The sequence below is a fragment of the Budorcas taxicolor genome, chromosome 9, assembly GCF_023091745.1.
Source record: "Budorcas taxicolor isolate Tak-1 chromosome 9, Takin1.1, whole genome shotgun sequence".
NCBI lineage: Eukaryota > Metazoa > Chordata > Mammalia > Artiodactyla > Bovidae > Budorcas > Budorcas taxicolor.
Window position 1 is genome coordinate 19,821,796 of NC_068918.1, and position 144,179 is coordinate 19,965,974.

At 39.1% G+C, this 144,179-nt stretch overlaps 1 protein-coding gene across 1 annotated transcript; it reads right to left on the minus strand.

Moving 5' to 3' along the window:
* Positions 1-4,235: 4,235 nt before the first annotated feature.
* Positions 4,236-88,443, minus strand: CLVS2 (clavesin 2). Its single transcript, XM_052645967.1, has 6 exons — positions 88,055-88,443; positions 71,099-71,273; positions 24,976-25,086; positions 17,752-17,972; positions 10,499-10,623; positions 4,236-4,334 (listed from the first exon to the last, which is right to left on the minus strand). Exons 1-5 carry the CDS (start codon positions 88,441-88,443, stop codon positions 10,536-10,538), a joined length of 984 nt encoding a protein of 327 aa, XP_052501927.1. The 3' UTR covers positions 4,236-4,334; positions 10,499-10,535.
* Between the last annotated feature and the right edge of the window lie 55,736 nt (positions 88,444-144,179).

Genomic DNA, 144,179 nt, shown 5'->3' on the forward strand with positions numbered 1-144,179 from the left:
ACAAAACTGAGGAGGAGCCGGCACCACTGGATGATCCTGAAAGGCAGGTTGCAAGATGCATTTTCTGTGAGCATGGGCAACCCCGGCAACCACTGCCAGTGCTGAAAAGAAAAGAAGAAACTGAAGAATCCTGATCGCCATCCCCAGATAGCATGGATATAGAAAGATTATATTGTATTTTTCCATGAAGAGTAAGGGACCAGATTAACAAGAGGATATATAATGAGATCTAGCTCATGTTTTTGGTACAAGTATTGTCCTATTTCACAGCTGAGGAAACAAGAGTGCCAGAAAGTGTTAGTTGCTCAGTCGTGTCTGATTCTTTGTGATCCCATAGGCTGTAGCCTGCCAGGCTCCTTTGTCCATGGAATTCTCTAGGCAAGAATACTGGAGTGGGTATTTCCTTCTCCAGGGGATCTTCCCGACTCAGAGATCAAACCCGTCTCCCACACCTCGGCATATTCTTTACCATCTGAGCCTCCAGGGAAGCTCAGAGTGCCAGAGAGGACACAACTTAAACTAGTAAGTCTCCATTGTACTCACACTACTAACTGACAGTATATAATTTTGCTTATCTGCTTTTTGTATGTCTTCTCCCCTAGAATGAGACTTTCAGAAGGACACAGGCTTGGTTTTGTTTACTTCTATACCTCTGGAGCCTAGGACAGTACCTGGGACAGAATAAGTGCTCAATAAATGTTTGTTAACGTTAAAAATGAAATGAACTGAAATCATTATCCAGTCCATTCCACTGCTTCAGGGGAGGACTTTATAACTAACACTGGCTTGGAGATACTCTGTCATTCCAGAAGTCACTAAGTTCTTTCTAGTGACTTGTTGTTTATAACAGTCTCATAAAGTGTATTTGATTGAGTCAACAATAAATTCAAAATAACATTACAATATGCCCAGACGTTTAAAGTCTTTTTAAAAATATTTTATACTTTCAAATACTAACACCAGCTTCATGTCTCCATGTTTAATGACAAATGTATTATTCATAGCTATTTGATATGATGTGTCTTCTAAATTTACAGAAATTTAGTTTATGATGAAAAGATTTAAAGGGCTACACACATTCACATTTCAGAATCTGAAATTTCATTTAGCAACATTTTATTTAACAGAAGTCCATTTGTCCTCAGAAATCAACAAAGGCATGAAATAATCTAGACATTAAATGAAATAATCTAGACATTAAATGAAACATTGATACTATGGGCTTAAGAATATAATAAAAAGTGACCTACTTTGTATAATTTCTACGTGCATTAAACAGTGAATGTAACTAATACATTTATCAAAGAACATATTGTTAGGATTAAATCATAAAAATAATTCATGAAAAAAATAAAATTGAGTAGAAAACAACACAACCTATAGTATCTTTCATATTCTATATGTACTGAGCTTGAACTCTTTATCTCTGAAGTGGTACTAAACACATTCTTGAAGACTGACAAAATAGAGGCCACACAGGCAAACGGCTTCCACTGTACCGACTGTCAAGGATATAAACACAAGAAAATCCTGCCTCGTTTTTGAGCAGGAGCCATTCAGTCTCTTCTCCGTAGAAGATTTTCCAAACTATCCATTAACCCTGAATGCCATATTTTTAAGTAATTGACAAGAAACATGATCAACACTGAGTATCAGTGCACACAAGATCCACCAAAAAGTCACTAAAGACTGGTTGTCTTCTGAAAACACTGTCAAATATCTTTATTTTTCAACTTTTAGTTCCTTCTTCAAGACCACTTACCAACCTTTTATTTTCAGTGTCTTCTTAACAGAAGTCCTGGGAGAAAATTATAAACCTGTTGGATTGAACTACTGTAATGTAGGAAAAGGTGTAGTGGAAGAAAAGGAATAGAAACAGTTTAGTAAGAATAAAATAAACTGCAAAGGATAAAAATTAAAACTTGTCATACCAAGAACCAATATATAAGATATATGTTTACTAAAACTATGAGGAAATCTGTCAAAATAGTAAAAAAAAAAAAAAAAAAAAGTTGGAGGGATTGTTAAGGACCAAAAATGTGATTGTAAAATTCAGAAAACAGTATCTGCAAGTGAAATACAGAGGTGAAGGGAGAAAGCTGGAAATGCAGTTAGAATATATAAGCTTGATCAGTTCTTGCCATGTGGTGTCAGGATAGTAAAAAATATGGAAAGATATCAAATATAAAACCCAGTTGCGATAAGACTTCTGTTAAGAGGGTTCATAGATTAAGTGGTTGCAATATATAGATTTCTAGATAAGAAGATTTAGAAACATAAAAGAGCTTCCTCATTTATCTTATTTATTGTTTCAGAGGAAGGATGATCATAATCTATTTCCTTCCTTCTCTTTTCCTTTCCAGTAAAAGTAAGTATATATGCATATTCTCTTAATCTTTCTTTCATATTGAACATTCTTCAGTTTTTAAAGATTGGAATTAACTACAATAATCAACTAAGAACAATCTGCTACTGTTTTGAGTTCAAAATGACTTTTCATCTGAGGTATCTTGTAGTCTCTCCAGGTATAAATATAAGCCATGATTATTTAGACACAACGTTTAATGATCTTAGATAAAGCTTCCAATGATGAAGCTCATAAACTGATATAAAACTTAGGCCCTGGGGTGGAAACCAGATTTGGGAGAAAAGGGAATGTAATTCTTGGTTCATGATTCCACCATCATCAGAGAGATGAAATTCTCACTTTGATGATGAATTAAAAAAAAAAAAATTCTTAAAAAAAAAAGATCCCTTCTCAAATGTATACTACCAGCTAATATATAATGAGCTGAAACAACAAAGTAAGATATTCATGCAATCTTCTTGGATTTGCTACTAAATTCCAGGCACTATTCAAGGTACTGGTAATGCAATGGTAAAGAAGACAGACAAAAATCCCTGCCTGTGTGGAGTTCATAGGCTATTAGAGGAAAATGTAAAGTGACCAAAATAAATAAGCTTTATGGCGTATTAGGAGGTGATAAAAGCCATGGAGAAGAAATAGAGCAGAAAAAAAAAATGTGAAGAATCAAAGGGCCATGTAGTTTTAAACAGGGAAATCCAGAGAGTTCTAAGAAGGTGATATTTGAGCAAAGATCTTAAGGAGATGAGGGGAAAAGTTACAGGGGTATCTGGTGGAAAGAGGCAAGAGCAACAGAGAGTGAAAGTTTTGAAGTGGAGGAATGCTTGACAAGTTCCTAGAATTGCAAGGATGACAGGGAGATAATAAAGAGTAGATGAAAGCTTAAGAGATGACCTAAGAAAAATCAAGGTCGGAGTGAAAGAGTACAGTGTCTAGAGCTTCAGAAGCAAAAAATTACTTAACAATTATGTTGGCGTTGTGCAGGTAATGATGCCGGCCCAATCAGAAAATATGTTCTTCTGCTATTCTGGTGCTTACAAACTTTCTATCAATCCTCAAACATCAATGTTAGGACCCTGGTTTTTACTCTTACAGAGGGTTTTTAGAAGATTGAAATCACCTGAGCTCATCCTTGCTAATGTGTTAGAAATTGACTCTAGGGGGCAAGAGCAGAAGCAAGGAGACGCGTTTTCAGATTATTATTCCAGGTGGGAAGTGAGGGCTTGGAGCAAGGTACTGATGATACAGTTTAGAGAAGTAGACAGAGTATGGAAACTATGAGCTACCAGATTGGATGTGGTTCTGAGATTTTTAAAAAAAGAGAGAGGAAGGATGACTATAAAAATTTAAGCCCTAGAAACTGGAAGGTGAGGATTGACTTAGTGAGATGGGAAGGTTATAAAGAGGAAGCAGGTTCAGGATAAAGAAATTAAGTTTCGTCAGTGTTAAATGCAGTATTCCATTAAATATCCAAATGAAAGGTTTAGATATATGGATTTAACAGAAAGGATATTACCAGTCTTCTCCATGAATCCCAGATACAAAGAACATTTAATAATTTTCTAGCAATAAAGTCTTCTTATACGTATTTTAAAAATTTTAGGACTTCTAAATCAGCATGCAAATATTTCAGTCCTACGCAACTGAGTGAATTGTGTTTTTGTGTGTATAATGCAGCACTTTTTTTCCTGAAAAGATTACAAAGCATATACAGTTTCCAGTGGATACTTTTATGTTTCCAGTTAGAAAAATGGGAATAAGAGCATCTGTGTGTGCTAAGTCGACTGAGTCGTGTCCTGTGGACTATAGCCCACCTGGCTCCTCTGTCCATGGAATCCTCCTGGCAAGAATACTGAAGTGGGTTGCCATTTCTGCCTCCAGGGGGTCTTTCTTACCCAGGGATTGAACCCATGTCTTCTGCAGCTCCTGCATTGCAGGTGGATTCTTTAAGGCTGAGCCCCTGGGGAAGCTAAAGGGGAATAAGAGTATATTTTATCTTCAGAGAAAAGTGATTACTCAGAGATAAGGGTTTTGGTGCTGCTACACTTCACCGCCCTGCCCATCATGTCCCCATGCCCTCTTTTCCTGATATTTAACTCTTGATATCAGAAACTCTTGACATTTTGAAATCATCTTCTGTATTTAGAATGAATGCTACAGTTAATGCACTTTTAGGCGACAAGAAGTGCAGGCTGCATCTCTGGCTTTTTTGGTGTTCTCTGGTTGCCTGTGTTTATTCCCATCAGAATGCTCCAGTAGCTGCTAGAAAACTTGGGCTTCTCCTGACGGAGCTGGGGGAGGAGGCAACTCTAAGAGACAGGATAACCTCCAAAGCTGGGCACAGGGAAATCATCCGCATCTGAGCTAAAGTCATACGTCAGTTATAAAGGGTTCCGGATGTCTCTTCCCCTCGTTAGATGATTTTTCATCCACAGATAGGATAAACGAGGAAACTCACAGAAGATACAACTGTGTATTTATTGAGTAGGCATTTCTTTCAAGTTAAACTGAAAATTTTATTCTACTTAATATTTTGAACCAGAATTATTTTTATAGGATTTATTGAAATTAATGCTTTTATAATTAGTTTCTCGTTTAATCCAATAACTTTGCATGAAAATGCTATTTTACTGATTGATCATTCCCACTGCTCCATGAGACTTAGAAGTTAACTTTCTTCTTTCAAGCTCTCCTTTGAAGACTTATCTAGAAGTTACAACATACTGAAAATGTAATTTTGATGAAACTGTGTTTTTCCCTTTAACCCCAAACATACAAGTATCAGAAAATTTCAGGTGTTCTAACCAAAACGGCTAGCTACAATTTCTCTCAAAATGAAATTACTGTTGTCCGTTTTTAGATGACATTTTAGAAATCTCCATTTCACAGATGCGACAAACCCACAGTACAAAATTCAACATTTACCATATGCAAAATAAAGGCTTTTTTAAAAGCAGAAATGTGTATTTATTCAAAATTATATCATTTATAATATTGTATTATAACAAACAACTCCTTCAAAAGGTCAAAGGTAGTTGGGCCAGATAGTAAAGAGTATGCTTAGTAGTGTTCTTATTTAATCTGGACAGTTTTGAACACAAAAACTACTTAGGTTGGAAAGTTTCATTTATCTTTTGCAAAAATATGAAAACTGAAAGACTGAGTGAGAAACAAGACAAAGCTTTGAACCTCTGTTATATGTAAACCAATTATAATTCATTGCAATTTTTTAATATGGTTTAGGATTTGTTTACTCTTAATTGTTCTGTTAAAGTTTATTTTGATTCTCATCTAGGTCCCTCTCATTCACCACAAAAACTAATTTTGACAGAAAAAATGCATCAGTATCATTAAGGACAAAAATATATGCATGAAACTTGAAACTTAGTCAAATACTGACCAAACACCGTCTAAACGTAACAATATCCACTATTTATTATAAAAGTGCATTTATTGTATTTAATACCTATACTTATTTGGTTTCTAAATATATCTTTTTATTTCAACAGTACCATTTGCACTCCTTTAAAAAAATAGTACAACTTGGGTGTTTCAGTCCAGTGAATTACTATTTTATATTTTTTTCCTGTGGTACAGGGGAATAAATTTCTACACAGCACAGAATAGATTCCACAGTATTATGTCCATGTGTGGGGCTAACCTATAGATATTTATAAAATAAAAACTTCAATTCATGAAAAAAATTATATTCTTTAAGTTGAGATATAATAATGTTTCAAAGCCAAGCCTTCTTTTATATTGATTATTTTCTCCCTTTCACTATTTATTAATAGTGCTGGATATGTGTGTGTGTGCTGGGTCATGTCTGACTCTTTGCGACCTCATGGACTATACCCCACCAGGCTCTTCTGTCTGTGGAATTTTCCAGGCAAGAATACTGGTAACACTGCTAACTAGTTCTAATAACATATCAGAAAGTAGTTTTCTCAACTAAAGCAAAAATTTAAAAAAAAAATCCTTTTCATTGCTAAAGATAATTACACATGCTACCCACCTAGCCAATCCTCTATGTTTGTTCTAATATATTTTAGATAATCTGCTGATTCTTACATGATCTAATAGCCTCATAATTTTAAAATGTATCACTGTTTCTTAGACCATATATCTATAATATCTAAATAGCACATATAAAATGGAACATTTGCCTATTAGCTGACTGATGCAAAAAATATAAATACCAAATCTGAACGTTCACACATTGTACCAGAGCTCTGCTCCATTTATTTTGTGTGTTGAAAATCATTCTGAAAAAGCCTCATAACTGAAAGCAGTGTTTCAAGTAATCATCTATAAATACATGACAAATAAGAAGCCAAAGAGATATTATTAACCAGCCAAACCAGCTAGACACTTAAAACAACAGAGGACCGTACAACTTTTCAGCAGGTTTTCTTGATAGAACTTCTGTAAAGGTATGTCCATATGCTTTGGGGTTATTTGTAGAAGAAAAGGAAGTCTGTTCCTAAAGACACACTGCCATGGCCCCAAGTTTCTTTATGTGACAAGTCGTAAACATATTTCTCGATATCTAAAACAACTCTGCATTTTCTGGATGCCTTAGAGGGCCTCTGTTTCCTCAGGAATATTACAGAAACTTCAAATGTTTAATTTAACAATGTGACCTAGTTAATATTAAAGAGAAACCAGCTGCTTGGCTTTCTTGCTTATGACTGTGTGAATTTCCAGTATTGTAAAGAAAACAGGGATTTTACATGGACTTAAGGAATGTCCCTGCTCACACCTACGTAAACCATTATTGAAATAAAAGTAATCATGAATGCTCATTTCAAAAAGTTGCTTGCAAAACTCAATTTAATACTGTATTTTTCTTTGTCAATAATGTTTTCAAGTTACTATATTGAACTTACACAATAAAGACTTAATACTATACAAGAAAGCTCAAAGCAAGACCTCAAATAGACCTCAAATATCCTTCTTCAAATGATATCTGTATTTCACCCTTATAATAGAGATGCATGTATTTACTTTTTGGAAGAGAGAACAAATAGAATCCATATTCTAGTATCACTGCTTTATTCCATTTTAAAAGAGGCACTTCATATTTCTTAGAGGATATTTTTATGATAATCTCTTCCTTTAAAAATATCAGTCAAAAATGTGTGCAAATACCACTGAAAACATAAGGAAGCTACTTATTTTTAACCAGCTTTGGAAGCAGCTGCCCCTGAAAAATTGGAGACAAGAAATATTACCAGATGTAGAAGGTAAGGAAGGCTGAGTGAAGGGAGTAAATGAATTACTGGCCTATTCCAAATCAAATGTGATGATTCTTTGACATCTACAAAGTTTAAGTAACGAGATAACTGAAAAGGAAAAGCACAGCTGTCAAAATAGAGAGGCAAATCATTAGGGCAAACAGCGTAGTGTTTGTGTCTGTGTATGAGTGGGGATGTACTATCTCAAGCAAATCGAAAGAATATAAGGGTGCTTATTTATTAAGTACTAGAGTGGGTTGCCGTTTCCTTCTCCAGGGGGTCTTCCCAGCCCAGGAATTGAACCAAGGTCTCCCACACTGTAGGCAGATGCTTTACCCGCTGAGCCACCAGGGAAGCCCCATTTATTAAGTTATGTAACATTAAACATAACCACATACCACAGAAAACCATGAGGAAAAAGAAAACTCCTAAATGGTGTCAGTTAGCTGGTGCTGAGGGGAAAATTCATAAAGTTGATCAAATGTTCTATAAGCAGCTTTAAAAGATTACTGAATGTTTTTTTTTTCAGGCTGCAGATATCATAGGCAGACTGAACTAGATACAGCAATTTCAAATACAAGATTGTTGTCGTTTGTTCAGGCATTTAAAAATATTTTACACAACCCAGACAACTCTCAATTGCTCATTTGAAGGAGAGCAGTCGAGAGCAGGTTCCAAATGTCGGGTAGTGAGAGAGTGTGAATGACACTTCTACGTGGGTAGGTATACATATAAAATATGCCTTCCGAGATATCTTTATATATGACAGGGTAAAAAAGCCGGCTATGCTGGTTGACATCCGAAGCTGGTAGAATTCTGAATTTGGCAATAAATGGTGCATATCAAAGAAACTCATGAAAATGAAAAGTTGACTGGCCTTCTGAACTTAGTTGTTTCATTTTATTCCAACGCATCATATTGTCTAACACTTGCTTGTACAGTATATAGAGCCCAGGGCTAAAAAATGTACGACGCCAAGTAGGAAAAAACATAAGAACACCTTTGGTCAGGGTTCTTAGAAAGATTAGAGTTACTGTGGCTTTTTCTTCCAGTGCATTCTGATCTCTACAACATTTATGGGTAGAGCAGAGGACCTGACTCATTATTCTTCTGCACTTGATTGGAGGTTGGCATTTTAAAGGTATCTTTCATTCATAATATCTATGTGTACTTATGTATTTTTACAAACACTAGACAGTTCATTGGTGACACAGCAGAATCATGTGTTGATATTAATTTTAAGATTCTGGGCTACAGAATTATAACCGGACTTTTTAAAGCTTTTGGCTAAAAAGTATATAAAGGCTGCTACATGCCTTTATTTCTGTTGCTTTCCATAAGTTCCTTGAGATATTTTTCTTTCAAGACAATATCTTAATGGTTAAGCCTCAGTCTCAAAAATTACCACTCTGAAAGGGTGGTAAGAATCTTGCTTTTTCACACTAGAATTTGAAATTTAAAGTTAAATTTTTTAAATGTGCTATCCTTGCAAAATTTTTGTGAAAAGAAAACTTTAACATAAGGATTCCAAATCTAGATTTAAACTATAACATAGACTCTCAGATGCCCTCAGAAGCTCTCATTATGTCTCCTAGATGCAATATGTTCTTAAAATCTTTTCTGAGAAGAAAATGTGTACTTCCAGGATCATTAGGATAATTAACCTGAATTTGAGAAAAACAGTATTATTCTCTGTCACCTGATACTGCCTATGCTATGTTGAGACCTGTTGTGTTTTTTTTGAAGAAAAAATATATTTCACTGACATGGCACAGATACAAGATTGCATTACAAATTAAATTGAATTCCCTTAAATAAATTCACAGGAAGTCTGTTTCACAATACCTCATTTTCATTAACTTTAGTGGAAGTGGTTTTCCAGAGTTAACATCTCAGACAATAATCTATAACATCTCTAAGACCATTGAATATGCATGATTTATTTTATAAGCCTGTCACATCACAGATTTACCAAAGCTCAGTAAAAATATATATGTGTGTGTGTGTGAATATATATATTTTCTCAACCAGTCACAAGAATTAGAAATTAGCCCCTTATCAGTACTTGGCAACTTTTCTGTTCAAAATTAGCTGTCAAACACTACTCAAGTATTGGTTCTCTTTCTCTTGGTCAAAGAGTTTTTCAGGATAAAGTTCTTAAATTACACCAGACAGGCATATAATGGGATCTTGAGTCAAGGACACAGTGTGAAGATAGCAGTTTATAAAGAATCCACTCTCTTTCAGAATTCCACGTCTTACTTTGGGGAACATATATTTTCACAAGACTCCAGGAACTAAACAACATAGAAGAGTTCAAGTGTTGAGTTTACCAGGTTATTTGCCATTTCTTGCCTCTCAAATTCAAGGCCAGTGATAGTCACTAGGGTACATTTTCTGTGAACTGAAAATCCCTAGACAGGAAATACATTTATCATAATAATTTCCTAGACTCATTTAGCTCCCTGTGCCCATTAAACGTACATTTGAGTATGACAGAGAGTTTCAGAGGAAAACAATGAAACAATCACTATGATAGCTGAAATATGGCTCCATAGGAAACAGGGCTACATTTAATTAGCTTAGATTGTTTATGTATCTTTTCTGGTCTTGTTACAGTTCATATCACTGGCATGGACTCAAAAGCCAATCTTCCAATTTAAGTTACTACTAAAATTTACAAACTTGACGTGAAGATTACATTGTATTTACAAAGAACTTGGCACTTACAGAATAAATTATTGACTTTTCTTTAAATCTATACCAGGGCACCCATGGTTCAGGCAAATGGGAAAGCCTGATGCCTTATTATATATTATGCTACATTAACATGAATAAATACGTTTCCAGCTGGTAATTCATCCACAGCGCTGGCCCTGGTGCTGAAAACATGTACCTTCCGTTTCTAATCCATGGAGAGGGTAGAGAAGCTATCAGTCCAGAGAGAGCAAAGGTTGCATGTTTTCTTCCTCATTTTTATCCATGCGTTTTAGCACTGTAGGATCCACAACTGATTGCGATCTGGAAATGATAAAGCCAATGTCAGCGCGTTACTGCCAAACATTCACATTCTCTTCTCTGTCTTTTCTCCTTTATTACTTCTCTCTTTGATGTGGATTAACTTCTACATCAAGGGATTTATGAACAGAGAATGCCACACATTGAGAGAGATCATTTCAGAGGAAGCAACCCCCTCTGGCCTCTAAATACAATAGTGCACAACAGAGGATTCTAAATACACAATAACAGGCTTAAGTCTCATCTTTACAATCAAGAAGAGCCTTTTCTTTGAGACTGAGAACTTCTAGTACAGGACTGACATATTCCAAGAGGACATCACTAAAAGGGGAAATGATTATGGTGAATTTACCATTATAAGAAATGAAGTAGAAATAATAGGAGCCTTGATTTCTGGCTTAAAGGGCTTACGAAACAACTTCAACGGGAATGTGCATTTTTAACCATCTTTTCTTTTCATACATAATGAGCACATTAGGAGAAAATCAATATTTCAATATGAGTTTTGTTAAATTTTCCACTAGAACATCTGAATAAAATCAATCTTATTCTTGAAAATCTATGAAACGCTTTAAAACTTTAAAAAAGTTTAAAACTTTAAAAACCTCTCTTATTTAGGCAGCAGTACTTTACTATTAGAGAAACAAATAATGTGAAAACCCTTACATATGCTTTTGATAGCAGGTGGGAATTACATCTCAATTCATCACCAGGAAACAACACTGAGAAGGAGGAAAGTCAATGAAACGTGCTACTGTGGTGGCAGGAAGCTGCCATCTTAATGGCTACGGCATTAAAGAAGCAGCCGTCCTTTTAAATTCCTCCTCCGTAATGAATTTTTCCCCTGCTGCTGCATTCCAGCCATTTGGCTATTGCTGGGACAATATGAGTCTTAGTAGACCTCATTAACTTTCAAAAAGAAAGACTATAAGTGAAAATACAACCACACAGGCTAATGAAAATGAACAGCAATGGAAGGAATTATCAAAGCAAAAATAATTACAAGATTAACTGATAAATCGACTTTCATTTAAGTAAACTTAAATTCATTTCTAAAGAGAGAATAAAGAGGAAGGTGAGAACACTTATATCAGGAGGTTTATTTTCTAAGTCATTTTCACTGTTTTATCTCAGTAATAGGTATTAGATGCATAAATCAGAATGGAGAATAACCACAGTTGAATATGGTGTGTGTTTGTGTGTGTGTGTGCGCACGTGTGTCTGTGCGCACGTGTGTCTGTGCAGGAGAGAAAGAAAGAGGGAAAGGAGCAATGATAATTTATCTTAGAACACAGTACATGAATAAAATACACTTCAACACAGTTGACAGTTGCACAAAACACTTAGCAATTAGACCTGTAACATTATTCTTCTTAGACTCAACTAAAATAATTGGTTCCCCAAGATGAATCCATGCTAAAATATGCAGAGGTTCATTTAATGTCCTGCACTAAGTTAACCACTATTGCCCACTGGACTAGAAGTTTCATAAGCAGGGACTTTGTCAGTGTCTCTCCTACAACAGACACAATGTGCATCACAGAGTCTGTTACACAGCAGGGTTTCAATGTCTTAATTCTTATCCAATAAATACTTTCCAAACTGAAAGAAGCTGGATGTCAAGCATTCAAACTGGAGAGTGATGAAGATAAAGCAATTTATCCTGTGAAGAAAAAAATTCTTTACAGAAAAGTTATTTTAAAATCTCATGAAGTATACAAATGTTGAGGTACATCCTAATAATATTAAGTACACGCTAAAGCTCTTCAGACAGCATAGAGTCTACACATTTAGCATTTGCTATAATGTTCTATTAAAACATACATTGTACACACACACACACACACACATACACACGTCTTATATATTGTTACTTTCCTTAACTACTTTGGTGGTTCAGGTGGTAAAGCGTCTGCCTGCAGTGCAGGAGACCTGGGTTCAATTCCTGGGTCAGGAGGATCCCCTGGAGAAGGCAATGGCAACCCACTCCAGTACTCTTGTCTGGAAAATCCCATGGATGGAGGAGCCTGATAGGCTACAGTCCATGAGGTCGCAAAGAGTCAGACACGACTGAGCAACTTCACTTTCTTTCTTTTTTTCTTTCTTTCATGGCAATTTTAATAAAATATTTTAAATTGTAGTGCACTATTCAAGCTGGGATTAACTTTCTAGTTTGTTTTTATCATGCACTACAGATGTTAGACTTGTCCGATTATGAACGCTGCTGGCTCCATATGCAGAGAAATTCCTCAATAAAGTAAGACAGAAAGAAACAATTTCTGATTAAGACTTTTTTGGTATTTAATTGTCCCAAGTGTCCTGTTGTTTTGTTTTAGTCTAAACTTTCTTTTTGCCCTCTTGTACAAAACAACAGGGTTATTTGCGCATGATTGGTTATTGAATTGGTCTTTTTCAACTACAACAGAGGACGCTATCTGTCATTAACTCATGGTACGTCTTAGTCTCCAGGCTCTGCTGTCTTTCAATGAATAACTTTTTCCCATGAAAACCTGTAGTTTGACTTTAATTATCCAGGTATCATTTATTCATTTATTATGCATTTACAATATTGTGCTATACCTTAGTGCTTGAAAGACTCGATTTTGGACAGAAATGGATTCCAATTCCACTTCCTGTGATTAACTAGTTCCGTGACCAACTGGAGGCTATTTGAATGTCCTAAGATTTTGTTCCCTTACTTGTGAAATGGGGAAAATAATATCTACATCATACAAATGTACTAAGGATCAAGTGCAATCAATAATGCATGCATAATCCCCAGCATTAATTCTGGCAAATAGCATATGGTAGCAGTTAAAGAAATGACTTACAGAATACTGCTGCCTGTGTTCCAATATTAGCACTGTGGCTTTGTAGCTATGGAGCATGTAGAAGTTACTTACCTTCTCTGTATCTGGGTTTCCTCATCAATAAGATGGATACAGTATCACCTTACTAGTTGTTTAGAAAAGCAAAGGAGTTGATATATACAAAACATTAGATAGAATTTGACAGGTAGTAACAATAGATGCTGAATATTATCTAATAAAGTGGAAGCACGTATTACCCATGATCTAATGAGCTTTGTATTCTTTCACTTGATTATGCTATCTTTCCACAAATTAACACAAAACATAATCTTCCTATCACACTCAGTCACACAGTCATGTCCAACTTTTTGAGACCCCATGGACTGTAGCCCACCAGGCTGCTCTGTCCATGGGATTCTACAGGTGAGAATACTTCAGTGGGTTGCTATTTCTTCTTCCTATACAAGAAGCTGAATTCACCCAAAGGAACAGTTATCTACAACTCATTTGTGAAGGAATGATTTTTCCCCCTCTCAATCTAAAAATGATATAAAACTGGAAAAGAAAAGGAAGGAAAGGTGGGATCCAGAAACAATTTTATCCCATCCTTGATGGGGAACTGCTATTCCCTGCCAAAGAGAAGATAAAAATCATGTGAAACAACTCTCTTGATTTCATTCTTCAGGAGTTTTCAAATAGAACCATATAAGCTTCACAGGATGCAAAACCTATACCAAACAAAGGGTCTGAAATTCCAATTGGCCCAAGTTAGAAGCAAGAAACTCGGGGTTGGGGACGTCATCATGCTATGAGCCAAGTCTGCAGGGGACAAAATGGCCTGATTAATTGGAAAGAGAAGCAGGATCCAAAAAGACCTCAAAAGGTGGATCGCCGGAACCAAACCTGACAAGATGATGTCAATCAATTAAAATAATGTGCTTAGAAGAAAGAGCTAAATATAGAAATAGAGAGTTATGAGGATAAAGGTGTAGAAGTAAGGAGACTAGTTTTAAGGAGCTCCACGTGAGTCAGCAATGTACCCTGGCAGCCTGAAAGACAGCAGTGAGAACAACAGAAACACAGGAAGCCAGGGAGGTCTACGCTGCAGAGCCAGGATTCTGGAATCTCAATGGAAGCGGTGATAGCATCAACTGTCACCCCTACCTTTCTAAACACTGCACTTAAAACGGGCCACTGACAGACAGAAGAGAACTCCTTCATTTGACTGGTACTTCGTGAGCATGCTAAGAAAACAGGATAGACAAAGCCACTGAAGTCTCCCTGAAGCTTACATGGCAGGATGAAAGAGATAAACAATTAAATCAAATCAATCATTTCACAGGCTAATAATGAGCTATAAAGAAAATAAAGGAGACGACTGATTGGAAGTGGCTAGAAGGCAGAGTAGAGCTTATTAAGACCTGGTGCCTAACCAAAAGACCTTCTGGAGGAGGTGACCTTTGATTGGGGCCAGCCATTGAAAAATAGAGGAAAAGGACATTCCAACCAGAGGCTGAAGGAGAATAAAGAAAACTGCTGTGTGTGAAAGGTGGAGAGAAAAGGGAGATAAACTTGGAGGAAAGAGGTAGGCAGAGTCAGATTACGTAGCATATTGTAAGTCACAATATGAAATTGATTGTATGCCTTGTATAATTACCAGTCATTAAAAATTCAAAGCAGAGAAGTGAAACAACCTGATTTACACTTTAAAAACATCATTTTGATTGACACATGGATAATAAATGGAGAAGGATAAGGGTAGAGGCAAAGACAGCAGGTAAGAAATTTTGGAGGAAGTGCAGGTGATGAGGATACAGCTAAGACTGCAGAGGATATGGAGAGAAGTATGCTCAGAGGAAGGGACCGCGCTAGTTAACAAGTCACAGAAGGAGGGGCTGAAGGAAATAAGCATCACTGGCTGGCAAGCGAAAAAACTGAGGACACCTATGAGAGCTGTCTCTGAATCCTCCGATAGCTCAGTTCTAGAGTGAGGGTGTTCTGTGTCACGCTGACACAGAAGAGGAGAAGAGAGTTATATTCACAACGTGAAAGACTCCATACCTCATAGACTGGAATCCTATTCCTTCACATATAGACTATGTGACTTTGGGGATACAAATATCTATTTAATAGGGTTGCTATGAAACTTAAATGAATTTTACCCCAAAAAAAGTACCTGGTAAGGGCTTAACTCAGGGCTTCCCTGGTGGCTCAGCTGGTAAAGAATCCGCCTGCAATGCAGGAGACCCTGGTTCAACTTTTGGGCCGGGAAGTTCCCCTGGAGAAGGGACAGGCTACCCACTCCAGTATTCTTGGGCTTCCCTGGTGGCTCAGATGGTAAAGAATCCACCTGCAATGCAGGAGACCTGGGTTTGATCCCTGGATTGGGAACATTCTCCTGGAGGATGGCATGACAACCTACTCCCGTGTTCTTGCCTGGAGAATTCCCATGGACAGAGGAGCCTGGAGGGCTACAGTCCATGGGGTCGCAAAGAGTCGGACATGACTGAGCAATTAAGCACAGTACACAAGGGCCTAACTCGCAAGAAGTTGGTAATAAGTGATAGATTGTAATAATTATCATTATTAGGATTTTTATTTTTATCAGAAGGAACCTATTCTTAGGCAATGGCTTTTAACCATTTTTGTCTTAGAAAACTTTGAGAATGTGATGAAATATGCCTTCTCTCCAGAAAAAAAATGCACTATAAACACAAACACACACGTATATGTGTGTGTATATGTTAGCACTCAGTTGTGTCTGGCTATTTGTGACCCCATGGACTGTAGCCCACCAGGCTCCTCTGTCCGTGGAATTCTCCAGGCAAGAATACTGGAGTGGGTAGCCATTCCCTTCTCCAGGTGTCCTTCACTATAGACAGAAACTCTACCCTCTTAGCCACCAGGGAAATATATACACCCATATATATACACCCACACATATACACACACAGTTTTGAACACAACTTTTAGCACTTAACAGACTCCTTTGAGAGCCCATCAGTGAACCCTTTTAGCAGAGCATAAAACTCAAATTAGGAAGACTCGTTTCAAAGGGAAATGAGTTGAGAATCCCAAACTTCATTTAAACATAATCTTGTCGATTAATGGAAAAATTAAAGCTGGAGATGTCACTGACCTTCCCATTTTGTCCAAGTTGTAGAGCAATCTGGGAGAGGAAGGCATCTCACACACACACACACACACACACACACACACACACACACACACACCACACACTAGCATCAGCAACAGCAACAAATCTAAGAGGTCAGTCTAAAATAACAGGGTTGTCACTGCATGAGTCAGTGGTAACTGAAAGACCACAAGACTGTCATCAGAGAAGGATGTAAGACAGTGTTGGGGATGACATGTAAGATGCTCTTGGGTCCTCCCTGAACTAGGTGAAGAAAAATTGTAGGAGCTGTGGTTCCTAAGTTTCCAGGACGGGAAATCAACCAAGAAATAATATTTGTTGCCATTATCCAAATGAAGGCTGGGCTGGTACAGCCTGGGGTGGCATGAGAATTAGAAGTCTTCTGGTTTGCTACAGAATGCGAACACAGAGTCAGTTCTGCATTTGCATGTGTCTAGCAACTCCCCTGCCCTCAATCACCAGTAGGCTATGGCAAGACATATGTTTTATACACACTGAATCCAAAACATTTAGGAAAGCTTCTATTACAGAGCATGTGTTGAAATAAATACACATTGATTGAGAGAAAACAGGCCTGATAATACCATAAGAGTCCAGAAAATGAGATATTCTCAAGAATGAATTCTGTAAAGATTAAAGCCCTGGGAAACAGAAGGTTTTGCCCTGGGAATGGCTAGATAGAAACGTTTAAAGAGAAACCCGGCACAGATACTGAAAAAGGAACAGAAGCTTTGAGTGATAATGTTTGAAGTGTGTGTGTATGCGTGTGCTTGCTATGAATCCCTTTCTTCAAACGAAATCTTACACAGAAGTCCAAAAAATTGTTCAGACCATCTCACTGCAGTGGAGAGGGGCAGTGTCCCCACGCCACCCCACTTGCCCTGAGGCACTCAACAAGAACCTTAAGGTACAGTTTGAAAAGCCACTGGATTGGGTGACTTCTAAGGGGCCAGCTAGACTCTCTGTGAATCTGGAGCAGAACTCTGGGTGGAGGTTACCTTGAATGACTTTATCTTTGACTCAAAACTCCTAGACATCCAAACACAGGAGCATGAAAAGCTTTAAAGTCCCACCAAGTATCTACTTTAGAACAATATAAAATCTGGAGTTGCATCAAGCGTCCCCGCCCTGGCCCAGCCCACTTCCCAGGTACCCCCTGCTCACCTCTTCATGGACTTGGGGGACAGCTCTTTCTCTACCTCCTTGACAGGCATGCTGTAGGAGTCCACATTGTATTCGCTGTCATCATCGTACTCGTGGTCCAGCAGTGTTCTTGCCCAGGTTCCCATGTCATAAGGGGGCAGCATTCCTCCAAACTCAGAGGGCAGAATCTCAGGATGAATTAGTTGGTGTAGACTGTTCAGGTTGTTACCATGCAAAAATATCTACAAACACAAGAAGAGGGTGGGAAAAACCCGTAGAGGAGAATGAATGCCGTGTGGACGCCAGGGATTGGGGTAGGGTAGGAGGAGGGATTGAGAAAGAGCCAGAACAAGAGTTTTCCATGTCTGTTAACATATTTAAGCCTCTCTTCTACTCTGTGAAACAGGCAGGCTGGTGTCATAATCTTAATATTTCATATAAAAATCCTGAGGCTCAGGGACTTTAAGTAGCTTCTAGAAGGTCAGATCGTTTTTAAAGAACTGGAACTGAACATTTAGTTTCCTGCTTCATAGCTGGGAACAAGAGTAGAATCGAATGTGCCTACTTCGATCGGCACATTATCCTGGTGTTAGTTGTGCAGAGCTGAGGATGTGCATAATGAACGCTATTAAAACAGACTTTTCTCATGAGGGCCTCATCAACTGCTGAGCCCATTCAAGTTACTGAACCCCAAAGCTGTCACCAGTATGGCTTTCTCATTATCATCAATACAAATAAGAATACTATAACCACTAAATTACTGCTTTATAATGCCAAGTATGTGATGCAAATAAAAGTAGATTAGCATCATCACAATGAAAGGGTGACTGAAGAGTCACATCCCAAAGGAGTTATGTCCTGTAATGTTGCCAGCATCTTCTCTCCTTCAGATTTCCATGCTTATCATTCAAATCGTAAATGGAATGAGTTGAAACTGTAAAGCTGTGTGTATATGTTAATCATTGTTATTACCGCCTACACAGAGCTTTTTGTTAAATTGGAGGATCACTTATGCTACGTAGTCAAGATTTGTTTCTCCCTAAACAGCTACCTCTTTTCTCTTCTTTTATATTAATCTCAGAACTGAAGGTCAGTCTTCTCTAATAAAGTACTACTGTCATCTTATATAGATTTATACATTTATTTAAAGATTATAGCTTATAAGTGGCTTAGAAATAATTTCATATTTTAGGTTCAAGATGAAAGAGCTAAGACATTCATCTTGCTTTCCATACTTTTAGAATCCACTTAAATACATATTTTGGAAAACAAAGAAAGACTGTGTGTGCTGTGCTTAGTGGCTCAGTCGTGTCCAGCTCTGCGACCGCATGGACTGTGGCCCGCCAGGCGCCTCTGTCCATGGAGACTCTCCAGGCAAGAATACCGGAGTGGGTTGCCCTGCCCTCCTCCAGGGGATCTTCCCAACCCAGGGATTGAACCGAGGTCTCCCTCACTGCAGGCGGATTCTTTACCATCTGAGCCACCAGGGAAGCCCAAAGCAAGCCAAAGAAAGACTAGTCCATGTCAAATAAAATGAGAAGAATGGGAGTCACCAATCAACAAGTAATACTAATAAATTATGGAAGAATGTAAAAGCACGTGAGAGCAGGTACTGGCCAAAATGACCACAGCAAGAGGCTGGTGGAATACATAATACTGCCGAGGCAGAAGATACTTTCTGACCCAAGGTAAATCAGGTTATTTGCAAATTCTCCACCTTCCCACTCCTATTTACAGAGCACAACAGCCTAGGAAACATACACACCCCTATAATTTTCCTGGGAAGATGAAATTCTAGTGCCTGAAATCCCTGCTTTACTAGGTATACAACCTTTCTTTCATCAGACGTATTGCTTCACATCAGGAACCTTCTCTTCCAAGTCATGCAAGAGTTATGGTGATAAATCCATAGAAAAGTAAATGTAATTCACACTACTTCTTCTCTTTTTGCCAACACTCTGTTACCTCCTCCCTCAACATCACTCTCAGCTCTGGCCTTGTTTCCTCTTTCCCAGAAAAAAAACAGGGTGGCCAGATGAGATCCACCCACTAGCATCTGCGCCCACACGCTCTGCCTTTGCTCCCAGCTCAGTGGAAGAATACACTCTACAAAGGCCAACCCCTCCACCCGTGCCCTAGAATTCATCCTCTCTTCCCCTCAGCTATATTTCCCCAGCAATTCTCTCTTGTCTCTCTCATATCATCAGATTTCCACTTTGCTCTGTATGTTTTCCATCAAAGAACACACATAACAACTCTACTCTTGCCTACCCCCCATACAGATGCATTAAACCTATCTTGACCCTACTTCTATTTCCAGTTATTATCCTATTCACTCCTTCCTCTCACTGGAAAACGCAACAAAGGAATTATCTATATTCATTGCCCAAGTACATTTGTCCCATTTTTCTTGAATCCAATCCAAATAGGTTTGCCTCCCACCACTACACGGAAATAGCTCTTGTCAAGATCCTTCTCACTGCTAAATTCAGTGTCCAATAATTCTCTATCCTTATTTTTCTCAAACTCTCAGCAGCACTGGGTAGAGTAGATAATTCTCCTCAATGAAAACACTTTCTCCCAGGATCTCTTGGTTTCCTACTATCTGACAGATGCCATCTTCAGTCCCTTTTGCTGGTTGTTCCGCTTCTGCAATATCTTAACATCAGAGAGTTTCAGGCTTCAGTTCTTGGATTTATTACCTTCTCTAACTGCACTCAGGTAATTTGGAAATCAACCCCAAATATTCATTGGAAGGACTGATGCTGAACCTGAAGCTCCAATACTTTGGCCACCTGATTCAAAGAGCCAACTCATTGGAAAAGACCCTGATGCTGGGAAAGATTGAGGGCAGGAGGAGAAGGGAGTGACAGAGGATGGCATGTTTGGATGGCATCACCAACTCAATGGACATCAGTTTGAGCAAACTCTGGGAAACTGAAGGACAGGGAAGGCTCATGCGCTGCCGTTCATAGGGGTGCAAAGAGTCGGACACGACTTAGTGACTGAACAAACACAAGGTTTAAATATCATCCATACACTGAAAATGTGTATCCTGAATCCAAACCTCTCTTTTGAACTCCATATTACTATTTTTATTCTCTGTGTCACACCTCCACTTAAATGATCAATGGGCACCTCAAACACGTTGTATCCAAAACGGAACTTATAACTTTCTCCCCTAAATCAGATTCTCCCTATTTTCAAGGTCAGCTAATGGGACAAATGTGCTTCTAGTTACTCAGGCCAAAACCTCTGACTCATCTTTTACTTCTCTCATAATCTAAGTTGTCAGTAAATTCTTTTGGTACTACCTCCAAAATCTACCCTGCATTCAAACATGTGAACAACTCCACTGCTACAAGCCTCACTCAGCTCCTATCATCCTTTCCACTGTGTTACTGACGAGCCTCCTAACTGCTCTCCCCACTTCCACCCTTGCCACCGGGACTCTACTCGCAACACAGCAGCCAAAGGACTGTGTCAAAACTTGAATCAGTCAGATCATATCAGTCTGCTCACAACCCCCCACTGGCTTCTCCCTTCCCCTTGCTCCAGTCCTTTAAGGTCCTCTATGAACGCCTTCAGTGAACACATCTCCTGCGACTCATCTGCTGGAGCATCCACACACACACTTGTCTCATCGTTTATTGAAGTTTTACTACATTCTCCCTTTTACATATTTTTCTTCCTCCATTTCACTCAAGAAGTCTGGTCCTTAGGGGCTCTTTTCCCTCAGATTGCATTACAATTATACTTAGGCTGAATTCTTTAATTAAAAATTTAAAAAAAAGTTTTTTTCCTAAACTGTGCCATTAAAGAGATTATGGTAGGAGACCAAAATTATAGGAAGAGGGGGGTAAAATATTTTTAAGAATTAGCAAGAGAAAGTCCATGATACTGAGGAAGAAGTAGAAAGCTTGTGACAACTAGTAGGAAAATCAGTTCCTGTCAGCTCTTGGGGTGTGACAGGATCACATCTATGAACCAGCTAAAAAGTTCACTGGGATAGTGGATTGAAACTTAGTCATTGGACTCTAACATCAATAAAGATGCTTGGGTCCAAAAAGAGACCTTAATTCAAGGAACTAATACTCGCTTGAACAGTGAAGATGTCAAAAGTGGTCATGATGGATTGTAAGTTAGGCTATACATGAAATATTCCAGACACTGGTGAAATTTTGAGAAGGGATCTCTGTAACACTTAAGGTTGACATTCCCATCAGCCCAACATGTTGGAAACTCAAAGTCTGCTTTAATTTAAGAAAATGAAGAACTAAATGTCCATTTGTGAAAGATGATTCACAACTTTTCTTTAGGTTTTCTTTTACCAACTTTTCAGAACATAAATTTATAGCATTTGCATTATAAGGTACTTGAGTAATACTGTAATGCTGAATCACTTGGGATTCCAGGAAGGAAATATAACAATAGCATTGTATTGTGCATTGATTATATAAGCAGAAACTAAGGGTGTTTTAATTTATAATTATTTTCTCATACAAAAATTCCCAAATCGTGTAGTTTTAATTAAAATGGTTAAATTCAAATACCTCCCTTCCATCTAGAATAGTGCCAGCACTGTCTTCTTTTAGGCATTGTCAAAATCATCAAATTCCACCAAATAACTCCCAAACTTAGAGCTTTCCTCATTTTATAGATTTGACACTCTTCAGTCTTTTCAACAGAGCAGAATCATGTCAAAATCATGTCACAACAAGTCACCCCTGAACTCAGTCTTTCAAATGCTACTCATTTCACTCTGACGGAAAGCCCAGATCTGATGGCAGTGTGCAAGGCCCTCCAAGAGCTGGCGCACCACGTTCCCACCCATCCAACGCACTACTATCCTCTCCAATAGCTCACTTGGCTCCAACTTTTCTGATCTCCCTGCGTGTGTGCCAACTCACTTCAGTCGTGTCCAACTGTTTGGACTCTATGGACTGTAGCACACCAGGGTCCTCTGTCCATGGGATTCTCCAGGCAAGAATACTGGAGGGGGCTGCCATGCCCTCCTTCAGGGGATCTTCCTGACCCAGGGATTGAACTTGTGTCTCTTATGTCTCCTGCGTTGGTAGGTGGGTTCTTTACCACTAGTGCCACCTGGGGAAGGCCTTCTTGCTATTTGTCAAATATTCCAGGCTTGTTTCTACTCAAGAACCACTGCCTTTGCTATTCCCTGCACCTGGAACAGTCTTCCCAGGAAATCTGTATTTTTAGTTCTGCTATTTCCTAGCTGAGATTTAGAGCAAATGGTTTCACCTTCCATGCCTCATTTTCCCATCTATAAAAGGAGAAAAATAATAATGCTTACCCTAAAGACTTGTTGGAAGGACTAAATGAGTTAACATATCGAAAGTACTTAGAACAGGACATGGTATAGAGTGAAAGCTACATTCGCGCTCACAGGTATAATTTGTACTAAAAACCCCAGCAGGTACTTTGGATCACCTGATCATCCCTTCACAAAAGATTGTTTGAAAATGTTATTTCTGAGGCATGACATCCATTGTTTTGAACTATAAATTGCAAATTAACTTGATTTACAAATATTCATTGGAAGGACTGATGTCGAACCTGAAACTCCAATACTCTGGCTACCTGATACAAAGAGCTGATTCATTGGAAAAGACTCTTTTGCTGGCAAAGATTGAGAGCAGGAGGAGAAGGGGGCAACAGAAGATGAGATAGTTGGATGGCGTCATTGACTCAATGGACATGAGTTTGAGCGAACTCCAGGAGATACTGAAGGACAGGGAATCCTGGCATGCTGCAATCCATGGGGTTGCAAAGAGTCAGATGTGACCTAGCAACTGAACAACAACAAATTAACTTGAATCTTGGTGACAGACATAATTCCTAATATAAACTACCATTGTCTGCAGAATTCTTCCTCCTAAATTACTAAAACATGTTCAACAAATTCATAAGCAGAAAACTCTCTGTTCACAAATGTTTGAAACCAACACACACCTAAAAATGACTTCACTTTCACACTTACAGGAAGGCTTTTATGTCACTAAAATACCTGAAGTGCCTTCTCATTCACTGAGAAACATAGAAAATTATCTTCTGTATGGATTTAGAAGTAACTATATTTTACTGTGGAACTAATCATTTGAAAATTGGTCACAGCACAGTGGTAAAAATATCTCTAAATGCGAAGCTATTTGGATTCAAATGTTAACTCTACAACTTTACAGCTGTGTAAATGAGTAAGCAAGTTATTTACCCATCCTAAAACTTACTTTCCGCAGCTTTAAATAGAAAATGATGCTACTAATCATACTTTTCAGAGATGTTTGCAAGATAAGATGAAATAATGTATATTAAATGCACTTTAAAATCATTATAATGATTAATGTGTTTGGTATTATAGTATGGGGGCTTCCCAGCTGGCATACTGGTGAAGAACCCACCTGCCAATGTAGGAGACACAAGAGATGCAGGTTCCATCCCTGGGTCAGGGAGATCCCCTGGAGGAGGAAATGGAAACCTGCTTCGTATTCTTGTCCAGAAAAATTCCATGGACAGAGGAGCCAGGTGGGCTGCAGTCCATGGAGTCATAAAGAGTTGGCCACGGCTGAGGGACTGAGCACATGCACTATGTTAAATGAGTTACATAAATTTTTGTATTCTCAGAAAAATGATTATTTTGGAGCATACTTTGAATATCGTAGTTGTTGGATAAAACTGAATCTTGGAATTCAAGTAACCTGTAATTTAAAGAAACATTAAAATTTCTACACATGAACATTCTGTCTGTAATGTATGATTGCTCATGACAATCACTACAGAATTATATTAAATATTACAAAATTCACCATATATAATGCAATACATATTGTGAAATTACTAACACCCATTTATCAACATATAAAAAACTTCTGTCTAAATGTTACTTGAAATTAAGTATACCAATAACAATACAGTAACATGGCATAATTTTTTTTTTTACTTTTAAACTGAGGCTTTAATATATGATGAATGTGCTAAAATGTTCTCCCCATTTGTGGAAAAGGAAGAGAGTTAGTTTTCAAATATTTCTTTTACAGATACACTGTTCAGAATTAGTCACAAGGTTTTAAATTTCATAAACTATCTTTTATGTTAAATAGCTACATTCAGTATAGAAGCACACTTTTGCTGTAGCAAACGTTATACACACAGTGTGCATGATAACTTATTGAATGAGGAGGGAAAGGAAACAAACAAACAAACAAAAACAAAGAAGCAAACAAATACCCTTTTCCGAGTCTTCTCCTTCAGGAAAGGCCGGATCACGGTGTACAGGGCATGGATGTACCATGGTTGGTTAACAAAATGAATTCCTCCAAATCGTGCTGGGAAACTATCCTAGAGTAACACGGAGGGGGAAAATATCAAAACACACTTTAAAACATTGAGAAGGTTAAGGGAAGGCGTTATGGTGAACAAATTTGTTATTTCACACACTTAAATGAGATCATCTGTATAGCAAAGGAGAAAAAGAAAAAAGAGCCTTACTGCAATTAACACTGTAAATTTCATATGGAAACTGAAGGAGTATGTAATAAACCACATCTTTCTCAAGAACCGGTTGTTGATAGGGATTTCAGTGTTTTTAAGAGTGCCACATTTCAAGCCTTCAAATTCCTGATAGTCATTATAAACCAAGAAATATAAATAAAAGACCTGAAAAATTCGTTGCACAATGACTCTATGTTGGATATATGTATATTAAATTATGTTTAAATTAAACTGTTTGATTAACTTTCAATGTAGACATCTATAATGTAAAGACTGTCACATATCAGACTCATTTTATTCTCTTTATTATCAACTTTACTATGAACACTCTCCTTATTCCAGGTACCAAAAAAAGGAAATGTGCTTAAGCAAAATAAAAACCTGGAAGTGTAGTGAAAGAAAATTTGCACACCCATTTTGTCAGGGTAAATGAAACTCACATGCTCTGTTCTCATCCCACAGGAGGAAACTGGGGCTATCACAAAGCCAGCTTCTCTTCCAGTAAGAACTCTCCTGTGCGAGATTTGCATTTGAAGTGATGCAGAGGTGTTTTCTTCCCATCTGTGACTAACCAAGTGCATCTCAAGTCCACCCCCAAATCTGAATAGAATCCTTAAATCAAACAGATTTACAACATTTGACAGTCCTCAGATTCTGCATAAATGCACCTGATGGTTCAAAATTCCATGCTGAGCTGACGACAAAAGTCTCCTTTTAAAAATCCATCCACTAGACGTCTCTCTTGAGTGGCATCATAATAATTAACATATTTCTGGGTACTACATAGAGCATAAATAGGAACAAAGGAAAAGAAACTGAAATAATTGTAAATCTATTTTCTTAATTTAAATTTTCTCTTGAATAAGATTCAAAAGACTTGAAAACTCTATTTTGTTTTTAGGAAACACATGAGCATTAAGGGCTTGGTTGGCTCAGACAGTAAAGAAGTAGCCTGCAAGCAGGAGACTTGGGTTTGATCCCCTGGTGGGAAAGATCCCCTGGAGAAGGGAATGGCTAGTGACTCCAGTATTCTTGCCTGGAGAATTCCAAGGACAGAAGATCCTAGCAGGCTATAGTCCATGGGGTTGCAAAGAGTCAGAAATGACTGAACGACTAACGCTTTCATTTTATGAGCATTAGACATTAATTAGTGATTTTGTACAGTGGCTTTTGAGTCAACAAACATTTTGGCAAAGAAATTTCTGTCTCTGAGAATAATACACTATGAAAACACCACAGTACTTCTAATAATAAATTGGTAAAATGTGTCCTGTTGTATGTCAGTGTCTTACTTCTTTTATAAATTTGTGGTTTTCATTCATCAAAAGATCAAATGAATCAGGTAGAAAAGAAGACATCAGTTCAGTTCAGTTCAGTCGCTCAGTAGTGTCCAACTCTTTTCGACCCCATGAACCGCAGCACGCCAGGCCTCCCTGTCCATCACCAACTCCCAAAGTTCATTCAGACGCACGTCCATCGAGTCCGTGATGCCATCCAGCCATCTCATCCTCTGTCATCCCCTTCTCCTCCTGCCCCCAATCCCTCCCAGCATCAGAGTCTTTTCCAATGAGTCAACTCTTCTCATGAGGTGGCCAAAGTATTGGAGTTTCAGCTTTAGCATCAGTCCTTCCAAAGAAATCCCAGGGCTGATGTCCTTCAGAATGGACTGGTTGGATCTCCTTGCAGTCCAAAGGACTCGCAAGAGTCTTCTCCAACACCACAATTCAAAAGCATCAATTCTTCAGCACTCAGCCTTCTTCACAGTCCAACTCTCACATCCATACATGACCACAGGAAAAACCATAGCCTTGACTAGACGGACCTTAGTCGGCAAAGTAATGTCTCTGCTTTTGAATATGCTATCTAGGTTGGTCATAACTTTTCTTCCAAGGAGTAAGCGTGTTTTAATTTCATGGCTGCAGTCACCATCTGCAGTGATTTTGGAACCCCAAAAAGTTAAGTCTGACACTATTTTCATTGTTTCCCCATCTATTCCCATGAAGTGATGGGACTGGATGCCATGATCTTCGTTTTCTGAATGTTGAGCTTTAAGCCAACTTTTTCACTCTCCACTTCCACTTTCATCAAGCTTTTTAGTTCCTCTTCACTTTCTGCCATAAGGGTGGTGTCATCTGCATATCTGAGGTGATTGATATTTCTCCCGGCAATCTTGATTCCAGCTTGTGTTTCTTCCAGTCCAGCGTTTCTCATGATGTACTCTAAATATAAGTTAAATAAGCAGGGTGACTATATACAGCCTTGACGTACTCCTTTTTCATTCCAATCCCAAAGAAAGGCAATGCCAAAGAATGTTCAAACTACCGCACAATTGCATTCATCTCACATGCTAGTAAAGTAATGCTCAAAATTCTCCAAGGCAGGCTTCAGCAATACATGAACTGTGAACTTCCTGATGTTCAAGCTGGTTTTAGAAAAGGCAGAGGAACCAGAGATCAAATTGCCAACATGGAAAAAGCAAGAGAGTTCCAGAAAAAAGAAGACATAGTTGTTTTTAAATCATGATATTTTTATACATAAAAAGAAGATAAATAAAGTATACACAGCAAAAAGAATACTAAAATGTGCCCTCCATTCAGCTTAAGAAATAGAATATGCTGGTAACCTTGAAGCCCACTGTATTTTCATATTCTTTCACTTACCCACATTTTAAAATTTCATATTTTATTTCAAATATAAGCATTTCTTTTGCTTATATTTTATATTATAAATATTATGACTATATATCATGTTTATTATTTTATATTTTGCATATTTTTTTTAATATTTTATTATTTTGCTATGTGTGTTAGTTGCTCAGTCATGTCTGAATCTTTCAGAGACCATGAATTGTAGCTCACCAAGCTTCTCTCTCAGGCAAGAATACTACATATACAAATATACCAGGCTTCCCTGGGTGGCTCAGCAGTAAAAACCTGCCTGCAATGCAGGAGCTGCAGGAGATGCGAGTTAGAGCCCTGGGTTGGGAAGATTCCCTGGAAGAGGGCATGGTAACCCACTCTAGTATTCTTACTTAGAGAATCCCATGGACAGAGGAGCCTGATGGGCTACTGTCCATTGGGTCGCAAGGAGTCAGATTCAATTGAAGTGACTTAGCAGGCACCACGTAAACTTTACAAACGTCATAGTGAATGTCATCACATAATGGTGTTATTGAGGTTTGTTGGTCTGAAATACAAATACTTTGTGTGTAGCTACAGTTCGCTGTCACTATTGTATAGCACACCATTGCATGGCTGCTGTCCAGTCGTAAAGTCATGTCCAACTCTCTGTGACCCCGTGGACTGCAGCACTCCAGGCTTTCCTGGCCTTCTCCATCTCCCAGAATTTGATCAAACTCATGTCCATTAAGTTATGATACTATATAACCATCTCATTCTCTGCAGCCTCCTTCTAGTCTTGACCTCAGTCTTTCTGAGCATCAAGGTCTCTTCCAATGAGTTGGCTCTTCGCACTAGGTGGCCAAAGTATTGGAGCTTCAGCTTCAACATCAGCATCAGTCCTTCCAGTGAGTATTCAAGGTTGATTTCCTTTAAGAGTGACTGGTTTGCTCTCCTTGCTGTCCAAGTGACTCTCAGGAGTCTTCTCCAGCACCAGGGTTTGAAAGCATCAATTCCTCGGCACTCAGCCTTCCTTATGGGCCAACTCTCACATCCATACATGACTACTGGAAAAACCATAGCTTTGACTAGATGGACCTTTGTTGGTAAAGTGATGTCTTTGCTTTTTATTGTGCTGTCTAGGTTGTTCATCAGAGAAGGCAATGGCAACCCACTCCAGTACTCTTGCCTGGAAAATCCCATGGATGGAGGAGTCTGGTATGCTGCGGTGCATGGGGTCACTAAGAGTCAGACATGACTGAGCGACTTCACTTTCACTTTTCACTTTCATGCATTGGAGAAGGACATGGCAACCCACTCCAGTGTTCTTGCCTGGAGAATCCCAGGGATGGGGGAGCCTGGTGGGCTGCTGTCTATGGGGTCGCACAGAGTCGGACACGACTGAAGCAACTTAGCAGCAGCAGCAGGTTGTTCATAGCTTTTCTTCCAAGGAGCAAGTGTCTTTTAATTTTGTGACTACAGTCACCATCTGCAGTGATTTTGGAGCCCAAGAAATGAAAGTTTGTCACTGTTTCCATTGTTTCCCTATCTATTTGCCATGAAGCGATAGGACTGGATGCCATGATCTTAGTTTTCTGAATGTTGAGTTTTAAGCCAGCTTTTTCACTCTCCTCTTTCACCTTCATCAAGAAGCTCTTTAGTTCCTCTTCAGTTAGAAGAGGTGAGATCAAATTGTACCGATTTATACTCTCCCTTCCACCAGCAATGCAGGGAAGTTCTGGCTGTTCCTCATACACTTGGTATTGTCAGTCTTCCTAATGCCAATCTAATGGGTATAAAATAGGTTCTCTTGACACTTTAATTTGCTAGTTGCTTGGTCTTTGCTCTTTGTAATTCCATCATTAATAACTTGTTTGATAGCATAACCATTTTACTCAGAGGTATTCTGCTTCTGAGTCCTTGAGGGCTTGTCTCTGCTGATCTTGTTCATGATATCTTATTTACAGTGAGTTTATATTTGGCTACTATTAATCATTGGGAATCCTGAAAGAGCTATCTTGAGGATGCTTCTCTCCAGGCAAGATCTGTATCAGCTCCTACCAGGTTCTATCAACCTAGTTTGGCTATAATTTAAATTCTCATCTCACAGTTTCTCTGCCTATAGAAGGCATGTATGTGCAAATGTCAGACACATGAGACAATTATTACTTCAGAATATCAGGGAAGACTACTATCATCATCATTACAAATACTAATATTATTACTCTTATTATCTTTATACCTGAATATGGAAGAGGCGGACTTCCCTGGTGGCTTGGCAATGAGGAATCTGTCTGCAATGCCGGAGAAGCAGGAGATGGGGGTTCGATCCTTGGGTTGGGAAGATCCTCTGGAGAAGCGCACGGCAACCCACTCCAGTATTCTTGCCAGAAAAATCCCATGGACCGAGGAGCCTGGCAAGCTATTGTACATGGGGTTGCAAAGAGTCGGACACGACTGAAGCAACTGAGCAAGCATGCATGGGAGAGGCAGACAGGTTTCCTTAAAGGTTTCCTGGCCAGCTGGGATTTTCCCAGCACAACCTTCCCCTAAGGATGTAGCACTGGAGGAATGCAGGTTCTCATCAGTCACCAACTTGCCCTCAGTGTGTGCAAGCCTCAGGCCTGCTCCTGCCAACCCCACAGCCCCAGCAACCATTACTCTCCAAAATTCTAGGTTCTTGTGTGTGTGTGTGTGTGTGTGCTCAGTTGCATCCAACTCTTTCAGCCCCATGGAATGCACCAGGTTCCTCTACCCATGGAATTTTCTAGGCAGGAATACTGGAGTGGGTTGCCATACCCTCTTCCAGGAGATCTTTCCAACCCAGGGACTGAACCCTCATCTCTTGTCTCCTGCATTGGCAGGTGGATTCTTTACCACTAGCGCCACCTAGGTTCTTACAGTCAACATTTACCTGCAGAACCATTCAAACTTCACTTAAATTCTTTTTTTCTTTCAAGTAGACTCTGTGTGCTAGTCTCTGTTGGGACTTGTCTTATGTTCACTAGAGTTCAGTAGATCATCTAGACATATTTTCATTGTGATTTATTCAAGACTTTGGTGTTTCATGGCAGGGCGTTCTTGAAGAATTTTTAACCTACAGCACTGCCTAAAGCAGAACTACTTGGTACACTTTTAAAATATACTCCTGAGTGAGCATTTTGATCTCTAGAACAAAAGGGAATGAACAACAGTTAACGGTTTATTAACCAAAAGTCTTAGCCCAGAGACTTTTCACCTTTGAGAATCACCTGAAGGTCATGCTTCTTCTAATGTGAAAAAGGAATATGCACACATAAGCACATAACTTACAAATGATGGCATTAGGCACATCTTTAAGTACAGAATAACTTGGTCACAGTTAAGATGGTATAAAAGAGAAAGAAAAGCACTGACTTTGAAATCAAGTAGACTTGGGTTAAAATTCTAACAATACCGCCTGTGTCCTCTCAGGCATCCAGGTCCACAACAAGGACAGAACACCTGATTCTTTCCTTTCCTCACTGTGACACCATTCATTTCCTCTCTCTCTCTCTCCTGCTTGCGGTGTTACCATTATACGTATGATACATCTTTTGTAGCTGCCCTGCAGTCCTTGGATATTCTGTTCTGCTTTTTTCCCTTGGTTCTCTTCGCATTTCGGTTTTTGAGGTTTCTATTGATATATCCTCAAGCTCAGGGATTCTTCCTTACTGTGTCCAGTCTACTAAAAAGTCTATCAAAGGCATCCCTCATTTTTGTCACAGTGTTTTTGATCTCTAGCATTTCTTTCTTGGTTCTTTTTTAGACTTCCCATCTCTTGACTTACACTACCCAGATTATCTATTAAACTGCTTTCCAGTTTATCTAATAAAGCCCTTAGCATATGCCTCATAGTTGTTTAAATTCCCAATTTAATAATTCCAGCACCCCTGCCATGTATCATTCTGATGATTATTCTGTCTCTTCAAATTGTGCTTTCTACCTTTTTTCAGCTATGCATTATAATTTTCTCATGATAGCCAGGCATGACCTACCAGATAAAAGGAACTATTGTAAAAAGCCTTCAGTGGTATAACGGTAAGGTGTGGGGCAGGGTAAAGCATTCTATAGTCCAGCGGACTAGCTCTCGTGCTTTTAATGATCCTGTCACTGGACTGTGCACTCCCAAGTATTTGGTTTTTGTTAATTTTTTTCTCCCCACTTAGGTAGAACAACATGGCTAAAGCACCCAGAGTTGGGTATTTCTCTTCTCCCATGTGGAAGACTAAAACTGGGAATTTTCTTTCCTTAGATCAGTTGTGGCAGTTTAGTCGCTAAGTCGTGTCCAACTCTTGTGACCCCATGAACAGTAGCCTGCCAGGCTCCTCTGTCCATGGGATTCTCCAGGCAAGAATACTAGAGTGAGTTGTCATTTCCTTCTCCACATAGGTCAGTTATATTCTAATAATACCCAGGCGGTTGGGCTCTGGTTACCTGTACCTACCAGGAGATACTAAAACCGTCTCTTAATTTACAAACTGTGAGCTCTTTAAGTGCAGAGGTCGTGTGTTCTGAGAGCAAGCCTTGATGGCCAGAGCACAGTGCTCTGGCATATTTAAAAACGGTTCCTTTTCCCCACCCCCAAAGCACACACAAGGGGATTTTTCTCAAATACTTACTGAGAGAACTTGGGTCAAGATTCTGGAGGTAAATCTCACCAAAGTGTGGATGGCCCCCTATACCTGCACCCTCACTGGAGTTTTTCACTCAGCATTTTGTACAATGAGCCTCCAGCAGCTTGTCAATTATAATTCAGGCTCCAGCACTGGTTCCCACGTTGGTTTCTGATCGAGGGTTTCTGCCCCACTAAGCCAAGACTGCCTGTATTCACCTGTTTCTCCAGTCTTGGAGGTAGGGGATTGCCTTGTATCCTTGTATCATCTTCAAAAACCTAAGAATAGTCGTTGACTTCAACCTGTTCCATTTTTTCCTTGTTAGGACAGAGTAGCAACTTTCAAGCTTTTTATATGTGAAACTGAAAACCAGAAGTCTGATCCCTTCACTTCTTACCACAGCCCAAGTCCTGCAGTATTTATACCCGATGCTGCGCAGCTTCATATTTTCATATTCACCTTCCATATGACGCCAATGTGATCCCAGGAAAATCTGAAACCACTGTCCCCATCTCTCTGCTTAGTGCCATGTCACTTCCTTCCATCCCCTTCATGTCTGTTCATATTCATGTGCTGTTTTATTATTTGTTGATTCTACTTCTTTTCCCCCCCTTTTTAAAATAATCTGCTCATGCTGAACCCTTAAGAATCAGCTCAGATAGCATCTTCTCCAGGAAGCTTTTTTGATCCTTTTCCTCACTTCTCATCCCACTGAAAGAAAGTAAAGTGAAAGTGAAGTCGCTCAATTGTGTCGACTCTTTACAATCCCATGGACTGTAGCCTGCCAGGCTCCTCCATCCATGGGATTCTCCAGGCAAGAATACTGGAGTGGGTTGCCATTTCCTTCTCCAGGGAATATTCCTGACCCAGGGATTGAATCCGGGTCTCCTGCTTTGCAGGCAGACTGTTTACCATCTGAGCCACTGGTAGCCTCATCCCACTACTCTCCCATAAAAGCCTACCTCTACCATCACAGTGCTGGAGTCCATCACTGCACCTACCATGAGATACTAAAATTGTCTCTTAATTTATCTGCTTTCACTACTAAACTGTGAGCTCTTCTCTGCACTCAAAGTTTTCCATATGATCTGTTGGTGCTGGGCCAGCTATCCATTTCCACCCACTTCATGTCCACCTAAGAAAGCAGGGCATGGAAGGTTAAACCATAGGAATCTTACTACTAGTGTTCTTATTAGGAGAGATCTACATGAGATCTACTTGAGTAAGATTTAAAGGACTAAAAGGAGGCAGCAGTCACCTTTCTGTACAATGACAGCTGCTAAAAGGCACCAGGCTTCCCCAAGGGCTCGGGGATAGAGAATCTGTCTGCCAGTGCAGGAGATGCAGGTTTGATCCCTGGGTCGGGAAGCTCCGCTGGAGAAGGAAAGGGCAACCCACTCCAGTATTCTTGCCTGGGAAATTCTATGGACAGAGGAGCCTAAAGTACATGGAGGCACAAAACAGCTGGACATGACATAATGACTGAATAACAACAAAAGCAAGCTCTAGAGGAGCAGTTGTTTACAGCAGAATCTGGACATGATCTTCCACTGTGTAGCTGTCACTTTGGCAGGTAAAAGTCTGCTGGGACATCAGTCAGTAAAAGAAGGTAAAGACATTTGTTTACTGAGCTCTGAATCTCATCTGTAAGGTTGTGACCTCAAAACAAGAGAGTAGTCACAGTCCTCCCTATTTCTCATTCCTCCTGCTCTTCCAATGAGGTTTCAGGCACTCACTCTCTGCATTTAAATCCACTTGAACTATCCAGAGATTTCTGTTTTGTGCACTGAATGTTGATCCAGACTGTGCTTGATTCACCCTTATACTCCTAGTGTTTTTAAAATGTGTGTATATACCTGTGTGTCCCAGAGCAAAGCTAGATGAATATTTATTAAATGAATTAGATCTTGATATTTATTATTTCAGTTCAGTTCAGTTCAGTTGCTCAGTCGTGTCCTACTCTTTGCGACCCCATGAATCACAGCACGCCAGGCCTCCCTGTCCATCACCAACTCCCAGAGTTCACCCAAACCCATGTCCATCAAGTCGGTGATGCCATCCAACCATCTCATCCTCTGTTGTCCCCTTCTCCTCCTGCCTTCAATCCTTACCAGCATCAGGGTCTTTTCAAATGAGTCAGCTCTTCGCATCAAGTGGCCAAAGTATTGGAGTTTCAGCTTCAACATCAGTCCTTCCAATGAATACCCAGGACTGATCTCCTTTAGGATGGACTGGTTGGATCTCCTTGCAGACCAAGGGACTCTCAAGAGTCTTCTCCAACACCACAGTTCAAAAGCATCAATTCTTCGGTGCTCAGCTTTCTTTATAGTCCAACTCTCACATCAATACATGACCACTTTGTTGGAAAAGTAATATCTCTGCTTTTTAATATGCTATCTAGGTAAGCCACATTCTCTGAGCTACAATTTCTTTATCTGCAAAATGGGAACAACATTTAATAGGGTTGCTATGGCTAACCATTGGTGTTACTCGTTCAGCACACCTCCTTGGTACTAAGCTACCAAGTTAACAATGCACGCTCCCTCTACACAAGCGGAAATGACCACAGATGACATTTTACAATATGGCTTACTGGGCAGGTGCTGCTGCTGCTGCTAAGTCACTTCAGTCGTGTCCGACTCTGTGCGAACCCATTGACGGCAGCCCACCAGACTCCCCCGTCCCTGGGATTCTCCAGGCGAGAACACTGGAGTGGGTTGCCATTTCCTTCTCCAATGCATGAAAGTGGAAAGTGAAAGTGAAGTCCCTCCGTCGTATCCGACTCTTAGCGACCCCATGGACTGCAGCCTACCAGGCTCCTTCGTTCATAGGATTTTCCAGGCAAGAGTACTGGAGTGGGGTGCCAGTTGCTTGGCCTTAAATAACACTACAGAGTGCATGTATCGGTGCTAAGTTACTTCAGTTGTGTCCTACTCTTTGCGACCCTATGGACTGTAGCACACCAGGCCCCTCTGTCCATGGAGTTCTCCAGACAAGAATATTGGAGTGGGTTGTCATTCCCTCCTTCAACACTACAGAGTACAAAACAATAATAAAAATATCAAGAAAATACAATATGCTAATCATTGGCTCTGCTGGGCACATTGCTGTTCACTGGAGACAATGAAACAAGAAATGCTTTGCAATTAATGAGAAGGGCCAAAAAGGGCTGAAGAAAGTTAATAGAATTTCTATCCTCCAAGAGCTTTTGCCAATTCACCTGCTCCCATTCATTTTCCCTTGAGCAGAACATTTGGGCTTAATGCACAAACTATCTAAATTCTTCAGTTAAATGCAAATGTGACCCACTAAAGCTCTAGTGGAATTCAGCATCTCTCCAAGCCTCTGTAGACCATTCAGTTCAGTTCAGTCACTCAGTCAGGTCCGACTCTTTGTGACCCCATGAATTGCAGCACACCAGGTTTCCCTGTCTATCACCAACTCCTGGAGCTTGCTCAAACTATGTCCATTGAGTCAGTGATGCCATCCAATCATCTCATCCTTTGTTGACCATAAACTTAAATAAATATCATTCTGTGGGAGAAAATGGATTTGGAAATACTTTTATCCTGTAGTATGTGAGTTTCTTTAAGAGGTGACTGCCTTGACAAACAATTTCAAAACAAGCTCAGTTAAAGCAAAGCCTTACCATCTCCTCGTTGGCACAGAAAAACTATAGACACTATAGACATTGGCACCATTGGCACTATATGGAGGAGTTAACATATTTATGGGGCCACCCAGGTAGCTCAGTGGTAAAGAATCTGCCTGCCAAGCAGGAGACATGGGTTTGATCCCTAGGAGGGAAGATCCCCTGGAGAAGGAAATGGCAAGCCACTTCAGTATTCTTGCCTGGGGAATCTCATGGACAGAGGAGCCTGGTAGTTCATGTGGCTGCAAAAGAGTCAGACATGATTTAATGACTAAACACCACCACAATGACAAACGTATTTGTATGTGTCAAATATAGATAACTGATTATTCACATATTTCTAGCAAAAAAAAAAAATGTTTGCTCCAAATATCTAACCATTCAAGAAAAAAGCCAGAGACTGTATTAGCATATTACTTGAATTTTTTAACCAACCTTGATGAACTATAAAAATTGTGTAATAAGATTACTACTACTATGAATAAACTGTCAGATTTAAGAGCATAAATCAATATAATTTCTGGTGTAAAGTCTGACATCATAAATGTGAGGAAAATGAACTTTCTATTATTAAATCCACAATTTTGGTCTTGTTTCACAAGTAAGACTAGTTAGAAATCCTAAACCACATGGTCCAGGATTCCTAAACTTTTCAACTGTGTTAAGAATTGTCCTCCATGTGAATACAGGCAAAAATTCAACTTGTAGTTCACCCATTCAGAATTAAATCTATTCAGCTTTTTTAAATGCTTTTCTTTTCATCTTTTTTTGCACTTTTCTATAGCACTTAGTTTCAACTACTGTATGTGCTATGGCAAAATGCATTTAGTGAGAATACACCAGCACCTAGAAATTAGATCTTTAATTCCATAACTCTATCCCTAAAGTTACATTAGAATAAAAAATAATACACTATTCTTTTATGATGCTTTTAGTATAAATATAAAACATGCTTGTTGCAGAAATTTTTAACACAAAATAAGTATAATTTTTAAAAAGTCACTCATAATTTTACCAACCAGAGACAAAAGCAATACTCTAAGCATCTTGGGATAGGCTTCCTTTTTTTTTTTTCAGTTAAATTTTATATAGAAACTCTATCTAATAGTCAGGAATTATGAAAATAGTTTTTTTAAATAATGGCATATACGTATTCAACATATGCAACACCATTCTCTCTAAAAGTATGAGCAGATATAGAAAGTAGAAGGAGATTATTATAGCAACTGACACTACTGGTTCCTTAGGTGGGATTCCCAGGTGGCTCAGTGGTAAAGAATCTGCCTGCCAATGCAAGAGACGTAAGAGACACGAGTTCAATTCCTGGGTCGGGAAGATCCTGAGAAGGCAATGGCAATCCACTCCAGTGCTCCTGCCTGGAAAATCCCACGGACAGAGGAGCTCGGTGGGCTTCAGTCCACAGGATCGCAGAGTCGGACACGACTGAGGACCAAGCACATATGCACATTCCTCAGGTAGGATCAGGTGAAATGAAAATATCTCCTGCCATATCAACAAACAAGAAATGTCAGGCCATCAGCAATTTCTGGCCTCCAAATGTGAATGCGGGCTCCCCAAACTGTGATCCAACAGGTGCTGTCACCCCCCACCCACAGTAACTGCTGAGGAGCTGGGGAATGCAAGAAGCCAGATGAACAAGGAAAGAGGATGGGCCCCAGACGGCTGGGGTTCATATGAAAGGACTGAATTCAGCGAGCCCAGACGCTTGCATCTTCCCATACAGAGAAGGTTAAATTCCTTAACCTGACACCTGATCTTTGATGTTCAGATTGCCTGTTCGCTTTGTTGCAAACTTGTATATACCCTGACTTCCCTTCCTTCCTTCTTAGAGCAGTTTTCTCAGAGCTACACATTCCCACCAAAATAAATAAATAAATAACTCTCTTTCAGGTTGTGACTATATTTTTTAGTCAACAGTCAACATTATTTTCCTTCAGATTCGTTCAAACTTCTGAAGATTGCTTTGCCATGCTAACCATACCATGTTTTCCTAAGTATGTATATTGAGGATTTCCTTCCTAGATGGTGAACTAGTGTCTTACTGCCTCATATCCATCTTTTAGAGTGTAGTATTAGCTATCTGACTACATGTCATAACCATCTTCAAGGAGGTTAAACTCCTAAATGAAATGTTTGTTCTAGTTCCAAAGCCTTGCTCCCATTCCCTGACACTAGCACCCTGAGCAGTGTCTGGAATCAAAAATTAGTTGTGATTCTGTATGTTTAGTGTCATCAGAAGTGGACAGACAGATCCAGGTAAGTCATTCAATTGCGTTCACAAGGGAAACAAGAATTTTTACCAAAACATTCTAACTAGTGCCTTCTGCCAAACTGTGAGAAGACACACAGGAAAGTATTTAATTATCAGCTAATTGGGATGTCTTTTTCTGTGCCTGCCTCATAACTGGTAATAAGCAGTATGTAAATAAATGCAAATAACATATTGAAAATGCAGGACTTTGACCCTGGTACAGAGATAAGAGTTTACATTGAAATTGCACACGTGCAGCAGGCTGTTCCATCTCCATCCTCTTAACTTCTTAACTGTCCATTAAAACCTCAAGCGACCTAGGTAGGCATACAATGAAAGAATTTGGTTGGAGGCAAAGAATTGTTAAGAAACAAAATTTTACCTCCCAAAAAGCAATTGCTCTGATTTGTAGGGAAACAATAATGATTAACACTTTCTAGAATCAGTTTATATAACATTTAGAGTTCGTCATCAGAGAAAAAAGGGGGGAAAAAAGTGAATGGTTGAAAAAATTAGTAAATTCTTATTACAGGAAACAAGTCAGCCTTCAAAGATAGATCACACTGCATTTTGAAATAAGCACTTAGCAAAGCTTTTTATTTGATGAGCAATCTCTGAAACAAAATGCATGTAAATTACAGATTTAAATTTTTATGATTCTTCAGAAAACAGTGTCTTAATTTTAATAAGTATTTTAAGAAACATGGATTAACCATGATGGATCATTTAAAAGAGTGATGAATAGGGTACATTAATTTCCCATTAATATGTGGCATTCCTTTAAAGTTAAAAATGTTTGAGATATGAAAATAATTTGAAATGACTTTGCCCTTCTAAAGGCTAAACTCTTAAATCCAAATATGTGTTAAAATAGAGCTTTCCATATTTTAAAAATATAAAATTAAATTTTATATAAGTACAATGTTAAATTTTTAAATTTGTAAATTGATGTTCTTAGATTTTCATTTGCATACTTTATAGTATCTGTTTTAGGACCTCTGGCAAGGGTCAGCTATTGTTTAAAGTGTCTATCATAAATACAAGTGTGTCAACATGTATTTCTCTTAAGGGTGACCAATAGAATGTGCTGTACCCAAGGGCAAATGCATATCATTTCTGACATTTCTGTTTTAAAAAATTCCACTTTCCTTCATCCTATATGCATCAATATTTGGCTAAAGAAGACTTTATGACACTATAACTCCTAATAAATCTATCTTTTGCCTTGTCACTCTCCTTTTATAAAATTCAGTTCCCATTATAGAGATGTACTAGCTTTGTTCTTTTTCAGTTTTGTCTGAGGGTGTTTTCTTTTTTAAAGTTAATTAGAAATGATATCCAAGTGCGATGATGTTGCCTGATATTCTCCTTTCTGGGAAACATAAAAGAAAGCTTAGCGGGATCACTGGAGGGCTGTATCTTCCCAATGCAAATAACTAGGGAAATGGCCACAGGATTCTTAGGGATTAAATTATCATTTCCTTTAAAATATGAGTGGACATGTGCTGTAGGGAGAGCAGGTCTCACACCAACATTTTGAAGCCAGAGGTATCTGACTGCATTACTCTGGTGGTTGTTTGCACTGAGAGAGTCTTCCAACTTCCACTCCAGACTAGAAAGAACATCTCTTGGTCACCCTGAAGCCAGTGTTGGCCACGGGCTGCTCCAGCTCACAAAGCTGCAGACCTAGAGAAAGCGAAGGAATGATCCTTTCCTCACTCAAGATGGTACATGATTATCACTTGCTCACATGAATATGAGACTTTTGTGATGTTCTTACCATTGTTGTAATCTTAATATAGATCACCACTTCCCAATTTTTAATTTTGTTTTAAGAATCTTAAATACACTATAGTTGGCTTTCTAAATCTATGAAGAACTTTAGAGAACTTTATCTCTTCTCTCACCAGTAAATCATCACTTGTAAATCATGGTTATACACTAATTCCACAGGAAAAAACACAAGCGTTATTCCATTTTTTTTCCTATCCTGGTTATGCTTCAAGCACGTGTATTAAAGTAATCCATAATACTCTTGGCTTCCAGGTTCCAGGGATAAATCCACTTACCTATTAGGTAAATGTGTCTCCATCAGCAAAAGTATTCTTGTCCCTTCCTCCCCAGCCACACAATCAGAATTATTAATATTAAAAAGACCAGAGGGATTATTATGGAGAGAACACCCATGAGAGTATCTTATAACTGTTTGATCAGGGTCTCTGAAATTTGTGGGCAAGAACTAATTTTTCTCAAAATCTCAGGTATATTCTAATTCCAGGCAAATCATTATTTTATTATTGTTTTCTTGAGCCTACAGTTGATCACCTGGTGCTACTGCACTCTGTGATGACTTGGAGGGGTGGGAAGGGAGGGGCAGGGAGGCTCAAGAGAGAGGTGATGTATAATTATGAGTGATTCTCGTTGCTGTACAGCAGAAACCAACACAACATTGTAAAGCAATTAACTTCCAATATAAAAGACAATAAATACAAAAGAAGAAAAAAATGACCAAAAAAATAAAAATAAAACTTTGCTTCAAATACATCCCTTCCCACCCTGTGAAGAACTCTGGAACACAATGTTGGTCTATTAGTGTGGCTAAATCACTGCCCCTAGATAAAACTCTGAAATTACACTGGTACCATAGTAACATTAACTTTGTATATGTCTGAGTCTTGAGTACAGTAAAATATAGGTAACATAAAGTGGGATATTATATAAAATATTCCTCCTTGAAAGAGCTCAACCTAGACAAAAATATTTCTTAATGTAAAACCAACACTGAAAATGAATTTGTAACATGTTTAGTCATCACATAGCTGAATGAGCAAGAAGATCTCTTTTTCTTGAGCAGTTGGTATTCTCCCAGCTACTTTTGCTGTCAGAGAGGGTCTGTGAAACAAATCACAGTCACAGAGCCTTAACACGAAGACACACGACTTATTTGAATTAGTCGCTGCTGGTGTGTGCCTGGTATATGCAGGGGGATGGGGGCGAGAGAGCCTGGAGGACAGGAGACAAAGCTGTTCTCACACCTCTTCACCATCCATGAAACACCGATTTCAATCAGATGTAACAGCAGGAGGGAGCCCAAGGTAAAAACTACCACCGCAGAAAATACTAGGTTCATCTATTAAAACAATGCAAAGCAAAGGTAAGAAACAATCACGCCATTTCTAATTAAAAGAGAATATATGGCAACTTTCTGTGACCTGTGTCATGAGTCTTGTGGCTTCAACCTGCATGTTAGCTGTAGCAAGACAGCTTTACTTTTACCCCTAGCCAGAAGACCAGTCAGAGAAGGCAATGGCACCCCACTCCAGTGCTCTTGCCTGGAAAATCCCATGGACGGAGAAGCCTGGTAGGCTGCAGTCCATGGGGTCGCTGAGTCGGACACGACTGAGCGACTTCACCTTCACTTTTACTTTCATGCATTGCAGAAGGAAATGGCAACCCACTCCAGTGTTCTCTCCTGGAGAATCCCAGGGACAGGGGAGCCTGGTGGGCTGCCGTCTATGGGGTCGCACTGAGTCGGACACGACTAAAGCGACTTAGCAGCAGCAGCAGCAGCAGCAGCAGCAGCAGCAGACCAATAACGAATCAGGTCTCCCACTTGACTTTTAAACTGCTTTAGTGCTATACATTCAGAAGTGCTGACGTTCTCATATTCAGAATTGCCAAAGGGGAATGAAGCAGCAAAACTTCAGCCAGAGGAACTGAGAAGAGCAAATTATAAAAAGAATTAGGCAGAAGTCCTTCAGTGAATATTTCAGGTCACTCCTGCTGACTCCGGCAGGTGAACCTGGCCCAAGATTGTTTGTGATGGTGAAATTCAACACTGTAAGGGTTTGGCAAGACAGGACCTGTCATAGTCTGCCAAGGAAACAGAAACTGGTGAAACATTCTCCCCCAGTATCTCAAAGCATGTAATTTATTTCTCCTAATACCACTTCTAGAAATAAATTACAAGAAATTATCATTAATTGGAGCAAAAATTTTTGTACAAGAATGTTTTGTACATATTTTGTAATGAGGAAAACACTGGAATCAATTTAAACTTATTTAACAAAAGAGTGAATAAATGAATGATATATTTGTAATGTATAATACTAAAGAGCCATTGAAAAGGCATTTTCAAAGAATTCTTAATGACAGAAAACAATCAAAATATAATATTAGGTAATAAATCCGGAAAAATTTTAATTTAACAAAGAATATAAAAGACTTGGAACTACATAGCAAATATTGGCCTGGTTAACCCTGTGTAATAGAATAGATGACTTTTATTTTATTCTTTATATATTTTATATCTTTCAAATGTTCTGAAATGACCATATACCACACACACACACATGCGTGCACACGCACACACACACACACTTAGAGAAATATTATTAAAAAATCAACACAAAGACAATGTAGAACTAAGCATTAATTCTAACAAACATTTACTGAAAACTGCTCAAACCTAGGAAACATCAGGGGAATACAGATGAAGCAGAGCCCTTATTTTGAAGAAATATATATTCTGGTAAAGGGAACAAGTAATGTAAAAGAAGGAAAGATAATGTCCACAAGATGTTATCAGGTTTAAAGGAGAGGAAGAATGATAGATCGAACAGAAATTGGAATGATGAAGAAAGAAGTTCCCAAAGAGGTGGTGTCTGCAGTAAATCTTAGAATGTCCGTGAGAATCCGGTCGCTATGAATGAGGCAGCAGAGCAGGGGAAGGGGGCATCTCAGAGAGGAGCAGTGCGACTGGAGAGGAGACTGGGCCCCTTCAGGATACAGACGCCAGGACTGTTTGTCTGCAGCTGAAGCGACTTGTGAACAAGTATTGGCAGCACAAGTGAGAAGCCGCTTTTGCAGTCCACCCGAACGGTCCAAGCTGTCTCACAGTAGAGTTTGTGTGTATCTCACATCGGGCCTTCAGAGAAGAGTGGCATGCTCAGTCATGCTGTGGGAACACCTATCTAGCAGGGCTGTGTAGTTTGTTATGGAAATTTGACATTTTAATGTTTACGCTTTAGTGCAATCACTTTGATGTAGAGACATTCTGTCTCAGGTTGAAAATAGAAAACAAGTGTCAGTTTTGTTTTTTAATGACCAAGTGATGTGTGACACAGACATCCATCCATCGGGTCCTCCCATCACCGGGCAGAGAGTTTAAGACGGTAAGGGGTAGTGATGGGATGAGGCCAAAGGAACTAATGGAGATAAGGGTGGAATGAGAGTCCTGGGTGTGCCTAGTGCACATTTCTTAGAACATAAAATAGTGATTTTATGGTTTGTCCTACCCAGTTCACTTAATGAAGACTTGCAAAACGTCCCACTTTGATTGATTTCAAGTAAGGAGAAAGGGAGGAAGGAGGCATGAGGTCAAGGCTATCAGGACTATGCCAGTAAAAAAACCAAATTCAAGTCATATGAACGTGCTACCGATAAAAGGAAAACAAGGTACACTCGCAGAAATACGGGGCAGACAGACATTATATAACTGAAATGACTGGATGCAGAGGAAGCATGCAAGAGAATGGCTGAAAGCAGGCTGGTACATTTTAATCCTGCTTAGTTGAGAGACCACTACTTATACTAGAAACTGAAAGAGGGAAAGGATTATATTTGAAGGGAAGTGCGATCTGTCGAATTTCAACTGGCAGGAGGCCATGTGGAGCTATCCTCAAGTTTGGATAACTCAGACTGGAGCAGAGACACAGAAAAGCAGAAACGGAGCAAAAACTAGAGACTCGTGAATACACTGAAAAACGTTTTAAAAGGCTACAGGCACTCGTATATTTTTAATGATCATAATACACAGTTGTCTCCCTAATTGAAGTTCTTGACCAATATCACGTGAGTTGCCGGCTTGGGTAAAGAGTTGGAGAGAAGAGGTCACCGAAGCCAGAGTGATGTTTCCCAATCATTCGCCAGAACATTTTTAGCTCTACCAACTCCTTCCAAGACCGTGTGGGGTCCATATGGATGGTGAGGCAGTGGATTATAAAGATAGCTTGAGAGGGTCTAAAGATGTTCAGGCACGTGTCCTTCATAGAAGTACACATGAAGAGCAGCACAGCCGAGGCTCAGGGTGGAGAGAGACCCTTCGCCCAGCACTGCTAATGAGGAACTCCTGCTTGGTCTCTGAGTGCCTTCTGCAAGGCCAAGGGTAAGGAGGATGATGCTTCAGTTTAGCTAACCTGGGACTATCTACTTTTTCTTACCTGGGAGTTTTACCACAGGAAGGAAGCAAGGATATGGCTTGGGTTGATGACTCCCTCTCCAAAATCTGAAAACACGTAATGAGTGTACCTCTAAGAAAAAGAAATTCTAACTTCATTTCTCAAAGATTTGACCATGCTTTCCTAGTGTTTATTACAAAAATCAAAGGTACTGATCGATTTGGTTTTAATTTGAGAACATGCTAATTAGATCACCAGGAAATTCACATGGCCTGTGTAGGATTATCCTTCCTTTACTTTACCCCCTGTGATTTTATTGGCAGTAATAATCATGCAAAGCTATTCCCTGGAAGTTTGCCCTTCATATTGCTGCAAAGTCCTCTTACAAATACATCTCTTTGGGAAGTCGTATTCAACAAGTTCGTGCGCCATGGTACACTTCTCTGGAGAGGAGATGTCACTGATTGGAACTTACTGGCCCCTCATGGTATTCATACACACTGAAGGGCTCCTGTCTCTGTTGAATCTTACAATGGTGCTGGAGAGTTCATATTAGTTTTTGGCCTGCCAATGTGCATGAAAAAGATATGCGAACATCTCTATTTGTCCAAGAATTCATATTCGGGCAACCACACATCCTCTTCCCATAATTTCAATCATGGCATATACATAAAAAATAAAATAAAATTCCAGCCCAGCCACATAAAGTGGCATAAAACCCTTAAGAAAGCACAGATTGTTATTTCCAATGATTGCTGAATGCATGGATGTATGTGTTTAAAAAAGCTCCCAACCTTCACCTGTTCCTTGCAATTCATGAGCAGAAGAAATTACACCCCTTGTCCTTCACTTGACCTTGAAATCTAAGTGAACGCAACACTTCTGAACTAGTGATAAGGCTGGTAGATATCCATTTTATATAAGGTGTAAATCTGACTGGAGCAACGCATGTCATTTTAAAAATTGAAGTATGTGACATTTTAGGCTGATATTTTGATTTGTGTAATTTTTTAAAACTCACACTCTAATCTTTTGGGCGTTCTTGGTGGTTCAGACAGTAAAGAATCTGCCTCCAATATAGGAGACCTGAGTTTAGTCCCTGGGTTGGAAAAATCCCCCGGAGAAGGAAATGGCTACCCTCCAGTATTCTTGTCTGGAGAATTCCATGGACAGAGGAGCTTATCGGGCTGCAGTCCGTGGGGTCGCAAAGAGTCAGACACAACCGAGCAACTAACACTTTCTAACCTTTATAATAGTCCATGGCTCAACTGTAAATTACAATTTAGGTAAATTCCAGAGATTTTGGAGACAAAACACCAGGAGCTACACCTCTTCTCTAACTTCAACACTCTCTCTGCCGCAGTCATACAGTTTGTCATTGGATCAGGTCTTGATCGTGTTCCTTTTTTTTTTCCTACCATTCCTTCAACATGGGTCTTATCTGTGTTCATGTATGTATATATGCAGATATTTGATGGAAAATTCCATATAAGGTTCTGTCTATTAACTCTAAAAAAATAACCCCTAACTTTAGGAAAAGGCATCAAAAATTCCTTTACAAGTAAATATCACAAGGGTAGATTTTACATTAAAATGTACTTCTTTTATTTCTCTAATAGTCTCTGTCATATAGATCTGATCAAAAACAAAACAGCAAAAAATCTATTTCTTTTAATGATACAAAATAAAAAATGTTTTTCTGAATGTTATTCTATGGTGTACTTCAAAAGTGATAATAAAAGTGTTTATCTCATTCAACAAGTATTTAAGTATACCATGATGCTGATGGTGGGATCCAGGCTATAATATTTTCACTTTTTTCACCAATTGGAGGGTACCTGTATCTATCTATTCACTCACTGATTTTTAAATTTTTAATTAAAGACTTGCAGGAAGCCGAAAACCTGAAAGGAAGACCCTCTGCACCATTCCCCCAGTCTCTCCCAATGGGATACTATTTTACTAGAATAAACCATCAAAGTCAAGAAATTGATATTGGTACAATCCACAGAGAATGAGACAGTTGGATGGCATCACTGACTCAAAGGACATGAGTGTGAGCAAACTCTGGGAGATAGTGGAGGACAAGAAAGCCTGGCGTGCTGCAGTCCCTGGGGTTGCCAAGAGTCACATATGACTCAGCAACTGGACAACTGAACGAACATCTGAGTTCAGCAACCCGGCAACTGAATCCACAGAGCCTACTCAGATGACATCAGCTTTACAAGCACTCACTGGTGAGTGTGCATTTGTGTAACTTCTATGCAGTTTGGATCATCTGTGTAGCTCAGCACATTCAAGATCCAGAAACCATCTGTCACCACAGGGCTCCCACCCGCTACCTCTTCAAAGTCACATCCAATCTATCTGACGCCAATCCCACACCTCTGGTAGCCCCTGATCTGTATTCCATCACTATAATTTGTTATTTTGAGAATTTTATACATAAGTAGAAACAAACAGAATAAAACCTTTTGAGACTGGCTTTTCTCATTTATATAGTGTCCTTGATATACCTGAAAACTGTGTGTATCAATAGTTGCTTTTTCCCCATTTTATTACTAAGTAGTGGCTTCCCTGGTAGCTCAAGTGGTAAAGAATCTGCCTGCAATGCAGGAGATCCAGGTTTGATCCCTGGGTCAGGAAGATCCTCTGGAGAAGGAGATGGCAACCCACTCCAGTACTCTTGCCTGGAGAGCTCCATGGAGAGAGGAGTCTGGCAAGCTATAGTCCATGGGTATGGATACACCAACATTCACTCATTTAAGGATATTTGCGTTGTTTCCAGCTTGGGGCTATTATGTCAAGAACATCTGTGTGTAGGATTTTGTGTGAACCTAACTTTTCATTTATCTGCTATAAACGCTCCAGGGTGAAACTGCTGGGTCATATGGTTGCAGGTTTATTTTTATAGGAAACTATGAATTGTTTTTCAGATTACCACAAGGAAGGTATGAGAGATCCAGTTTCTCTGGATCTTTACCATCATTTAGTATTTTCACTATTTAGCAGTTCTGGAAAGTATATAGTGATATCTCATTGTGGGGTGTTTTTTTTTTCAATTTTATTTCTTGTCTGTGCTGGATCTCCATTGCTGCAAGCAGGCTTTTCTCTAGTTGCAGTGAGGAGAGGCTGCTTCTTATTGTGGTGGCTTCTCTTTTGCTGAGCATGGGCTCTAAGAGGTTTGGGCTTCAGTCACTGTAGAACGTGGGCTCAGTAACTGTGGCGCAAGGGGTTGAGCCCATATCCTCTGCAAAGGCAGGCAGATTCTTTACCACTGGGCCTCCAGGAAAGACCTCATTGTAGTTTTAATTGCCTTTTCCTAAAGGCATAAAATGCCAAATATTGAACATCTCTCCTCATCCTTATTTGTCATCTATATATTCTTCTCAGTGAAATATCTGCTCAGTTATTTTGCTCATTTTATTCCTGGAGCTTTTTTGAAAATGTTAACTTAAGAGCTGTTTCCTGGACAAAAGTTCCTTTTTTCAATATGTCATTTGCAAACATTTTCTCTCAATTTGTGGCTTGTCTTTTCACCCTTTAAACAGTGTTTCACAAAGTAAACATTAATTTTGATGAGGTTCAATTTATTTTTTCTTTTATAGATTGTGTTTTCAATATCAAGTCTAAAAAAGCTTTGCCTGTTCTTAGATCCTAAAGATTTTCTTCAGTTTTTTAGAAGTTATAGTTCTGTTATTTACATTTCATTCTATAACCCATTTTGAGATAATTTTTGCATAAAGTTTGAAGCTTAAATTGGGATTCATTTTTTGCCTATGGATGTCCAGTTACTTCCTGCATCATCTGTTGAAAAGGCTATACTTTCTCCACCGAATAGAAATATAAAATTTCTACAAGAGATCCAAGCGTAATTTTGTAAGTCTATTTCTAGGTTCTCTGCTCTATTTTTCTATGTGTTTACCCTCTACCAGTTCAACATTCTAATATTTATATATAATATTACTGTGCCTATATAAATTTGACACACAAAAAACAAAATCTACTTCTTCTAAAGATGTAAGTTAAAATTATTTTGCAAATATAACTCTATGTAGTCCTCTGAAATATAAATAAAAATTAATTTTTGAGGAAACAATTCCATCCTTAGAAACAGCTGAAAATTAACTTGCCATTTTATACCTTTCAATTTCAAGTAGTGTTAGTTCAAAATGTTTCTGTTAAAGCAAAAAAAAAAAAAAGATTAATATGCCAGTATGAAAAAGAGAAACCTGAAAATCTCCAATCTGAATTTAAAAATGCATATCCAAAGATTGAAAAAAATTACTAGGAAAAAATATATAACTAAGAAATAATTTTAGAAAAAAAAAATCTCTGACATCGACAAAGAAACAACAGACAACAAATAAACTTTTGGTGATTATGATATACAGAATACCCATAGCCTCTTGGCTACGTCTCTTGTTACATGATCTTAATTTTATAACTGAAAAAACTGAGGCACAGAAAGTTTAAAGATTTTAAAGGACTAAATTTCTAATCAAGCTGTAGTTAAGGTAAGCATGGACTCTACCATAGCTTCACGTATACTTCTAGGTCCACTCTTAAAATTTTGTCTATTAGTTAGTAAGTGAGAAAGAGACAAAAATTTGAATATTAGAGTTAAGTATCTGCACATACTCCTGCAATGGTGACACTGCTTCAGTCAGACTACAGTCAACACCCACCTTCCTAATTGTGTTAGTTTAGGCAAAAAAGAACTTCACATTTTATTGATGATATACATATTCTTTCAAGGAACCTTTGTTAAGCCTCATTTTTTTTTTTTTTTTGGTCATTCCCTTAGTGATGGTAAGAGACCATCCCTGCCACTCATGGATTTTGCCATTTAGTTGAAATAAAATTTTATACTCTATGCTTTATCAGAGATCATTTTGGTGGCTTATAGTGATACATAAAATTATATGAAAGTAGATGAGTATTTTCTGATTTAAAAAGACAGAGAGAGCATGTATATTTGTTTTCCTTACTCCTGAGACTTCATTAAAATGATGAGAAGGAAATCTTTTTGAGGAAATGAAACCATGAATAGTGAGAGGAGTGGAGGGAAAAAACATGATCACATAAACTATTTCAAAGCATTTTTAGAATAGAAGGAGGGTACGAAAGTCTAATGAATTAAGCAGAGGCAATACAGGCATGAAAACATGAAGGAAATAGATATTTTAATAAGAAACAATAGATTTAAACCAGAAATTCACTGGAGAACAACCCAACATGATAGTCATGAATCAAAACTAGAAAGCTATTAGACAAATTAAAAGAGAGAGGGGCTGGGCTAAAAGAAAAATGCTTTTTAAAAGAATAAAAAGAATTTCATGAGTAAGTGTGAAAAGCTGACTATAACATACTGGCAGTAAACAGTGGGAAAAAGTCTTTTAATTATAAGCTCTTCTATTTTTTATGAAGAAGTAGATATCTTGATATAATATTTTGGGGGCTTCCCAGGTGGCTCTAGCAGTGAGGAGTTTGCCTGCCAGCGCAGGAGACGTAAGAGATGCAGATTCCTGGGTCAGGAAGATCTCCTGGAAAAGGAAATGGGAATCCGCTCCAGTGTTCTTGACTGGAGAATCCCATGGACAGAGGAGCCTGGTGGGCTACATACAGTCCATGGGGTCACAAAGAGAGTCGGACACAGCTCAGCAACTAAACAGCAAATAATATTTTCAAATAAAATTAAATATAGAAGGAAGAAAAATAAGACCAAGATTCACAATAATGACAATGCAGTAAGATATATGTAAGTACTTGTGGACTACAGGTATATCCCTGGGTGTTTTAGCAGCAGAATTTGGGGATGTAATTCCTGAAAGTTCATCAGATTGGTGAACAGATATGTGAGATGGAATTAGGATTAGCATTTGCTTGTGTGAAAACAAGCAGCTTTTAGAGGTGGCCTAAGAGAGACACCTAACACAACATAAATTCATCCTTCCTCTATTCTGTGATGAATTGAATGTAACCTTTCAGGCAGGATTAAGATTCTCCTAATAGAAGTATTTCAAAGCTGTCCTAATGCATAGAAGCAAATTAGCAGTTAAAGCCCTAAGATTTACTCCATGTAGTTTGGCAGAGCAAGTTTTAGTATGAAAAAGAAAGTACACGTTCTCATTGGGATCTGCACACCTTGGTTCCACCCCAACATTACCTGGACAGCAAGTCCAGTTTGGAGATATAAGAAAAAGACAAAGGGAAGCAGATTTAAAGAAAATGTTACTAAAGATAGGGCTGACCTTTATGGTTAGCCAGCAGACAGTGAGCCATTCTCCAAGCAGTCATAAATGAGTCTGAACAGAATACAGTTTTAAGTGGCATAAAGCTTGATTTCAACATGACTCATTCCTGCTTCTCACTCCCATAGCCCTGAAAACATTCAAACAGAACACGCGATAAGGATTTTGGATACCTGGGACCCCACCGCTGATTAAACATGACACCAAGATTTCAAGAGTCCAGTCTCTTATCTGTCTCTTTTAATAGCCCCATAAGATGAGAGAGGAGATCAAAGATCAAGCACAGATAGAACTGAACAAGAAAAGACCTAAATTTACACATTTTTATTAACAGCCTATATAAAAGCCTATTTCAAAGAAGTAAGAAAAAAAATGATATAAAAGGAGATGTCAGGATAGCAAAAGGCAACAGTGTAATGGTGATAAACTCTTAACTTCCTGTCTTTTTTCCAGTCGGCACTGCAGAGCTGGCTCAGGGCTTTGACTCAGCTGTCTGTGTGGCTCGCTAAAGGTCCCGTGTGCAGAGGTTATGAGCATTTCACTAAGGAGGGTGATGCATCTTCAGGTCCCACAGCATTCTCCATGTAAGATGATGTACGAGAATTATTCTCATGGTGCTTTTAGCAAAAACTGCCTCATCAATCTGTGTTTTCATACACTAAGTTCCTTGCTACCTTTAAATTCCATCATCAGACTTTTACTACAAGCAGGGTTGATGATCTGCTCAAGATAAACAACAGCATGTTGCAAATGTTACAATGTTTGCCTCTGTTTAATCCATCCTTTATGACAGGCCCACTAGATTTTTCTATTAAAATACATTTTTTTCCTGTCAATTCAAACACTTGACTGATCACCCACAGAAAAAACATTCAAACTCTAGTGTATGTAGCATTTATGACATTTTACTATTAGGTATCAATTAACTTTTGCAACCTTATTTCCTACTTTACTTTCTCATGAATGCTAAGATACGACTAAATTAATCTACTTTCTAATACCCATTACATACATTACGTACATTTTCATCTCTATTTTCCTCCAAACTGCTCTTCAGCCTATAATGCTTTTAAAGATGCACTTCCCTTCTCTCAAGATCCTTGCAGGGCCTTCTAAAAGAATATCTTTTTTCTTAATCTTTCCTTAAGTAAAATGTAACTGCCCTTTCCATTCTCCTCTCTGGCACGTTACTTGCACTTTTACAGAGTATTTACAATTTTAAGTTAACATCACATTTGGCTATCTACTAATATCTTTTACTCATGATGGGCAACATTTGCACACTGATCTAAACACTTGTGGAGTAATTTTTTTTTTTTAATTTGGAGATACAGTGAAAAAAATGTTTTGAATTTAGAAGAAGGCAACTAGAAGGATACACTATTTAGAAACTCTGTCATGAGAGAAAAGGATGGAGGAACAGGCCACAGGTATTTGGAGAAGAAAACCATAAAATAGAAAATACCAGAGAGCTTCAAATGTCCCAAGGAACAGACATTCTATGATTTTGAAATATTGTTATGTAAAGGGCCACCCTACTAGGTGTAATAGCATCGATACTATCTTTGTGAGTTGGTCTAAGGACCTACGGGTGCAATACTCAGAGGCAGATTTTAGCTGAAGAAAGGGCTTTGTTGCCACTCTTAAAGATGAAAAGTACTCCCTTTTGAGGTGCTGTGCTAGCAGGCTCAGAATGTGTATAAACAGAAGCTGTAGAATCATCTCTTAATGTTATCACAGAAGTAATTATTACATATGATCGTCTGTGTAATGTCTATGTTTCCTTCAAATGCTAAGATTCTAGCCACATCTCTGCTAAGCTCTTCATGGTAGCATTCAACATAGAATGTGCTCCTGTGTCTTGCACTGCCGGAAACTAATTTAGATCTATATAAAATGGTCAAGAGCCCAGTACAGAATCCCATAAACTGCCAAGAAATAGCATAGCTACTAGGCAAGACAGAACACACTAAGATGCTCTCTGATGTTTTAATAATTGGTTTTCCATTCACGTGTACTTAGGTACTAGTCCAGAAAATCTACCGGGAAAAGAAGAATCCAGTCGTGAATCTGTAAATGTTAAACATTTAAAATATGTTTATAATTTACCAACATTTGATCAGATTTTAGGAGAAAATCAATCCATTAAAAAGTCTTATAAAACAGGATGCACTTCTTTATAAATGTGGGGTTCTTCAATATCATAAATATAATTTATCATCATATCTTGAGCATATACAAGTATAACCCTTCTCAAAAAAATCTCTTCCACATAAGACTTTACCATGAGTAACAAGTAATTTAATATTTTAAGAGTATCTTTAAATGGCATTCTAATTTAGGTCCCAAACTCTTGCCTTGCCAAAACCTCTGGTTTGTTTCATCTGAGGTAAGCCTGACAAGCTCTGGGTCCAAGGAGCATGCCAGAACACTTACTTCCTGTCTGTGCAAAGAGACCAACATGAGCAAAGACATGAGGTGGGGCAGAGGATTTGGTGACCAGATCACGTTTTAGAAACACAACTGTGGTTTGCACATCCATGATGAGGAGGAACTGGACAGGGTACACTTGGAGGCAGGGCCACTGTTTTATCGTCAGAGAGAACAAAGGTGAGAGGAGGTAACAAAAATTTAAAGGAGGATAGGAAAAAAAAATGCAAATAGGAAAGGAAACACAAAAAGCACCCTCTCCTTCTTCTTCATATCAGTTGGCCGGCACAAATGCAGGTTTTCAGCATCTCTGGACTGGGTTGCTATAAACGTGTCCTAAATTCCCACTTTTCCAAGTTCTTTCTTTAAAACTAGTCCCACTCAATAGATACTTGTGGGTTGAAATCATGAACAAAAGAATTATGTCACATTAAATTTTCCATTGGCCATTTTCCAAGATTTATTCTCTGACTTAAAATACTCACTGATTCTCCAGTGATCATAAAATACAGTTTAAGTTTAAAACGTATCCCATTTTGACCTTACCCTATCAGATTTCTTCAGCATATCTTTCTTGCCTACCTTACAACAACTCATCACATCAGACTGCCTAGACTTATTACACATCCAAAATGCAATGTATGAATTTTCACCTCTAAACTTAGCTCTGCTGCTTCCCTCCCTGTCTATAGACCAACTCATGTCTTTGAAGATACGTTCAATCTTCAACTCTTCCATAAAACATTTCTAGCGCTTTAGTCCACACACATCAACTCTCTCTTTTGATCAATTAAACAATTTCTGTCTGCAAATTTTATTTTGCCACTAACAGAATTAACTTTAATAATATAAGGATATGACTGACAGACAGAAATAAGATGTACTATTTAAAAGCATGATTGTCTTTATTTTTTTAAGCCTTTGTTGAATTTGCTGCAACACTGCTTCTGTTTTATGCTTGGAATTTGGGCTGAGAGGCATGTGGAACCTAGCTCCCTGACCACCAGGGAGCAAACCTGCACCCCACCCGTGCACGGGAAGATGGTCTTTATCACTGGACCACAAGGGAAGTTCCATGGTTGTCTTTATAAGGTGTAATTTATGTCCATTTTTTTGTCTTTTACTTAACTCATCCATGGTTATCATACTCAGATTCGCTTAAAGTGCTTTTAAATAGGGCTTATTAATGCTATTTAACAATTCCACTTCCTTTTCTCCTACCAAAAACTGGTTAGTACATACAGAAACATTAGCATAATATTTGGGATTATATATAAGTCCGGTAGCGTCATAAAACATGCTTTTTTAAGCATGTCTGATCTTTAACTCCAAAACATATTTACATTTTCATTGACTGTTTTCCTAGGTCTTGTTGTAAATTTCCTTTGTGCTCCCCAGATGTGACCCATCACAGTTATATGTGTTAGCACCGCATAGTTTTCTTAAGATGAGCAGCTGTAGCTGCTGAGTCTATTAATTTTCTCATCAGACTATATCAATATCACTTTAAAATAGGAGCTAATCTTTTAAACATAACACATTGTATACTTATTTGTTAATTTCCTTTATTTTTTTACTGTATATGATGACTGCTTGAAATAAAATGTTTTATGATAAAAATGCAATGTTCCTAATGATAAAATGCATAAAATGCAGAAAGTAGGAAAAAAAATTTCACCAGTCTTAGCACTCCCGTATAATCATTGCTTAGATTCCAAAGCATTTTCTTCTTCTCTTTAACATATCATTAATGTAAATGTGATCCTATTTTACATTTGTTTCTATCATGCGCACCTAAGATTATTAATAATCCCATTGCCCTTATTACCATAAATTCTTTGTAACCATTACTCCTCACAGTTGAAAGATCATCCATCATAGAAACAACTTAGGGTTGCAGAGTCCTTCTTCGTGAGGATCTATATTCTCCCTTAGTGCATGGATTCTGAGTTTGAAAACTGTCTCAGGTCAGGAAACTAGGCATGTTATTCTACCTTTATATTCAAATAGCTGCCTTCATTCCCTCTCTCTATATATTCTTTGGTTGAATATTTTAAGCAAAACTTACTGTCTTCCCATCTTTCTTTCCTATAGGAGCACCATGTTTAATAACCATATCCATAGCTCCCTATGGTTGGATGAGATGGTTGGATGGCATCACCAACTCAGTGGACATGAGTCTGAGCAAGCTCTGGGAGCTGGTGGTGATGGACAGAGAAGCCTGGCATGCTGCAGTCCATGGGGTCACAAAGAGTCACACACAACTGAGCAACTGAACTGAACTGAACTGATTGCTCCCTAGGGGCCGGGCCCTTAAGATTGCCATTCCAACCTTGCTCCTCATTATAATAATTGCACCCAACATACTTCTGGTGTGTAAATGCCATCAACTGCCCAGCAGTATTTCTGAATCCAGTCATCCCCATTGCTCAGACAATCCTTTCACTGACTTTCTCTAATGTACCAGCTTGCTTTGCCACAGTCCTTTTGATTAGCAATTCCCTCGAAGCTCTCAAATGTCTAGCTACTGCGCTCTCCAGTATATGCTCTTCCAAGAGTATCCCATCCTATTTCACCACAGGTGAAAAGGTTTAAGGAATGCGGGTCTTTAACACACCTTTAGTCCACCCAGAACCAGAGACGTAATCCTCCTTGCCGGACAGTTGGTGAGTTATCTAGCTGAACTAAATGTTGTTCTTATCATTGAGGAACTCATCTAGTTAAGTGAGGAGAGATATGTATAATAATCATATAAATATAAATCTCTTAATTATTTCAACAGAAAATATTTGTGATATTCCCAAGAGTGAAAAATCCTGTCTTACATCCTAAGAACAAACCAATGAGTTCTATATGTTATAAAACACAATACTTATTACACTTATTATAATCACATTTATCCATTATCTGAGCATCCCAGGTGGCACTAGTGGTAAAGAACCTACCTGCCAATGCAGGTAGATGTTAAAAGGCATAGGTTCGATCCCTGGGTCAGGAAGATCCCCTGGAGGATCTTTGACCTATTCTAAAGTTTGACCGTGGCAACGCACTCCAGTATTCTTGCCTGGGGAATCCCATGGACAGAAGGAGCCTGGCAGGCTACAGTCCATAGGGTAGCATAGAATTGGACATGACTGAAGCGACTCAGCAGGCAGCACACACCCATCATGTTACAACTTAGAAGAACAAAGGCAGGGACTGTAAATTTCTAAGAGAAAATTATCCACTTAATTTCTTAAAAGGTGGATCATTTGTTAAATATCCAGGTGGGGGAAGAGTTTCTTCCCACCTAACTTCAGTTGGTGAGTTTTGTTATGATCTGCCAAATTAGGCTAATTACATTACAGAACAACCATATTCTGTTCTAAATATGTAATCATCTTATTACATAGTTTACTTAAACTATCTTCTCCGGTACAGGGTAGGGGAAAAGTGCATGGGCAGGACTGACTGTAACCAAGTGACTTCTCTAACTAGATATCATGCCAATCTCTTTCATATATGTTACTTTATTTAATTCTCACAATAACACTAGATGGAAAGTATTAATTCTAATTTTATATGTGATAACAAAGCCTAGGATCAGTTAAGAAGTCTATCTAAAATTGAAATCTGGATGTGACCATGGCCAGATTTAAACCCAGGAATACTTGATTCTAAAGTATGACCTATTCTAGCACTTTTCAGGAAGAGAGACAATTTTATTTTCAACTATACCCTATATAATTTCTGTCCAAATGACTCTTTATGAAGAAAGCATATAATCAAACCACCACTTCCCTAGCAATTTTCTTGGGTGAAAGAAAACAATCTCTTTCTTCCTTACATGGCCTTATGATGAAACACAAATCACTGTGTCATTTCTCTTACCCTATATCCAACTTTGGAAAGTCTTGTGTTTTTAAAATTAGGATATAAATAACTTATGGGAAGATTTCAAGAATAAAGCAAAGAGAGGAGATAGTTCTAATTCCAATGCCAGTACATGAGTTTCCAGTAAACAATCCCCAAAAGATAGGAGCTAAATAATAATGGAAAAGGAGACTTAAAAGCAAAACCTTGGGCCACATGAAAAATGTAGCTGTGATTCAAACACTGAATCACTGAAACCATGAGACTAAGGAATAATGAAGGAAATCTCTACTTCTGTGAGGACTGTGACCTATTCTAAGAGGTAGAACGCTTACTCTAGAGGCTTTGCGTGTGTGTGTGTGTGTGTGTGTGTGTGTGTGTGTGTGTGTTAGTCACTCAGTCATGTCCAACTTTTTGCAACCCCATGGACTGTAGCCTGCCAGGTTCCCCTGCCCATGGAATTCTCCAGGCAAGAATACTGGAGTGGGTTGCCATTTCCTTCTCCAGAGAATATTCCTGACCCAGGGATCAAACCCAGGTCTCCTGTATTGGCAGGAAGATTCTTTACTATCTGAGCCACCAGGGAAACCTTGAGAGGCAGTGATGGCCAGAGGAAAAACAGAACTGCAAAGTGGAAAAGATAAACCACAGCATTGGCATTCAAGGAGCTCTCCGTGGTGCTGCTCAATTCAGCCTAAGCCTCCGTTGAGGGTTTCTATGGGCTTTCCTGGCAGAGAAGGCAATGGCACCCCACTCCAGTACTCTTTGCTGGAAAATCCCATGGACGGAGGAGCCTGGCGGGCTGCAGTCCATGGGGTCACAAAGAGTCGGACACGACTGAGCGTCTTCACTTTCACTTTTCACTTTCATGAATTAGAGAAGGAAATGGCAACCCACTCCAGTGTTCTTGCCTGGAGAATCCCAGGGACAGGGGAGCCTGGTGGGCTGCCGTCTATGGGGTTGCGCAGAGTTGGACATGACTGAAGTGACTTAGCAGCAGCAGCATGGGTTTTCCTGGAGGCTCAGATGGTAAAGAATCTGCCGGCAATGCAGGAATCAAAACCCAGGGTTTGATTCCTGGGTCAGGAAGATCCCCTGGAGAAGAGAATGGCAACCCACTCCAGTATCCTTGCCTGGAGAATTCCATGGACAGAAGACCCTGGTGGGCTACAGTCCATGGGATTGTGGACAGTCTCACAAAACTGAGCAACTAACACTATGCAACCCTGAAGTCACATTAGTTCTTCTTTGAGTTAACGCATGTTCCAGATCCAAATACTTACAAAGCTAGAAAACAGCCTGTTATGATTTACAGCAGAGTGCTTTTACTCTCCTTTCACTGACTAAATTACATCTCTAAGTTTAGCATATAGCAGTAACCCACTCTGATGCTGATTATCTACTTCCTATTGAGACAGCAAGCCTCAAATATCACTAAGTGTAGCTTGCTTACCAGTTCTGTAGTAACCTGGCACTGTCCTATGTGGGGCAGAATGTTCTTTTCTTAGCCACTTTAGGAGACATAATGGGTTGACTGGTAGCATTTCTCTGAGGCCTTCCTTTAAAGCCAAGTGATAAAACTGCCTGTCAGCCTCAGTTACTTCCTTGTTGTGTGTGTTAGTCGCTCAGTCATGTCCAAATCTTTGCGACCCCATGGACTGTAGCCCGCCAGGCTACTCTGTCCAGGGGATTCTCCAGGCAAGAATACTGGAGTGGATTGCCATTTCTTTCTCCAGGGGCTCTTCCTGACCCAGGTTGCAGGCAGACTCTTTACCATCTGAGCTACAAGCAAGCTCCAAATTACTTCTTACTTGCAAATAAGCCTGGTTTTCTAAGTTTTGGAGTCTTAGTTGCAAATAAATCTGGCTTTCTAAGCTTTAGAGTCTTAGTTCTATAATGATTGGCAAAGAATTGTGGGTATATCTCTTGGAATTTTGGGGGGGAGGGGAAATAAACTTCCTCCATATTTCATTCCAGAAAGTTAAAGAACATAATAATAATAATACAAGCTATAACTACATAGAATAATAATAATCTATCCCTTAGACCCTTGTCTATAGATAAAAATGATGGCTCATGACCTTCATTTCTATCATCTCATGATCATAAACTATAAAATGGTTGGTTTTAAGGAGTTAAGGAGCTTCCAAGTCAATAAGGCAGACTGAATACGCACAATTTCCTCACCTTCCCCCACAAACTTAAATGACACTAAATATTACAAACTATAATAAATTTACAACAGCATCAAAAACTAAATAGGGAAAAGTAACTTTATTAAATCAGATATTGGGTTAAATTTTGAAAGGTGAAAAATACATGTTTATGGCTTCTGCTTCAAGAAAGATGAAGTAATTATTTTTTCCCTATTCTTCTTATTAAGTATGACTAAAAAGCCTGGGCACTATACATAAGACAAACATAGTTCAGTTCAGTCGCTCAGTCATGTCTGACTCTTTGCAACCCCACGAACCACAGTATGCCAGGCTTCCCTGTCCATCACCAACTTCCGGAGTTTACTCAAACTCATGCCTATTGAGTCGGTGATGCCATCCAACCATCTCATCCTCTGTCTCCTTCTCCTCCCGCCTTCAATCTTTCCCAGTGCCAGGGTCTTTTGAAATGAGTCAGTTCTTCCATCAGGTGGCCAAGGTATTGGGGTTTCCGCTTCAGCATCAGTCCTTCCAATGAATATTCAGGACTGATTTCCTTTAGGATGGACTGGTTGGATCTCCTTGCTATCCAAACAAATATAAGAGGACTATAAGTGGTGCAGAGAAGGAGGCAGACCAGCTGGAGACTTTGGGATGCAAAGAAGGAAATGCTAGCAAATGCCCTGGGTTTGAATTTACTTCATGTAGCAGGAGTGGTGTTAGTCTTTCAGCTGTGCCCAGCTCTTTGTGACCCTGTGGGCTGTAGCCCGCCCTCTAGCATCCTCTGTCCATAGGATTTTCCAGGCAACAATACCGGAGTGGGTTTTATCCCAGATTTATAGTTCAGGAAATTGGCCACTGGAAACTACAATGGGCACAGACCGAAAAAAAAGCCCTAACTAAAGTTTACTGTCACTGGACAGAGGACCAGGAAAGTTGCCTCGTAGCAATGCATGAAAGTTTTAGGCGATAACTAGTCTACTCCAGCCAAACACTGGAGGAGACAAACAAAAATGTGACCTCACTCCCACCCACACAAGCAAAGGATGAGAGCACCCTCACCAAGCTGTGAAGTACCCCAGCCCCCATCAGTATCATGTAAGAGAAGACAGAGTGGGCGGCCGAGACTCTCATCCCGATTATATGGACGTTAATATCCTGGTGGTGAGATCACACAATATTTCTTCAAGACAGTACCACGGAGGAGAACATATATGAGACTTCTCTGTACTGTTTCTTATAACTGCATGGGAATCTAAATTAACTTCAAAATAAAAATGGGATAGTTTAATTAAAAAACATGTGATCCAGGAACATTACGGTACACAGAGGATTAAGTTCACAGATACAATGTCCGTACAATAAGAATACCAGAAAGGGATCAGAGAAAAATTGAAAGGAAAGAATCACAAAAAATGTTTCTTTTTTTAAGTGAAGGATTCATTAAGGTCTGGTAGACACAGAAAAAGATCTGCTCCCAGACGCATTCTTGTAAATGCCAAAGATGAAAAAAGATCCTGAAATCTTTACAGACAAAATACAGGGAGTTACAAAGTAAAAAAAAAAAAATTCTGAATTCAGGCTTCTTGTCAGAAATAATGGATGCCTAACAACAATAAAATAATGATTTCAAAGTACTGAGGGAAATTATTTTGAGTCTATACTTCTATGTCTAGACAAAACTATCAACCAATGTGAAAATAAAAACACTTTAGAGAATGCATGCGTTCTGGAACTTTACCTCCCCTGTACTCTTACAGGAGAGAAGAAAAAAGGGAGCACTAAGAATTTAAGGACTTGAGGAAAGGAAATCTAAACAACAGTGACTACAAGCAAAATTCTCAAATTTTCTAGAATGACAGCTTAATATAGACTTAATAACCAAGAGGGAAAAAATCATAACAGGAAATAAAGAGCTACTAGAATACATTCAAGAGGAAAGTGGATTCCTTATATTAATAGTATACAATTGAAAAACTAAGTACTGATAATATAATTTTACTTTGTTAATTCATGTGCTAAAATTATGTTGACGTTTTTGCATGTTTTGACTAGACGACTCAACAATAAGTAAAACTTCAACTGGTTTTTAAAGCATTTGATAGATATTGACAAAATGGTGAAAGTTGGTGGACTCTACATCTTAAAGTCTGACACTGATTTTAGTTTTTAAGTCTACGTAATAAGACTTTATAGTGAAATCTTCTGTGTTTCAACAGCTAATAGTCTTTTCACAGAGTTTCTCAAAGTAGGTAATCTGAAGTTATTTAAAAAATCATGTTTTCACTTTATGAAAATTAAATCCCCAATTCAGAGGCTTTCTAACTTCCAAGGTAAAACAACAAAAGTATCACTATAGTCATCTTACATGCAGTCTTGAGACCCTGGAGGAATGATTTGCCTTTTTTCTTCTTTTAAGATCAGGATCTTAGGAGTTTGGCTTTCCTTCTCCTTTTAAAATCAGGATCTTAGGGGCACTGAACTGATTGAATCACACACCTTTGTAACAGGGATACAGCTAAGTGATCTAGGTACATAGAAATTGCCAGCACCCCTACCTAGGCAAAGCTAGCTGAGTACAAAGATTCCAATAAGAGCATAGAATGAATTGTAGGAAAACTGCATTTACTCCTTTGAGCTTGGATGTTGGAATTAAACTTTCTTGAAACACTAATTATCACTTCTTTTCAGAGGACATAAGCAAACACGCTATAAAGAGCTGACAGAAGAGTCATCAAGGCCATTTTAGGGAACCAGCCTTGCAACGAGGTGTCCACCATCCCTCTTCCGAGGAGGCTCGCAAGCTACATTTCTTCACCTCCTTTAGAGTTATGCATGTCGACTTGACCAAGTTTTCTAGCCAATAGAATTCAAATAAAGCAATGTACACTGTTTTCAGCTTTGGCCCATAGAAATGCTATCATATGTGTTTCTCCATGCTTTTTCACCTTATAGGGAAATGTAATGTAACGGAACAAAGTGACCTGGGAAACCACACATAGAAAACGACAGGGTAACAAGGTGGAAGGAACATGGGTTGCTGACTCAGTAGGAAAAGCAACATACGTGGATCAAAGACTCTACCTGACTTCACCATGAGATGGCTAAGCCAATGCACACATGTTTGTGTGTTACAGCAGCTATCGCTACCTTTTGTAATTACCTCATAGACACCTACATCTTAAAATTCCAATGACTGAAGCCTTGCTGTTGACTTGAAGTCACACTATAATTCACTGTGCATGAAATATTAGCCCAGGATAAACACAAGGAGACATTCCTCTTATGAGTTTATTGTGACTTTTCCAATTGCAGAAACTGAAGAAAATTAAGACCATTAAAACCAAACCCTCAGAATGATTATAATGAAGAATAAAGTGAAAGTCACTCGGTCATGTCCCACTCTCTGAGATCCCATGGACTATACAGCCCATGGCATTCTCCAGGCCAGAATACTAGAGTGGGTAGCCTTTTCCTTCTCCAGGGGATCTTCCCAACCCTGGGATCGAACCCAGGTCTCCCACATTGCAGGAAGATTCTTTACCAACTGAGCTCTCAGGGAAGCCCTGATATGAAGAATAAAGAGTATTTTAATTTCTAGATCAATCTTGAGAATATAACAAGACTGCTATTTATGGATGGAACAGAAGAACTGCTCACCTCCCAAATTCTGGCAACATGGTACTAGAATTTTAAAACCTAAGAAAACAAAAATGACACCTTAATTTGTGATTTTTAAAGGTTTTGATTTAGAATCCAGGAGGTTACACTTATGGAGGGGAAATGACTAAGCATTTGAGAGATAAGCATGTCAACTTTACTAACATCTGTAGGAAATCTGATGGCACATGGGCCTTAAACCAATTTTTTTTCAGTTTTACTAAGATGATTGACAAAAATTGAATATATTTAAAGCACACGGCATGATGTGATATGCCACAAACAGGCTAACTAACGAATCAGTCAACTCACATAATAACCTTTTTTTATGTATGCATGATAAAAAACAGTTGAGATCTACTCTCTTAGCAAATTTCAAGTATACACTTTATTATTAATTATAGTCACCCTACTACCATTAGGTCTCTGGGATTTATTTATCTTATAACTGAAATGTTGTACCTTTGACCAGCATCTTCTTATTCCCCCCACCTTCTCCTCCCTGTTAACTATGAATTTGACTTTTTAGATCTCACATATAAATGAGACCATGTCATCCTTGTCTTTCTGCGCCTGGCTTACTTCACTTAGCATGATATCCTCAAGGTTCATCCATATTGTTGCAAATGGCAGTATTTCTTTCTTTTTTAAGGTTGCAGCTAAACTATTTTTTTGAAGATACATGAACATTCACATTTTGCCACTTTGCTTTGAAGAGAGTGAAAAAAAATGTAGTTCTACTGGGAGAGAAGAATATATCAAGATACATTTACATTGCTAATAAAAAGAATAAGAAAGAACTTGCAGTTACTCATCTTCTTTGTTCTCCAGTTAAGGACTTGTCAAACACAGCCAATAAAATGAAATGCAGAATAATTCATATGACTTGTTCAGTTTTTCTTTCTAGATAATTACTTTCTACCCATTTATCATTATCTCAATGACTCAAACAGAAAGATTATTTGCTTCCTTCCCTCTTGTTGCTTAAATTATTTGACTACTTGAAAAAAAAAAAAGGTAACTAGTCTCCTTTTCAGTGGCTGAAAGTGTAGAGGTATTAAATTTTATTGATACTTATTGATATTCTCTACTTCAATTCAGTAAGTGTATGTTAAGTAAATCTAGAGCACTCATCTCTTCTTTTGTCAAGGTTGACAGCTACTTCCTATAACTAGACATTTTAAATAGATTTAACTAAAATATAAAAAAACAGCAGTTTTAATGCAAGGAAAAAATTGTGATACATATGCAGATATACATGTATATAGGCACATAAATGTGATGTGTGTATGTGTTTATATGTATATAGAATTAACTTAGCCTGTTAGCAAAGATTATATAATCCTTAGCCTCCTTGCTGAACTAAATATTATATATAGCTTTTACAAGCCTATGGTCAGCTTTTAAAAAGATTTCAGCATTCTACTTCTGGGGACTAAACCTCTCAACCAAACCACATTATCACACCATGAAATAAAGTAACTAGAGTTTTCACTTATTTGGTTTTAGGTTAAGAAACAACTGAAAGGAAGCACACTTAGCTCAGACAGCGAAGCATGTGATGCACAAAATGTCACTTTTTTTATACACTGCCCTTGTCACTGTTTCTCAATATGGTTCTGCCTGTGCATACAAAATGTGGAAATAAATGCTCCCACCTCCAGGCTGTCTGAATGAATACAGTTCATGAGGCCGTGTGTTCATTTTCAAAAAGATAGCTATTGTTTCAGACCTCTCCCATCAATGCACCATCATGCTGCCTTAAATTTACAAGGTAGCTTGCACGCAAGAGGTTTCTGCTATTGTCCACAGTTAATAAGCATGAAAACTACTGGCAGGTTAACAACCATTGGAAAAAACAGTTGCAAAGCAGAGGCCTTTTGTTTTATTATGAAAGCCTAATTTACTCAAGATCTCACTGACTTCCTTTTTAATATTCTCTCATAACCGTCCTACATACAGACACACACCCACACCCACACACATACAGTTTCAAAGCTAGTGAGAATTGTGGGTAAGATCGGGAAGACTAAATAATCTAACACAAGACTGAAGTTAATGGAGCTCTTCACCCGCTGGCCTTGGATAGGGATATTCCAAGTCATTAGCATGGCCTCTGCTTTTGGCAAGATCCCCTAGGTAGGACTGGGCTTCCAAACAGTTAGAGCCAGAATTTGTAGTGGCAGCACTCTCAGCCTTCTGCATGAATGACCAGAGCTCTCAGAGCTAGCAGACTAGTGGCTGTTAGCAACACTGGACCCTTGAGTCAAAAGAAAGGGCCAGCACTAAGTACTGTGAATTGATTACATACTCTTTATTCTTTCACAAGTCCTATTTATTAAGGGTTCTTACAAAATTTGGCACTGATTTAGGCACTTTGTGACAGTCCTACATGAGTCTTATGTAGCAATTCAAAGAGCTATTCAATTCCTTGTTACAGCCAAACCCCTTGCCAGCAAGCCACGTCCTGACTACATTATGTACTTTTCAGCAGATGGAGTTTGGGGATTCCTGCGAAATTGTGAAAGCAAAAGCACAGAGACTCAGCAGGACAGAGCTAAGGGGGAATAGCAGATAAATGCATCCAGAAAGGCAACAAACAACAGAGTCAGGATATGCTTTTTAAAAATCACGAATAAGAGATTGAGGATTCACAAGACAGTTTGAGCCTCTCATTACCAAAGAGTTTTAAGAATTATAATATTTTATAAGACAAAAAATTAAAACAGAGCAATAGCAACCAAAAAATATTAAAAGCATACCACTTCATTATAAGTTCAATTTCAGCTGTTCCAGGTATTTCCAAACATGTCATGTTTTAATTGGCCTCCCAGGCAGATATCTTAGAGTCAACAAGTCACATTCACTTAATCTTCTATTGATTGTTCTAAAATGCTTCTTGTTACTATGACTACCTTAATCAATTAACTTCATATAAGGTGCAGACAATTTTCTCTTTCTCGTTTCTTTCAAAAAAAAAAAGCCTGAATTCTTTATTTCCACAAAAAATATCTGATGCTGCCTCTTATCTATCAAGGAGCACTGTGTTGGTAAAAAAAAAAATGCTTTATGCCTTTCATTTGAAAAAAAATGTTTGAAGAATCTGCAGAAAGAAAGCCTACAGAATTGCCTTGGATCAATATAATGAGTGGCTTACCAATTTGTGGTTGTGGGGATAAAAGTTTTCTTTGGCTATCAGAAAAGTGCCTTGCCCTTGTCCTTCATCACAGGGAACTGGGAGGCTTGTAGTCACTCAAGGAGACCACTCACTGGGAAGAAGAAAATAGTTCTGCCCCTTGGTTTCAAAAAAAGTGCAAGGTCAGCCATTTGTGACTATTTTAGTACCTTACTATCCCGATAAAGCAATTTCACCTGTACGAAAATGTGAGGGTTTTTGGCATGGGGAGGGAAGTTACCCTAACCTGAGCTGACCCACGTTTTCGTAGGCGCAGTCTTGGAAACAACAGAGACATCAACAGGGAATGGGAGGCACAACCTACTGGATGTAAAAGAAGCTCAAGGATGTATTATACAAAACAAGGAATATGTGCAATATTTTATAATAACTGTAAATGAAAAATTGTATAATTTTTTTTTAATGTTTAAACAATAGGAACAACAAGATTCATGGAAGATATTCATTCTTTGGAATCCAGACAACCTGCACTCAAGCCTTGATATCTGTTGAGAAAATTTAGGTAAGTGTCTTAAACTCCCCGAAGTTTCATTATCTGTCCTATAAAAAGGGACCAGTATAACTACCTCTAGGGAAGTTTGGGGGTTCTCTATATCTAACTCTTCCTCCTTTGATCCCGGTCATTTCTTCTACTCGCCAGATCTTTCCAAAACAGAGGGATGACTAGGTCACTTTTCTATCCCGAACATCCCCATGTCTGGAGAACACAGGTCAAACCACAAAGCATGCCTTCCTCCAGTCCAAAGAGCCAGGTCTCAGGCTGTCTTTCCCAGATCATCTCTGGTCACTCGTTTCATTTCTCACTCTAGCTACATCAAATCAGACTTACCACATACTTTCAATCCTTTATAACAGCTGTTGCTGTTGTTTAGTTGCTAAGTCATGTTTGACTCTTTTGCAACCCCATGGCTTGTACCCCACCAGGCTCCTCTGTCCATGGGATTCCCCAGGCAAGAATACTGGAGTGGGTTGCCATTTCTTTGTCGAAGGAATCATCCTGACCCAAGGATCAAACCTGTTTCTCCTGCATTAGCAGGAGAATTCTTTATAGCTGAGCCATGAGGTAAACCTTTTTTAAGTAGCTATATATTTGTTCAAATTACCTCCCTAAAGTTTCCTTGTCCAAACTGTTCTTTTGCCCTTAACCACTTAGCAAACTCTTGCTCATCCCTTAAGGCCAAAACTATCTCTACCATCACCACCATTCCAACTGCGCTTGGAGTTTCTGGCCTAAAGAAACAAAGATTAATTTTTACCAGGTGAAAAAAACTCATTTTTTGCCTGGCTTTCAACAAGAAAAAATATACTATTTGGCACCTACTATGAAAATATCTAGATGCTATTTAACCACAAAATGAAGCGATTTTTTAAAAATGTAATCTGAGCATCTATAATCTGAGCATTAAGACAAAGTATGATATTTTTCAGATTCCCAAAGTCAATCATCTTTGTCTTCACACTCAAGGTAGTCACTGAATTGTGAGAAAATCAGCACACATCCAGAAAGAAATGCCACTTGAAAAATGAGCTTATCCACATCAATTACTTTGATCATTAATATCACCTGCTAGGTACAAGATGTATCACTTCTAATTTAATACTTTAAAATTGGTATAAATGAATAGACTGACATCCAAACAAGTTAAGTAATTGCTCAAATATTTGATGTGTGGCAGGGCTGCCATCCAAATCCAGGCCTGTCTGCCTCTATAGCCCATTCTTTCTCCCTATTGGCCTTGTACTGTGAACAGGGGTGGACATTATAGCAATAGCCTATATATTTTATCCAAAGTATAAGGTGCTATCTCCAGTTGAGTCACTCAAAATACTTGAGAAAAAAGGGGATTGGTGAGGGTAGACAGGTTACATAATTGCCTCAAAAGGATGAGAGATAAGCCCTCTTCAAAACATAGTAACATCTCATTAATAATATATATCATTAAAACAAGTTTTCTCCCTGGCATTAGACCTACTGGTAGCTTTTCTTACTTTGGGTTCAGTTCTCTAGGATATATTTTATGCTTGATAAAGTAGGCTTCCCAGGTGGTCCCACCTGCAATTCGGGAGATGTTTGATCCCTGTGTCAGGAAGTTCCCCTGGAGAAGAAAATGGCAACTCACTCCAGTATTCTTGCCTGGAACCCCATGAACAAAGGAGCCTTGTGGGCTACAGTCCATGGGGCTCACAAAAGAGTTGGACATGACTTAGCAACTAAACAAGTAAAAGTAACAATATTATAGCAGGATGATAGCATGATATAAATGATCACTGAGTTATTAAAAATATTTTTACCTCTTAATTTCTCCAATTGGGTTAATCAGAAGGGGTTTATTATTGTAGTGTGGGTGATGATCTTAGTGATAGTGATAATTGTATTTAACAAACAAAAATTGTGTATATGTATCTTTACTTCAAATATTTTATGATCTTATGTAAATCTCAAAAGAAGTTTATTCAAGCTCTGCATGAAACATGTGTCATTATACAATAGTATTTCTCACATAGTAAATGTAAGATAAAACAGTTTTAATTAGAAAAGTCAGAAAATGTTACTTTCGTATGTAAAACTGAGTATGAAGCACACATGTCACAATGGAACATTTTTAGCACATCTTACATTCCTATTCAGAATCACCATTGTTTACAGATACCAATCTAGACACAGACACAGATATAGATATGGAGCATTTAAAATCAATCTGAGGAGAAGCTACCACAATGAGAAGCCCGCGCACCACAACGAAGAATAGCGCCCGGCTCACCACAAGTAGTGAAAGCCCGCATGCAGCAATGAAGACCTGGCGCAGCCAAAAAAAAAAAAAGATTAAATTAAAAAGAAATTAATTTGAACCAAGGAAAAACTGAGTTTAAAAGTAGTAACATGTCAAATGTATCCCCAGGAGGAATTCACTTCTTTTAAGTGGCTTCCCAATCAGCAACCAGGAGGAATCAATCCTGCTTACGCAGTCTGGGTCCCAGTAGCAAGGAAAGGGAATTGGGAGTGATGGTGGATAGAGACAAGGAAGTTCAGTAGAGGTCCCTGCAGGGAGAGGGGACCATTTGCCTCTCTAACACAAGCACAGACATTGACTCTGACTGTAGCTCTTGCTGTGCTGACTCTCAGCACTTAAAAAGTCCTAACTGGAGCCATGAGTCATGGGAAGCTCCCAAATATGTACAAGCTCCCAAGCATGTTTTTTTCTCCAGTGATGACTTATTACTATTAAATGACTCCATAAAGTGTGTAAATTAGTAAATAGCAAGATTCTAGGCCTATCCTTAAGGTGGTTTTTTTCAATCTTGCAGAAATATGTTATCCAGTTCATGTGCTGAAGGCCTAGCCTATGCTTCTTGCCAGCGAAACTGGAATCACAATAATCAAGGGCTAAGTTACCATTCTGTGTCAAGCAATATGCTGGCGGTAACTAATTTTCTCTGTGAAGAACACTTTACATGCTGCTGGCAATAGGGCAGAATTAGGACTGATTCTACCTGATACACACATTTCCAAGTGTTGCCCTCTCTCCAACCCATATTAACTATCTCTATGGAGTTGAAAAGAAAATGTTCAAGATAAGGTAGCAGCCAGGCTGGCTCACCAGGAGCAAGTCAAGAAACCTGCATCAGGCAAAACATATTCGTATAAAAAAAATCAGTTTTTTATTCACGCCAGAGACAAAACCCAAACTGTGAATTCAATTTGGTTAGGATGCCCTGCTACTTGGAAAAGTGACCCTATTTTAGGGGGTCATCATCCATCAATTTAGACATAGACAGAGTCTATGACTATGACTCTATGACTCTATGACTATGACTCTATGACATAGACACAGTCAGAAATTATCATGAAGAAGGCAGGAGGAGAAGGGGACGACAGAGGATGAGATGGCTGGATGGTATGACCGACTCGATAGACATGAGTCTGAGTAAACTCCAGGAGTTGGTGATGGACAGGGAGGCCTGGTGTGCTGTAGTCCATGGGGTTGCAAAGAGTTGGACACGACTGAGCAACTGAACTGAACTGAACTGAGAGCTCCAGATAATTTTAGTTATTTGACTTAAAGAAAACTAACATCCTGGCCTAATGAATGACAAAGATAAAATTAGTTATTTTATGATATTTTCATTGGTAAAAGTTACCAAAATTTAACTGCTGCAAAATTCTAAAATGCACATTGAACACACTGAGAATAAATACTGAATAACATCACTTAAGAATTAATTTGCAAATCTTTTTAAGACTTTAAATTTTATTCCATAAATATTATATATAAAGTAGCAGACAGCAGAGAGTAGAAGAAGGACATCCTAAAAGCTAAAAAGAAATTGTCAATATTAGGTTTATAACATGCCACTAAATAATAATTGATATTCTATTTCATAATCTGCAACCAGGTAAACGTCATTCACTGGAAGATGTACCATTCCTATGTCAATTCCATATGATGGCCCCTCCACACACAAAAAAAAGTAACAAAAATCCTAATTAAATCTAAAGAAGTAATTCAAAACAGTGATTCCACATCTTAGGCGTGAAAATATATATTGATTGACTGGCTTTCCAACAGTTATTGGACCACATCCCCCAAATTCACCAGGTTAAATGTAATAATGAAGCAAACATTTAGCTAATTAACAACTATACACAGAAAAAGGGAAACAAAAACCTAAATAGCTAATAATTAAAATCCAGATTTCGTTCTGATGAGCAAGATAAAAATCTCAGCTCATCATCCACTTAACCATTTAGACATAGTGAGGGCTTTGCCAAGTACCACAAAAATCCCTTCATTGAAAGGCCCACACCTTCTAGCTTTTCTTCTATGATCCTTTTTCCTGTTAGTGTTTTAGTGTTTGTGCTTAAAAACTAGTTTTTAAATTTTTATTATTATTATTTAAGTAAGACATCTTGTTACTCTACTAGAGATAAGCCAAACATGGTAATCTGTAAATCATTACCTGAAGGCCTTCGATAGCCAAGCGCAGCATGCTTGGTGTCAGTTTAGAAGCTTGCTTGAAGGTGAAGTTACTCCAGTCTATGATCAAAACAAATCCATTTACCTGAAGCTCAGGATCTTCAATCATGGCTTCTAAAGAAAGTAAGATGGCACGCAAAATATCCACCAGCGTGTACCTATCAGCAACAGAAAGTATTGCATTAAATCTGACAACCACCATTTGTAGAAACTATGGAATGTCTTTAGCATACTAAAAATTCCCTTTAAAATACTTCAGAAAGCTTAAGAAAAATATTTTGTTTAAAAATCTTCTAAGATGAAGTTCACTTTATTCACTATACTCAGGGGACATATTAGAACTTAACATGCATTTTAGCAAAACAAATTCCAATGCTTTTGAAAATTCTATACATATTTTATAATCATTCCTTTTCCTTGCAGGCCTCCTTATAACCTTACAAAATCTCATTTTTAGCAAATGTTCTATTCTGTAAAAATTAGGCATGGTACTTTTAAATAGTTCAGGAATGCTTTTAAAAGTACTGACATTTCATATCTTCACATGTGAAAAATTTGAGAATGAGATTTGAAGGAGTTTCATTAATAAACAAATCCATGTGTAAACAGTTGTGGTTGAAAGTGTCAACCGATATTAATTACTTGGACTGAATGTATATCATAAAGATAAAAGAACAGAAAAAAGGAAAGGTGGGATGGATAGAAAGAAAGGAAAATCAGTAAAATCAATGAAAATAAAAGGGAAAATGTATCTGCCTGTTATTACATAGGCCACCCACATTCAGGAGTTGAGTCTTTATCTTTTTCTACCTTGTAGCTTAGCACAGTCCCTGACACACTGTAAAAATCCAATAAATGCTCTTCCCTTCTTGTAAAACAGAGCTCAAGTGCAAAGACACTAATTGTACACTAAGGCATTGTCTCAACAAAGGCAGTGGAAGTAAGAAGAAAAGAAGCCAAATTTAAGAAGTATGTTTGAAGTAAACTTGTTAAAATTTAATACTTAATTAGATGTGGGGGCTAAGATTGAGGGAAAAGTAAAAGATGACACACAGATTCTAGCTTCAGATCCTTGCTTTTGACACTACCAGTAAGCTATCTAAAGTAAATGATACTTTAGATTTTACCATTTATCAAATGGTAAAATCTTTCATCAAAATCAATAATGCAAAAAAAGGATGCAATTAAGGATGGCTGGAAATGTAAAATTTGGAATAGAATAGATTGTACTTGAGAAATGGGTAGTATACCCAGGAAGATATATCAAGTAAATATCTGAGAAAGTAGATTTCAAACTCAGGAGAGAGCTCAAAATTGAAAACTCCAGAACCAAAAGCATATCAATCCCATGTTCACAGAAGTGGAGGTAATGCAATCAGAGCTGAGAGGAAAACAAGGTAATTGTTCTAAGAGGGACTCCTCGCATTTCAAGAGAAATTAGTACATTTATGGAAGATGTTAACAATTTTCCTTTGTTAGCACCTCTTTCAAGTTTACTTTTTCGCTCATTCAGGTGGAGGTGTCCAGGAAAAGCCAGAGAAAGAGATCCTGATATCAGGGGAGAGGTGGGATGGGGAGGGTGGTGGATTAGGAGTTGAAATCACTGGGATTTAGTGGAAGTGATGGGCTCACCAGGGAGACGTCTGAGACAATGAGCACATGTGAGGGAGTAGTTCTATTTTTACTTCTAAAAACATTTGGAGGAGAAGGGAGAAAGCTAGTAGTTCAGAAAGGAAGGAAAAATTAAGAGTGAAACCTCAGGCAAGTTCTCACTTTTTCTGGGCCTCATTTCCTCATCTGTAATATCAGCAGTTTGGAATAGAATCTCTTGAGGGTCCCAGCATTAATCAAGCAAAGGGCCTGGTGTCAGAAGACTTTAAAATGGAATCTTTCCATTGTTCCTCATTAGCTGTGTGGCCCTGGACAAGTCAATGATTTATCATTCTGAGGCTGAGTTCCTTAAATGAGAGTGTCTATAACTATCTCACAGCATCTCACTGGCAGTGGCCAGGGGAGAGGAGGGGGAATGGGAAGGGAAGTCAAAGATATGATTCAGGTGAGAGCAGGTGGGCAATGCCAGGTATACAGTGTGTCCAAGAAGGGTTTGTTGGAATGCACACGTGGCACACTTTTCACTGAAGTGGTAAGCACACTCAGAGTGCACTAGGCAGGGTGTAATCAGAACTAAAGACTATTTGTTTGTAAATTTAACTTAAAAAGTAAAGCTAATCTTTAGATAGCTTACTGCTACTGTTATAGGCAAAGATCAAGAGACTATTTTTAAATCTCTGGAAAGTATACAGGCTATGTATTTCATGCATTGGAGAAGGAAATAGCAACCCACTCCAGTGTTCTTGCCTGGAGAATCCCAGGGACGGGGGAGCCTCGGGGGCTTCCGTCTATGGGGTCGCACAGAGTCGGACACGACTGAAGCGCCTTAGAAGCAGCAAGGATATGGCATCGCCCAAATACTATGTAAGTCTATAAGATAAAACTTTCTGTAGAGCTCTGTCACTTATTTGTCTTTAAAACTGTAAAATAAGAATGACTGAACACCTTTATCAGTCACTTCATGGCTGGCTCATCTCCTTTTTAAATATAATGGCCTAACACAGTAGCCGAGAGGAGCTAGCCCACGTCCGAGGTCAGGGGCAGCGGCCTAGAGTGCCAGGCTGCTACGGCGCAGGAACGCACGAGAGGAGCTACCCTGCGTCCGAGGTCAGGGGCGGCAGCCGGGAGGAGACACCCCGCGTCCAAGGTCAGGGGCGGCCGGGAGAAGCCACCTCTCGCCCGAGGCCAGGGCCGGTGACCCGGAGGAGACACCCCGAGCCCGAGGCCAGGGCCGGTGGCCGGGAGGAGCAACCCAGGAGCGGTGGTTGCGCAGGCGCAGGAAGGCCTAGAGGAGCTATCCCACGTTGAAGGTCAGGAATGGTGGCAGTAAGGAGATACCCCTCGTCCAAGGTAAGGAGCAACGGCTGTCCTTTGCTGGAGCAGCCATGAAGAGATACCCCACGCCCAAGGTAACAGAAACACAAGTAAGATGGTAGGTGTTGCAAGAGGGCATCAGAGGGCAGGCACACTGAAACCACACTCACAGAAAACTAGTCAGTCTAATCACACTAGGACCACAGCCTTGTCTAACTCAATGAAACCAAGCCATGCCTGCAGGGCAACCCAAGACGGGCGGGTCATGGTGGAGAGGTCTGACAGAGCGAGGTCCACTGGAGAAGGGAATGGCAAGCCACTTCAGTATTCTTGCCTTGAGAACCCCATGAACAGCATGAAAAGGCAAAATGATAGGATACCAAAAGAGGAACTCCCCAGGTCAGTAGGTGCCCAATATGCTACTGGAGATCAGTGGAGAAGTAACTCCAGAAAGAATGAAGGGATGGAGCCAAAGCAAAAACAATACCCAGTTGTGCATGTGACTGGTGATAGAAGCAAGATCTGATGCTGTAAAGAGCAATATTGCCTAGGAACCTGGAATGTCAGGTCCATGAATCAAGGCAAATTGGAAGTGGTCAAACAAGAGATGGCAAGGGTGAACGTCGACATTCTAGGAATCAGCGAACTAAAATGGACTGGAATGGGTGGATTTAACTCAGATGACCATTATATCTACTACTGCGGGCAGGAATCCTTCAGAAGAAATGGAGTAGCCACCATGGTCAACAAAAGAGTCCAAAATGCAGTACTTGGATGCAATCTAAAAAATGACAGAATGATCTTTGTTCATCTCCAAGGCAAACCATTCAATATCACAGTTATCCAAGTCTACGCCCCAACCAGTAATGCTGAAGAAGCTGAAGTTGAATGGTTTTATGAAGACCTACAAGACCTTTTAGAACTAACACCCAAAAAAGATGTCCTTTTCATTATAGAGGACTGGAATGCAAAAGTAGGAAGTCAAGAAACACCTGGAGTAACAAGCAAATTTGGCCTTGGAATGCGGAATGAAGCAGGGCAAAGACTAATAGAGTTTTGCCAAGAAAACGCACTGGTCATAGCAAACACCCTCTTCCAACAACACAAGAGAAGACTCTACACATGGACATCACCAGATGGTCAACACCAAAATCAGATTGATTATATTCTCTGCAGCCAAAGATGGAGAAGCTCTATACAGTCAGCAAACACAAGACCAGGAGCTGACTGTGGCTCAGATCATGAACTCTTTATTACCAAATTCAGACTTAAATTGAAGAAAGTAGGGAAAACCGCTAGACCATTCAGGTATGACCTCAATCAAATCTCTTATGATTATACAGTGGAAGTGAGAAATAGATTTAAGGGCCTAGATCTGATGGATAGAGTGCCTGATGAACTATGGAATGAGGTTCGTGACACTGTACAGGAGACAGGAATCAAGACCATCCCCATGGAAAAGAAATGCAAAAAAGCAAAATGGCTGTCTGGGGAGGCCTTACAAATAGCTGGGAAACAGAGAGAGGCAAAAAGCAAAGGAGAAAAGGAAAGATATAAGCATCTGAATGCAGAATTCCAAAGAATAGCAAGGAGAGATAAGAAAGCCTTCTTCAGTGATCAATGCAAAGAAATCGAGGAAAACAAGAGAATGGGAAAGACTAGAGATCTCTTTAAGAAAATTAGAGATACCAAGGGAACATTTCATGCAAAGATGGGCTCGATAAAGGACAGAAACGGTCTGGACCTAACAGAAGCAGAAGATATTAAGAAGAGGTGGCAAGAATACACAGAAGAACTGTACAAAAAAGATCTTCATGACCCAGATAATCATGATGATGTGATCACTCATCTAGAGCCAGACATCCTGGAATGTGAAGTCAAGTGGGCCTTAGAAAGCATCACTACAAACAAAGCTAGTGGAGGTGATGCAATTCCAGTTGAGCTATTTCAAATCCTGAAAGATAATGCTGTGAAAGTGCTGCACTCAATATGCCAGCAAATTTGGAAAACTCAGCAGTGGCCACAGGACTGGAAAAGGTCAGTTTTCATTCCAATCCCAAAGAAAGGCAATGCCAAAGAATGCTCAGACTACTGCACAATTGCACTCATCTCACATGCTAGTATAAGAAATGCTCAAAATTCTCCAAGCCAGGCTTCAGCAATACGTGAACCGTGAACTTCCTGATGTTCAAGCTGGTTTTAGAAAAGGCACAGGAACCAGAGATCAAATTGCCAACATCTGCTGGATCATGGAAAAAGCAAGAGAGTTCCAGAAAAACATCTATTTCTGCTTTATTGACTATGCCAAAGCCTTTGACTGTGTGGATCACAATAAACTGTGGAAAATTCTGAAAGAGATGGGAATACCAGACCACCTGACCTGCCTCTTGAGAAATCTGTATGCAGGTCAGGAAGCAACAGTTAGAACTGGACATGGAACAACAGACTGGTTCCAAATAGGAAAAGGTGTACATCAAGGCTGTATATTGTCACCCTGCTTATTTAACTTCTATGCAGAGTACATCATGAGAAATGCTGGGCTGGAAGAAACACAAGCTGGAATCAAGATTGCCGGGAGAAATATCAATCACCTCAGATATGCAGATAACACCACCCTTATGGCAGAAAGTGAAGAGGAGCTAAAAAGCCTCTTGATGGAAGTGAAAGAGGAGAGTGAAAAAGTTGGCTTAAAGCTCAACATTCAGAAAACGAAGATCATGGCATCCGATCCCATCACTTCATGGGAAATAGATGGGGAAACAGTGGAAACAGTGTCAGACTTTATTTTTTTGGTCTCCAAAATCACCGCAGATGGTGACTGCAGCCATGAAATTAAAAGACACTTACTCCTTGGAAGAAAAGTTATGACCAACCTAGATAGCATATTCAAAAGCAGGGACATTACTTTGCCAACTAAGGTCTGTCTAGTCAAGGCTATGGTTTTTCCAGTGGTCATGTATGGATGTGAGAGTTGGACTGTGAAGAAGGCTGAGCGCCGAAGAATTGATGCTTTTGAACTGTGGTGTTGGAGAAGACTCTTGAGAGTCCCTTGGACTGCAAGGAGATCCAACCAGTCCATTCTGAAGGAGATCAGCCCTGGGATTTCTTTGGAGAGAATGATGCTGAAGCTGAAACTCCAGTACTTTGGCCACCTCATGCAAAGAGTTGACTCATTGGAAAAGACTCTGATGCTGGGAGGGATTGGGGGCAGTAGGAGAAAGGGACAACCAAGGATGAGATGGCTAGATGGCATCACGGACTCGATAGACATGAGTCTGAGTGAACTCCGGGAGACGGTGATGAACAGGGAGGCCTGGTGTGCTGTGATTCATGGGGTCACAAAGAGTTGGACACGACTGAACAACTGAACTGAACTGAACTGAACACAGTACTGCTACCAGAACCCTATGAACTTACATAGACTGAAAAGTTTGGAGCAGGAAGACTGTATTTCTGGTTAGAATTTAAAGTGAAAAGTGTAAGTTACTCAGTCATATCTGACTCTATGCAACCTCACAGACTATATAGCCCACCAGGTTCCTCTGTCCCTGAAATTCTGTAGGCAAGAATACTGGAGTGGGTTGCCATTCCCTTCTCCAGGACATCCTTCCAACCCAGGGATTAAACCTGGGTCTCCTGTAATGCAAGCAGATTCTTTACCATCTGAGCCACCAGGGAAGCTTGGTTAAAATTTAAGGCCCCCTCTAAAAAAATACTCACTTTAATTTTTAAAATTCATAACAGTTGAAAAAATTAAAAATTAGAACAATCCAACTTAGAACTTCCTCCCATTATGATTATTCTTAGATTTTCCTGTAAGAATACCAAATAGAATTAAGTAAAACTTGAATTTGAAACCAGCTTTGAAAGAATGATGCACGGTATAATAATAAGAATAAACAATGACACCAGTAAGGGCTGAAAATAAGCGGCAATTTATTTCAAATAACACATTTTAAGTATGGTTTTCCAAAACTGTGTCAAATCAAGAGAAAAACTTACATGCGTATCATTATTCCAAAGGAAATAAAATAAGGTAAATCCCAGGATCATCAATAGAGTAAATCTAACCAATGTTTTTTTTTTTAAATTTAATATCTTCTTTCAAAAAGAGAATTAAATGACCTTTATATAAATTATATTAGTGTGTGTGTGTATGTGTGTGCGTGCACTCAGTCACACAGTCATGTCCAACTCTTTGCGACCCCATGGACCTTAGCCCACCAGGCTCCTCTGTTCACGGGATTTTTCAGGCAAGTATATTGGAGTGGGTTGCCATTTCCTCCTCCAGGGGATCTTCCCAACTCAGGGATCAAACCCTCGTCTCTTGCATCTAGTGCATTGGCAGGTGGATTCTTTTCTGACCTGCCCTTTGAATGCAGTTAGCTTGGGGTGTTTTTATATTTCTTTTATTAGAAGTATACGTTATATACTACACATTTAATAGAAGAAATATAAAAACACTCTAGCTATTAATAACAGCATTTAAAGGGCAGGTCAAAACCACTCTTGATGTTCCAATCCTCTGTTGTCAAACATGTCACATTACTACCATTAGCAGCTCAGCAGGTTATCCCTAAGCAGAACATTATTACATGCCAAAGTCCATAAAATATCTTCTGAAGAAATGGAGTATTTTATGAGTTTTCTGTCTTTAGGAACCTGACTTTCATTATCCTTGTTAAAACTATTTTCTAACTGCTGTACTTCACAAATTAGACGTTACTACAGTAAGCATTTCTAAAGCTCATGTTTGAGGTTTACACCCCAATTATAGTAGATGCACCATTGCTATTCTTCCCTTCTACATTGAAAGCCATAAACAATAAACCTCCATGTTAATCGAGCTCTTGACTCCTAACTGAGCTTCCCAAAGCAGCATCGGGTAAAGTCTGCATCCGAAATCGACTTGGAGATGATGAAATAATGACACCAGTAAGGAATTTACAACTTGGGACTATGTAAACCATTGCTCTTAAATCAAAGCTGCTACAATATGTAAAAAAATATATATATATATTGTCCTTTTTTTTTTTTTTTTTTTTTTTTTTTTTACTATCTGAGTGATCAAGAGCAGGGAAGCCTCTTCTCCTGCCTCTGACCTTGCAAGGTTTTGGGGAGTTGCCTGGCCTGTGCTTCTCTCCTGGGGTTCACAAGGTCTCATCCCCTACTAGAGCTGACCATCAGTGCAAAGAGCAACACAAATCACAAACATGTCATTTCCTTCCTACTCTCCAGCCCTTTCTTCAGCCTGACAATGAAAAATTGGCATCTTGGCATCACATTGAGCAGCACAACAGCAAGCAGCTTGCCTTGGTCATTAAATCAATCAGCCATTATTAAATTCTTCATTAAGGCTACCCCCAACCCTCAGCTTTCATTAAGCCACATTTCCTAATGTCTAAAGCACTTGTGTTAGAAAGGTGCTAGAGGGAGAGACAAAGGAGCAGAATTACCTTCATTAATGCCTTGGGGTATCATCGGTGCTAAAGTTGATGAATCCATCAAGGTGCTTTATATTACTGAGTGGTAATAATAATATCTCTATCTGTGTAACCATTTAAGATTTCCAAAGCAATTTCAAAAGCATTATCTTAATCTCAAAATAAGCCCAAAGTCTCTGTGCATGGCTTAGTTCCTATAATTTTGAAGATAAAGACACAGAGGAGGTCTCAGAGAATTTAGAGTTTTTCTGAAATCACTGTAAGAGTAAAACTGGAAGCCTAGATGAGAAGCTAGGTCTTTCTGACACCACAGAGCTCTCCACTCCTTACGGTGCCAAGACCTAGAACAGAGTTTGATGAATAGCTGTTCTGTGTTTTTATGTGTCAGTGGCATAATGTGCATCAGAAGAAGGATCAGAAAGTCGATACCAACATGGCACCAGGCCAGGTATCAGGGCAGCTCCAGCCTGGTCCCAGCAAGGGGCTTTGGCAGAAGGAAAACACCAAGACATCTTGAGTCAGAATGGGAAGACGCTAAGTCTCTACAAACCTTGGAGGCAATATGAAATCCAAAATCATCACACCATCACTAGGCATATGAAGCTGTCTCAGCCTTGCTGAGTATTTTCCAGAATTTTACTGCTATGGAAACATAGGTGAGTGAGAACAAGAAAATAATGGGAAATGAAACATCTAGAGGAAAAATATCTTTCTTTGGGAAAAAAAAAGTTTAAAAATGTGCACCTACTGCCACCAAAATGAAATAAAACAGAATGAAGTCATGTTGGAAAAAAATACAAACATTGGAAAGGCAACTCTTCCCCGGGGCAGAATACTGTTTCCTTAGCTGCTTAGTACAGTCTCTGTCTTAAGAATATTTATTCTACCAACTTAACTTTCTGTGCCTAATTGTCTACATTCTGCTGTTTAAGCAAGATTTTCTAAACCATAGATGGATTTTTTAATTATCAGGGCTTGCTTTTTTGGATATTTTTGGTTTTTTTTCCCAGATTTATGTTGGTTCCCTATCTGTACACACAAAACAAGTTTGACCAGTTCACTTACTCATTGTACAGTTCTGGGATATTTTGGGTTTTTTTCCCAGATTTATGTTCATTCACTATCTGTACACACAAAACAAGTTTGACCAGTTCACTTACTCATCGTACAGTTCTGGGCAAAATACTTAGCTGCTCCGTGCCTCGGTTTCCTTATCTGCAAAATGTGGATATTAACAGGACCTATCTCATACGACTGTGAAGAAGATTTAATAAATGAATGTTTATAAAGTACTTAGCATAGTGCCTGACACATATAAAATATATATGTGTATATTAAATATATGACATGCATATATATATGTGTCTGTATATATATGTATATATAAAATATTGTATATAATATATATAAAATATGATATACACTACAATATAGCATACTGTATAAAAGTGTTTTTAAATGAATGAATTAATTAAAATGAAAAAACAAAAGGTTGAATTACATTGCCCAAACAAGTGGTATTCTTTCCACACAACACAGAGCAGCCTGCTACCACCTCTGCCCAATATATATATGTGTCTGTGTATCTATGTATATATAAAATATTGTATATAATATATATAAAATGTGATATACACTACAATATAGCATACTGTATAAAAGTGTTTTTAAATGAATGAATTAATTAAAATGAAAAAACAAAAGGTTGAATTACATTGCCCAAACAAGTGGTATTCTTTCCACACAACACAGAGCAGCCTGCTACCACCTCTGCCCAATATATATATGTGTCTGTGTATCTATGTATATATAAAATATTGTATATAATATATATAAAATATGATATATGCTACAATATAGCATACTGTATAAAAGTGTTTTTAAATGAATGAATTAATTAAAATGAAAAAACAAAAGGTTGAATTACATTGCCCAAACAAGTGGTATTCTTTCCACACAACACAGAGCAGCCTGCTACCACCTCTGCCCAATATATATATGTGTCTGTGTATCTATGTATATATAAAATATTGTATATAATATATATAAAATGTGATATACACTACAATATAGCATACTGTATAAAAGTGTTTTTAAATGAATGAATTAATTAAAATGAAAAAACAAAAGGTTGAATTACATTGCCCAAACAAGTGGCATTCTTTCCACACAACACAGAGCAGCCTGCTACCGCCTCTGCCCGGACTTTTCCGCACTAGCGACCAGTAGCCTCGTTGAACACTTACTGTCTCTCTGATAGTCATTTAGCTTTTCATGCTTTTCTTCCCAGAGAGGCTATAAGTTCCTTGATGGTACAACAAATGTGTTATGTGTCTTTTTTTTGCCCCTAGCACCTATTAAAATTCTAAGTATGCAGCAAATGCTGGGGAAAAGGGTACTTTTTAAAACACTGATTTGAATTAAGTACTATTCACTCAGTTTACTTGTCGTAAAGATCCAACCAACATACAAGGACACCTTTTCCCTCACAGCAAGAGTGCCACTGACTACGTTAATGACTATATTAACTATGTTAACATATATATATAATATATATATATACACATATATACTTCCCTTCAGTGGTGTAAAAGAGCTCAATCTTTTTCTCAGAATGGAGGAAATATAGTAATTCACTAGCCATAATTTGTGAATTTACTGTTGGCTCATGTTTTAAAATATCTTTAAAGATTTCTTTTGAAGCGTCCATTCGGAGCACTATAGTAACACCAAATCCATTGCTTCTTTTCAACTTTGTTTAAAGTTGCGTATTTTAAACATGAAAATGGCCTGGTTTGGGCCAGACCCAATCAAGGTCCTAGTGAAGTTTGGCACTCCTGGTCATTGCTGTTATTTCAGGATTATTTCTCTAATTACTGCATAATTGTCCTAGTTTTTAGAGACTGTCCTATTTTGCTCAGAGATTTGTTCCAGTATTTCGTAACATTTCTCAGGACAATATTTTTTCTCTTTCATTTTTCATGGTATGAACCAAGGGCATATTTTGAAATATTCTGCAGTTCCCAGAATATTTGTTTAAAGAGCATCCTTATAAGGAAGCAATACAGAAGCTCTGCTGAGACAGAAACCTCATGGAATCCATACCTGCCATTTCTAGGACTGACCTAACCTTAAAATCAGGCTCCCCAGGTGGCTCACTGGTAAAAAATCCACTTGCCAATACAGGAGATGCAGGAGATGTGGGTTCAAATCCCTGGGTTGAGAAGATGCCCCGGAACAGGAAATGGAAAATCACTTCAGTATTCCTGCCTGGAGTATCCAATGAACAGAGGAGCCTGGTGGGCCACAGCCCATGGGTTTACAGAAGAGTCAGGCACAGCTGAGTTACTGAGCACAGTCTTAAAATCAGCTGTAATACAGCACAGCAATGCCTCTAGGATTTTGAAGTTAAGGAATCCTGACCCTACCATGAAATAAAAAGTTGAGAAATATTTAAGTACTTTAGTAAACAGAGCCAGGAAGACTTGAAAAATCAGTCCAAAAAATTAAACCTCTTTTTTGGCTTGCTTTTTGCAAATTACCAAGTACGTGTTTCTCTGTAATTATCTAGTTAATTGCTCTTGTCTATTTTAATCTATTTCTAGTTATTTTATTTTATTGCACTTTCACAGAAGAGTAAAGCTTTGTGGCTGAGAATAAAACAAATATGTATAGTCTACGGCTGTTTTTTTAAAAAAATTTAAGCTACCATCATCATAATCTTCATTCATTTTGAAGGCTGGCCACATAATTTTCTCTGAGACTCCAAGGACTGTAGCCCACCAGGCTCCTCTGTCCATGGGGATTCTCCAGGCAAGAATACTAGAGTGGGTTGCCACGCCCTCCTCCAGGGGATCTTCCCAATGCAGGGATAGAACCCAGGTCTCCTGCATTGCAGGCAGATTCTTTACTGTCTGAGACACCAGGAAAGCCCAATAAATTATAATATAATCATAATTCAAACTAAAGCTTCAAATAGCTGACCATTTGTATATTTTCTTTTGTATGAAAAAACCGTACTGTGGGAACAAACTGACAATAGTACATTTTTCAGGCAAATTTCAGGACAGGTTAGAGGATCTTAGCATGGTCTCACCAATCAGTCTTCCAGCCCTTTCAGACTTTCAGTACTAAAAGTGGTAATCAATGTCCATTATGATAAGCCAAACATGCTGCAAGACGGTCAGTGCTTTCTGAATTGCCACTATATTAGAATCATTAACTTCACTGTATTTAATTGTTTTCTAGTGGTTGTTAATCTGATTCCACATCAGTGGTTGTCTGCTGGATTAAATATGGCATCACCAACTCAATGGATACAAGTTTGAGCAAACTCAGGGAGAGAATGAAGGACAGGCAAGCCTGGTTCACTGCAGTTCATGGGGTTGGAATGAGTCAGACATGATTTAGCAACTAAACCACAGGAACAAATGTGACATACCACTTGCAGGCTAACTGACAAATTACAGGCCAATTATCAGAATATATGTTATCATTATGTTTTGGTTGACACAATTTACTCATGAACATTCCCAATCATTACATGCCAGTGAATTTGAACCTCTCAGATACCTGCTCTCATGCTCTAGGGTCTAGAGCACAATATATTTTCATTCCAAACTTCGTTTCTTAAGGTAGTGTAATCTGCTCTAGATTCCTGGTACATTATCATCACATTCTGTTGATGAAATCAGGTGGGAAATGTGAAGGTATTGCTGAGTCGTGAAGCAGGGTGCCGTCACCCAGGAAAGCAAGACACCATGTCAGGCACAGAGTACTACTGCATTGTCGTGCTGCAGGGCATCAATTCAACCGCTTTTAATTTTGTGGAATCTACTTTTGCTTTCAGAAATTCTGTTGGACAATTTGAAAGAAAGAAGATAAGATTATGTGAATCTTTTCCAAGGATAGCCTGCTCAATAAATGTATAAATCATCTGAACCCGTTCCATGTTTTTTTAAAAAGAACCACAGACCACACTGAAAGTCATTTTGACATTTCAGCATTTTGATTATGTTTTTATTTTTATTAGGTGGGCACACTGTAAATATTATACCTTCGTCTTACCGAGGATTCCATATTTCTTGTAAAGGCTTTGGAAATGGTCCAGTTATTTGCAATAACCTGAAACTGACCTGCACTATATTGCAGCAGGAAGAAACACTATTTTATTTATAGTCACCATCTCACATGTATTTACTGTCTCCAGTCTCCTGAGAAGCACAGAAAACTGTCCTAAAAATTTAATATAGGAGAAAGTATATATCTGATAACTTCCTACTTAGAAAACTTTAAAAAAAAAATGCATAGTTCAATTCAACTCAACAAACATTTACTGAACATTAACTCTAGCTTAGGTGCTGTTATAATATAAAGCTTAGTGTTGCTTTTGCTTTTTGTTATACAGATCAATTATTTCATGGGTCTTTACAAAGTTTTTCAAAATTCACAGAGAATATTTTGCTTATCCCCTTTGAGAAGGTGGAAATAAAAGGGGAGGGTGCATTTTCTTCTACCTCATTTCTAGAATTTCCCAATGTAACCCTGATCAATTCCCACCTATTCTTTCTTTAAAACAATGCTATTTTGTTTCTTCTAAAAAAAAAAAATTTTTTTAAGTTATTGAAAGCCAGACAACTCACTGAACAACTCAAGGAAGACAGCTAGAATTATGTTGAGATGTGCAGTCTTCTCCAGGGACCCAGGTTGTTTGGGCTGGAGGGATCAGAGCAGGAAGGGGAGAACACCTGACTCACAGAACAGGGGAGGGATGGGGAGGAAGAGAATCCGGCACATGGCATGGCGTATCCAGCTAACAGAACAATCAGAAGGTAACATCTAGGGAAGGTGGCAGAAACTTCTGTAGGAGTCAGGTCAGATAAGCCCTGAAGATATATAGTGGAGGAAGGAAGAGGATTCAGGCAGAAGGCAGGAAAAGGGCTGGTGACACCCCGGTACTGTTAGAAAGGCAGCTGTCCTGCTGGTTTCAGAGCAGGGCAGAGACAGTCCTTACGCACATGTCCCCATGATAAAGCTTCACAGAAGATACCATGAGGATGGACCTGTTTATCCACTGCTGCTGCTGCTGTTAAGTCAGTCATGTCCAACTCTCTGTGACCTTTTGTATGTAGCCCTCCAAGCTCCTCTGTCCACGGGATTCTCCAGGCAATAATACTAGAGTGGATTGCCATGCCTTCCTCCAGGGGATCTTCCTGACCCAGGGATCGAACCCATGTCTCATGTTTTTCGCATTGGCAGGTAGGTTCTTTACCACTAGCTCCATATGTATACTTAGATCTGGGATGAGGTGACAGGAGACAAGGAGAAGGAAGGGGAACTTTTCTTAGGGAATAAAGGAGGAGGAAACTCAACTGAATTTTAGACGAGCTCTAAATACCGTGTATACCTTTTGACCTTGAAGTACTATTACTTGATCATACCTATTCATTTAAACCTTAGAAATAGAATTCACAATTATTAGTCTATAGATCCTGTAAGGTATTTTTACAGGACATAGCATTTCATTTTAATGTCCCATATACATTAATGTCACATATGTTGATTTAAAGAAATAATTCTACATATCAATTAATAAGTCCCCTCCCATTGTAGACTTCTAGGGAGACATACTTTGATTACTAGCAACTTATACTTTATATGAAAGCATAAGATAGACAACTAAAACATAGTTTCTTTAGTAAATCCAGAATAATCACCTTCTCATATAGGTGAGAACTACAAGTGATTTTCAACTTAGTTAGGTTTATAAATCAACATGAATATTAGATCACTTACAAAAATAAAGGAAAATAGGTCTGATATTTATATAGGTCTATATTTATGTCTCTAAGGGCTATCTGCCTCCCTAAGGATATCTTTAACAGACTCTGACACATATTTAAACATACCATTCCACAGCTCCCACTCCACGGTAGCTCAATAAACTGAGTTCCTGCCTAACTGACATATGAAATACTAGATTCTTTCTTGAATAAATTTTTTCAACTTTGATCTACACAATAATTGGTTTGCACAAATCTTCAATGTACTTCTTAGATGAAATAAAAACTTTTTAAACAGGAATTGTGGTCAAAGAATGGCATTTCATGAGACTTTCAACTTCGCTACCTGATAAAAAGTAGAATAAAATCTCTATAAATAGCCAAAGTAACCAAACAGAAAGAGAACTTCATTTTGCCTCAATGGCTAACTCCTTCAATGAATGTCTTAGCTTTATGATTCTTCAGGTAGTAATTTCTCTTTTTATTTACCTAAAAAGGAATTAGAGTAGTTCTCAACCTAAAATTAAAGAGAATAGGAGACCAATCGAAGAGTTAAACACCTGTTAAAAATATTAATTTGCATTCTAAAATCCCAAGACTCTGAGAAGCCATAGGAGATCTATAAGATCTCAGTAACTATAAAGTCTTTTAAAATTGCTCCAGAGATGGTTTAAACTAACCAGATGCATCAAAAATCACGGTTCACAGAACTAAAAATACACTGACGTTTTAACAACAGGCTTCCTATGATTCATAATTCTGGCAACATTTTTAAGTTTCATGAAATTTACTTAACTTCAAACTTAATTGAAACTACCTTCCACAAGAGTCTTTTATAATTTCTTATATCTTTCAGTCTAAGAAAATAATTCCCCCGACTGAGGAAGTAGAAGTCATTGTCTGTTATTGTCTATTGTCATGTAGATGAAATAAGAATATTAATTCTCCTCTATTAAAAAGACAGAGAGCTCAAAAAAGTCTACCAACTGACAGATATGAACATTTTTCACTTCCTTCCAAAAGATGAAAAATCACATCAGACAGGAAACACATTCTTTTAGATTAGTGACAGGTATAGAACAAGCAGGCCAGTCAGCCTTCATATTCAGTGTCGGCAGCACGCTCAGCAACAGAGGGGACAGCTCTTCGTTTTTATTGAAGTGACACACATCGTATTATTCCTTCATCTACACATCACCAAGCAGAAAAGTTCCCAAGCAATAAAGCTACTCTATATTGGTTGAATGCCAGGCTCTTCTTTCAAAAAAAAAATAAATAAATAAAATTGCAGTGCTAGAGAGAGAGAGATATGCAAAGGAGGAGGAGGTCATGGAGGGGAAGGAGGGTGGTGATGATGAATCTAGCTTAAAAATTTCTTTAGGAAAAAAAAAAATGTCTTTAGGGAGGAAAGAGGGAAAGTTGTCTGTATTCTCAAACTCATTTCTCCACAGAACAGTAAACTTATTCAGGAGCTGAAAAATGTAACAGCTTTATTTAGAAGCCAAATGATTTAGATTACACAGCACAATAATATGGTTCAGGATATACTTAAACCTGCAGTAGAAAAAGGGTGCTAGTGAAGTAAGAGTTTCAACTGTAAAAATAAAAGCCCCCGCCACCCCTCAAGGCGACCACCAAAAACTCTTGTCTTAGTTCAGGTCTCTCTTTTTCTCAAGAGCCAAATAAACAGTACCGTCAAAGCAGTAAAATGGTGACGCTGCTCAAGATACATTCTGGAAAATGGGAGAGTAAAAGAAGACCCAGCACAAGACTGCATTTAGGACTTACCTGCTCTGATCCCAGTTGGCAGCGAAAAGGACCAGAATCTTCCTGCCATAGTGGTCCAGATTGGCCAGGCCCCCAGGGAAACCATCCTTCAGTGCCTGCTTGATCCCAGGGTCAGTGGCCTTGAAGCTTTTGAACATGTCCAGGTTCTGCTGCCGGTACTCAAAGTATTGGGCCAGGAGGCGGAAGGCCTCAAAGTGATGAAACTTCCTAGCCCGCAAGAAGCGTAAGATGAAGGCATCATCTGTGCGGAGAAAGCCAATGTCCGGCCTAGTGATGACCATGTCCCTCACCTCCTGGATGTCCTGGTGCAGCGTGTCCGGATTCTCGTTGAGCTCCAGGCGGGCTTTCTCCAGGGTCTCAGGAGAGAGACCCGCTTGTAAATGAGTCATTGTCCTGCGTGTTCCTGAGCCTTGCCCCTCTCTCGCTAACTGTCCCACCACCAAGCTGGCCCTGGCCACCACCACACTCCAGCCTCCAGACCTCCCTGCTGCCCGCTTCCTCTTCTTTACAGGAAATGATTTGTCTTGGTGTCCAATCAAGTACCCTGTTGCTCCTGCTTTCCTGCACCTTTTCTCTGAAAGACAGGAACTTCTTTCCCCACCCCACCTTAAAAACAACGTCCTGCCCCGGTTCCCTCTTCCTTTTCCTCCAAAGAGATGCGGCCCTCCGGTGGCCCAGGACCCCTCTTCTTGTCCTCTCTCTCTCCTAACAAAACACCCCTAATTGCACCCAGCACAGGGGGTGCTGATCTTGGTACCGTCCTCTTCTCTTCCGAGATGGTACAAAAACAACCCCCACGCACATCTCAGCCCCAGCACTGTGATGCTTCTGCGGTCCCTACTGAACGATGCTCCTGCCAGGGATAACGACGGAAATTCTGATTAATAATAAGGTGGCTCTTCAGCGCGCTGAGCTCGGGGCGGGGGAGAGAGAGCGTCTTTGCCAGAAGGAAAAAAGAGAGAAAGAGAAAGAGAGGGGAACGAAGCTTATTTCTCCTACTTATTCAGAGATGCTATTTCTAAGACATTTGCGGGATTCCGTTGAAAACATTTAGGATCCAATTAGGTGGCGACTGCAGAGAGCGCACCTTCCCTCCTCCCCTCCTGGATACACCGTGATCTCTTAAGACACCAGAAGGGTTTTTGGTGGCGTTGGCACCCGCGTGGGCTACCCCCCCCCCACCCCACCCCCACCAACTTCTGCCTGCCTCTAGCCCTTTATTTCAACGGACTTGCTGCGGAGGAGGGGGGGGGGAGGGATATCTCTCCGGGAAGGTACATTTCAAAAGCGAGGCTGGGGGGAGGAGAGGGTGGGAAAGAGGAATGGAAGATAAGATTAAAATATCGCTACCTTTTCTACAATGCCCCAAAGCAAGAGAGAAGAAAGAGCAGCCGGCTCCTACCAGCAAACCCGGAGGCGGGGACGCTAAGCAATGCGGCACTCCCTGGCATCCATCAGCCGCGGCTTCGGAGGCGGCGGCGGCGATCGCAGTATCAACTCCTCTCGGTGGGATGGAGCGAGCCGAGAAGAGGGACGGCCGCGGGGACCCGGGCAGAAGACGCACTAGGGAGCAGCCCTGGCCACATCGTCCTCGAGCAGCCGCTTCCTCTCCCCGCGGGAGGGGTGGGAGTTGGTGGCGGGGGCGGGGGGCGGTTGCTGGGGGGAGGCCAGAGCTAGGGCCACCGCTGTCCCAGGTCCTCGCCTGGCCCTGCCATTCTCGCCTGCCAGAGAAGAGAAGGAAGGGAGCGAGAATCGAACGCCTGGATGGAGGAGGCCACGCGGGCAGCCGCCGCCTTTGTGCGCTCGGAGCCGCTGGGGCCGAGGGCGCGGCTGCTGCGGGCCCCGGGCTCTCAGCCTGTGCGCGCCCGGGCGGCAGGAGTCAGACGCGCCCCTCCGGGCTGCCGCCGCGGCCGCTGCTGCTGCTGCGGCTCCGGCTGCCGCTGCTAAAAGAGGACTCGGCTCAGCCCAACTCTCTAATTATCCCAGCACAGATCTCGCTGCGACGTAAGCACTCACAGCTCGCGCACGCACTCCGCTCCACTCGCGCTGACTCGTTTCGATAGGACCGCAATTTCCGTGGCGTTCAGATATCCCGAGCCCCAAGTTTAGCCCGCTCCTGGTCCCCAACTCCCGGGCCGTCTACTCAGGACGGGCGTCGCGGGGCCAGGCCGGGTAGCGACGCCCCGCAGCCTCCCCACGACCCTCTCTCATCCTTTGTGTGCGAGACCCTTGAGCTGCCCGGTGGCGAGAGGCTGTTGTAGATGGTAATTCAGCGACACAACATTTTCTAGTTCCTGTAGGAGGTAATTTTGATGTGGAAGAAGTAAGGAAACATTTTGTACTTGCCGCATTTGTTGTTGACAGAAATGTTGAATTTAGAAAAGACCAGAGTGGTTCCACAGCATTGGGCTGATGATTAAGCCTCCGGAGGAACTTATATGAATAGTATTTCAACCACTCTGGCTGCTAAATTCCTATTGAAGAGGATAGAAATGAGCCGGGGTAGGGGTGGGGGGACCCGTTTTCAGAAGAAGGAAAACAGGCACTCCTTGACTTACATTTCATAATAAAACATGTTTCTGGAGATGCATTTGATAGTTCCCTCAGTTTGATACATCTGTATACTAGAATCATCATGATAGAACAGAAGTCTTTGCCGTTAAGATGACTGTCTAAGAGTTTGAGAAAAATGAATGTTTTGTATTTTCAACCACAGCATGTGTTACTGAGCCTGTCACTTTATAAACTTTGGGCTTATAAAGTGTCAAATGGGGTCCTGAGTTCAGATTAACTCAATGCAATAAATATCTACTGAGCTCCACTTGGTGTGAGCCATTGTCCTAGAGTCTATGGATGGGTGGTCTTGAAGATAAGAATACATTGTTGTATTAGATGACTATTAGAAATTTCAGATTAAAAAACAGGCTTTCTGCTCTCAAGGTGATGGTGCTGACAAAGAGAAAGAAGAGGGGTGGCAGACCTGTATCAGTTCAGTTGCCCAGTTGTGTCCATCTCTTTACGACCTCATGAACCCCAGCACGCCAGGCCTCCCTGTCCGTCACCAACTCCCGGAGTTTACTCAAACTCATGTCCATTGAGTTGGTGATGCCATCTAGCCATCTCATCCTCTGTCGTCCCCTTCTCCTCCTGCCCCCAATCCCTCCCAGCATCAGAGTCTTTTCCAATGAATCAACTCTTCTCATGAGGTGGCCAAAGTATTGGAGTTTCAGCTTTAGCATCAGTCCTTCCAATGAACACCCGGGACTAATCTCCTTTAGAATGGACTGGTTGGATCTCCTTGCAGTCCAAGGGACTCTCAAGAGTCTTCTCCAACACCACAGTTCAAAAGCATCAATTCTTCGGCACTCAGCCTTCTTCACAGTCCAACTCTCACATCCATACATGACTACTGGAAAAACCATAGCCTTGACTAGACAGACCTTTGTTGGCAAAGTAATATTTCTGCTTTTGAATATGCTATCTAGGTTGGTCATAACTTTCCTTCCAAGGAGTAAGCGTCTTTTTAATTTCATGGCTGCAGTCACCATCTGCAGTGATTTTGGAGCCCAAAAAAATAGAGTCTGACACTGTTTCCAGTTTCCCCATCTATTTCCCATGAAGTGATGGGACCAGATGCCATGACTCTACACATGGACATCACCAGATGGTCAACACCGAAATCAGATTGATCATATTCTTTGCAGCCAAAGATGGAGAAGCTCTATACAGTCAGCAAAATCAAGACTGGGAGCTGACTGTCGCTCAGATCATGAGCTCATTGCCAAATTCAGACTTAAATTGAAGAAAGTAGGGAAAACCACTAGACCATTCAGGTATGACCTAAATCAAATCCTTTATGATTATACAGTTCAAGTGAGAAATAGATTTAAGGGCCTAGATCTGATAGATACCGTGCCTGATGAACTATGGACAGCGGTTCGTGACACTGTCTGGGAGACAGGGATCAAGACCATCCCCATGGAAAAGAAATGCAAAAAAGCAAAATGGCTGTCTGGGGAGGCCAAATAGCTGTGAAAAGAAGAGAAGCGAAAAGCAAAGGAGAAATGGAAAGATATAAACATCTGAATGCAGAATTCCAAAGAATAGCAAGGAGAGATAAGAAAGCCTTCCTCAGTGATCAATGCAAAGAAAGAGGAAAAGAAGAGAATGGGAAAGACTAGAGATCTCTTCAAGAAAATTAGAGATACGAAGGGAACATTTCATGCAAAGGTGGGCTCCATAAAGGACAGAAATGGTCTGGACCTAACAGAAGCAGAAGATAGTAAGAAGAGGTGGCAAGAATACACAGAAGAACTGAACAAAAAAGATCTTCACTACCCAGATGATCACGATGGTGTGATCACTCACCTAGAGCCAGACATCCTAGAATGTGAAGTCAAGTGGGCCTTAGAAAGCATCACTACGAACAAAGCTAGTGGAGGTGATGGAATTCCAGCTGAGCTATCTCAAATCCTGAACGAGGATGCTGTGAAAGTGCTGCACTCAATATGCCAGCAAATTTGGAAAACTCAGCAGAGGCCACAGGACTGGAAAAGGTCAGTTTTCATGCCAATCCCAAAGAAAGGCAATGCCAAAGAATACTCAAACTACCGCACAATTGCACTAATCTCACATGCTAGTAAAGTAATGCTCAAAATTCTCCAAGCCAGGCTTCAGCAATACGTGAACCGTGAACTCCCTGATGTTCAAGCTGGTTTTAGAAAAGGCAGAGGAACCAGAGATCAAATTGCCTACATCCACTGGATCATCAAAAAAGCAAGAGAGTTCCAGAAAAACATCTATTTCTGCTTTATTGACTATGCCAAAGCCTTTGACTGTGTGGATCACAATAAACTGTGGAAAATTCTGAAAGATATGGCAGACCTGTACACCATTTTATTAATTAAATCAACACAAAGTAAAGCAGGAACCAGAATAATAAAAATTGTATACATACAGGTAGTCATTATCCTCAAAGAATAAGGGAGGTGGAAAATAAACCATATAGATGTGCGTGTGTATAAACACGCACATCTATATGTATATATATATATGGGCTTCCCAGGTGGTGTTAGTGGTAAAAAAAAAAAAAAAAAGCCTGCCAATGCAGAAGACTTAAGAGAGAGGGTTAGATCCCTGGGTGAGGAGATCCCCTGGAGGAGGGCTTGGCAATCCACTCCAGTATTCTTGCCTGGAGAATCCCATGGACAGAGGAGCCTGGCAGACTACAGTCCATAGGGTCGCAAAGAATTGGATACCACTGAAATGACTTAGCACTACATATATATGTATAGTGCATATATATTAAAAAAATATGTAGTATGGAGAAGGAATATATAATATATATATATATATATATATATATATATATATATATATATATATATATAATATACATGGAGAAGGAAATGGCAACCCACTCCAGTACCTTTGCCCAGAAAATCCCATGGACAGAGGAGCCTAGTTACAGTCCATGGGCTCGCAAACAGTCAGACATGACCGAGCGACTTCACTTCACTTCATACATACATATATATATATATAATATATATATATTCAAAGTCCTTCTAGGATTTTATGTGTTTATGACTATCAAAAGCATTCTGAGTACAACATGAATTGTTAAAATATTTGGATTCCTATTTCCAAAAAAATTGAAAAATTCAATGTAGGACAGTATTCAGCTTTCAATTTCTAACTGAGGAAAATGATTCATATCAAATGCATAGAGAGGTTTTAACTACCACCAGTAAGAAGGTACAGTTCTCCATGAGTCTCCTGTTTCTTCATGTCTTATGAGCAAGGCACTAACTATCCTTTTTTCAAGACCATCTTTTCAAGGCTGTGTGCATAGAGAGCAGCTTTGGAAGAGCCTTAGAAGCTGCAGATAGTACTTCCATCTAAAGGAAGGACTGGTTTGCTTAGGGCTTTAGAGGAAGAGAGATACTGTCTCCCTCCTGAACAAAGGTCAAGCATATTTATTTGGTTTCCTTCAACTCTAGAGTTACTCTCCTGTAAGGCCACCCACTGGGTATGCAAATATAACTCTTCTCTTAGGCTTGTGGGGATTGGGCTCAGAAAACCAACCCCAAAGATGCTGATGTTCAGACTGCTCGCTGAGTCTGAGTCTTTCATCTGTAACCCAGGAGTTTTGTATCCATGAAACTGTGGCCATCTAACTTGTTGACTTGCAGGAAGGGTTAAATCTCAAATCCTTCAAGGTGCTTAAAATTGCTTAATTTTGTTCCCTGAGATGGAAATATTAAACTATATTATTAGATAAGAATTTATAAAATAAAACCTGTTGGTCATTGAAATGGTATAACCCATGTTTAGTGATGAGGCTTTCATTATATATCAATAATACAATTGCCTCAAAAAAGTTCATGTCAACATATCAGTATATGATATAGATCACTTCTGTCATGCAGTAGCATTGTTGGAGTTGGCCAGTTAGTTGTATTTACAAACTACTAAGTCCTTCAATGATTGTACTTTTATTCTGTCTCCCTTGTACACTTGAAATCAGTTCTGAAGCCAAAATAAATATGTGAAGCCTTCTAAGAATGCAACAAGATGTTTATCCAGATGACAATCAGAGCATTTAATTCTTATTCAAAATTAACGCACTTTGACAAATTAATGGAAAGTAATGTAAAAACTGTTATTGTTCAGTCACTAATTCATGTCCGACTCTTTGCCACCCCATGGACTACAGCAATGTAAAAACTAGAATATGAAAATAAATTTACTAAGCAACAGGAATAATTAAATCATAATTAGAAAATGATTAAATTAAGGACTTCAGGTGTTTTCAAGCAATCAAAAGGACAGTTTGCTTTACTGCTGTATTAAAATGGAGAGAGTAGTTTTTGTTTTAAAGCATTTTATCCCATTTGTTGTCCAATAAAATATATGTACCATAAGAGGCACAAAACAAGATGTATAATTCAGTGACATATTATAAAGTAAACACCTACCCAGGTTAGGAGTAGAACATTGCAGTTACCCAAAAAAGCCCCCTTATCCTTCCTTCATAACTACTGGCTTTTCTTCCCAAAAAACAAAACCATTCTATCTTCATTTTGGAAATAATCACTTCAAATCACTTGTCTTTCTTTAAAATTTTGCAAACTAAGTAACTATGCCCTACAAATTAGTCTTTTTTCTTTGACTTAAATAAATACAATCATTCATATGTGATTTTATGATTGGTTACTTTCTTTCAATATTCTGTTTATAAGATTCACCTAACTGGTTGCATGTAGTTCGTTCAACCATAATCAGTGATGATGCATAGAATATCATTGTACAAATGACATTCCCATCCATTCTCCTGTTCATGAAAATTGTGTTGTTTTCTCTTTGGGACTATTAGGACTCGTGATGTATGAACATTCTGGTACAAGTCTCAGTGCATGTGGACATAACCTAGGAATGAAATTGCTGGGTCATGTGGAACATGCATTTTCAAATTCAGTTGTTATCATTGTTGTTTAGTTGCTCGGTTGTGTCCAGCTCTTTCTCAGCCTCATGGACTGTAGCCCATCAGGCTCCTCTGTCCATGGAATTTCCCAGGCAAGAATACTGGAGCAGGTTGCCATCAACCCAGGGACGGGCCCCATGTCTCCTGCGTTGGCAGGTGGATTCTTTACCGCTGAGCCACCAGAGAACACCATCAAATTCAGTAAACAATGCCAAACTATTTATACCCTAATGATTGTGTCATTTCACCCTGCCTCCAACAGTATGTAAGGTTTTTCACTGTACACAGTTCTCATAAGTTCTTACTATTGTCTATCATTTTAACTGTATTTTAATTAAAACCATGTTTTAATTTTAAACAGGAGAATTTCATAGTGGTTTTCATATATATTTCCATGATTGCTAATGAGGTTATGAAGTTTCCATACATTTGACCATTTGTATAACCTTTTTTGTGAAGTATCATTTTGAGAATTTTGCCCAGTTTTAGAGTGGATTGTTTATTATAGTTATAGTTCTTTATAGATTCAGAATATGAATCCTTTGTCAGTTATATATGTTACAACTATCTTCTTCCAGTCTGTGACTTGTTTTTTTACTCTTTTTAATAGTGTCTTTTGATTAATGTAATTTAAAATTTTAACATAGCTTAATTTTTTCCTATGTATAGCGTTTTTGTGTCTTGTTCAAGGATGTTTTAGGTCACTGAGATATTCTCTGATATTACCTTTTAGTTGTTTGAGTCTTTTGCCTTTCACATTTGGACCTCCTGCGGTCCATCTGAGACTGAGTTTAGTGCAGAGTGTGGGAAAGATCAAGCACTGGTTTTTTTTCCCTATGTGACTATCCAATTGACTCAGCACCATTTACTGAGACTATTTATTGAAAAGACTATGTTTTTCCAAATGAGCAGAAGAGCTACCATTGTCACAAAATAACTGTCCATATATACATTGATTTTAACTATATACAAATTTTAAGCCCCACAAGACATCATTGTTTTACAACCAATATTTCTCAGTGTTTCTCAAAGTAGGTACCCCAGGCTAGTACCATCGCCTGGGAAGTTGTTAGAAACGTAACTTCCCAACCCTGACATACTGAATCAGAAATCCTGGTGAGGGATCTCAAACTGTCATCCAGACAGCCTTTCAGGCTTTAATAATGTACACTAAAGTTTGACAATTATTGCTCTAGATTTACATATTTATCCTTTTCATTATTCTTCATTCCAAATTATCATTCGTAGTCTCTTTTATCCAGAGGTTCATTTCGTTTCTTTCTCCCTCTCTCTTTTTTCCCTATATAGGTAGTACTGCAGACAAGGGTATGGTCTTTAATAGTACTGCAGAGATGAGGTGTTGCAGAAAGTGAAGTCGCTCAGTCGTGTCCGACTCTTTGCGACCCCATGGACTGCAGCCTACCAGGCTCCTCCCTCCATGGGATTCTCCAGGCAAGAGTACTGGAGTGAGTTGCCATTTCCTTCTCCAGGGGATCTTCCCGACCCAGGGATTGAACCCAGGTCTCCCACATTCCAGGCAGACGCTTTAACCTCTGAACCACCAGGGAGGTGTTGCAGAAGTAGCTGACAAATTCTCATTTCATCTTGGTATTGTATTACTGGTAATATCACACCTTCACAGAAACCAGTAATAGGAAATTGATCCAGCTATCCCCTTGATGAACAAATACTTCCCAGAGACCCTATTTCATGTAGTCTAGGTGATTGAACTGCTGTCTCCGTTCTTTCAGAGAAGTAAATGTACTCAAGGAGGTGATTACATTAAATTATTAGCCTGACAGTTTTTGTTAAATTTATAATACATATTATATATAACTATTTTAATTATTATCTCATATCACAGATCTATAGTAAATCAATTTCTTAGTTATTTTATTTTACTTTGCAAAGTTGTTTCCTACTTTTAAATAAAACTTTACTAAAAAGATTTGCCTGGATCACTTCATTCTATGTGTCAATAGTTCTGATATAGCTGTGCAGATGAAACTAGATTAAAATAATCATTAAGGATCACCTCAAGGAAAAAGAGTCCATAAGAGCGGGGTATGTGTGTGTGCGTGTGTGTGTGTTGTGTGTGTGTGTGAAGATCTGGATGGATGTATATGAACCTCAGCTATTTTTAACACAATCACCAACTGAATGCTCTTTCCCTGGGCAGCAGTTTTTTATAAGCAACACTAGCCGTCAAATGAGTCCCCCCCAAATACAATACTAAAGAGTCTGTCAAACAGAAGATACTTCAAGAGAAAACATGTAGAAAACTAACATTATGCTGAATTTCCCAGACTTGTCACTCTGTAAATAAAGGCAGCATATCCAGGCTTGTCCGTGGCAGTGAATATGCTTGTGACTAAATGTCATCCTGTTGACAATGTCTCATTAGTAGATAAGAACAATTTCAGTTCTGCTTCATTGCTCTTACTTTGAGGCATATAATTTCAGTTATAACATATTTTCATACCAACTGCTCAAACTTGAATCTCTTTCATTTTTATTCTCCAAAATATTGAGAATCCTATTATTGCATCATATCTGTTACCAATCAGTTAATAGGACCTAGGTTTGTTCTAATGGAACATAATTAGCTAAACTTCATGAAAGTTTGAAGTAAATTTTGTACAAAAAGTGCATGGAAGTCATACATATGTTTGCCCTGCTTATAGCCCCAATGTTCAGCACAGATTAAATGCTCAAAAAGGCCACCATTGAAAATAAGTGGAAGAAAAGTAAAACTTGTGGAATTAAAAAAAATCCCTACGTGTTCCAACTATAAGTGAGCATTTTTAAGTGAGAATAGACCACATAATATACCAGTGAAATATTTTAGATTCTTGAAAGCAATTGTTTTTGACATTTGACTGTATGTTACAAATTGATTTTCTAGGATTTCTTTTGCAGTTCAGTTAAATCATCCTTTGAAAGTGCCTTCCTTAGATATCCATTGGTTCACTTCCTTTTAGGCTACAAACATTCAAGTGCCTTTCCCAAACTGTTTATCTTCTGGCTTACTAGAGAGGATTATGTAGTAGAAGAAAGTCTTGAAACTGTCCAGCGGGATCTGTGCGGACAGATTATTAAGATGACACTCTCACTGATACAAAGAGCACTTTAAACATCCTTCTAGTAAGTCATGGACAATCCTCAGATGAAGTTTGAAAAAAGCAAAATGCTTTTTAAAGGTGGGAATGCAGTTTTGGTTCTCTGAAAATTCATTTATTCTTTCACCAAATATTTATTGAAAACCAATGTAGACCCTGTGCTAGGCAACTTTTGCTTCCTTTTTAGCTCACCACTGTATAATATACTGTAGCTAAATTATGTGAACTATTAGAGGATTAATTGGCAAAAGCCTCATTTTTAGGGTTGTTTTGCTAAGATCACGTTTTCTGGTTTCAGATTGACACAGGTCTATAAATTCATGCAGAATCCTTTGGGATAGTAACCATCACAGGTGATACTGTGGTTTCTCAAACTGTAACCTAAAGGATGTCCTTTAGCATCTCTTTCCTGCTGCTGCTGCTGCTAAGTCGCTTCAGTCATGTCCGACTCTGTGTGACCCCATAGACGGAGGCCCACCAGATTCCCCCGTCCCTGGGATTCTCCAGGCAAGAACACTGAAGTGGGTTGCCATTTCCTTTTCCAATGCATGAAAGTGAAAAGTGAAAGGGAAGTTGTTCAGTCGTGTCCGACTCTTCGCGACCCCATGGACTGCAGCCCACCAGGTTCCTCCGCCCATGGAATTTTCCAGGCAAGACTACTGAAGTGGGGTGCCATTGCCTTCTCTGAGCATCTCTTTAGGAGCACCTAAATTTATCCAAAACAGGTTTCCTCAACCTATTTAAGATATCATCCAGTGACCTCATAGGTAAGGTAGACCTTTGGGTGTTGTGCAATCTCTGCAAAGTGTGCTTATTTAGTTTTCTTCCACTCAAATCAGTATGGAATACAACCTGGAGTCCTTAAAAAATGTGTCTGTTTAGTTCAGTTCAGTCACTCAGTCATGTCTGACTCTTCGCAACCCCATGGATTGCAGCTTGCCATATTTCTCTGTCCATCACCAACACCAGGAGCTTGCTCAAACTCGTGCCCACTGAGTCGGTGATGCCATCCAACTATTTAATTCTTGGTTGTCTCCTTCTGCTGCCTTCAATCTTTCCCAGCATCAGGGTCTTTCCCAGTGAGTCAGTTCGTCACATCAGTTGGCCAAAGTATTGGAGTTTCAGCTTCAGCATCAGTCCTTCCAAAGAATATTCAGGACTGATTTCCTTTAGGATTGACTGGTTGGATCTCCTGCAATCCAAGGGACTCTCAAGAGTCTTCAACACCATAGTTCAAAAGCATCAATTCTTCTGCGCTCAGCTTTCTTTATAGTCCAACTCTCACATCCATACATGACTACTGGAAAAGCCATAGCCTTGACTAGACGGACCTTTGTCAGCATCAGAACAAGACCCAGTTTTCTCCACAGTCAGTCTCTCCCATCAGGAAGCTTCCATAAGCCTCTTATCCTTATCCATCTGATGGTGGGCAGAATGAAAACCACAGTCACAGAAAACTAATCAAACTGATCACATGGGCCACACCCTTGTCTAACTCAATGAAACTATGAGCCATGCTGCGTAGGGCCACCCAAGACGGATGGGTCATGGTGGAGAGTTCTGACAAAACATGGTCCACTGGAGAAGGGAAAGGCAAACCACTTCAGTATTCTTGCCTTGAGAACCCCATGAACAGTATGAAACAGCAAAATGATGTGTCTGCTTGTTCCCTATAATTAAGAGCAACTGGCCTTGGTTTCATCAACTGACATGAAGCTTGGCTAATTTCTGTGTCAGAGTAACCAGACGTCTTTGAGAGTATTTCTAACGACAGTTTTCCCTTTAGCAATGTCAGCAGCTACTTTACCTTTTCTACCTCTGATTGATCCAGGTTTTCACAGCTGGATCCAATCTGCTTCTGAAAATTCCAGCCCTTCTCAGCTTCCCAGGTCAATCAAAACAAAAGTAAGGTGTCCACCAGAGTTTCCAGATTCAGATGGCATTAGGGACCCAGCAGCTGGGTATCTTAAAATGTGAAACAGCCTGTGTAAGGCCACAGGGAGTGTTGGTAACTGTGACAAATATGAAAGCATATTTAACTTTCAGATCTTCTGATTTCTTTCCACACTATGTGTGTGTGTGTGTGTGTGTTAGTCACTCAGTCGTGTCCAACTCTTTGCAACCCCCTGAACTGTAGCCCACCAGGCTCCTCTGTCCACAAGATTCTCCAGGCAAGAATACTGGAGTGGATAACCATTACTAAGCCCCCAAAACATCTGCTGGGCTGTCATTTTCCATCCTTTAATGTAAGCTAGTATTTTCTGCCTAAGCTTCTCTATCGTGCTTCAAACCCGAGATTTTGTGAGCCACAGTTCCTGCAGCCTCCAGATGCTCAAGTTGGTTGTGCTGCCCCACTGACTTCTCCCACCCTCAGCTTTATCTGCCAAGCTCCCTGGGACATGGTATACCAGAAGTTCATTCCCATGTGATCCGTGAGTCACAGCACCTCAAACTCCCTTATATCGGACACACAAGTGGGCTCATTCTGCAGGATTGAGCTATGAAGCCTGCCTCAGACACTTCCATGCTGAACAGCCATCTGTTATTCTGCTTTGCTGGTTCTGTTTGCTCCCCTTGTGGCCAGAATATTGCCTTGTGTCTGAAACCAGGCATCAGTCCTCAGTAGAAAATTTCTCCAGAAGCTGACGAGGAACTCTCTGACTTGTGAGTGTTCTCCCACCAGTCTGAGCACTGGAGGCTGCACCATCACTTTCTGTACCTGCAGCCAGGCTGCCAGAGTCATGGTCAAGGGCATGTCTCTCCTACAACCCTGTGTGGGGAAGATATAGGCCCTTCTGGAGAATGGAGCCCAGCAGATTCTCAGAGAGAGATTTTCTGGCTCCACATTTCTTCTCTACCCAGCCAACAACTGTCCTGAGTCTACCAAAATTACAATTCAAGGCAGAATATACCTTGAATAGGCCAGAATATGCCTTCTGTTTTCCACTCAGTGGATTATGCAAGTTTCTTCTCACATTTCAAGAAACTGATGATGAGTTTGATGTTGGCCACCAGATGCAAAGCTGTTCATAACATACAGGCCAGGGTACGCTGCCCTGTAAAATTTGCATTTGGCTCAGTCAACCTGCTAGCTGTCCATTTTCATACTACTTGATTCCAAAAGGGTGAAAGACTTATTTACTATAAATACTTCCCCACACCTCAGCAACTTTGCAGCAAGTGCCTGTCATATTACTGTGGAAAAGTTACTATGGAAAAAGATCTGAAGGACTCTCACAAAGAAGCAAAATATAATTTAAAAATAACATTGTAATGAAAAACAGAAGCCGTTTCTCCAATTAGTAGCAATTTTCTCCAATTAGAAGTTAGTTTCAAATTGTCTATTTCTCATTCACTCACTCATGTCTGACTCTTTGCAACCCAATGGACAGTAGCCTGCCAGGCTCCTCTGCCCATAGAATTTTTCAGGCAAGAATACTGGAGCAGATTGTCATTTTCTTCTCCAGGGGATCTTCCTGAATCAGGGATTGAACCTATGTCTCCTATATTGGCAGGCGGATTCTTTACTACTGTGCCACAAACACTAATCACTAGAAAATAACATCCTATTTCTATCTTTTGATCTTACAACCCTCAAGAACCTTCAAAACAACACTTTAAAGATAGTTGACATTTTCTGGGATCCAAGTTACAAAAGAATTTTGTAATAGTTTGATGTATATTTATTATAGAGTAGAAGAAATAAAACACAGGTGTCATTATTCCAAAATTAATTGAACAATAAGTGACTTCATATGACCGTAAGAGTTCCTAAAATATAAAATAACTGATGGAGAAAAATGTATGGTTCAGTTCTTCAAAATACCCCATGCTTCATATAAACAGATTTACTCACAATTCCCCATTATCATCTTATACTTTTTTCCAGAACCACCCTTTGCTCACTACTTATAGCTTCAGAGCAGAGCTCAAGTCAAAAACGTGGTCTGGCTTCCCAGCAGAGGGTGCTACAAACTTGAACGAGCTTGGCTATCATCCAAGGGCCAAAAGTACAGTGATCTCCTGGGGTCTGGACTATCAAAAGCCAGTTGAAAGTAGGATTGCCTGATTCAGAAAAAAAAGAGAACAAAATTGCCCAATTCAGAAAAAAATTGATTTTCAAATAACAAATAAAATTTTACCATGAATATGCCCCCATGAAATCTGAGATATATTTATACTAAAAAAAAAAATTAAATCTAAATCTAGTCTGTACAGCCCACTGTTTTATCTGGTGTGCTGTGCTTAGTCGGTCAGTTGTATCCGACTCTTTGCAACCTCATAGACTATAGCCTGCCAGGTTCCTCTGTCCATGGGGATTCTCCAGGCAAAAATACTGGAGTGAGTTGCCATACCCTTCTCCATGAGATCTTCCCTACCCAGCAGTCGAACCTGGGTCTCCCGCATTGCAGGTGGATTCTTTACTTTGTGAGCCACACCAGGGTAGCCTTAGTTGAAAAGCCTCTTGCCCACAGAAGGGAAGAAAGAAACTTTAACAGTAAAAGACAGGTCCTGTTTATTCAATACCAGAAATGGAAGCAGGGAAGACATAGGCAAGGAGCTGGTGAGTAAGACGAGGCTCATACTAACGGCACTGAACCTGACCGCTAGGAGCTTAGACTGCGGGTCTGTGGGGTAGCCATAATGGAGAATGGGTGCAGTGGATCCAGGGGCCACTTCCCACTGGAGTTCACCACGGGTTTCTGTAGTCTCGGAAGACTACATTTGATTTATCTGGTCATTTGGTTTACCTGGTCCATCTTACATGATTGCGTCAACCCTTGTTGGGAGGGCAGAGGCTCCAGGACACTGCTCTATCTCATGCAAGGGAATAGAAAGGCTGGGGAATTACAAGTTCAGAGAAACTCAATGGATGTTTGAGTTACACGTGTCTTTTGAGATAATCCCTGCCTTTGAAGTGTGCTTGGTTTAAAGGACCCAGAAACAGCAGGCACAGTGGGGTCTGCTTGCATCCTCAAAGAAATACTTGGGCTTTCTTCAGGAAATTTGTATTGACTTCCCAACACCTGATGCAATCATGTCTCAAAGGAGCTGCTGTGGATGTTTATGTTAATGTTTTGTGATTATGAGACTGAAACTTATTTTTCTCCAAAGACAAAAAATGGAACTTTCAGAGCCTCAAGAACTGTATGTTTGTTTCAGAAATGATCAATGAATCAAAATGTGATTGAGACTTTCAAAAAGAGGGGGAAAAGTAACTGGTAAACAATAATTGCACCTCTTTATTGCTGTAAAACTGAAATATTTCACTGTGAATACTAAAACTATTGAAGCTAAATCTGTGCAAGACCAAGTACTCCTGTCTTACAGAAAATGGTTAGCTGTCCTTCAGTGACAGAGTGATTTTAACGTGACCAGGATTTAAGTTATTGGATAAGCAAGGAGTACCATGTGGACTTTATTAATATCTGGTGATGTGCTTCTGGATTTATGTCCCATCTTCTCCCCTTCTCATCTCACATCAACTAGCCCAGTTTCTGGACTTGCCCTGCTCACCTGTATAAACAGCACAGCATTTCTACCAAATGAACTGTAACATTCACAAGGAAGACTGGTATTTCAGCCTAAGAGGCTTAACCCTGGAAAAAAAATCATTCTGAACACAAAATACCATATTAAACACCATGAGAATAAGGAAATGGCATGAAATTAGGAACACCAGTCAAAGCAAGAGCTTTAGTTTAGCTCATAAGCTTTATCTTTTATTCTAATGCCCAGACTGTCTGGTTTACATGAGAATTTACTTATCCTGCAGGGCTTAAGCCATCTTCTAAAGTTCATTTTACTGTTTGTATAAAAATATGTTTTAAACTTTTTCAAAATTGAGAATTTCTCATAGTGTCAAATAATAAATCAGCATTATACTAATCCTGATTAGTGGTCATTTTACTTTCAGGAAAATGACACATGAGAATGTATTCTTAGTTTACTTCCTGAAGAAGTGTCACCAAATTTATAATGCTGGTAACTGTTCAGGTAACGGCAGGGAGATAAAATCAAAGAGGGGCACCTTGGGGCTTTAAGCAATTTGGCATTATTTTATTTTATAGTATATAACTTGGTGTAAGGGTTACCTCATAATATACTTTCTGTGTCTATGTCTTACATGTTTCACAATAAGCTTTTAAGAGAGAAGAAACCAGAGTTGTTTCAATAATATACATACTTCAGCGACTCAAATATACAAATCAAAGTATGTGACACACATTTATTTAGTATGATTTTTGTCCTTAGGTACACAATTATCCTTCCTGTTTGATGTCTCTATATTCATTCAATTACAAGGCAAAGAAAAATATTTTGATGAGTTCTCAAAATGATTTTGTATTTTTTAAAAATGTTGTTGTTTTGGGGGTTCTTGAACCTCACAAACCTCTCTGACTACCACCCTACCCCTCTCCTCCCCACTCATCTCCTTTAAACCTTTTCAAAAGGCTATTTAAGTCTTTGGCATCAAGACAAATTTGGCACCAAGGTAGAAGAAACAGAAGCAGATCCTTGTAAATTGTGTAAGGAGATTAGACTCTATCCTAAGGAGAATGGAAACCAATGCAAATCAGGAAATCACCTAGTAAGATAACTACCCTGACCACGGAGGTGCCCGTCCCTGCCCTTAGACCACAGTGAACTTTGTATCTCCTCCTTAAACCCCTTCACCAGATCTCTATTCCCCTCAGTTTAAAGTCCAAATATTATCTGAACCTTGCATACATCTTGACTCATTTCTCTTGTCATTCAGCTTCAGTAAAATCAACCTCCTAGCATATCCGTGAAAGTACTGCACAGTCTCACTTCTGAGCCTTTCCACACTCTGATTCATACTCTGCTCCGTACCCTGCTCCCTAATCCTGGAACATACTGCACTGTAGTGGAAACAGCTATTAATCATTCAGGGCTCAGTTTGAAACCAACCTCATTACACAACCTCTGGCTAAGATTGCTCCGAGCTTCTACTCTACTCATAATGCTGTATGATAACTTTACTGTATCACACATCAAGCTCCAGCATAATTGCCTGCTTTCTTCTCTTTTTTCCGTCCCTTAGTGTGCATGAGCTTCCCTGATAACTCAGTTGCTAAAGAATCCACCTGCAGTGCAGGAGACCCCAGTTTGAGTCCTGGGTTGGAAAGATCCCCTGGAGAAGGGAAAGGCTACCCATTCCAGTATTCTGGCCTGGAGAATTCATGGACTCTATAGTCCATGAGGTTGCAGAGTCAGACATGACTGAGCGACTTTCACTTTCACTTTAAAGTTACGGCTTTGCCTTGTAGGGATGTGATAAATATATGTTGAATTAATTAATAATGCCATTTTTCTTTCTCGCTTAAGGAATATGCCAGGTTTCTCAGTGGATTTGAAAATTCAAATAAATATATCTAATGATATATGATAGCAGTAATTTAAAACAGATAAGAAAAAGCTTTATGAATTACATGGTAGAAATTATGTGAGGAGGAGTCAAGAGACCCAATATTAATTATGTCTTTCTTACTTGCTGCACTTTAGTTTGAGTTATTTAAGATCTCTTAACCAGTTTTTCTTCACTTAGGAAGGTGTTCAGTTAGACACTGCTCAACATTTCTTTCAAATTTAAAATTCTCTACTTAGATAATAACGTCAAATGTAGGCACCATCTATGTAAAGTACGAATGTTTCCCAGATTATTTAACGAGGAATAGGGCTTCCCTGGTGACTCAGCTGGTAAAGAATTCACCTGCCTATGCAGGAGACACAAGAGCTGCAGGTTTGATCCCTGGGTTGGGAAAATCACCTGGAGAAGGAAATGGCAACTCACTCCAGTAATCGTGCCTGGAAATTTTCATGGACAGAGAAACCCGGCAGGCTACAGTTCATGGAGTCACAAACAGTCAGACATGACTGAGTGCACACACACACGCACACGATGGTTTGTTTACGTCTTTTCAGTTGTGTAAAATGGGAGTAAATGAAATAATATATATATTTATTAATCATTATTATTTGATTAAATATCTTTAACATTCTTTATAAATCTGTTTTTGCGATTTTGCTATAGAATGAAAAACTTAATTCTTAAATAAAATTGAAGTGGAAAACAAGTCTGTCTCTGTTCTAAATGGTGTCTTGCAACCCACACTTAAGTCTACTTTTAGTAATTCAATAATTACTAGGATTCAGTCTCAGATAGAAATTCACTTTTCAGTTGGGTCTTTTTCTCTGTGTCTTTTATAAGTGCCTATTTATGCGTCCTTCTTTGATTAGCACAATACGGAAGCCGGCATGGATAATTCGAAATGTTAGCATTATTCTCTTTCAAATGAGTATGATTTAATGTCAGTGTGTTGCTCTGAGGCCACAGAATTAGAATTTCCAGTTTTCAGTGAATACGGTAATATCACCTTTAAGAGTCTACCACAAACTGTCAGAGCAAAATTAAAAGCAATTCATCAGAGAGCACACTGGCTGTCTGAGTAGAATGGACATTGATGATGTACCAATTAAAGCAAACATGACTCACTCTGAATGGAAATCAATTGACTCTATCTGTATGATAAGCATGATCCTCCCTTCACTGTCTAAGACAATGGCGCTGTGAAGACAGCTGGGGAGAGAGAAATGTGTTTCATCCATGTGTCACATAGCAAAGTTCAGGAAGGCTGAGGATGGTCCCAAGGAATGTGAGGCCAAGGGAAAAACAAACACAGTGCGCCATGTATGTCTCCCCAGTCCAGCTGACCTGAGGAGGGCACTGGAGAGAGAACGCGGTGCAGTGCTGGCCCCAGGGAGATCCAGGTCTTCTCCGTGGAAGAAGCCTGCACTTACGGGAACAGCTGGGTGAGGGGCAAAAGAGGCCCCTTCTTCCATTATAGCCAGCGGGTGTGAATTAGGAGGACAGAAGCATAAAGTATGGGCCTTTAAAGAGTTGGGTGTCAATATCCCTTCGAAGCCCTCACAGCGGTAGAAATTCCACAACACATCGTCCCTATGCGGCTATGTACAGCACGTTCAAAGACTAGTTTGTTACATAGTCCTAGAGTGGTGAGAGCTACCACCCTAAAAGCTCATCAACTCCATTTGTTAGACACTGTAAACCTTTTGTGGCTTCTACATACAGCTGAGTATTGTAGGGTGATGAGACGAGAGCAACACGGTGACAGAGTAAGCCCTCTGGGTTGTGTGGATTCAGTAAACCCCACACAAATCACAAGAGCAGCTGCCTTGACTAAAAAGCTTCCTGTAATTCTATGCCATTTCCCCCGCAAAAACTGTTTAATTCTACAATGTTATTTCCAGGTCATGCTAGTGGTAAAACACCTGCTACCAAAGCAGGTGAGACACGAGTTCAATCCCTGGGTCGGGAAGAGCAGCAACTCACTCCAGTATTCTTGCCTGGAGAATTCCATGGACAAGGGAGCCTGGCAGGCTAAAGTCCATGGGGTCCCAGAGAGTCAGACACAACTGAAGCGACTTAGCATGGCACAGCATACAGCACATTTAGAAAAACTGCTAATTAAAGTTCTTTCTAGAACTTTCTGTCTAGAAGCAGACCTTTATTTTAGCATGTTTTTCTCTATGACACAATTATAAGCTCTTAAAAGGCAGTGCCCATGGCTGTTTCATCTTAGAATCTTTCACAACCACAAAATATGGTACTCTCCAAAGAGACAAAATTTCAGTATTTTTGTGTCTAATTGAACATGGATTTAACCAGTTCAACATATTCTTACTTTTTAAAAAAATAGGGGAGAACATAATTTCTTGCAAAAATTATGTTGCTGAAGTTGCCATGAGCAGCTAGTAACCAATAAGAATTCATGTGAGAAGATTCATTTAGTCACCATGTTAGGCAACAAAAATGCCCAAACACACAGGTTGCAGATCTGACACTTAATATAAGCAGTAGTATGCAAAATATAGCATTTTTCTTGCTATTACTACATAATAGTAAAGCCTCTAAATGAAGAATGAAAATATCTGTCCATAATATGGTGTTTTATTGACAAAAGACTAAAAGTCAAATAATCTCAAGGTGTATATACTTTTGGAGAAGGCAATGGCACCCCACTCCAGTACTCTTGCCTGGAGAATCCCATGGACGGAGGAGCCTGGGAGGCTGCAGTCCATGGGGTCATGAAAAGTCGGATACGACTGAGCGACTTCACTTTCACTTTTCACTCTCATGCATTGGAGAAGGAAATGGTGACCCACTCCAGTGTTCTTGCCTAGAGAATCCCAGGGATGACGGAGCCTGGGGGGCTGCCGTCTATGGGGTCGCACAGAGTCGGACACGACTGAAGCGACTTAGCAGCAGCAGTATACACTTTATATACACTATATGGTGGTGGTGGTTTAGTCACAAAGTTGTGTCCGAGTCTTGCAACCCCACAGACTATAGCCCACCAGGCTTCTCTGTCCGTGGGATTTCCCAGGCAAGAGTATTGGAGTGGATTGTTATTTCCTACACCAGGGGATCTTCCTGATCCAGGGTCAAACCCGCATCTCCTGCATTGGCAGGTGTGTTCTTTACCAACTAAGCTAACAGGGAAGCCCATACATGCTATATATTCAATCACTGTGACTAAATAGCTACCTGCTCAAGCAAAACATTTGGTGAAGTGATTTAACTTTATGCATTTTGGATAACAATCTGACATTGTACAGATAATGTCTTTAATTCATTTTTTATATACTTGTTCTTCCATTTAACACGTACTTATTTGGTGCTTTTATGCTAAGTTTCTATTAAAGTTGTATTTGAGATTAATAGAGTCTATATGTATGTATGTATACATTCATACTTTGTATGTGTGTGTGTGTTTGTATGTGTGTATACATCTTTGTATGTATGTATACATTCTTTGTTGGAGAAGGAAATGGCAACCCACTCCAATAAACTTGCCTGGGGAATCCCATGGACAGCGGAGCCTGGTGAGCCACAGTCCGTGGGGTTACAAAGAGTCAGACATGACTTAGCGACTAAACAACAGCAACATACATTCTTTGTATGTATTTGTTGTAACAACACAGCATTTGTCTCTGAGGTAAAAGACATTTCAAAATTTCCACTTTAGAAAAGAAAACTGAGGACACAGAGGGAAAAGTGCATGACTGAAACCTCATTAATATGTGCCTGGGTCAGGATTGTCACTCAAGGGAACTAGAAGCTTGCCAAGGCTCCTTTTCACTCTCTACTACTTGAGCACATCTAGAGGTGTTAGAGGAAGCACACTGACCATCCACCTTGGCCAGGCACCATAGTAACCATTTATTTGCATGAGCTGTTTTACAACAGGAGGTCCTGTAAGGAACACGGAAGTAATAACCCACCACCAACCGGAAGAGTTCGGGAAACGTCAAAAGGAGACACCAAATGTCCAACCACCTCCCAGAATCCTTCTCGCTGGCATCCATCTTGGCTGAACAAGGCATGCACCACCAGGAAGGACTCTGAGTTCAGAATGATTGGCTAAAGATAACCCAGAAACTAGTCCCTTCACCATAAACCCTGAGACTGCGAGCCACATGCAGAGCAGCTTTCTTGGGTTCCCTTACCCTACTGCTCTCTGCCCGGGCACCCTTTCCCAATAAAATCTCTTGCCTTGTCAGCACATGTGTCTCCTTGGACAATTCATCTCAGAGTATTAGACAAGGGCCCAATTCCAGGCCATGGAAGGGGTCCCCCTTCCTGCAACAGAGGGACAACTGTGATTTTCATATTCATTTGAATGTTTTCCTTGCACAATTGTTACTCTTTAACAAGAGCTCAATGCAAATGATATTATTTTACTTATAAGTGAAATGACACAATGTCTGGGATCTACTTTAAAGCACATGTTAGGGAAGAAAATTGAGAGTAGTGGAAAGTTTAAAAATAACTGGGATAATGTTGATAATTGTTGAAGCTGGGTTATGGATATAAGTGACTTTGCTCTGCTAGTCTCTCTAATTTTGTGTATTTTGAAAATCCCCCTAGTGAAAAGTTAAAGGAAATAAAGAGGATTTTAAAATGCACACTTGGGAGCATAGATGGTAAATTATTCAAGTAAATGGTTCCTTGTAATACTGACAAGAGTATAATTTTGGAGAAAGTCCAAGATTACAATTTTTAGAGTTTTAGACCTGGATAGTCTACTTAATTTCATTCCCTTTCAATAGACAGAGCTTTCACTTTCCAGAATGTTCACTGATGATTCAAATTATTCCATGGACTAACCAAACAGTCAAAGAGAAAACTATGCATTAAAAAAACCAAAAAATTAAAATTCCTTCTCAGAACAATGGGTAAGAAGAACTATGTGGAAAAGGGAAATTACTGTATAAGAAAATACAATATATAATATTATTTTCAAATTCTATTATACTATGACCTGGCACACTCAAACTTAAGACTTAAATAAAACTTAGAATATATCGCTTTAAATAATTCAAGAATAAAACTAAGAATATATACAAATTTCATATAGTGTTGAGAAGAAAAATGAAGAGTTTGAAAACCATGATGTCGTACAACTACTTGATTCTGAGACCCCTACACGGTTATTCAGAGAAAGAGTGACACAGGAAAATGACTACAGATCCTTTGTGATGGCACCACAGTGTAGGTGTGACAGCCCTCAGCATGTCACCTGTGAAAGGGACGGAATATAAACTAAAAATGTGAAAGTAAAAATGGAGATGAAAGTCACCAGGCTTGCGCCCATTCTTCATGACACAGAAGTAATATTTAGCCCAAGAGATTAAATGTCCCCTGGAGAATCAGCTAGTACTGGTCAATCAAGACAATTTTTCCAGTTTGCTGTATAGAGCTACAGAGCTGAACTTTCTAGGGAGAGTAGCTAATTACTTTAAATGATTTACGGTTACCTCTTAGAATATTTAATTGTACTTTGTGTCTATCAAGGTAGGCAGAAATTAAAAGTGTGAGTATTAGTTCTCTAATTGTTTCTGCATTAACTAAAGACAATAGAATTCACATCTTTTTCTGTCAGGAAATCAAGAGAATACCACATTTAAACAGTGAAGGAGAAGGTTGTATGTCAGTGTCACATCAAGAGAGACAAAATATTATTAATGCTTCCAGTTCCTCCTTTTATCTTCAAGTGATCACACATCACACAAGATGCTGTGAATCAGTGTTAATATTTTTGTTGCTTTTGAGCTGCTATAGTGATTTTGTCAATCATGTAAGGCAGGCTAACTCGAACATATGTTTTTTCATAACAGAGCCCTCTTTGGAGTTTTCTCTCATGTGTTTCAAGAGAGTGGGCTCTACAATTATGCTGCTTGTGTTTGAATTCTTTTTCTACACTTTACTTATCTGAAGCAAATTGCTTTAACTTTCTGCTCTCAATTTTCATGTCAGTAAATAGACATAACTGTATTTACTTTAATAAAATTGTTGTGAGGGTTAACTTAGGTAACACATATAAAGAGCTTAAATAAGTGTTTGACATATACTTAAATGGTAATTAATAATATTATGCTCATACAATATACATTCCTTTTACCTAAAGTAAATTTTCTATTTTAGAGGAACTAAAAAGCCTCTTGATGAAAGTGAAAGGGGAGAATGAGAAAGTTGGCTTAAAGCTCAACATTCAGAAAATGAAGATCATGGATCTGCTCCCATCACTTCAGGGGAAATAGATGGGGAAACAGTAGAAACAGTGTCAGGCTTTATTTTGGGGGGCTCCAAAATCACTGCAGATGGTGACTGCAGCCATGAAATTAAAAGACGCTTACTCCTTGGAAGGAAAGATATGACCAACCTAGATAGCATATTCCAAAGCAGAGACATTACTTTGCCAACAAAGGTCTGTCTAGTCAAGGCTAAGGTTTTTCCTGTGGTCGTGTATGGATGTGAGAGTTGGACTGTGAAGAAGGCTGAGTGCCGAAGAATTGATGCTTTTGCACTGTGGTGTTGGAGAAGACTCTTGAGAGTCTCTTGGACTGCAAGGAGATCCAACCAGTCCATTCTGAAGGAGATCAGCCCTGGGATTTCTTCGGAAGGAATGATGCTAAAGTTGCGACTCCAGTACTTTGGCCACCTCATGAGAAGAGCAGACTCATTGGAAAAGACTCTGATGCTGGGGGGGATTGGGGGCAGGAGGAGAAGGGGACGACAGAGGATGAGATGGCTGGATGGCATCACCAACTCGATGGACGTGAGTCTGAGTGAACTCCGGGAGTTGGTGATGGACAGGGAGGCCTGGCGTGCTGCGATTCATGGGGTCACAAAGAGTCAGACACAACTGAGCGACTGAACTGACTGAACAGTAGATCACAGGCCAACACATGGTAGCCTCTGATGCTGAAATATAGTTTTGATTCCTCAGGAATAAAAAATGCTGTTTTAATAGAATAGATTGTTTGCTTACCCAGAATCTAACTCTGTTCTTCCTTTTTAACAGAACTCAATTTTTCAATTTGTTTTTATTGTGGTAAAAAATAAATTGTGAAATTCCTCTTCACCAATTTTGAAGTGTACAGTACAGTGTTTTTAACCGTATGGACGTTGTTGTACAGCAAATCACCAGAATTTTTTCATCTTGCATGAATGAGGCTGTGCCCACTTAACAGCAACTCCCATCTCACCCTCCACCAGCCTCAGATAACCAATTTATTTCCTGCTTCTATGAATTTGATTACTTTAGATGAAAGTAGAATAATACAGTGATTATCCTTTCACTGTCATATTCCACTTAGCATAATGCCGTCAAGCTTCATCCATACTGCAGCATATGACAGCATTTTCTTATTTTTAAGAATCAATAATATTCTGCTGCATGTGCATACCACGTTTTCTTGATCCACTCATCTATCAGTGAATATTTAGTTTGTTTCCACATCTTGGCCACTGCAAATAATGCTGCAATGAACACAAGAAGACAAATATTTTTTTCAGATCCTGTTTTTTATTTCTTTGGGGTTATACCCAGAAATAGGATATGGGGCTGAATCATATGGCAATTTTATTTTTAATTGTTTTTGAAGAAACTTCATACCGTTTTCCATAGTGGCTACACCATTTTACATTCTCACTAGCAGTGCACAAGTGTCTCAATTTCTCTACATCACGGCTTGTTATTTTGGTTCTATTTTTATTGGCCATCCTAACAGATAAGAGGAGGTATCTCCCTATGGTTTTGACTTGCATTTTCCTGATGATTAGTGTTATTGAGCATTTTTTCATATCTTTTGGCCATTTGTATGTCCTCTTTGAAGAAATGTCTATACAAGTCACTTATCGAATTTTTAATTGGGTTATTTGTTTTTGTATCATTGAGTTGTAGGAGTTTCTCATATTGATATATTTTGGATTTAACCTCTTATCAAATATACAGTTTTCAAATATTGTACCCCATTCAGTGTGTTACCTTTTCACTCTGTTGTTCATAGTTTGAAATCGCGCTACTTGTTTATTTTTGCTTTTGTTGTCTGTACTTTCAGTGTCATGTCCAAGAAATCATTGCCAAGACCGATGTTGTGAAGCTTTACCATAATGTTTCCTTTTAGGAGTTTTATAGTTTCAGGCCTTACTTTTAACTCTTTTATCTATGTTGAGTTGATTTTTGTGTGTGGTGTAAGGTGAGTTCAACGTTATTCTTTCGTATGTGGATATCCAGCTTTCCCAAGTGCCTTTGCTAAAGAGATTTTTTTTTTCCATTGTGTAGTGAAGGACAGGGAAGCCTGGGATACTGCAGTTCACGGAATTGCAGAGTCAGACAGGAGTTGGCGCCTGAACAACAGTCTTAGCACCCTTGTGAACTATTATTTGATTGCCTTTCCCTGATGTTGGGAAAGATTGAGGGCAGAAGGGGAAGAAGGCATCAGAGAATGAAATGGCTAGATGGCATCACTGATGCATTGGACCTGAACTTGGGCAAACTCCGGGAGATGGTGAGGGACAGGGAAGCCTGGTGTGCTGCCGTCCGTGTGGTCACAAAGAGTGACATGACTGGGTGATGGAACAACAACAACCTAAATTTCTTTCAAGTCTCTCCATTCTATTCCATTAGCCTATATGTCTGTCTTTATGCCAGTACTATACTGTTTTGAATACTGCAGTTTTGTAATATGTTTTGAAATCAGAAAGTATGAGGCCTCCAGCTTTAGTCTTCTTTAACAAGATCCTTTTGGCTTTTCAAGATCCTTTCTCATTCCATATGAATTTGAGACTTGTTTTTTCTCCTTCTATATAACATGATGCTAGAATTGTAATAAGAATTGCATTGAATATATAGATTACTTTGGGTAGTATGAAAATTTTAATAATATTAATTCTTTCAATCTGTGAACATGGATGTCTTTCCATTTATTTGTCTTTAATTTATTTTACAATATTTTGAAGTTTTCAGTGTATGAATCTTTTACCTCCTGGTTAAGTCTATTCCTAACAATTTTGTGCTTTTAGATACTATTATAAATATAATTATTTTCTTAGTTTCCCTTTGGGATTATTCATTTTTATTGATTAGAAATGCAATTGATTTTTATGTGTTGATTTTATATCTTGCAAATTTACTGGATGTACTTGGGCTAACAGGTTTTGTTGCTGTTGTTGAATCCTTGATAACCTATTTAGCTCAAATCAATCAACACTGGAGCACACCCACCCTTAGCTCTGAATTTCATGCAATGTGAATTCTTTATGTGTAAGTTTGAATCAAAAATTCTAATAGTTGTAGACCAAAGCATAGTGGGATGAATTGAAGAATTTTGTTAATATCTCTAAAGCTCAGCTCTCTGATCTATAAAGTTCTTGTCATGGTTAAAAGTGATAACTTTTAAAAAGCTTCTATCAGTGTCATGCACATTCAGTTCTCAGTATTAGTTCCCTCTTTTTTCTTGTATACTGAGACCCAACATTTCTTTCTCCACATACTCTTAGACTTATTAAGGAAAGTGCTTTCTGTCTCTTGTTTCCTAAGGTAAAAACAAATAAATTTCACATGGTTCCCAGAAGAAAAGAGTACAAGTCCTCCATCGGAAAAAATGTTTTTTGTCTTTTGTTCCAAGTAACAAGATTGGTACAAATCCCTTGTCAATTCCCACCCTCATGCCTCAGCCACAGTTTTTCTACAAAATTTAAAATTCTTATACCTGAGAGAATTGTTGTCTATTTTGTAATAAAAATTGGAATATAGGAACAAAAGATCCAAAGCTGGTAGTTGATGTTCAAAGTCTAAGGGTGGAAAGAGTGTCCCTTTGCCAAACTCTACACACTAGGCAGTATTTTTATTTTTTATTTTTTTGCATAAAAGCAAAAGAGAAAATCTACTAGCCTTGTGGGCACTGGAAGAGTCCATTGGGTTTTACTCAGTGGAAAATACACCAATACATATGCGAAAAGAGTGGGATACCTAAGGTCCTGCATGTTACCATTTGTAGTTCAAGAAATCAGTTGGTTCAGCAACTTCTTTTTGTAATTGTGATCATGTAAACTTCCATCTTTTTTCCCAGACACGTTGGAGTATCAATCATATGGACACGATGCCTTGTAACAAGCTAAAACATATTTAAGCTGATATAATAAAAGTTTAGCATTTTGTGTTCCCTTGTGGAGTATTTGTGCATTTGTGAACTGTGTCACTTATATGGGTTGTGTAGTCATTAGATAAGTGACACTGATTCAAATAGTGTCCATAGTGCAACATAGAGATTTTTAATTCTGTGTGTTACCAGGTAATGTTTATCATACTTTAAAACTTACACATGCTGCTGCTGCTAAGTCGCTTCAGTCCTGTCCGACTCTGTGTGACCCCATAGATGGCAGCCCACCAGGCTCCCCGGTCCCTGGGATTCTCCAGGCAAGAACACTGGAGTGGGTGGCCATTTCCTTCTCCAACGCATGCTCTGATAAGCCTCGTAGGTTTGTCGACCACTTATATCCTCACTCATCTACATATCCAATTAGTCAACAGTCCTAAAGATTCTACTTCTTCAACATATCTCACCTTTGTCCCCATCTTTCCAGCCCTGTTCTGCCTGCTTTGGCTTCATTCTTTGAGATCTCTGGCCTGCACCACTGCAATCAGTCTTCTTCCAGTCTTGCTCTCCCCAGTTAATTTCTTCACATTTCTGCCAGAGTACTCTTTATTTTTGTTTGTTTGTTTATTCTTAATTTTACTTAAAAAAAATCACACAAGTAATGCAAGTTTACTTTTTAAAAAATTAGAATATACACCAGAAAAAAAAGAAAAAAATCACCAATAACTCTACTACCCAGAGATAATCTTTCAGTATATGACCTTCCAAATTTTTTTCTATGCAGTTTACTCTGATGCTTGAACATTTTTTTTTTAATTTACAAAATTGGAATGCTCTATATACTCTTCAGGAATCTGCTTTTTCACTAACATTTATAATGAACATCTTTCCATGTCAATAAACATGCATCAATAGCATCATTTTAACAGCTGTGTGGTATTCCACTATGTGGCTGTAACATGATTTATTTCACAGTCTCTCACTAGAACACTTAACCTGTCTTCAATTATTTCACTATTAAAAACAATGCTGTGATAAACATCCTTTTACAAACATCTTGATGAAGGTTTTTTTATTATTCCCATGGAATAACTTCCTAGATATGGAATTGGGAAGCCAAAGAAGATATACATTTTTTAAGTTTCTGATTTGTAATATAAATTGCTATACCTCTCTCACCTACCCCATTTTTTTCAATTTATATTACCAACGAGTGGTTTCTGAATGTCCTTTTACTCATGTCTTTTCCAACACTGGGCAGTATTATTCAGTTTAATCTTTGCCCACCTGATAGGTAAAAAATTGTATTTGGTTGTTTTATTGCATTTCTTTGATACTTAAGGAAGCTAAGTTTTCATAATTTATTGGCCATTTGCATTACTTCTGTGAATTAATTCATGGCTTCTGCCCATCTTTGTTCTGGGGTACAGAGCAATCTTTTTAAAAAACAGATCTGATCATACTACTCTCATTCAATGTCTGCCCAAAATTCTCAGGCCCTTCATGATTTGGTCCTTACCTCTTGAAACTGTCTCTATTACATGGATCATGATGAAAAGCACCAAGCACACTGAGCTACTTGTATTCTTGAGAAGTGTTTCATGCCTCTGTGTGTTCATACATGCTCTTCTTGGTCTCTGGAATGCCCTTCACTTTCTTCATTTAGCTAATTCCTACTCAGATTCGGCTCAGTTTCTCTAACCAGCTTCTCTACTCCACTCCTACCCAAGCCCCAGAAAAATCCTGTGGTTTCCTATCACAGCACTTTTCATGTTACACTGTGATCAGTTCAGTTCAGTTCAGTCACTCAGTCATATCTGACTCTTTGTGACCCCGTGAATCCCAGCACGCCAGGCCTCCCTGTCATCACCAACTCCCGGAGTTCACTCAGATTCACATCCACCGAGTCCGTGATGCCATCCAGCCATCTCATCCTCTGTCGTCCCCTTCTCCTCCTGCCCCCAATCCCTCCCAGCATCAGAGTCTTTTCCAATGAATCAACTCTTCGCGTGAGGTGGCCAAAGTACTGGAGTTTCAGCTTTAGCATCAGTCCTTCCAAAGAAATCCCAGGGTTGATCTCCTTCAGAATGGACTGGTTGGATCTCCTTGCAGTCCAAGGGACCCTCAAGAGTATTCTCCAACACCACAGTTCAAAAGCATCAATTCTTCGGCGCTCAGCTTTCTTCACAGTCCAACTCTCACATCCATACATGACCACTGGAAAAACCATAGCCTTGACTGGACAGACCTTTGTGGGCAAAGTAATGTCTCTGCTTCTGAATATGCTATCTAGGTTGATCATAGCTTTCCTTCCAAGGGGTAAGCGTCTTTTAATTTCATGGCTGCAGTCACCACCTGCGGTGATTTGGAGCCCAAAAAAATAAAGTCTGACACTGTTTCCACTGTTTCCCCATCTATTTCCCCTGAAGTGATGGGAGCGGATGCCATGATCTTCATTTTCTGAATGTCGAGTTTTAAGCCAACTTTTTCACTCTCCTCTTTCACTTTTATCAAGAGGCTTTTGAGTTCCTCTTCACTTTCTGCCATAAGGGTAGTGTCATCTGCGTATCTGAGGTTATTGATATTTCTCCTGGCAATCTTGATTCCAGCTTGTGCTTCTTCCAGTCCAGCGTTTCTCATGATGTACTCTGCATAGAAGTTAAATAAGCAGGGTGACAATATACAGCCTTGACGTACTCCTTTTCCTATTTGGAACCAGTCTGTTCCCTGTCCAGTTCTAACTGTTGCTTCCTGACCTGCATACGGATTTCTCAAGAGGCAGGTCAGGTGGTCTGGTATTCCCATCTCTTTCAGAATTTTCCACAGTTGATTGTGATCCACACAGTCAAAGGCTTTGGCATAGTCAAATAGCTAGCGACAAATTACAATTGAAGAGACCGCTGCTGCTGCTGCTAAGTCACTTCAGTTGTGTCCGACTCTGTGCAACCCCATAGACAGCAGCCCACCAGGCTCCCCCATCCCTGGGATTCTCCAGGCAAGAACACTGGAGTGGGTTGCCATTTCCTTCTCCAATGCATGAAAGTGAAGTCGCTCAGTCGTGCCTGACCCTCAGTGACCCCATGGACTTCGGCCTTCCAGGCTCCTCCGTCCATGGGATTTAGCTCTAAAATAACTCCACTATAGATTTTTTCTCTTAGAACACATAATCAGACATTTTTTTTTCAAACTTAAAACACATCAGTGCCCTTCTCTTGTGGATTTAGCTTCCTCCAAGTTGCTATCACTTCTCTCACTTACATTTTCCTTTTAAACAAGAGTTACACTTCTTCAATGAAGCTGCGTATAGTTTGGGACTACATGGTTTCAAGCAATATTGGCCATGTTACTTTTTAATCCATCAATGTCCATAGCTTTTAAAATGGAAAACCCCTGTGGAAAAGAAGCATATAAAACTAACACAGAAAGTTCTGATTCAATAGTACCTCAAGCTAGCTACCCCCTTTGTGTAACTATCTGTGGCTAATAGGCCACTTTAAGAAGTTCACTAACTCTGGGAGACTGCTTAATAACAACTCACAGAGGACAGCGTATTTATCCTGCAACATATAATCGTTCCATCAATAAGTTACTGATTTATACTTGAATCATTTATTTTATTCAATTTCATATTTTTCTTCTAAATCTCTGACATAAGCCTTCAATTTAAGAGCAACTGGTTATAAAGGTCAGTGGGTTAAGAATTACTATAATTCGAACAATTTTATGCACCTCAAGCATTTATTAAACACTTTAGCACCAGAACTAAATAATAAAGAAATTATAAGGCCTTGTTCCTATTTTAGAATTTCATTGAGAAAAGAGAACAAAAGTTGTGGAGACATGCATATTTTTTAATATCACACTTATATGTATAAGAGTTTTTAATATGTACGCATATATGTATGAGTTATGGAGAGCTAAAATTATATATTATTATTGTAGTTGTTGCTGTTCAGTCACCCAGTCATGTATGACTCTTTGCAACCCCATGAACTGCAGCAGGCCAGGCCTCCCTGTTGTTTATATAATGTTATAAGGGCTATACAATTGTATGGCATATGAAGTTGTGCTATTAAATAATATTTATATATTATATAATGTACTTATGCATCTAATATACATGAAATTAATATATCTACAATATACATTTTATTTGTATGAATATATATTACATTTATACATTAATATATGTACAGAGAATATTAGAAAATATACATTATGTGGTCTATGATAATATAATTATATGATAAAGTATCAAAATTGAGGTTTTTTTCATTCATTCAACAAACATCAGTGGAGTAGAATGGAGGTTGGCAAACTCTTTTGTAAGGAGTCAGATAATAAATATTTTAGGCTCTGTAATCCTTATAGTCTGTTGGAACCAGTCTACTTTGCAGTTCTGCAGTGCACAAGTGAATGGGTGTGTCTGTGGTCCAATTAAGCAAAAGTTGTTTCTATAACCTAAAAGGCTCTACATGACCTATCCTCTTGTTTGCTCACTGTCATCATTCAACCCTTGCCTCCTCACAGACACAAGGACTCCTTGTCTGTGGCCTTCACCACAGGGCTTAGTATTCTTTTTTTATCTGGAATTCTCTTTCCTCAGGTATCTGTATAACTTGCTTCATCACCCCTTCAAGTCTTTGCTCAAATATCACTTCCTAATGAAGACTTTCTTACTGTTGTTTACTGCAGGGTATGTAATATTGTCCCCGAATATCCTATAGCCTTGTCCAAAACTCTACAGTTTGCTCCATGGCACTGATTTAGCCCTGTGGTTGGGAAGAGCATAGACTCTGCAGCAAAAATGTTTGAGTTGAATTCTGGCTCTTTTACTTACTGTGTAACTTTAGGCTAATTATTTTCTCTCTCTAGGGCTCATTTTCCTTTACCCATAAAATTAACATACTAGTAGCATATAACTCATGGAACTGTTTGAAAGAATTAGCTAATATATAATTCACTTTATATACATAAAATGCCAAATTAATGTTGAGCTGAATGAAATTTCTAAAAATAATATAAGAATAAAAAGAAATAATCCAGCAGGAGGCAGGAAAGAAGGAAAATAAGAAAAGAAAACATATATATATATATATAAAGTAGAAAATACAAGACAAGTTGCAAGAGTAAACCCATGCTGTTAACCATTAATTATAATCATTAGCTCCAATATATGTAAATGGATTAAATCCAACTATTGAAAAACAGATTGTTGGGTTAGATTTTCTTTTACAGAAATCCAGCTTTATGTTGCTGATAAGAAAAACATCCAAAACACTCTTACACACACACACACAACACATGTACATATACACACACATATGTATTGAAATTAAAATGATGCTGCTGCTGCATCATGTGTGTGCTGCTTCAGTCGTGTCCGACTCTGTGCGACCCCATAGACGGCAGCCCACCAGGCTCCTCCGTCCCTGGGATTCTCCAGGCAAGAACACTGGAGTGGGTTGCCATTTCCTTCTCCAATGCATGAAAGTGAAAAGGGAAAGTGAAGTTGCTCAGTCATGTCCGACTCTTTGCGACGCCATGGACTGTAGCCTACCAGGGTCCTCCATCCATGGGATTTTCCAGGCAAGAGTACTGGAATGGGTTGCCATTTTCTTCCCCTTAAAATGATGGGAGGAGATATATTTTGCAAAAACTAATCAAAAGAAAACCAAGGTAGCATATTAATTTTAGATAATCTATAAGTTATGGCAAAATTCATTATCTGATAAAAAGATAAAAATAAAAATACAATTGTATCAGAGATATAATGAACTTGTATGTTCCTATCAGTCTGTTATCATAGTGTGGGTGGCTTATGAACAATAAACATTTATTTCTCACAGTTCTAGAAGCTGAAAGTCTGAGATCAGGGTGCCAGTGTGATTGGATGAGAGCCTTCTTTCAGGTTACAGACTTCTTGTTGTATCTTTCCATGGCAGATGGAGCTAGGGAGCTCAGTAGGACTTATTTCATAAGGACACTAATTTAATTCAAACAGGCTCCACCCTTTCCAAAGTTTCCACCTCCTAATATAGTTACACTGGGTGTTAGGATTTCAACATTTGTATCCTTTGCAGTGGGAGCAGAGACAAAAATTCCTATCACAGCAGTATCTAAGATACATGTGCAAGGATTTTTTCTTGTGGCACTATTTATAATAGCAAAAAATTATGACATGTTGTTAAAAATTATGGTTAAAAATTCAAATTATAAATATATTGTATATGCTATGCTTGTAAAATATGTATGTAAATTTATATTTGCATAGAAAAGAAATTTAAAAGATATCAAACACTTAGCAGTAGTTGTTATTTCTAGATGGTAGAATTGTAGGTATTAATTTTTAAATTTCTTTCTTAAAAATGTCTTCTTATTTAATACAATGTACATCAATATGCATAATCTTTAAAAGCAGGAAAATAAATAATTTTAATTCAAAGTTTTACTATTAAACCACAGAAGTTTAAATATATATGCATCATGAAATCAACATTAACTTAATTTTTAAAAAGGAACTTCTCACAAAGTGCTTATTAAACAGCTATTTCCAACTGAATGTTGAACGCATTCAGATATTTCAATTCCTTATTGCCTCAAACCTGAGTTCAACCCTCCAATTTTAACTATATATCCATCGTAGAAGTTCTTCGCATATTTACTGAGAACATAAATATTTATTAGCATATCTTATTTTCCTCCAGGGTAACCTCAATCTCTATCAACACTCCAAACTCTGTTTCCTCACTTCAGTTTTGCAGGAATGAGGGTATATTATTTATGTTTTCACACACATACATTCTAAACATTTGAGATATGAAAATCCCCTGTTCACATTATCACTCATTTAAATCGTTTTGCGCAATGTCACAAGAGAAATGGTAAGAAGAAATAAAATGGGCTTCAGTTGTTACATTTCATGATCTAAACAGAAGGGTCTGGACAAGGAGCTTGGTCGGCTACGCCATGGGGTTGCGAAAGAGTCAGGCACGATTTTGCAAATAAGCAGCAACATTTTAAAGGAGGTTTTCTGCACACATGGGTGGTTCTCTCTTAAATCTGCACTTGACCTCAGGTGCTGCCTAGTTGTCCTCTCTCTCTCTCTGATTCTCCTTTCCATCCCTGATCTTAAGCCTTGGGTTAGGCTTGAGTTAAGCAAAGGAGCGAAGCCTTGAATTATAAGTAAAATTAGAATTTTACGTTAGATTCCATTTTTCAATATTTGAAAATGACTGAAAACTATGAAATCTTTACAAGATGCTGAGAAGAAAGGAGAAGAAAGATTGATCCTGGAGATTATGTTTGAGGGGTGGTGTTGGACCCTACTGAGTTGGATCCATGTAAAGAACCAATTACAATTCATTCCTCTGGGAGCTCGAACCAATTACAATTCATTCCTCTGGGGGTGGGAGGTAGGAGGGTGGTTCAAGAAGGTGGCGACATATGGATACTTATGGCTGATTCATGTTGATGTATGGTAGAAATCAACACAATAATGTAAAGCAATTATTTTCTAATTAAAAATTTAAAAAGTTCTAAAAATTATCCATCCATTCCATGTCATGCTTACTGTACTTCTCATGGGTTGTTGTTTTACCAGAGTTTCCAAGTTTTTACGAGCTCTGAAGGTCTTTCCTGCAGTCTTAAACTATTTAATCTCCTCTTTATCTTCATCATAGGAGCTGCACTGCACTATATATATATATATATATATATAAAACTCTTTCCTTCAGTGCAGCTGTCCTTCATATATTGTGAATTTGTTTACAATAATCACATTGAGAAACTAGATATATGCTTCTAAAATGAAGTGAAAGTGAAAGCCACTCAGTCATGTCCAACTCCTTGTGACCACGTGGACCGTAGCCTGCCAGGCTCCTCCATCCATGGGATTTTCCAGGCAAGAACACTGGAGTGGGTAGCCATTCCCTTCTCCAGGGGATCTTCCCGACCCAGGGATCTAAACCAGGTCTCCTGCATTGCAGGCAGATTCTTTACCACCTGAGCCACCATGGAAGTCCCATACACTTCTAAGTGCATTCTTAAATCAGTCATCAATACATAACAAGTGCAACACTCTCATTTATGTTTAACAAATTCCTTTGGGCGATATTATAAAAGACTTCAAGTTGCAGTCAAAATGACATTAGATGTTTTTGAGAAGGAAGAAAGATATGAAATATAACAATTATAATAACTTTCTCTCTCTGGAGGCTTTATTATGTAGAGATTGGCTGTAATTTGTATCTGGATCTTGAAAAACATGGAAAGACATATATACTCCTATGCCTAAAAACAAAGAATGTATGTATACTATGTATATGTAGATTTATATCAAGTGAATACATTTACAAGTCATTTTTGGTATAATAAATCTCTTCAAAATTAAGACATTAAGTTGCTGATTACTGTTTTAAATGTGTCTAGGCTAGAGCTTCTGAGAGTCTGCCCAGACAAAACAAGGGGCCCTGGAAAGATTCTCAAAAATACTCTTCTCATTTATGCCAATTAAAGGTTATTGAGTTTTCAAGATCTCTCTTCGGATCATTAATCATTCACATCTAAACATGAACTAATCAGCTAATTTTGAAATCTTACAGATTAGCAGATTTAATAGATGAGTAGGATAAGTAAACTAGACAAACTTTGGGGAAAGAAAGGCCTGAAAAGAATCTCAGAGTAGATAAAGTGAGAGCAGTGACCAGTTTGGGTTTAGAGAAAACAGGAAAAAATAGCTATAAAGAATAGGAAAGAGAAAGAGAACTACACAAATTCAGCATCTTTGCGATTTTGACAGTGGCAAATCTTGATGATGTCCCCAAGATACACCACTGTACTCAGCATCTGAGCTGTCATAAGTTGTTGGTCCTTGCATATACCATTCTCCACTCTGCCTGAATTAGTCTCGTCAGCCGAAGAGTAATGGCTTTATAAAGTCAATATCTCTGTATAGAAATAGAACCATGAAAGTTCCCCTCAATCCTTTTGTCAATTCAGAAATGAGAAAACACATTATCTGCCTGTTAGTAGTAAATAATGAGACAAGTAGACTTTAGTATAAGCGCAGTTGAGACTGGAGGAGATATCACATCTATATCTGAAACAATACCCTGCAATAAAAAAGTAATAATAGGAGTAAATTTAAAAGATCGTGAAAATTTTAAATATGATTACAAAAATAAAAATTCAGCTGAGGATGGAGTGATAAAATGAAGATCACCTCTCAGAAATCACAACAATTAAAAAGAGGTGAAAATGTAAGAGCAAAGAGAAAAAAGAGAAAAAGAATAAAACTTAGAAGACCAGTTCACGACATCTTCATCCAACATGCAATTAAAAGAATTTCCAGAAAGAGAGAATGAAAAAGAGAAGTGGGAGGAAATCATCATTTGATCAACCAAACTAAATATCCCAGAGTGGAAGTAGATCATAAAACCCTAGATTCAAAGGTGAACAGCACTGAATAAAATAAATAAATAAACCACCACAACATTACATTAAGAAACTGTAGCACACCAAGAATAAGGAGTACATCCTAAAAACCTTCCGAGGATTAAGCTGATCACCTAAAAAGTCCTGTTTGGAAATTCTCATCACTGGATCCTGGTTGACATGGAGAAATTCCTTCAAAGTCCTGAGGAAACACCTTTTTCCATTCTGAGAATCCAAAAGTAGACAATTACCTGTCCTTTGGGAGATAAAACTGAGACATTTTCACATATGCAGGGACCACCAAAACCTACCTCTGTGCACTTCTTAGGATACTCTTTCTGGCAATGTGGCTCAGAACAGTGTGGTCTCGGTCCAAAAAAAAAAAGCATTTCAATAGCCAATCTTTCCATTCTTCTGCTTTTGGAGTCGGGAAGGGACTGGGTAGTTATCTCTCTCCCAGATGGTCTTGGAATGGTAATCCTAGCTCCTACCTTATAGGTAAATTTTGATTATTTAAGCCAATCATACTAATTTCATTTTCTTTGCCAGCGTTTTATTTAGGAATGAGACAAGAGCAGATATCTGCATAGGCTTCTAGGTTAAGTTTTTCTTACCTTGAAATAGAGAAATAAAAAAGAGATGATATTTTCATGCCTATGTGTGATCCTTAGAATTGTGACCTCCATGTCGCCATCCTGACAGCAGCAAGACAGTTGGACAAAGATGATAACTCTCAGGCTGGCAAAGCAGAAAGATGGAAAGTAATTACATCCTTGCTTCCATTTAGTTATTGAACTAAACAGCCCTAGAATCACTCTATCTCAGGCCTTCTTTTGTGTGAGGTGATTATTTTTGTAATTACTTGGGTCATCTCGGTGTAGTTTTGTTCCTTGTAGTCCAAACTATTCTAGCGATACAAAGAAAAAGATGTGTGATTCAGGAAATTGGAGGATAAAATGTGAAAAACAGAGAAAGTCTCCAGATGATAGTTATGTAAAAGGTCTAGACAGCAAACAAAACCACAAAAAAATCATGAGAGAGCCTCTAGAGAAAAGGTGAAGCTAATAGAATGCTTGATTGGTAGATTAAAAAATAAAAGTATGATAAACCAAATAGTACAGGGAAAAGAAAAAAAATAAGGGAAATGAGGAAAAATAAAAAACTACACAAAAGAAAAAAACTCTTGGCAAACCATTGGTTCTGTAAAGAGCAAGATCTTACTACTCACGGTAATGTAAACACTGTTTTCTTTTGCATTTTTAGAATGAACTTACGGAAAATTGGGTTATAGTTTGGGTTATAGAACATAAAATAGAGTTGTTAGCATTAACAATTCCAAAGTTTAGATGACAAAACTGTAAAAGGGAAAAGTTGGAAAGGAGATTTTAAAACAATGAAATCCATATCTTATATACTGCAAAAATGAAGATATGCTCTTAGAAATGGAGCGAAAGCAATTTCCTAAGTATGCAAATGTGTCAAATTTTATGTAAAATGTAATTACTATCATAATGGAAAAATGTTCAATTCTAGGGTCTTTGCTTTTGCTTTTTTTACTATCTTGGATGTACAGCCCAGATTTCCGTAAAAGGAATCCCCTTATTCCAGTCCTAGCTCAAGATCTCTTTCCCAGCAAGGATTCCCTGACTCTATGTAAAGCTGTGTGTCGTTCCACCCACATTTTCCCTTAATATTGCCATGCTTTACTGTCTTCATTTCACTCCATTAACATTTGAATTTGCTCATTACTTCATTTACATATTTATCTCTCTCCTCATATAACCATATGCTCTTTGAGAGCATGGACCTTATCTGCTTCATTAATTGTTGTATCCCCATGACCTGGCACACAGTGACTATATCTTAAATGAATAAATGAGGAAAGGGATGAGAAAAGCACAATAAGCCAGCATAACGTGAAATCAAAATATAAGGCATAAAATCAATAACATAATACATTTCAATGTGAGGATATTATAAAGAGATATAAAGACAATCAGAGAAGAAATAGTAAAAAGATTTAAAAGTGGTTAACTTGCCTTTTGGAAGGCATTGTTAATAGTCAAGTATGAACTTTCTATATATGGTGTTTCGGACTGTATTTATAATATCCTATGTTCTCTTTGTGATGACATGTAATATCCTTAATTCATTTTTTTAGCCACTTGCACCTGTCTTCCTAGTCCTCCCATGGTGGGACTGAAGATCATAAATTGAGGAAGATGGCGCAGCAACTTAATTTCTTAGACAAATGAGCGTAATACTTAGATAAATCATTATCCCGCAGGCAGTGCTCTCATAAAATGCTTTATGCCTCTAAAGTATTTCTTAAGCAAGGGCTTAAGAAACAAGTGTCTGAAACAGACTCATTTACTGGAACACTGACCTACCCTTTCACAGCCAACTGACAGCTTGATCTTGACGATAAACTTATTACAGAAAACAGGAAATTTAAAGAGAAAGACATTTGTCTATAAGTATACCAGTGTCCCTTACCTATCCATGTGCTTAGTTGCTCAATCATGTCTGACTCTTTGCAGCCCCACAAAGTGTAGCCTGCCAGGCTCTTCTGTCCATGGAATTTTCCCAGTAAGAATACTAGAGTAGGTTGCCATGCCCTCCTCCAGGGGTTCTTCCCAATCCAAGGATCAGCCCACATCTCTTGCTTTAGCAGGTGGATTCTTTTCCTGTAGCACCACCTGGAAAGTCCTACTATCCATAGAGAAATAATTTATTTTGTAGATTTCATAATGAAAAGATAATTGTTTTGTCTGAATTTAGTATTCCTGGGAGAAGTAACAAGGATTCACTTAGTGTTTAAAGATAAGAGCTGAAGGAAATATCATTTGTTTTTAATAAAAAATAATTATTGAAGGATACTGAAACAAAATTGAAGTTCCCTGGGGTTTTAATTTCATCCTAGACCTCAAAGAAATATAACAGAAAAATTTTCCTTTTTATTCTGTATTATAGGCAGAGTTAAGACATTTCTCAGTATATCATTACTGTCTGTTTATTCCTAATGTCTTTTATATTGCAACTCCTGCTGTTATGAGGTCAATAGAGTCCCCTATCAAATTGGATAATCTGTACCCTATCATTAAGTGTTTGGTATGAATTCTTTGATTTGACTCTGAATAGAGTAAATGACTCATGGAACAAAATTCTTTGATGAACCGTGTATACTCTGATTTGCTGTTTTTAATATTATTTACTTTTACCAACAAGGATGAAAAACAACTTTTCTCCTATATGACTACAGTAGATTTGATGGAGAGAAGTATGGAATATGACAGTACATAAAAGAGAAACATAAATGAAATCATTTAAAGCTTTTAAAACTTCCAGAAAAATCTTTATAGATAATTCCAAGTTGTCCGAGTCCTCTGTTTACTTACTGATTTTTGAACGTTTGGTATTAAAATTTTCTATTATTGTTTTGCTGTCTGTTTCTCCCTTCAGTCCTGACAATGTGTGCTTCATATATGTGGGTGCTTTGATGTTGGGTGCACACATGTTTATAATTGTTATATCTTTCTGATAAAGTGACCCATTTATTATTATACAATGACCTGCATTGTAGAGTTGATTTGCAATGTTGTGCTAGTTTCTTCTGTGCAGCAAAGTGAATCATTTATACATATACATATATCCACTCTCTTTTAGATTATTTTCCCATATAGCTCATTACGGAGTATTGAGTTAAGTTCCCTGTACTATACAGAAGGTTCCCCTTAGTTATCTATCTTATATACAGTAGTGTGTAAATGTCAATCTCAACCTCCCAATTTACCCCCCCCTTCCCCCCCCCACCGGTAACCATAAGATTGTTTCTTACATCTGTGATTCTATTTCTGTTTTCAAAATAAATTTATTTGTATCATTGTTTTAGATTCACATACAAGTGATGTCATATGATATTTGTCTTTGTCTGACTTAAATCACAGTTTTGAGTCATTTTGCCTGCTTTTTATTTCCTTTTTATTTTTTTATTACAGTTGACAATACAATATTACATTAGTTGCAGGAGTAAACCTAGTAATTTGAAATTTAAATTAATTATGAATTTATCACCATAATAAGTGTAGCAAGCATCTGTCACCATACAAGGCTGTTAAAATTATTGACTAAATTTATTATTTAGAACTAAATTCATTTATTTAAAACTTGAAATGTGTGCCTCTTAATCCCCTTCACCTAGTTTGCCTGACCCTCTGCCGCCCCTCCTCTGGTTGCTCTCTGTCTCTATGAATCTCTTTCTATTCTATTTGTTTGTCTCCTTGTTTTCTTCTTTTCAGTGTATAGATTCTCATCCATCCAGCTATCAGTGGACACTTAGGTTGCGTCTATATCTTGACTACTGCACAGGTCTGGCCCCTGGCATGACTGGCTGTGAGACCTAGCTGCAACTATTCTGGGTGCACTGGTGTGTGTGGCTGGCCCCCAGAGTGAGAGCCACATTGAGGGGGCACTTGTGCTGGCCAAGGCCACCATCCAGGCTTGGAAGGACTGGGCCCCCTCCCCCAGATCAGGAACCACATTGAAGGGGTTCAGGGATGGTCACCATGTGTGATGGGGCAGGAACTCCTTTGGAGGTGGCATCAAGCCCTGTAGGTGACATGAGGCAGATCTCAAGGGAACACCAGTACAGGGTGCATGATGTTGGCGAGGTTGATGGAGAGTGACAAAGATGGCACCCTCCAACACTGAGCCTGATAGTAGGAGCGTGAAACTTGGTGCCCACCAGTATTTCTGTCTCCAGAGAAAGTTCCACCAGAATCCTTCTGGCACACATTCTAAAACTAGTCAATGACCTTCCTATGGCTCAAGCTGCTGCCTTTCCTGAGACTCAGAATAAGTGAGGCTGTGTGTGAGCCTTTCAAGAGGAGAGCCTCAGTCTCCCGCAGCCCTTTGGCTCTCCAAGATACAAGCCCTGCTGGTTTTCAAAGCCAGACATTGCAGGTGTTCATTTTCCCAGTGCAGGTCCCCCGGGATGGGGAGAATAACCTGGGACTTGCATCCCAGATCCTTCAGGACGAAACTGCAGTTGTGACATCCATTTGTGGGTTCCCACATTGGAGGTATGGGTTCTGACATCTCTGCCCCCCTACCCATCTCAGTGTGGCCTTTTCTTTATGTCCTTAATTGCAGAAAATCTGTTCTGCTAGTCTTCTGGTCATTCTCAGAGATAGTTGTTCTCAATGCAGTTGTTAGTTGTATTTTGGGTGTGTTCACAGGAGGAGTGGGTTCAGGATCTTCCTACTCTGCCCTCTTGATCTAGAAGTGCAGCTATACGCATCCTTAAACTGAAAATGAGTCTCCTGTAGACAGCATTGAACTGGATCTTCTCTTTTGTCTGTCTCTCTCTTTCTTTTAAAAGACTTTTCAGCCCCTCTATGCTCTTTACTTAGGAGTTTCATCCATCTACGTTTCTACTTTTAACATAAAGACAGTAAGCTGTCGTCTCAATTTTTTTTTCTATTCTGTAGTTCTTTCATCGCTCTTTACTTCTCTTGCTGGCTTTGCGATGTATTGATTTTTTAAGTAATATTCTAGACTGATCCTTGTGAAGAAGCCTCCAGCTCTGTGCCTTCTCTCAATCTCGCAGAGCTGTGCTGAACACAAGTTTCTTGTTCTTAGCTGCCTCCACCAAACTGAGCAGGTTGTGTCAGTCATCTTGATGAGACAAGACCGAAGCCAGCCCTTCAGACAACACAGTAAAAGACTGTGCTCCAGGACACTCCCCTCCCCCCTGGGGAAGAAGCCTCAGGTTCTGTGCTTCACCTCCCTCTCATAGAGCCATGTCAGCCACAGTAAGTCATCTGCTCTTTCTCCTTGGCTCCTAATGGAACCAGGGTTTCTGATGCATGTCAGATCCATCAGTTCCCTCCATAGGAGGCGAGACAGGAGACTGGCCCATAGGGCGCTGCAGCAGGAGGCCTGCTCCAATCTCTCTTTCCTGCCAGGGGCTGTCTTGGGGAGGGGCTGATGCAGGTAAAGTGAGATTGCTGTTCTCACTCACTTCTTTGTGGCTTCTTTTGGTTTTATGCTCATCTGAAGTAATACAACTTTTTAACTAGACTCTGAACTTCTCATAAAATTCTTTTGATCCACATATCATTGTCAAATTGTTGCCTCTGTGGGGGTAATGAGGGCCAAAAGTTCTTATTCTGCCATTTTTTTTATGGAACTTCTTCTATGAATGTGTATTTTATAAATTTTTTTCACATTCCTAGCCAACTTCTTCAATGCTCAAGACAAATTGAATTACTTTTATATATATAGTTAAAAGTCTAGTGATTGCGGTCGAATGCCCTATGATTAATTTAAATTATGAGGCAAAAGTTTTTAATATGAATATTGCTAAAATTGTAATGTTTATTGCAATTGAAATTCAAAATCAGGGGGCTGGCAATACTAATATTTTGTTATTTAAATGCCTACCCATTTAACTGTATTTAACTGTATTTATAGTATTTACTTGTGCGAGTTATGAAAAAAATAGGAAGATTTACCTTTAAAAACTTAATTTACTGAATGATAAACATCCCAATGAGTGCTACCATCCAAACAATCCATTTGAAAGACTAAACACAAATGCCAATGCTGCTGGAACCATTTTTGGAAATTCTCCTTTGAACTGTCTTCACAAGTCAACTTAGAAAACAATATTCACTGTTTTGTAGTTTCATATTTTATTTATGATTCAAAATTTCACATTTTACCAAACATAAAATGAGATGTAAAACCATTATTGCCACTGCATTAAAGTGTAGGCTCTACTGAGAGCACAGCTGACGTGGATAGATGTGCTGCTGACAGATGGAGAGCCATAGGTGGTCACTATACCTGGAAGAGTCTAAGGGACAGATGGTATTTCTCTGTGCTTTTTGAGCAACAGTGAAAAGATGCTTATTCTTTTTATTTGAAGTGATATCCAGAAAGATATGAAAGAACAGAAAACTGCCTTGAGAATATCATGGTGAGCAAACAATGAGGACAAATAAGTTTTATGTGCTACAAAAGGAAAGAGCACATTTTCTTTCCATTTAAAAAGCTATAATCTAAAGAAGTTTGACTTAAAGGCTAAATCAAACTATAGAAAATGCATATTTTGAGATGCAATATATCTTGATCTTTTTACTAGCCCAATTACACAAGCAGATTGATGTCAACTTTATGGTATAAATTATTACATTTCAAAATGCCTTTTGCTTAGTATTTGAATTATCTTTGTACTCTTATTCCCCCTGGGTTGCCTAAGTGACAGAAATTAACATGATGAACTAACTGGTCTATGGTGGTAAACGGTGGATGTTGAAGTAAGTTATTTGTCCTTTAAAAGCCTTCTAGAAATAGTGGTAAATTAATAAGATATCTTCTTTGAAACCAAAGAATGTGTACATATAATTGAAAGTTATTCTTCAGAATATCCTTCATCTTAGAAAACTAAGCTCAGTTGGTAAAGAATTCACCTGCAGTGCAGGAGACCCCAATTCGATTCCTGGGTTGGGAAGATATGCTGGAGAAGGGATAGGCTACCCAGTACACCATTCTTGGGCTCCCCTTGTGGCTCAGCTGGTAAAGAATCTGCCTACAGTGTGGGAGACTTGGGTTTGATCCCTGGGTTGGAATATCCCCTGGGAAAAGAAAAGGCTACCCACTCCAGTATTCTGGCCTGGAGAATTCCATGGACTACAGTCCATGGGGTTGCAAAGAGTCAGACACGACTAAGTGACTTTCACTCACATACCCATTCCAGGGAGGCCGTCACTAGTCAAAATATTTCAGGAATTTTTTTTTTACAATTACCTTATACAACTTCTGAAACCAAAATTTAAAAAAAAAAAAAAACCTTATATTTACATTCACATTGTAATGATCATGCATATAAATCGAATAAAATATTTTTTATATTACTTCTGGATCCCAACAAATTTTGGAGCGTCCATCGAACCTAATTCTAATTATCCACTAAACAAAAGGGATAAGAATCTGCCACTATTGAAGATTTTTGCAAGATTTTGACACAGATTCTCAGGACTCAGACATGAGTTTGAATTCTACCTCTTCATTTATAACCATGAGACTTTGAACTAGTATTACTTAAACTCTTCAAGTCTAAGTGTTTCTGTTATGAAATAATAGTGACAATATTGCTAATGTTTCAGCCCCAAATCATGATGCTGGAAGATGCTGGAACACTAGAAATAAATTTTATGCATTCTATGTCCTCAGAGCCATACATATCATACAGAGCATGCATTTAGAAGATGCTATTGTCTACATAAATGATGGTTTCATTTTTCAAAACTATGACTTCTGCAATGAGAGTTGATATCCTTTATTAAGATTATTGGATGATTTAAAAAAAAACAATTCGAGGACTGTTTAGAAAACAAAAGTGAAAAATGTGTGATGGGTTAAAAAGAGGATGTTTTAGAGAAATGGAGAGCAGAACCTCTGCAGAAACTGGAAAGGAGATAAGACAGTTTGTTCAAGGTCATAAGAACACCTGAATGCATTCATCAGCCAGGAGGCAGTATGATAACATCAGAGCAGGAAGAGGGGTCAAGTGAGAGAGATTTCTAAATCCAGAGAAAATAGAAAATACTGATTTCAGACCTGAAAACAAATCTTAGTTAGGATGAATGGATGATACTGGGTCTTAAGCAGAAAAAAACCTACTTCCTTGGAATCCATGAAATCTCTGGGAAATATTTCTAGTATCCTATTGAGAACACTATTTATGTGGTTTGTAAATCCAAAGTCACCTGCCCATGTGCACTGAGAAGCAGAAAAAGGCAGTCTGCAGGGAGTGACAAGAAAATGTACCGGCTTGTAAAAACCTCTGAGAGACCTCACGGCCCTGAGAGATGGCATGAGGAGCACCAGGTCATCACTGCCCAGCTCCAGGTGCCAGGGCCCCCTGAGGACCACCTGTACTTCTGCTAGTCAGTCACACAAAGCAACTCTGAATTCGTCCAAAATTTCCCATTTTCATTAAGCTACCTTTAACGGGTTCCTCTTCTTCGCAACCAGACTCTAGACTGTCAGAGAAAGATTCAGAGAGTGCAAACTTATCAGAATTTATAACACATTTTTGGATGCAAACATGCTTGAATTTTAATTTTGAAGCTACCAAATGCCATTTTCCCAAGAACAAATCCAGTATAACAGAACTATTTCCCATGGCCCCAGGTAATGAGGTTGAAGTAGGAAAAAGCCATATCCTTAAGGACCTAGGGGAGTTAAATAAGATGAGAAAGAAAGGAAAGGAAAGGAAGCAAAGAGGGCTTCCCTGGTGGCTCATTGATGAAGAATCTGTTTGCCAGTGCAGGAGACACAGGTTGAATCCCTGGTCTGGGAGGATACCATATACTGAGGAGCGACTAAGCATATGGGCCACTGAACCCATGCTCTAGAGCCCGCGAGCAGCAACTGCTGACGCCCTCATGCCCTGGAGTCCATGCTCTGAAACAAGAGAAGCCTCAGCAATGAGAAGCCCTCACACAGTAGCTAGAGAAATCGTGGGAGTAGCAGTAAAGACCCAGTACAGACAAAAATTAGATTTTTTAAAATGTCAAAAGAAATAAAAGAAAGGGAGAAGGGAGAAGGGAGAGAAGTAGGTGATAAAAACCTTTTAGAGAGCTGTTTTGGTTAAGGCAGAAGTTAAGGCAGAAATCAAGGTTTCCTTTGAAGGGTAAAAGCAATAGAACAGTTGCTGGTACGGAGTAGGTCTGGTTATTTTTATACAATTTTTTACTTGGCTTTTTATATTTTAAACTAATTTAATAAGGAGTTATATGAGTGTGTTTAAATTCTGATGGAAAGAGATAAACCCTAAAGAGTTGTCTCATTTTATTGAAGAGTGAAAACGTTAGTCACTCAGTCATGTCTGACTCTGCAACCCCATGGACTGTAGCTTGCCAGGCTCCTCTGCCCATGGGATTTCCCAGGCAAGAACACTGGAGTTGGTTGCCATTTCCTTCTCCAGGGCATCTTCCCAACCCAGGGATCACACATGGGTCTTCTATGTTGCAGGCAGATTCTTTACCATCTGAGCCACCAGGGCTCATTTTATTAGGTAGAAAAAAAGATAATTTGATGTAAATATACATAATTAGGTTTATAGGTTCATGGAAAATATTTGGAAAAACAATGTTTGATGGATTTATTTTCTTTAAGAAGTAACACACAAAATTATTTGCCCAAAATATGAGGGAGCTTAATAGGAAGGTATAATGAGAGGATTACGAATAGAATAGGATTTTCAAAATGGCACCTATGGAGAAAGAGAACTGACAAGGGAAACACAGAATTCTTGACAACCTTAAGGGCGTGGTTGGTGTGGTCCCCAGGTTCATTGACATACAGTGACAATTATCTGCTTAATCGAGTAATTACTTCCAACAATGCTGCACAGTCCCTATGCAGACATTAAAAAATGTAAACAGCTGGATTTCTCCAATACTGGGTTCAGTTCAGTTCAGTCGCTAAGTCGTGTCCGACTCTGCAACCCTATGAATCGCAGCACGCCAGGCCTCCCTGTCCATCACCAACTCCTGGAGTTCACTCAGATTCACGTCCATCAAGTCAGTGATGCCATCCAGCCATCTCATCCTCTGTCGTCCCCTTCTCCTCCTGCCCCCAATCCCTCCCAGCATCAGAGTCTTTTCCAATGAGTCAACTCTTCGCATGAGGTAGCCAAAGTACTGGAGTCGCAACTTTAGCATCATTCCTTCCGAAGAAATCCCAGGGCTGATCTCCTTCAGAATGGACTGGTTGGATCTCCTTGCAGTCCAAGGGACTCTCAAGAGTCTTCTCCAACACCACAGTTCAAAAGCATCAATTCTTTGGCGCTCAGCCTTCTTCACAGTTCAACTCTCACATCCGTACATGACTACTGGAAAAACCATAGCCTTGACTAGACGGACCTCAGTCGGCAAAGTAATGTCTCTGCTTTTGAATATGCTGTCTAGGTTGATCATAACTTTTCTTCCAAGGAGTAAGCATCTTTTAATTTCATGGCTGCAGTCACCATGTGCAGTGATTTTGGAACCCAAAAAAATAAAGTCTGACACTGTTTCCACTGTTTCCCCATCTATTTCCCATGAAGTGATTGGACTGGATGCCATGATCTTCGTTTTCTGAATGTTGAGCTTTAAGCCAACATTTTCACTCTCCTCTTTCACTTTCATCAAGAGGCTTTTGAGTTCCTCTTCACTTTCTGCCATAAGGGTGGTGTCATCTGCATATCTGAGGTTATTGATACTTCTCCCGGCAATCTTGATTCCAGCTTGTGCTTCTTCCAGCCCAGCGTTTCTCATGATGTACTCTGCATATAAGTTAAATAAGCAGGGTGACAGTATACAGCCTTGACGTACTCCTTTTCCTATTTGGAACCAGTCTGTTGTTCCATGTCCAGTTCTAACTGTTGCTTCCTGACCTGCATACAGATTTCTCAAGAGGCAGGTCAGGTAGTCTGGTATTCCCGTCTCTTTCAGAATTTTCCACAGTTGATTGTAATCCACACAGTCAAAGGCTTTGGCATAGTCAATAAAGCAGAAATAGATGTTTTTCTGGAACTCTCTTGCTTTTTCCATGATCCAGCAGATGTTGGCAATTTGATCTCTGGTTCCTCTGCTTTTTCTAAAACCAGCTTGAACATCAGGAAGTTCACGGTTCACGTATTGCTGAAGCCTGGCTTGGAGAATTTTGAGCATTACTTTACTAGCGTGTGAGACGAGTGCAATTGTGCGGTAGTTTGAGCATTCTTTGGCATTGCCTTTCTTTGAGATTGGAATGAAAACTGACCTTTTCCAGTCTTGTGGCCACTGCTGAGTTTTCCAAATTTGCTGGCATATTGAGTGCAGCACTTTCACAGCATCATCTTTCAGGATTTGAAACAGCTCAACTGGAATTCCATCACTTCCACTAGCTTTGTTCGTAGTGATGCTTTCTAAGGCCCACTTGACTTCACATTCCAGGATGTCTGGCTCTAGATGAATGATCATGCAATCGTGATTATCCAGGTCATGTAGATCATTTTTGTACAGTTCTGTGTATTCTTGCCACCTCTTCTTAATATCTTCTGCTTCTGTTAGGTCCATACCATTTCTGTCCTTTATCAAGCCCATCTTTGCATGAAATGTTCCCTTGCTATCTCTAATTTTCTTGAAGAGATGTCGAGTCTTTCCCATTCTGTTCTTTTCCTCTATTTCTTTGCACTGATCTCTGAAGAAGGCTTTCTTATCTCTTGCTATTCTTTGGAATTCTGCATTCAGATGCTTATCTTTCCTTTTCTTCTTTGCTTTTCGCTTCTCTTCTTTTCCCAGCTATTTGTAAGGCTTCCCCAGATAGCCATTTTGGTTTTTTGCATTTCTTTTCCATGGGGATGGTCTTGATCCCTGTCTCCTGTACAATGTCACGAACCTCATTCCATAGTTCATCAGGCACTCTATCTATCAGATCTAGGCCCTTAAATCTATTTCTCACTTCCACTGTATAATCATAAGAGATTTGATTTAGGTCATACCTAAATGGTCTAGCGGTTTTCCCTACTTTCTTCAATTTAAGTCTGAATTTGGTAATAAGGCGTTCATGATCTGAGCCACAGTCAGCTCCTGGTCTTGTTTTTGTTGACTTTATAGAGCTTCTCCATCTTTGGCTGCAAAGAATAGAATCAGTCTGATTGCTGTGTTGACCATCTGGTGATGTCCATGTGTAGAGTCTTCTCTTGTGTTGTTGGAAGAGGGTGTTTGCTATGACCAGTGCATTTTCTTGGCAAAACTCTATTAGCCTTTGCCCTGCTTCATTCCACATTCCAAGGCCAAATTTGCCTGTTACTCCATATGTTTCTTGACTTCCTACTTTTGCATTCCAGTCCCCTATAATGAAAGGACATCTTTTTGAGGTGTTAGTTCTAAAAGGTCTTGCAGGTCTTCATAGAACCGTTCAACTTCAGCTTCTTCAGCATTACTGGTTGGGGCATAGACTTGGATTACCATGATATTTTTGGTTTGCCTTGGAAACGAACAGAGATCATTCTGTCACTTTTGAGATTGCATCCAAGTACTGCCTTTCGGACTCTTTTGTTGACCATGATGGCTTCTCCATTTCTTCTGAGGAATTCCTGCCCGCAGTAGTAGATATAATGGTCATCTGAGTTAAATTCACCCATTCCAGTCCATTTTAGTTCGCTGATTCCTAGAATGTCAGTGTTCACCCTTGCCATCTCTTGTTTGACCACTTCCAATTTGCCTTGATTCATGGACCTGACATTCCAGGTTCCTAGGCAATATTGCTCTTTACAGCATCGGATCTTGCTTCTATCACCAGTCACATCCACAGCTGGGTATTGTTTTTGCTTTGGCTCCATCCCTTCATTCTTTCTGGAGTTACTTCTCCACTGATCTCCAGTAGCATATTGGGCACCTACTGACCTGGGAAGTTCCACTTTCAGTATCCTATCATTTTGCCTTTTCATACTGTTCATGGGGTTCTCAAGGCAAGAATACTGAAGTTAGTCAGTGTGAAAAAATAATGGGTCAAAGGAACCTGGTATACTCTTAAGGAACTGATTGAAATTGTGTACCATGAAAGCTAACCTAGCTTGGAGATGACAAGAAAATAGAAAACGTATAAATAAAGTACATGTAGAGTGATCTGTACTAGAATTCCTGATAAGGGGGAACCAACGGAAAGAGAAATAATTAATATAGTGGCTATTTGCAGTATTTTCTGGCTTCTAGGAACTTTCTGAACACATATATGATATTTGAGTACTTTCTGCCTCCTAAGCCCTGCTTACCCAATGTAGAAACCAAGAAGAAACCAAGTTTGTTCTTCCCTGAACAAGCTTTTCTACTAGAGTATGGCATGTGAATAGCAATCAGCTTCATGCTCCTGTAATACCAATTTTAAAGAGTGAACAATGTGAGGAAGTGAGCAAAAAGGATGCATTTCCTAGCAACTATATCAGTAAAGATGCCTGACTTTTCAGAAGAATTGGCTGAGAGTTTTCAGCATCCAATGACACCCATGTCATCACTGGTACCAACAACTCGGGTGATACTGAATATTGGCAGCAGGGATATTTTCGCTAGAGCAGTCCCCAGTAGAGTCAAACACCATTCCTGCTTTCTGGCATTTAGACATGGCTCCCTGATTTCTTTGATCTAACCAGTATATGTCAATTTTTTTTTCATGCTTAAATAATCTATATCAGATTATTTGGTTTACAATAAAGAACGCTGACTGATACACTCAATGAGGTAGATGAAGGTTAAAAGTACGAGTAATAGGTTAGACCAGTTCTGGGTGCTGTCCTGGTCCAGAATATGGCAATGGAAACGAGTTACTAAGAAGCTGGAGATGTCAGTACCAATGAGGCACCGGAAGAATGGGCAGCCCAGATGTTGGCTTTTTATCCAGAAATGTTGATGTCACCCTGGATCCTAGAAGGGAATGAGAGCATAGGACAAAAGAGAAAGAACGTTGATGACATCTACAGATAACACAAAAAGCAGTTTATTACAAAAATCCTCAAAGAATCAGGACACTTACATGAAGCAGCAGAATTAATGGTTCCAGTATGGTAATGTGGGCACAGAGCTCATCAACCCCATTTCCTTTACCCTGAGATCTGGGGGTAAGATTTGTAGCACTAGAGTGCTCAACTGTAATTTAATTCATTAAGCTAAAGTCACCAAAGTGACTAGATCACCTTGAAGCCTCCCAACCCTGCAAACAGAAACTGTGTGAGTATGAGTTAATTTCTCTGCATGATTGTCACTGGTTCATTACCTGAGCTCAGATTTTATGAAAAGCTCAGGTGTGTAAGATGGGGCTCAGGAAAATAATGGATAAAATATAAAAACCCAACAGAAGCTTTCCACATTAGAAATACTAAAACTTCTCTTCCCTTTCATCCTCATTCATATAGTCCCCTGGTGTTAACAAGGCTCAGTTTCATAGGATGTTATATAATACAGGGCCAGCCTAACACTTAACTTGGAGACCGTAAGAACTTGCACTACACAAATTAATGTCCATCTGAGTGGTGTGCAATTTATGGGGAAAGGGAAAGAGCTTTCCACTCCCAATAAACTTCTGTATTGCTGCTGTTTCCACAATAAGTGTGCCTGACTTTTTAAAATTAAAAGATCTGGTAAAATATGTCAAGGGTTTGATTCTTTTAAAAAAGCAGATCTTATTTTCAAGAGTCAATAAAGTCTAATGATTACAGCTCTAGATCAGACTGCGGAGTGTACAGCCTGGATCTGCTGTTTCTAGATGCATAACTTTGCATGTGTTATTTAAACATCTGATGCCTTCATTTATTTACCTACAACTAAGGTAAATGCTTTCCTACAAGGATTAATAGAATGAACACATTAAATACTTAAAAGAGTACTTAGTATATAGCAAGCTCTTGATAAATATTTACTATTACTATTATTTCTTTTGGAGAAGGCAATGGCACCCCACTCCAGTACTCTTGCCTGGAAAATCCCATGGACAGAGGAGCCTGGTAGGCTATAGTCCATGGGGTCGCTAAGAGTCGGACACAACTGAGTGACTTCCCTTTCACTTTTCACTTTCATGCATTGGAGAAGGAAATGGCAACCCACTCCAGTGTTCTTGCCTGGAGAATCCCAGGGACGGGGGAGCCTGGTGGGCTGCTGTCTATGGGATCACACAGAGTCGGACACGACTGAAGCAGCTTAGCAGAGAGATTATTTCTTTGAATAATGATACTTCTCCATTTGTAGAATTTCTTTTAATTTTAAGCTCAGCCCCTCTCCCCCAGTTTCAAAATGTCATATTTATTATGTGTATTCTACTACATTCTTATGTTCATTTTCCTGGCCATATATCAGTGCATTTTATAGCAGTCTACCTTAACACTTAGGTCAGGGACATTTATACATTTTTAAGCCTACCCATCATTTGAGATTCTTCCCACCTTTTGAGAATTCATATCCTACCACGCATGAGAAACAGAGCAAACTCTGTCTGATGGAGGGAGCTGAAATAAACAGCTGCTCATTTGCCAGCTTCCTTTGCAGCTATGGTGTCCCAAATGTGATCTAGAATTGAACAATCAGATTTACCCAATTTAGACTGTGGACAGGAGTTAGTGATTTAAAGAGGCAGGGGCCATGCAAACCTCATTCCACTGGCAGATATTAGCAGCAGCAGCAAAATCATTGAATCTGCAGAAGCATCAGGGACAGTCAAGCAGGGTGGTGCCTGGTGTCTGGGGCCTTGATGAACTGCCATAGCCTTGTGGTCAGTGTCAGCAGCAATAGCAGGAGCGTCTCCACAGGACTCTCGGTCTGGTCCTAGCTGATGCCTAGCTCCCTCGTTCCTATTTATTTTCCAAATCCTATGGTCAGTAATGTTCCCAATATCCTCTCAGTAAACTCATTTTCTGCTCAAATCTGTCAGAGTTGTTTTCTGAACCTTGCAACTAACAGACCTTGACTGATACAATTTAGTCTCATGTACTGTTGCATGGTTGAATGTATACTCTCTCAATTCTGCCTCCGCTCACAGCACCCTGGGAATATCCGATGTAGAAACAAGTGCTCTTTTACTAGATTTATACAAAGTGGTTAAATTAATGGAAAATACACGTAATACTACTGCTTTCCTATTGCTGCAGTAACAGATTACCATAAATGTAGCGATTTAACAGAAAACAAATGTATTCTCTTAGAGTTCTGGAGGTCAGAAATCCAAAATGAATCTTAACAGGGCTAAAGTCAAGATATTGGAAGAGTGTGTTTCCTCTGGAGGTTCCAGGGGAGAAGCTCGTTCTTGCCTCTTCCAACTTTTAGAGTCTGACTGCATCCCTTGTCTCCTCTCCATACTGCTGGGCTCTCTTGCTTCCTTCCTCACATTTCTGATTGATCCTTTGCATACCTCTTGTAAGGACACTTGTAATTACATTAAGTGCACCCTAAAATAATCCAGAATAATTTCTCCATCTGAAGGTTCTTAACTTAATCACATTTGCAAAGTCCCTTTTGCCATGTAAGGTGAGATTTACAGGTTTCAGGGATTAGGATGTGGTCATCTCTGAGGGGTTATTATTCACTACCACAAACATCTAGACCACTTATAACTAAGAATAGTCTAAATATAGTAATCTTAAATCCTCCAGGGATCTCTGACCCTCTTTCTATTAGAAAACATCCTTAGTCTCCTCCAGCTTTCAGCCCTACTTCCAGGTAAAAGTGTTATAAAAATGCTGGCTGCCCAATTCAAGGGAAGTGTGCTTGAGAAGCCATCACAAAGAGAAAGAGTCACACAGATAGAGTGGAGCAATCTGTCTGATTCCCTGCCTAGCCTGGTCAAAACTCACTGTGTACATCACCAAAATATGTTTGCCCACATGTTCCAGGCAAAGAGAAAAATTCTATTCAATTTTCTGTCACATATATTTATATATAAACATCATATATTACTATGCACATAATATATATTTGACAACCATGAATATCAGTATGTGGTTTCTCTGGTGGCTCAGTGGTAAAGAGTCCGCCTGCCAAGGCAGAAGATGTGGGGTCAATCCCTGGGTTGGGAAGACCCCCTGGAGAAGGAAATGGAAGTCCCCTCTAGTACTCTTGCCTGGGAAATCCCATGGACAGAGGAGCCTGGCGGGCTACAGTCCACGGGGTTGCAAAGAGTCGGACACGACTGAGTGAGCACACACACGTGAATAGCAGTATAGGACAACCTGAGTGAGCCAGCGAGCGAGTGAAGTCGCTCAGTCGGGTCTGACTCTCTGCGACCTCATGGACTGTAGCTCAGCAGGCTCCTCCGTCCATGGGATTCTCCAGGCAAGAATACTGGAGTGGGTTGCCATTTCCTTCTCCAGGAAATCTTCCCGACCCAGGGATCGAACCCAGGTCTCCTGCATTGCAGGAAGATGCTTTAACCTCTGAGCCAGCAGGGAAACCCACAGGACAACATAGTCCTAATCAAAGCACATCATCTTTATTTTACGGATGAGGACATTTCTCATCTCATATACATGCTTTCAGAAGAAGAAACAATTCCTGATTGTCTCATTAGGTGATCACAGAGTTGCCTCTACCTGTCAGGAGCCATCACCATCACGGACCCCTCTTCCTGTTGGATCAATCTACCTTTCATTGACAAAACAGCTCACCCTATATGTGGTTAACTCTAAAGTCACCACTCACCTTGTTGCTTTTGCTTTCCCATAAACATCCTGCTGCTGCTGCTGCTGCTGCTGCCAAGTCGCTTCAGTCATGTCCGACTCTATGCGACCCCGTAGACGGCAGCCCACCAGGCTCCCCCGTCCCTGGGATTCTCCAGGCAAGAACACTGGAGTGGGTTGCCATTTCCTTCTCCAATGCATGCAAGTGAAAACTGAAAGTGAAGTCGTTCAGTCATGTCTGACTCTTCATGACCCCATGGACTGCAGCCCACCAGGCTCCTCTGTCCATGGGATTTTCTAGGCAAGAGTACTGGAGTGGGGTGCCATCACCTTCTCCGCATAAACATCCTACTTACCTCCAAAGAGCTTCATACTGCTTCTCCTGAAGGTCAAGGGTCA

Coding starts and splice junctions, on each gene's coding strand:
- CLVS2 (XM_052645967.1), bottom strand. CDS start 88,443: ATGACTCATTTACAAGCGGGTCTCTCTCCTGAGACCCTGGAGAAAGCC. Junction 25,087..71,098: donor TGGCTATCGAAGGCCTTCAG/GTAATGATTTAC, acceptor GTGTTACTCTAG/GATAGTTTCCCAGCACGATT. Junction 10,624..17,751: donor TCCCCCAAGTCCATGAAGAG/GTGAGCAGGGGG, acceptor TATCATTTCCAG/ATCGCAATCAGTTGTGGATC.